This window comes from Dipodomys spectabilis, unplaced genomic scaffold (assembly GCF_019054845.1).
Source record: "Dipodomys spectabilis isolate Male_0828 unplaced genomic scaffold, ASM1905484v1 ptg000158l, whole genome shotgun sequence".
NCBI classification, from domain to species: domain Eukaryota; kingdom Metazoa; phylum Chordata; class Mammalia; order Rodentia; family Heteromyidae; genus Dipodomys; species Dipodomys spectabilis.
Genome location: NW_024870835.1, coordinates 1,233,840 through 1,378,018, shown reverse-complemented (window position 1 = coordinate 1,378,018; position 144,179 = coordinate 1,233,840).

Below are 144,179 nucleotides of genomic sequence, written 5' to 3'. Positions count from 1 at the left end.
CCCCTACTAGCTCTGCATTAACATTTTTCTTTCTTTTATGAAAAAAATTCAAATTCAAAGAGGAAACAACACACTTAATCTACTCTAGTAGGTCTGTGAGACATATGGCCTGTGGAGTAATTTAATCCAACCCACCATGGAATCTGAAAATTGCTCTTCCATCCCCTGCTGTACTCAAATCCGAATACAGGAAGAACTGCCTCAAAAACAAGAGCTTCTGAGTGCTGTTTCTAAGGGGCCAGGCCACAGAGGTGTGTAACAGTGGGGGTTCATGAATTCAATTTACTCATATTCAGAACAGTGGAAGAGAAATGACTGTAGTTCTACTCCCTTACAGAGCTCTGAGTTGAAATAAAAAGAAATAAATTTAATGCTTCTGATTCATTTAACAAAAATAGGGATCTGCTCTTACTCAGGACTAGAAGAGGAATTTCTAGAAATCCAAAGCTGACAGTGACAAACCTCTAAATAAGACAAAACTGACCCCATCAATTTATAATAACAATAGTTCTTTGTGCAAAAGGCAGCCCTCAACATACTTTAAGAGCTACTAATCAATGATATTCCTCAATTCTTCAGGGAAAATGATATAAACTTGCATAAGCACACTTTTTAAAAGTCCTTGGATGTTCTTTGAGTATAAGTGATTCCAATATTTACTGATGCCTCTTTACAAAAATAAAATGACTCAGACTTCTTATATAGTCTTATTAATTTGTTCCCTTATAATACTTACTCCAATTTATTTTATTTTTATTTTTGTGCCAGTCATGGGACTTGAACTCAGGTCATAGACACTGTCCTTGGGCTCTTTTGCTCAAGGCTAAGATTCTACCACTGTGACACAGCTCCACTTCTGGCTTTTGGGTGGTTACTTGGAGATAATATTATGGACTTCATGAGCTGGCTTCATTCTATAAGCCTCAGATCTCAGCCTCTTGAGTAGCTAAGATTATAGGTGTGGATCACTGGTACCAGGCTTCTAGGTTTAATTACTGGGCTTTTATTACTCATAATGATAAATGATAAATGCAGAATATGGATATCACAATTGTATTAGTCCAAAAATGTTATTTGTCATAAAGCCTCAGACATCACCAAAAAGATGTCTCTTTTAGTAGAGATATCTTCAAGGATTAAGGAGTCTTTTTTGTCTGGTGTGAGCATGTTATCATTATTCTATCCCAGAATATGGCCTGGCATGCAGAAGATAATGTGTAAACTTTCCCTAGTTGAGTGACATTGCTGAATTTGGAATTAGAGAATATATTGCTTTGTTTTGATATTGTTTCTTCATTCAGCTGTTCACTCCATTGTCAACTGAACAAAGATGAAAATTCGAATACTTGGGGGCTAATTTAATGGATTGGTAGTACTTAACCTTGCCAAATCACTTAAAACTTCTGAGTTCTAGTTTTGAGTTTACTAAACAGTTATTGAAGAAATAACTGAATTTACTGAATAACTATTCATTTTTGTAAGGATTACATTACCTGTGTACAAGGATCTGGTACATAGCAAATATTCAAGAATATTAGTTGACAATGATTTCCCTCCAGACACAACGAAAATTAAAAAGAGTCTATGGAATAATTATCCATCTCTGTTAACATTTCTATACCCAGATTTATGTTGTTAGCAAGAAGTGAACCTTTCGAGGAAAGGGGTAACAAGTTAGACAAAAAATATAATCACCAACTTCCTTATGTAACTGTAACTCCTCTGTACATCACCTTGACAATAAATTTTTTTTAAAAAAAACTAAGTGAATTTTTGCCAAGTTCCCTGTTTTTATTCTAATACAATACTGGATTCTGTATATCTAATCAGATGCTTCTGTCTTCCCTCCTACTTATTCTAGAAAATAATAAATAACACGACAAACTTCTAAATTTTAAGCACTTTTTCAAACTCAAGCATTTACATATATGTAAATTAAACTCTAATCCCATTAAACTCTAATTCCATTGTTTTTTAAGTACTTAGTTTAATGGCAGGAAGGGCTTGCTTAGAAATGTTTTCTGGTAGGTGTAATCAATTTCCATACCTTTTTGGATTCCTCCTCTGAAAAAGATAACCAGTCTTAAAGTGAATAAGATATCTATGTAAGCCGAGTGCTGGTGGCTCACACCTGTAATCCTAGCTACTCAGGAGACTGAGATCTAAGGGTCATGGTTCAAAGCCAGCCCGGGCATGAAAGATTTTGACACTCCTATCTCCAATAAACCACCAGAAAACCGGAAGTGGCGCTGTAGCCCAAGTGGTAGAGTGCTCACCTTGAGCTGAAGAGCTGAGGGATAGAGCCCAGGCCCAGAGGTCAAGCCCCACGACCGACCAAAAAGAAAAAAAAGATATCTATGTAATGTCTAATTATGGAAATTAGAAGGCATAGTGTATCATTCACATATATGATCAAAATTAACATAGCAGTAATAAATCATATTAATGGTACATAATTTTTATATGATATACTAAAAGTATACTTTATCTCTGTGTTCTTAAAGATATAACTGCTCTCTAATCTTAAGAAAAATACCACAGAAATCCCAACTAACATTTCATAAAGTATCTAATCAGTACTGCTAAATACTATCCAGGTCATCAAAAAAAGAAATTAGAGAAATTCTAAAGAAATGTAATAGAGTATCCTGAAGGTCATACTATAACAACAAAAAGTACAACTACTAAATAAAAACAAAATAAAGTTTGAATAATTTACAGACTTCGGTTACTAATAATAATCAACCTTGAGTTATGAATTTTACTAAATAGCCCATGCATCAAAGTAATATCATAAGGTGTTAATGACAGGAGAATTTGAGAATGATATATATGGGGCTGTTGTGAATTAAATTCATAATATTTCAGCAAATAATTATTCTAAAGTATAAAGTATATTTTAAAAAGTGATGGCACATTCCAATAACTAGGAAAATTGCCTAGAATCTAGCAAGCCCTCAAATAAATGGTAGAAGCTATTATCATTATTATGTAATTAACCAGAAAGCAATTAACCTGAAAATTATGATAAATTTCTTTCATTTTTAAATTAACATGCATATGATTTTTAGAGTCTCTTGGGAGCCAAAAAAAAAAAAAAAGAGAGAGAGAGATACAGCAAACACAGCACTGAAGACCTCTTTTTGGAATATTTAAACTAATAACCTAATCTTCTTATTTTTCCCTAGGTGTAATGTTTAATTGTATGTGTCAACGTGACTAAACTAAGGGATCCCTAGGTAGTTTTTACAGCACTGTTTCTTGATATGTATGTGAAAGTGTTTCTAGAGAAGATCAGCATTTGAAATGGTAGACTAACTAGAAAAGGTTGACTAGAGAATAAAGAAGTTGTGTAGATATCAATTTTTCTGAATAGTACAAAACAATATAGGGGGAGCAAATTTACTACCACTGCTTGGGTTAAGATGTCCATCATTTTTTTGCCCAGTTCATCAGAGATCCTTGATTTAGGCATTCAGTCTCCAAATTAAACTTACACCCTTGTTTCCTGATTCTCTGGTTTTCAAACTTTGACTGAATAATACCGTGATTTCTCTTGGTTTTTTGCAATTTTGAGGCCTCTATAGCTGATCTATTATTTCTAGCTATCTATCTATCTATCTATCTATCTATCTATCTATCTATCTATCTATCTATCATCTGTCTGTCTTGCTAGTTACTCCTCTGGAGAACCCTAATACAGAAAGCTAATCTGGTGGGAAGGAGGATTGGAGGTTGTCTATAGTATTAGGAATCATATGTAGCAACTCTGAATTGGTCCTGGGTACCTGGGACTGATATAAGGAAAAGGAAGTTTCCATTGTCACATGTAAAGATAGAGAAAATAATCAGGTACAGTTACTTTTTAAAGGCAGAAAGAAAATTGAAGTGATTCATTACTCTCCAATAGGGATAAAATAAAGTATAATGCACCAAAAATATTTAGAAAGTAAGTGATCAGTGGTGGACTATGGGAATTGCTGTGCTGATACTGTAATTTACATTTCTATAGGACAATATTTTGATGTAACAGATAAAAAGTAAAAACTTTAGGCAAATTAATTTACTTGAGCATAGAATAATTCATAAATGAAACAATATTCAGAACAAAAAGATCTGTGAAATGTTTTTCCCAACAAGATGAACAATAAGTTTTTATGGATTAATACAAAAGCAAAGAAAGAGGAGAGAGAGAGAGAGAGAGAGAGAGAGAGAGAGAGAGAGAGATCCCTACTTAACTGTAGTTAGCTTTGCCTTATTTGGAAATGATCTCATTGGCTGGCTATTTGTGACTAGCAGAAATAATCCATTTGTTAAACAAACAAACAAAATTACTACTAGCTAGGAGCCATTGGCTTATACTTATATTCCTAGCTAGTCAGGAGACTGAAAGCTGAGGATGTCAGTTCTGAGTCAACCCAGGTAGACAGATCCACAAGACTGTTATTCCAGTTATCCAGCAAAAAGTTGGTAGGTGTGGCTCAAGTGGTAAAGCACCAGCTATGAGTAAAAAATCCTAGCAAGAGCATGTGGTCCAGAATTGAAGTCACAGTATGGGCACAAAAGCAAACAAATAAACAACAACAATAACAACAAACATCGTGAACAATTTTATTTAATGCAATATTTTCCAAACTTTTTTATATAAAATCAGATGTTTATTAACAATAATTCAATATTAATATTAATTCAAGTAAAGTTTCTGGCCAGTAACTGAAGTGCTGAGTTTCAATTTTTTTCTGAATTATTATTTTTTTATTGTGAAAATACTGTACAGAGGGGTTACAATTACATGGGCAAGATAGTGAGTACATTTCTTATCAAGCATTGTAGCCTCCTCCTTTGTTTACCTTTCCCATCCCTTCTCATCCTCCCTCCCCCCACAATTCTCCCCTCACCCCAAGTTGTAAAGTTCGTTTTCGACATGACAACTTGTACTTCTCATTGTTGCAACAGGTCCACCTGTATCCTTATTTAAACGACTTGTTTTTCCCCTTTCCCTCCACAAATTATACCGACATCAAAGACCCTGAATAGCAAAAATGCTCCTCAATGGAAAGAACACTGCTGGAGGAATATCAATACCAAATTTCAAACTCTACTATAAAGCCATAGTAATCAAAACAGCTTGGTACTGGCACAAGAACAGACCTCAGGACCAATGGAATAGAATTGAAAACCCAGAAATGAACCCACAGACCTCTAGCCATCTAATCATCAATAAGGGAGCTAAAAAATTGAATGGAAAAAGATAGCCTCTTCAGTAAATGGTGCTGGCAAAATTGGTTAACTACTTGTACAAAACTAAAGCTAGATCCTTATATATCACCCTGCACCAGAATCAACTCCAAATGGATCAAAGTCCTCGGAGTCAAAGCAGACACTCTGAAAACATTTCAGGATGGAATAGGAGAAACCCTAGGTTTCCAAACTTTTAATAATTCTCTTTGTGTGTGTGTGTGTGTGTGTGTGTGTGTGTGAGAGAGAGAGAGAGAGAGAGAGAGAGAGAGAGAGAGAGGGAGGGAGGGAGAGGGAGATGGGTTGTAACCTCCAAAATAGATGTTGAAATATTGAGATAGAGTTTGGTGTGCTAGGTGAAGTGAATGTGTCCACTGCAGCAGCTTTGCTTGGCCCAGGGTTTTTGTTCCATATTCTTCTATAATCTAAATGTAAAAGACTAGGAAGATACTTCTCTGCAGGTGAGGTCCACCTTGAAGGAATTAACAGGAAGAAGCATTCTGCAAGTATTTTTCCAATACTGGACATAAGTCCTTCCCTGAAGCAAGTATCTCTCTGTATTGATCATAGTTGGCTACACTGGCATCCATTCTACATAGTATACCTTAAGAAATGATACTCTAAACATTGAAGAGGAAGTAAGTTTCCTTTTTTACACTCATTACAAGGTTGTTAAAATACATGTGTATTTTGGTACACATACCAGATTACATCACTGTGAAAAGATGACAGAGGAGTGTTCAGTATGACATCTTATCGGTTTTGATAGGATATGTGTATAATTTGGTGGTGTGGGAGGGCTGTGACACAAACATCTATAAATTAAAGCTGATGAATAGTATTACAAATGTGTGGCAAAGGGAAGTGTGCCATTGTTGAATATTTTTCAATTGGCTTCTTATACTTTTATTTCATCAGGGCACAAATGGTGGTTGCTTTGAAAACAACTTGACTTCCAAATTGTCAGTTCTGCCTCCCCTCAAAAAAATATGAAGACCAAGAATTTACCGCAGATTATAGAATCATACTATCAAAGCATTCAAAGTAGACTGTAGAAGAATCCAACTTGTTTTCCGTAAGAATCTCTGCAGCATTATCCATAGAAAGGTTTAAAAAAATAGTTGGAAAAGAAATGAAAGAGGCAAGTTATATACTTTTAAAAAATAGAGCTCCGGTAGACTTCTTCGTGCCCTTAAACATGTGAATCATATATTTCACTCATATAAAATCTTCTATAGAGTCTGTCACAGTTATATAAGAAAGGATAAATTAATAACATCTTTGTTATATCATAACACCCCTATTATCATCTCCTAGATCTGTAGAGAAGGAAAGGAGAGCAGAATAGGAAGAGAAATAAAATGAGCTTGGTGTATTTCATTTCATTAACTGTCAGGAGATTTTATAAATTATTGGGGAAAGATACTTAGACAAAATTTAAACTAAATGAATTATTTAATAAACAGATGCCAAGTGGAATGCATAATTTATTACTACTTTGCATAAACTAGCTTAAGGATACCAAGATTTTTCCTTGTTTGCCAGATTGAAATATTCCCACATCCAACCTCATGTATTTTAGAGGAAAAAGTACAGATATTGTCTTAGTCAATCCATCAGTTTTCAATGTAGTTCAGCAAACATTTATACAGTTTTGAAGGATACAGGACTAGATGAAGACATAGGAATTTAAAGAAGAAAATATTCAAGTACTAATAGTTGTTTCCAGATTTATGTCTTTTTATCAAATGCTTCATAATGCTCACTTTGCTCAGATGTTTATGGTCACATCTCCATGACTTTGGGGCCTGTAATATACCTTCCTACTTCTCAGCCCTATAAGCATTTCCCTCAGTGTAGAACTGAACAATATATCCCGTAACTCCTTAACCAGGTCATAAGCTGAATATTACTAACCAAAGGTAGGCAAACAAAAAGCAGTAAAAGCAATAGTGATGATGATGATGTAGTTGATGATGGTGATGATTATTGTCATCTATAAATGCTTCTGTGAAATGACTTGATATTCATTTTGTGTAGATGGGTATTAAAAGGATTTAATTTTGGCTTCTTTTACCTAAGTATATAAGTTTTGCAAAATGCTATATTTCCTGCAGGAGTGTGTAGCTTTTTTAAATAATAAAGGCCCTTTAGATATTTATAACATCTTTTTGAGGCCATACAAAATTCTCAGTACTCACAGATGGCCCATGGACAGCCAATGTGAACAGAGGAGAATGTCAGTCTCGTTATGTACCAAGTGATATTAGGCTCTATATAGCTCCCCCTCCCAATTTAGGCTATCCATTTGTAAAAGAAAGGCTTGGGAGATGTTTGGGGTAACATTTCTGTCATTCTTAGTCTTTTTGTTGATTGTCTGGAGAGTGGTTTTTCAAGTGAATCTAGCTCCTTGGTTTGCAGTTTTGTCATAAAATATTGATCATAAGAGTTCTTTAAAAAGTATTTTAATGTAGAACCAGGTTACATCATAGAGATGTTTCTTGCTATAAAAGCCAGTAGTGTGACAAAATAGGAGCAGTAACTTGTCCCCACCAGCCACTAGTGGTATAAATGGCACAGCTGGGGACTGTACTACTAATTGGTTTGGGATCTGCAAGCTGGCCTCAACATCATCTTTGTATAGGTTGTCAAATGCCCCTATAGAGTAAAAAGTGTGATTTTTCTCATAACTAAGTTAGAGTAATTCCAGTTAATTGTTTTGATGTCCATTACAATCAAGCAATTGCGTCTCCTCTCCCTCTCTCCCTTTGTCCCTCTCTCCCTCCCTCCCCCCTCTCTGTCTCTGTCTCTGTCTCTGTCTCTGTCTCTCTCTCTCTCTCTCTCTCTCTCAATAGTGAATCTAACAGGAGTTAAAGTTCCTGCCTTCACTGTGCAAGCTACATATTCCTGTATGGTCCATTATTGCTCTTTCTAACCTATTTTTCTCTTTCCAGAGTAGTGGTGACTATCTTGTTGTCTTTAGTTTTAACATCTGATAGGGAATCAGTTATACATCCTGATGAATCTTCTTTCTGATGTCTCATTTCTTCCCCTTTTATTCTTACTATAGTTTTTGGCTTTTGTTCAGGTCACTAAGATATTACACAGTTTCTGCACTGGCCTCAGTTCAATTCACCCTTTGCTGTCTACCTACTATAAATTAGTTTGCATATTGGCCAAGATAAATTAACAAACAGCAACAATATAAATTCACTGTGTTTTCTACTAGAGTTGCAAAGTGATTACATTTCTAGGGCGGCTTTAGAATTATTTTACTCAAGTATAATCCATTAGATCTTTATGAGTCAAAGGAAATGAGTGTTATATGTAACTTCTGGGTATATGAACTATGTGTAGCACTACTCATAAATTGAACTCTTAATTTATTTAATTTAAGTTTGTTTCAATTTCTTTTTACAGTCATGGGGCTTGAACTTGAGGTTGGACACTATCCATGAGCTCTTCTGCTCAAGGCTGGCACTCTACAACTTTGAACCACAGCACCACTTCTGGCTTTCTGTGGTTAACTGGAGATGAGTCTCCAATTTCCTGCCCAGGCTGGCTTTGAACTGTGATCCTCAGATCTCAGCCTGCTGAGTAGTTAGGATTATAGGCATAAGCCACTGGCACTTGGCTTTAGTTTCAATTTTAATATAAATAACATCATATAACTAGTAGCTACATGAATATGCAAAATTAGAATACAGTTACTAGCTCAAAGTCACATAGATATGAAATTCTGAAGTAATCTTAAATCCTCTTTTCCTTTCTAGGGTTATAATTAGGTGTGTGGCAAATTCTAAGGTTGTTATATTTAATACCTTAAATTAAACATCTCAGCATCTTCACTGCAAGGCCTTCTCTAGACCATCACCTTCTCTCTCAGCTTCTATCCTTGGAAAAGTATTTGCAGCCTTATATGAACAGGCTCCTGGGTCTTATTTGACATCATTTTCCCCATCTCTCATTTACTTCTACTCTGAACTAGCCCAGGTGGGCTCCTTGCAGCCCTTCCAATACCTAAAGCACATTCCCAACACCATATTTTCACAAACATATTCCATTCTGCTTGTAGATCCTTCTCACTCCAGGTATCTACATGGTAAGTTTAGTCCCTGTCTACTTTTCAAATGTTCCTTATCAGAAAGAAGTTTGTGGAATTGTAGGTCTGCTTCTAATCTGTCCACATTGAGAAGAAAATGTTGTGTGGGAAATAGGCTAAGTTCTTTGCACACAGAGATGAAAAGGGTTACCCCAGGGAGAATCCAGCTATCAGCGTGGTGCCTTGGTGTAAAGCATATATTCACACTGTTCAACTCAGAATCAAATTTAAAGTAAACTCCAAGTCTGGACTCATGAAAGTACTAGTTTTGAAAGAAAAAATCTGGAAAATGCCCTATCTGGATATGTTTTAATTATAAGGCATAAAATGATTTCTACAAGCCAAGTATGTGTCTCATGCCTATAACCTTACCTTCTCAAGAGTCTGAGATATGAGTATCATGATTTGAACCCATCCCCAGTAGGAAAGTCTATGAAACTCATATCACCCATTAACCACCTCCCCCCACCCCTCCGCAAAAAAAAAAAAAAAAAAAAAAAAAAAAACAGAAGCAGACCTGTGCCTCAAGTGGTAGAACATTAGTCTTGAGTTTAAAAAAAATCCAACTCAAAGACAGTACCCAGGTCCTGATTTCAAGCTCCAGGACCCCCTCCCCCACAAAATGATCACAAAACCCACTCTGCTGAAGAGTAGTTCACACAGAGTTTCCAAAACACTCAAGAATAGAAAATGACAGAGGCAATGCCAATGCACCAACTAAAAATATTGATATCTAGAAAGAAGCAGTAATAATAAAGAAATGTGGATTTAAAATGCTTAATTCCATTCTGAAACATAGGCACAAGAATGAAAGGCTCAGGTTCTGAGTAATAGAAAAAGGGAAAAGAATCAACCCTATATGGGAATAAGTAACATTGGAAAGACTAAATCCAGCTTCAGAGAGAAGGTGAGATTTTGGTAGCTAGTATAATTAGGAATATTTTTTGAGAACAGACAAATAATAAAAGAAAATGGAGGAAGATGAAATAGGGCATTTTGGACATTCAGGTTCTTCTACATGTGTTCAGTGAAATTTGTTTACTTAAAGTCTTTACTTATTTGTTTACTTAAAGGCTCCAAAAATTATACTAATTCAGTCAAGGTCCCTTGCAGAGCTGTGTAACACTCGCCATTCTCCAGAGAAGAAGAAACAATAAGAGAAAGAAAGAGATGTGTGGGTTGAATCTAAAGAATTCTTTTATCTGGGGTCAACAACAATGTTCTCCTAAGTACATCCATAGACTGAAGCAGGCCCAGACACATTATGGGAAAAGATTTGCTTTATTGCAAATGTATTGATTTAAATATTAATAGTATCTTTAAAAATACTTCACAGGAACATCTAGATTAGTGGTGGATCCAGTATCTGGCTACTGTGGGCTAATTAACTCATAAAATTAAGCATCACTGGGTCCAAACTAGAGACACATTGGTGGAAAACATTCTAGCTTGCTGTATCCTATAGTTTTCACAATTCTATTTGTGTTTGTGCCCGTATTAATATGATATTGTCGCATTTTGGCAGAAACTTCCTCCCTAGGTTGCAGGTATTTATTGTGAATGCAGGTGTTAGTCTAAACTGTAATGATTGCTTCTTTTTTTGAAAGGTTGTATCATCTTGTTCCTAAATTTTTAGCATGATCACCTCACTGTTCGATTAAATGATTAAATAAGAATGATTCTGCACAGGACATTGAGGGTTGAGAATTGTACCTCAGTGGTAGTGCATTTCCCTCGCTTGTAAAAGAACATGGGTCTGACAAGAAAGAGGGGAAAAAAAGAGACAGAGACAAAGACAGAGACAGAGAAATTGAATTTCTGAGTATAACCTTAACCATCTATGATTTGCCCTCCTATGTTTCTCCTATCTCACAAGAGAATAAACCTAACACATGAGAACATCCTTGATTATGCCCTATATAAACCCAATTCTTTTTTTTCCAATTTACCTCTTTCACCATCAAAATAATCCAGAAAACTAATAAACTACATGTATCTCAGGAAAAGTCTTTAAGATTTCTTTTAATGTTTCTGTTTTATGATTTTTATCCTTATTGTAAACGTTTCACATGGCAATATTTCCAACATTACTGAGTAGAAGACAGTTCCTGCTCACTAAAATACCCTATCTTCTGTTTTCATCTTCCAAAAAGCATAGGCTCCTACACTGCTACATAAATAACAAAAGTGGATTCTAAGTATTTTATGATACCTCACAGAGGCTAATTTGAACTCCTTCAAGTCCATTTGAGACCTTTCACTCAGTCACAGAAACCACCATAGATGAGTGGAGACTTTAGTTGTAAGAAATAATTATCCTTTTTAACGTGTTTTCAGAAACAGGTTGGATGTTATAATACAAACTGCTTCTGGGGTGGGAGAATCAACTTAAGAATGAAAAGCCTCAGTCTATGCCATCATGGAGATTTTAGTAAACCAAACTACTGCAACAATGAGAATAAAAACTGATACTCCAAAGAATAGAAGACCTTAAAGTACCAAGAAATGGCAGCATCCTTGACAACATTCTCACCAGAAAGAGTTGTGGCTTGGAGAATAAAAGTCAACTGAGGCAGATTTCATCGTTGCTTTCTTCCTTAAACTCGATGCTCAGATAAGATCACTCCTAAATGTTGGCATATTTGCCCTCCCTGAATACAATGCATTCACTGTAAAGCTTCTTCGTAAAGAATTAAATTGTAAACATGATTAGAAGACCTTTTTCCTGCTTAGAAGACCTTTTTCCTGCCACAGAAGGAAACTTCCTGAGTGAGCTAAATACCACACCCCCCCTATTGCCAGCATGCTGGTGATGTGATGTCACTGCACTCCGTATGCTGTTGCTGATGGTTAGGACTTCTCCTGTGCCTATCCAGACTCATGTCTACTCTTCCTCTCATCTGCTAGCCTGGACTATAACCTGCTCTTACCCCAGCAATGGACGTTTGGAACAGGGACTCTGTGAGGAGGACAAGCTGAGCCTTTTCTGGGTTGGTCCAAAATGTATAGAACAGCAGCTTTAAGGATGTGTCTGATCTTGATCTACTCCATTTTATAAAACAATAGCTTTGATATAAGTCATTTCTACTTTGAATATGAGTGCCAAAATAAGAATAGCTTTACATTTTGTTTATGCAAGTAAACAACTACCATCTGTCAGCACGCCGTGAGGTACAAATTGATAATACCTCATTTGTGCCAATAAACAATTAGATCCACAAATATATTAAATCCTATCAGAAACACGAGACAAGAACTTACAAAAGACACTAGATTTGGGATTGATGTGAACTTCTTCACCTGCATTATATAAAAGGGGAACTCCAAGTGCTGAGCAAACACCAATCTGTCATCAAAACATCCATTTCACTGATGAATTCCTGACACTGTCCCTTGGACTTCAGCTCAACTGGATCCTTACATGACATGATACACTTGAATTGCCCTCTGTCCTGATCCAGTGAGCTAGACATTCCTTTCTGCATCTGAATACAATTCTGTGCCTGAATCTTCTCTGCACCTTCACCATCATTCAGACTCAGAACAACTCTGCAATTTTATGCCACTGGTCCTCCACAACTCTGTGACTGGATTCCTTTCTAGTAGTATCTGACCACCTGCAGGAAAACCCACTGGATCTGTATCAGCTTTCTGTTCTTGAATTAGGAACCCTGCAGCTTCTTTAACCCTTCCTAGATATCTTGTAACCTCTATATTATTGTGAAGATTAATATGTAATCTAAAATTTATTATAAGTGATTTAGACTGGGATCAAAACCTATATTGCTGCTTGGTGTCAGTGACTGATGCCTGTAATTCTAAACTAGAGGAGGCTGAGATCTGGTGATCGCAGTTCAAAGCCAGCCTGGGCAGGAAAGTCTGTGAAACTCTTATCTCCAATTAATCACAAAGTACAGAAGTAGAGCTGTGGCTCAAGTGGTAGAGCACTGGCCTTGAGAACAAAAGTTCAGGGAGAGTGACCATACCCAGAATGCAAGACCTAGTACCAAAAACAAACAATGTTTTGTTTTCACCAAATAACCTCAGTAGTACCTGACAAAATAGTACCTGACAAATAGCAACTTAACATCAATGAAATTGATGTAGCTTATGAACTTATTGTTATTCAGCAAAGTCAGTGTGAGAAGATGCAAGCATGTCTGTTTCTAGTTCACTCACAACAGTCTGTAGTTCTGTGTAAGCTCACTATCCTATCCTAAACTATGCTAGCTCATTAAAGGTCTTCCTGAAAACACACAAAGCCTGGACTGATCAAGCTTGAATTTGTGTTCTTTCTCCTAAAGATCTACTGATACCTCGTAGTACTGACACAGAGAGTTAGGTTTGCTAATTATTTACTAAAAGCTAATAGATAAAGCAGCTTTAATCTATGCTTCCTTAACAGCTTATCATGAAAATATGCAGGTATCTTGTTAGAGTATGTGGGGAAGTGTAGTGCACTTAGTGATTTGTAGCTCTGTATGTACATGTAATAGAAGATCAACAACACTGTTGTCTGCTATCTTGCATGTAATCAAGGAACTGCTTAGTGAGGAAGAAATAGATAACATGATTCCTGACTTTTAGCAACTAGTGACTGAAAGGATATAGTATGACATATGAAATATGGAAAATGAGAATTTGGGGGGGGGGGCTCCGGTTGTGGGGCCTGAACTCTGGGCCTGGGCGCTGTCCCTCAGCTCTTCAGCTCAAGGCTAGCGCTCTACCACTTGAGCCACAGCACCACTTCCGGCTTTTTTCTTTTTGCTTATGTGGTGCTGAGGAATCGAACCCAGGGCCTCAGGCATGCAAGGCAAGCACTCTACCACTGAGCCACCTTCCCAGCCTAAGGATTATTTTTATTGCATAGATATTGCAGTTTATTGGAAAATGAATATCACAATTCCATCTACTATTTGAACTCAAACTAACATGATAAACTCTTTCTATCCTGATATTTTGAAAGCTAGTAATAAAAACTTGTAAGGTGAGCTTGAAACATTTTAGTTTCATAGAATAAACTGCATGGGATCATAAAAGCTTAATATATCTTGTTTTGCTAAACTATACTAATTTTGTGCACAATAAGAAAGGAAGAGGAGAAAACAATGAAGACTTACTAAGAGTTACTCTTCTAAACTTTTTACTCATGTTAACACATTTAATCGTAATAGAAATTGAACCATCAAAACCCTTTAATAAATTTTATACACTGGAAAAAAATATGGCTCAAGCTAATAGAACAACTTCCAAAAATAATATAGCTAATTGACAGAACAGTTACTATTAGAATTCTGGCCTAAAAATCCATACTTTTTAAATTATACCCTAAGAAAAATATATTCCTAGAAATAAACAGTGGGGAATAAAATCTCACATGACCCTAAAATAGTCCTACATGAATTTAATAAAATTTTATTAGCTATGGAGACTTTACCTACTCTAATATTTGGTTTCTATAATTTCTTCATTATCTTTACATTTTCTACCAAGTAAACATAAGACACAAGTTTGGTTAGGTTGTTTCTATATCTTTATTAATCAGTCCTTAGATACTGAATGAACAACTGCAAAAAAGGAATAAACTTAAATCATGTATCTAGATTTTTAGAGCTCTAATAACTGCCACTCCATACTTGCCTTAAGATAATGCTATTTTGGTATATTTCTTTTATTTCTTCCAGTATGATCTTTTAAAATAAAGATTAATAGAACAGTGGTTGTTTTTCATGGTTCTTAATTTTATAGTCTACCGTGCTTAATATAAAATATCACTGGAGATTTAATTTTACTCCTAATGGTTAACATTTATTTTCAGGAATAGTATGGTAAAAAAGAATACACTGAGCTGCTGTTAGGTAATGTTGAGTGCAGATATCTATTGTATGGTATCTTTGATGTTACCATTTATAATTATGATGGTACTGAGTTTAGTGGTTAAGTATAATATTTCTTCAGCCATAGTAATTATTATGATATATAGATGAAAACTCACTAAACTCACATGAACTTTAGATGTCATCTTAATCCTCTTTACTAATTTCCAAGTTGGCATATAATTTTTCATTTCATTATCATTCTGTCTTCTTGTTTATATACCATACTTTAGTTCTTCCTTTTATTTTGCCTCTTTTGGTAACCTAACAGTTGAATATAAGAGAATGTCACTTTTACTTATTCTCCTTTTTCTTTTTGACCAAAGGCAAGTAAATTAGCACCTTGATGGAGGGCACATTGTTGTAGAACATGTCAACATCACAGAACCACTGTACTGTTATTACAAAACTTAAGCCATTTCCGGGCTGGGAAGGTGGCTTAGTGGTAGAGCGCTTGCTATGCATGCCTGAGGCCCTGTGTTCGATTCCTCAGCACCACATAAGAAAAAAGAAAAAAGCCAGAAGTGGCGCTGTGGCTCAAGTGGTAGAGTGCTAGCCTTGAGCTGAAGAGCTGAGGGACAATGCCCAGGCCCAGAGTTCAGGCCCCATGACTGGACCAAAAGAAAAAAAAACTTAAGCCATCTCAATTTTCTACTTGTTTTAATTTCCACCTCAACTATCCTGGTCACAAAAAAGACAATACTAAAAGTGAAATTCTAGGAAAGCCAACTGAACCTCTCCAACATAGCTATTAACCCAAATGAGAAACAAGGATTCAATTTATGTTTTATGCATAGGTGAACTGAACAGAAGCTGGTATGATCAATTCTATTTATATGTAGAATTCCTTGGAGTGTTTAACTACTTAAATGTGCTCCTTGTGCTCAATAAAAGCTACATATAGAACATAGAAAATAGTGATCTGTAAGGTGTTCTTGAATGAAATCTCAATCACTAACAGGAGCAACTGTTTTCCAAAGTAGTTATTTGAGGATATTTTTTACCTTTTATTTTGTTTGTCACAAAGAATATCACTGCGTATATGCTAAAGGCAAATAAGGTACTTGTAGCATAGACATCAGAAAAGAAATGCTTGCAATCTAAAAGTAAAGCTAGATCAGGCACCGGTGGTTCATGCCTATAATCCTAGCTACTAAGAAGGCTGAGATCTGAGAATCATTGTTCAAAGCCAGCCAGGACAGGAAAGTCCATGAGACTCTTACCTCCAATAAACTACTCAGAAATCCAGAAGTTATGGGCTGGGAAGGTAGCTCAGCGGTAGAGTGCATGCCTTGCAAGCATGAGGCCCTGGGTTCGATTCCTCAGCACCACATAAACAGAAAAAGCCAGAAGTGGTGCTGTGGCTCCAGTGGTAGAGCGCTAGCCTTGAGCTGAAGAGCTGAGGGACAGCGCCCAGACCCAGAGTTCAGGCCCCATGACCTGCAAAAAAAAAAACAAATCCAGAAGTTGTGGTGTGGCTCAAGTGGTAGTAGCCTTGAGCTGAAGAGCTGAGGGACAGTGCCCAGGCCCAGAATTCAAGCCCCACAATCAACAAAAAAACAACAAAACCAAAGGACATAGCTAGCAAGATCAATAGAAAGCCTACAGATTGGGAGAAGATATTCACTAGTCCTACAACAGACAAGGGTCTCATATCTAAAATATACTTGGAACTCAAAAAATTAAATCCCCCAACAACAAATCCTCAAAGAAACAACTGCCCAATAAATAAGTGGGCTAAAGACTTAAAGAGAAACTTCTCTGAAGAGGAAAGAAGGATGGCCAATAGACACACGAAGAAATGTTCAACCTCCCTAGTCATAAAAGAAATGCAAATCAAAACAACATTGAGATACCACCTCACTCCAGTCAGAATGGCTAAAATCAAGAACTCTAATAACAACAGATGCTGGAGGGGATATGGACAGAAGGGAACCTTACTGCATTGTTGGTGGGACTGTAAACTTGTTCAACCATTTTGGAAAGTAGTGTGGAGGTTCCTCAAAAGACTCCACATAGAGTTCCCCTATGACCCAGCAATCACACTTTTGGGCATTTACCCAAATGACCACAAACAAGACCACACTAAAGCTACCAGCATGACTATGTTTATTGCACCATTATTTACCATAGCTAAGATATGGAACCAATCCAAATGCCCCTCCGTAGATGAATGGATCAAAAAAATGTGGTATATATACACAATGGAATTCTATGCCTCCATCAGAAAGAATGACATTACCCCATTTGTTAGGAAATGGAAAGGCTTGGAAAAAATTCTATTAAGTGAAGTAAGCCAGGCCCAAAGAAACATAGGTTCCATGGTTTCCCTTATTTGCAATATCTAGTATATGTCTGAGTCAAGCAGAAAAGGTCAGATAAGTTGATGTTAAGGAAATGAACCCTAAGATATGTATTCAAACGTGTTTTTTTGCTTTCATGCAATTGTTACTAACACATTTATAAGATTATTTCTTTGTTGTTTTGTATGTCCCTCCCCCACAGTATAACCCCTGCTTTCACTGTATTTGATGTGGGTATAATTTGTGAAGGGGAAGGGGAAAAACAAATCGTTTAAATAGGGATATAGGTGACCCATTACAATAATGAGATGTACAAGTCTTTATGTCGAAAATGAACTTTACAACTTTGGTGCGGGGAGGATGTGGTGGAGGGGGGAGGGGAGGAGGATTTGGTGGGGGTGCAGGGGGAGGATGGGAAGGGATGGGAAGGGGAAACAAAGGAGGAGCCTAGAATGCTTGATATGAAATGTACTCATTATCTTGCCCATGTAATTGCAATCCCTCTGTACAGTATTTTCACAATAAAAAAATAAAAATAAATAAAAATAAAAATCTATATTTAAATTCAAAAAAAGTAAAAGTAAAGCTAGAAACACTGTTTGTTAAAACACCAAAAATTATATTTACTATATTTCAAGTAATTTTTCTAAACCTCAATTCATACTTACCTATGTTATAAGTCATATTTCATAGTTTGTGAATTGCAGAAACAGAACTATTTTTCAGGGCTCTTAAATTAATTACAAAGTATTTTGTTATGAGTAAAGAAAGTGTGGGGCTTAAAAGTGATGACCAGGAAGCAGCATTTTAATCCATCCACCCATATATACATACTTGAAACATACTGTAAGAATTCATGAAGAAAAAAAATCAGCTAAGTGCTATGCTTGAACAGCTTCAGCAAGCATGACTTCAGGAATACCTAAAACTATAGAGATGAGTCCAGAGCCCACAGAAAATCACATACAACAACATCTCAACAGGTGGCCCATTAAATAAAACACACCATGTTACCACCTCTGGAAGAACCGGATTTTCCCTGAAAGGAGAAAATACCAAGAAGTGAGTTAAATTTAGTGATTTAAAAAAAAAAAATGAGCCTTGGAGACCGGGATGAGGATTGAGGATGAAAAATAAGAGCTATGTTCTTATAATCTCCATGCAATGTGGAAAATGGAGCAAGTTTTGGAAAGTAAATGCTATTTTTGAGAAACTAATTGGAAGTAATTAGAGATATAAATGTATCAAAAGTAACTATCAAAAATGAGAAAAAGACATCCCAAAATTTCCTGCAGAAATCAGAAGAAAGTCAGAAGAGGGCGCATAAAATTAGAGTTAAAAAATCTAGTACATAGGAAATCCATACAAGAAGATAGGAAGTATAATATAAATATTATGCAGATGAAATCACACAATATATGAATCAGAAGAAAACTGTTACACAATATTCCAAAAGACTAAATAACTTTAAAGAAATCGTTATAGACATGAAAGAACATCACAAATACAGAACTAAGAAACTCAGAGTGGTAATAGATAACATTAGAGGATGTGAAATCAGAGCTGATTAAACTGAGGACAAAAGCTGAACAATAAGATATCATTTCAGAGAGGAAAAGTAAATAATAAGGTCAGAGGAACACAAGAAAGGACCAAATTATGTGATGAATCTCTAGAAATAAACTTGTATACAAGTTAAGAAAAACAACTAATAATGTTGAGTCAAGCTCATAAAGAAGAAAAACAATACAACCGAGATGATTAGACTATAAAGCCATACCTTAGGAAAGCTTATGAAATAAAAGAAAATTTAAGCTCATTTTGGAAGCTTTTATCAAATATTTGAGAAAATTAATGGATTACCATATAACTTAAGCCATATTTTGTAAACTAATGTACTTTAAAAAATATTTGGGTCATAGGAAAATATGAAAAAGTGAACTAATGTAAAAGAAAAGAATATCTAACAAATAACAATAGATAGGACATGAGTAAAGAAGCAGTATATAACTTTATATCAAAGCAATGAAACACAACCTAACATGAAAATATTTTTATAAGTATTTCATTGTGAAAATACCATACAGAGTAGTTACAATTAAATGAGCAAGGTAAAGAGTACATTACTTATCAAGCATTGCTGCCTCTTCCTTTGTTTACCCTTCCCATACCTTCCCATCTCTCCCCTTTCCCCTTTCCACCACTTCCCCATTCCCAGCCAAAGTTGTAAAGTTCATTTTTTGACATAATGTCTTGTCTTGTACATCTCACTGTTGCAAAAGGGTCCACCTGTATCCCTATTTAAACAATTTGTTTTTTTCCTTCCCCTCCACAAATTATACCAACATCAAATCCAATGAAAAGGGGTTATACTGTGGGGGAGGGACATACAAAGCAACAAAGAAATATCTTATAAATATGTTAGAAACAATAGCAAGAAAGAAAAACCATTTGAGTCCTTACTGTGGGTGCATTTTGCCTAACATCAACTTATCTGACCATTTCTGCTTGTCTTAGACATATACTAGTTATTGCAAATATGGTAAACCATGGGTCCTCTGTTACTTTGGGCCTGGCTTACTTCACTTAATAGAATTTTCTCTAAGTCTTTCCATGTCCTAACAAATGGGGCAATGTCATTCTTTCTGATCGAGGCACAGAATTCCATTGTGTATATATACCACATTTTCTTGATCGATTCATCTACTGAGGGGCATTTGGATTGGTTCCATATCTTAGCTATGGTAAATAATGCTGCAATAAACATAGTCGTGCTGGTAGCTTTAATATCGTCTTGTTTGTGATCATTTGGGTAAATGCCCAAAAGTGGGATTGCTGGGTCATAGGGGAGCTCTATGTGGAGTCTTTTGAGGAACCTCCATACTGCTTTCCAAAGTGGTTGAACAAGTTTACATTCCCACCAACAATGAAGTAAGGTTCCTTTCTGTCCACATCCCCTCCAGCATCTGTTGTTATTAGAGTTCTTGATTATAGTCATTCTAACTGGGGTAAGGTGGTATCTCAGTGTTGTTTTGATTTGCATTTCTTTTATTGCTAGGGAGGTTGAGCATTTCTTCATGTGTCTATTGGCCATCCTTTTTTCCTCTTCAGAGAAGTTTCTCTGTAAGTGTTTAGCCCACTTATTTATTTATTGGGAAGCTGTTTCTTTGAGAATTTGTTGTTGGGGATTTAAGTTTTTGAGTTCCAGGTATATTTTAGGTATGAGACCTTTGTCTGTTGTATGGCTAGTGAAGATCTTCTCCCAATTCATGGGCTTTCTAAAAACCTCCCATGCTCCTGGATTGGAAGGATCAACACCGTGAAAATGGCAATACTTCCCAAGGCCATCTATAAATTCAATGTGATACCTATCAATATTCCAGCCTCCTTCTTCAAGGAAATAGAAGAGGCAATCCAAAAATTCATATGGAACAATAAAAGACCCCAAATAGCAAAAACGATCCTTAACAGAAAGAACAGTGCTGGAGGAATATCAATACCAAATTTCAAACTCTATTACAAAGCCATAGTAATCAAAACAGCTTGGTACTGGCACAAGAACAGACCTCAGTACCAATGGAATAGAATTGAAAACCCAGAAATGAACCCACAGATCTATTGCCATCTAATCTTTGATAAGGGAGCTAAAAAAATAGAATGGAAGAAAGACAGCCTCTTCAGTAAATGGTGCTGGCAAAATTGGATAATCACTTGTAGAAAACTAAAGCTAGATCCATATATATCACCCTGTACCAGAATCAACTCCAAATGGATCAAAAACCTCGGAGTCAAAGCAGACACTCTGAAAACATTACAGGATGGAATAGGAGAAATCCTAGGTCTCCTTGGCACAGGCAGAAATTTTCTTAATAGAGACCCAGAAACACAACAAATCAAAGAAAGGTTGGACATGGATTGCATGAAATTGCAGAGCTTCTGCATGAAAATATTTAAAAGACATGCTTACTGACTGTTGTGTTACAACAAAAATAATAAGACATTATTTTTGAAAGTTATTAGGTCTACAGCATCATTTATGACCTTAGTTTTCCTCTCAATTCTTCTTTCTTTGATTGTTTGTCCTGTCGACCACCTAGTCTGCTTGAGATACCCTTTGAACAACTCATGGAGAGCATCAAAGACGTTCTCTGAAGTCACCAGATTTACTAACAACCACATGGCTGATCTTGGGAGCACAGCCGTAAACCCCAATGCTGTTAACAGATGACCAGTCCTGTTAGATAATCTAGACTAAACTTCATGAGAAGCTCTATCACAGAATGTGCTTCTTATGCTGCAGCTGAATCCTGGACCATTGGTTCTGTGATGAAGTAACATTTACTGTTTGAAGCCATCATGTTTGAGGGTAATTTATTGCATTGCAGCCTATAAATAATACAGTTAATATTGCATAGAGGGAAAAATTTAGATTAATGGGGACTAAAACATACAATACTATGGAAATAGCTAAGTGGAACTAAAGGAATATCAAACGTGTGATGCATGAAACTCAATTTGGTAATGTACATATATTTTTAATATGAATCCAAAAGTATCATAGTAGAAATGACTTTTTGATTGTAATTGTTCTATTTTCACTGTTATAGAAAGTGTATCTTTTAAGAAAATACAGTCTGAATTACTTAGGGGTTGAGATGCTAAGGCATAGATAAAAGTCACCAAAGTCTATGTATTAAAGTCTTTGTTGCTGGCCTATGATAGCCTTGGGAGGTGGTAGAAACTAAGATGTAGGGTCTTATGGAAAAAGGATAGGCCCTAGGGGATGTTCCCTTGATGTGGATATGGGGACCCTAGGAACTTCTCTCTTTCTTGGTTTCCTGGCCATTATTCCATGAACAGGTATCCGCGGTCATATCCTCTTCCATCCTCTAGCCAAATGACCATACACTAAAAACTTCTCAAATTGTGAACCGAAATAAACTACTTCTCTTTTAAACTTAATATTCCCAGGTGTTTGTTACATAATTGAAAACTGACTAATATGGGTGATATGCTGCTTCTATAACTAGCACATAAATGGTTCTGAACAGTGCTGCATACATGTCTGCATAGAGCAGGGTGCCAACATTAATTGCTCAAGCTAAGCTAGTGAGTAGAGAGAGCTCAGTTTTTACCCTCAAGAAATTTTAACATTTATCTAGGGTTAGTTTTTTTTCAAAATACACAAGTTTAGGAAAATTATATAAAGCTACCTGGTAAAATATTTTGACTACTTATTCAAGATTCTCAAGTCAGTAATTCCTCTTCTCCATGTAACCTAAAATAACTATCAGAGATGAGGTATATTTGGTGTAAGAAGAAATGTATTTCACTTTTGTTGTGAGGGTCAATATCTGGAAACAATGCATAATGTACATAAACCTTAATTTACTCATTTGACGATGGCATATCTTGCTATGATTAAAAATACTAGTCAACATGTTCACTAATATAGGGAGTTGTTGACTAGTACTGAATGAAAATGGCAAATAAAAATATGAAATGGGAAACTAAAATTACATATTATCACATAATTTTATTTGTATGCTTATCTATTATTTATTTCTAAAAGAAATTGGATTTTTTACATATTTAATGGAACCTGAGTATAAGCAGACATTTACCTTTATAACTTTCAATACATTTTACCCTAAATGGTGCAAAGGTTATTTTTATAAACTGAATAATTTGATAATTTAACTTAACTAAATTTCATATAGACTAAAAATCGCATGTAATATATACTGCAAGGATTTTTCATTTTTCCTAATAAAAAACAGTTTGAGAATTATGATATAGCAACTAGGTATATTTTGACCATGTAAAATATAAATTATCTTATTCTCTCTATATATTATATATTGCATGTGTATGTATATGTATATATATATACATATGTATATGTATTATATATGTATGTATATATGTGTGTGCATACATACATATATTACATATATATGCATACATGTGTGTGTCTGCATGTGTGCATGTATCTAGTCTATTCTTATTTGATATTTGCAGGTATTTGAGAGTTTTATTCCATTTTTATATTTTGTTGAAGTAATTTTTCTAAAATTATAATCAAACCCAGTAAGTAGGAGGCAATTTTTACCTTTTCACCTTTCGGTTTCTCTTCCTTCATTCAGGAGAAAGTTGCCACCTATGCCTTGTTCTTTCTTCTGATACCCAGCTGCTCAAGTCTCGTTAGCCACTTCAATTTGCTGTTTGTTATTTAAACCGTAAGTTTTAATCATATTTTAGGCTAGAAGTTCTTTCCTTGTTTATTTCTTTTCATAGCTTTGCCGTGATGGATCAATCTTATTTAACATGAACTCTGAGTGCCTTTGTGAACCTTTGTTTACTGAATCTCTTCTCAGATCTCAGTGTTCAAACAAAATGCCTTTGGATGATGGAAGCAGCCTAACTATATTAAATCACCAAAAACATCGGTCTCTCTAGTTCAAGGACACCTTGTTTGATTACAGATGTTCAATTCAGTCTCTTTCCTCCTAAGGCCAAAAAAGTATATTAAGTACTGTATTTATAAGCGTTAAGTGAATTGGTAAAAGAATTGGATCTAGGTGGCTTGAAGCTAGATTCAATTTAAAAGTTCTCATTCTTTCAGAAAATATTGTGGAAAGCCATTTATTGTGCTGGGCAAATATATGTTAAAGTTGTTGCTGCAAATGTTTGTTGACCTTTTTTTAAACAATGTTAGCATAGCCTCAGTTTGCTATATATCTATGTCTTCTTCATGCTGCAGAAACAAAGATGGCCATGGTACAATCTCTGGTCTACAAAGGTGGGGGATCTGGACATAATAAAATGATAATTTTTCAGAATTATGAAAACTGGTATATCTACTAGGTATCTCAGAGAACAAAAGAGGGACAAATCAACATAAACCCAGGAGTTTATATACATTTTGGGACTGTAGAGTCTCGTCTCAAAAACGGTATGTTACAATCATTGTTACTACCCATAGATCAGACTTATCCTTTGACACCATTATTAGTTGAATTTCAGGTTCTAGGTGCATTATCATTACCTTCATCCTATCACTGATGACAAACTAGATTCAAGAATGTTAGATGTTAAGTCTGGATTAGTAAAAGATTGGAAGAGACTCCAGTTCCCTAAGTATAATTGCAAATGAATTCTTCCTCTTACTGACTACTGACTTAACGTATGGAAGTGATGGCTTGTGAATGAGTTTCAAATCACAAAATGTTCTTTTGTTGGGGTTTTGAATTCTTTCATCACTTGAGTTCACATCTGGCAAAAACTTAATATTTCATTGAGAGCTTGTAATGACTTTGTAGAATAGCGTGGATCATGTTTCCAATTCATTCAGATGACACATTGTGAGTGCTAACATTTTCTCATAATAAGGTAAATAATTTAGATCTCAGGATTATTTCACATTTGAAACCCAGAGAAATTTTCATACATATTATTAAATCACTTTGAGTCGTTAAAATATTTTGATTTAATAATAATATAGAATATCAGTGACATGTGTTTGAAATTTCCTAGTTTTGGAAGAAATATACTTCCCTAGATTAAATTATTAACAGAAATTTCTTGAAGATGATAGTGATATTCTTTCTATGGTTGTTTGGTTATTAAAATCTAATCCAACTATTATAGCTTGTCAGTTCTTATCACATTTGAAACGAATGTTACTTCTTTCAGAAGCGAGATCTACATTTTCGAATTGCTATTTCAAGCTGCTCCATTTTCATGAATTCTTTGCATATACGGTTCTTAAATATTTCAGTATTTTACTTTCTGTTTCCTTCTATAGAGTTGCAAATTCAAGCATTAGATATAAATTAATATATCTTTGTAACTCCAACTATAATCTTTTCCCTTTATTTTGTTTGGACAATAATTGTGACTCCTAACCTACCACTGATGAGAGACTAGACACAAAAATAAGGTGTTTAGTAAGTGTATTGTAATTGTGACTTTGTGACAAAGATTTCAAAATAAATTGTTGACATTTTTAATAATTACTTTAAATTATTTGGTATATGTCACTTACAGAAAAATATGATCACCTATATCCATAATTTCAAAATTTTTATATCCATAATTTCACAAGAGATAATAGACTTATCACCAAAATAGAAGTTAAATATATTTGTGGGGAAGGATATAAAGAAGTTCCATTAGAAAAAATTGTCTATTTATATATGTCAATTATGTCTTACACTATACACTGTATACACAAGCACACACACATATAATGAGGATTAAATCAAGAGTTTCTTACATGCTAGTCTCACCAACAATAAGCCTAGCATCTAAGTGCTCAGCAGCACTTTTGTTTTATATTTTGGTTTTGTGATAAGAGCTCACTAACTTCGACTCAGCTGAACCAAACTTGAGATCCTTTTGTCTCTCTACCAAGTAATTGAGACTATAGGCATTGTCTTTGAAATATATTTGTAATGGTTTAATTTTCTTAATTGTCAGACATTCAAAAACTTGGAAGATTTTAAATTAGATCAGTTTGTTTAAATTTCTGTCCTTCAAAGCAATTTGATAAATCCTGTTCTTATTTTCTAAAAGTAACTTTTGTGCATCACTGAAAAAAAAACATAGTAAAAAGCTTGGAAATTCAAAAAAATGGAAGATTTACTAGATAGATTATTGTGGTACGGATGGGAAGATAGATTGAGCTAGATTGTCATTCTCAGAACACTCAGTGGAATCATCAGTTAATGAATGATAGAAACACGTATAGCCATCCTCAGTGTCGCCCAAGTAATTCTTGCACTCTCTGTTAACTGGATAACTGTGCTTTACCTAAAACTTTATATTGTACAAAAATGCAGCTGGATACCACATTGTAATATAGTATGTCTGTATAGTATATATTAAGATACACAATTATTAAAATAAAATAATTGGCAGCCAATACCATGTCAAATATTAACCTCACTCACCACAATCTTGACATTTTATCCAGAACTCTTGAGTAATTAGCATCAAGGAATACTCACTTGGCTTGATGCTAATTAAGCAGTGGAATATGATAAAGTTGAGTTGTGTCAGTTTTCTCTTTTATCTATTACAATGGTTCTCAGTTATTAAATAGATAACATATTCTTTTAACCTCAGATTTTTACCACAAAGAAGCTATGACAATACTCTGAAGAAGAATCATGAGAATTTGACACATAGTAAGAGACTTCCTCAGCATTAGATACACAGTAGGTCAGTAATCAGTGCTACCACCTATGGTCACAATTTGTGTCCCTGTGTTTGTGTTTCTACCTTGTCAGAGGAACTTTCTAGTTGACACTGATATCATAAGTCTAACCTTAATAAGCCTTCAGATGCTGGCCCATCTCTATCTCTCTCTTGGGTTGAAAGCTTGGATTTATGACTGTACCGAACCAGGAAATTAATTTCTGATTCAAGTTTGCAAACTCCACTGTTCCTTTCTTCGAGTATCTGAATGTTGATTTTCTACATCAGTGTTCATACACCATATATGAGGAAATGATCTCGTTTCTATCTCCAAAATTGTTGCTAGATCTCAGTTCTCACAGCTATTATTAAAGAGTTCTCTCAGACTCATTTCTCCAGGTTTCTGAATTCTTTGAACTTCGTCTAAGTTGGATACACATATCAACCTTTCTCATTCCCCTTTCAAAATGAAATTTCCTCTCAGCCTTCTTCTCTGCCCTAAGCAGGAAACAACAATCCAGGTCTTCATGAGTTTTTGCTCTTTTTACAATATTAGCAGGCACTGTCTGCTGCTTGAAATCACTTTGGCTTATTAAAAGGGCTCACATGTACTTCATTAGCAGGGCTGCTGTGAAATGATGAAACATTCTGGTGAAAACTACAAGATACTTAGATTTGTTTCTTACTGAAAATATGCGAAGCCCTTAGGGAAAATATAGCCAGATGGTGTTTGAGATATTTATTGTTTTCCTATGCATTTGTAAATAAATACTATAAATTAGGAATTTCTAGTTTTAGCAGTCTAGTAGCAAGTTAATATGTGAACTGATATCAAAAACTACAGAATCTCTAATACTCATTTCTATCTTATTAATTTCTTTTGTCTATACGCTAGCATTTTTTGAAGGTTTAAAAAATTGATTCAAAACTGATTTGTTAAGATATCTAGAAAAATCAAAAGAAGTGGTCTCCTTTTTTCTGGGTAAAATTTTTCTAATTCATATATACCCAGTAATTAATAATTAAAATATAATTTATCTTTCAAAGTGTGGAAGTATTCTTGGTATCTACCCAGAGAACCTCAAGTAACACACATCCACAGGCAAGTAGAATCAAATAATTTACTTATTATCACTCAAGAGGCGAATAAAAAATATAATTTATATTTTGTGGCTCTTTTGAAAACGCAGAATTAAGAAACTTACTGGAATCAGTCTGAGAACTTTATTGCAGCAAGTAATAGCAGAAAATAACTGGGAAGTGGGGGCGGGGGGAGGTGGGAGATGGGAAGGGATAGGAAGGGGAAACAAAGGAGGAGGCAAGATAAGAAATGATAAGAAATGTACTCATTATCTTGCCCATGTAATTGTAATCCCTCTAAATGGTATTTTCACAATAAAAAAAAATAACTGGGAAGGAAGGTAATCTTAGTTCCTACGTGTTTGGATTGTAAGGCAAAAAAATTAAATAATAAAATAAATAAAAACACATATTAATTATGATAGACTTCAAATTTGATTCTCATTTAAATCAAGGAGGCATTTGGGGAAACATAAATAATTGAATACCTTTTCTAATTGGATTAAAATTCCCCCTTCAACTTTGCCTAATATCCTTTCCCTTTGTTCCCATTATAACTTCACATTCTATTTTTCATTTTCTTATTTTATTTACAGAAAAGCAGAGAATATGTCCCAATGAGGTATTTCATGACCAGAAAATTGTTTCTGAGGAGCATGTTGTAGAAACAAACACTTTTTAGAATACACAGTTGAAGATACGTTATCAATAAGAAAACTTATTTTGATAGAAGACATTTTATTGTATTGTGACATTTAGATTAACTTTCTCTGGTTGAATATGACCATAAAGATGGAGAGCAACATTCTGTTTTAGTGAAAAAGGTTAAACGAGTGGATCCAATTATTTCTCTGACTTTTTAAAGTTAAATATAGTCATTTCTTCCCAAGAGGCTCATAAGAATTAAAGTTAGAAATTGAATTACATATTGTTTTATCTTTTCCTCTCTCAGGAATTTCAGGAGACTTATAAAGGGATATATAGAAACTGATGATGCTTTTAACATCATCATGGACAACAGCAAGATTTTTCTCTTAAAACATGTCAAGGAAATACTGCAACCAGCATCTGCTGCCTCACATGCACAGTGTCCACGGCAGACGTGAGAAAAATTCTGAGCTGAGAGTATTTGGTGGGAATTCCGAGTGTCAGAGGATCAGTAGTCAGCAATTGCAACCTGTGACCTGAGATGTTAAAGTAGCATCAGAAACTCAAGAAATAAAGGCCCTGAGGAACAATGGTCCCACCATCCTGGCTTGAACAAGTACCCCTATGTAAAATCAGAGCAGAATCGTTAATAAGCCTGTGGCTGGCAAAGTCCTAAGCAGTTAAATTAAATAGAATTGTAATACTGGAGGGCCACATTCAGTAGGAAACTCATTCATTTGTTTATAACCTGCTTTTGAGTTTGCATCCACTATTCAAAACCATTCCTTATGATGAAAAATTTTAACTTGCGAAAGATTCTCCTAATTACTTTTATTCTCAATCCATGGTTTTCCATTTTTCCATGAAGTAACTGCTTTCTCAAACATCCTGAAGAATTCCCACTAAATTTGGCCAATGTATTGAGGGAGATGAATGATCTTCCTCTAGATCAAGGGGTGTTTTACAAAAAGAAAAACTGACCAACAAACAAACAAAACCCCCCATTTTTCTCTGTTCCTCTCAAGGAACATAGATGCCACCTGGAAGTATCATCAGTCATCATTCTTCTGTGCCTCTCCTATGCAGAAAATAATTATAGAAACATGACATATCTTTTGTAGAAAACAGTCCCTTCTTTTTGTTCCTTTGCTATTGCAAATCCAGCTGCTTAACATTTAGCCTCCAAAAACAGTGTGAAAGAAAGGACTGTAACACAATTCCAAAAGACTTAAAAATGTACACTTCATTCCTTCTAGGCATATTTATTCATTATATAAGAATCTATAAAATTTGAGACCCAAAAGCCACTTGTTTGTTACCCTGTGAACTCTGTCTCAATAGACAAACACACAAAAATATACTTTATATTCTTGTGTATGCATGGAGCCTGTCAATTCTAATGATAGAATTATGGAGTTTTGAAACACATAGGTAGATTTGTCCTCTGGTAAGAATTTTTTGCTTCAAAAATACAATCATACTATACAAATCAGAGTTTGGAGAAATGAGGACTTGTCTGTAACCAGGGATCACATGTCCTCTTCAGTTAAGCTAAATTGCAGAAGAAGAAAGCAAACTGTGGCAAGAGATGACTATAGTCTAACCCATTGAATCGAATGATTTAGGATGGACTATACCAGTAAAAATATCTTGGCATTGTAATATACTGTTCAGAAGCTCAGATTTTATTGCAGTAGAATACATATATTCATTGCTGAAATAAAATAGAATGGAATGTGGAAAGAGGGTGGAGGACTTCAGAATTGTGAATATAATTGGAGAAGCTTAAAAATAATCTCACCTATCTCTCTTATCTTCTAGTTAACCAAAAAATTGAATTTTCAAACTTAATTTGAAATAGTTTTCCTAGATCTAACTTCTAGTACCTCAAATTACCATGTCTCAAATTTTAATTTTTTTCCCCTCGAAATCAACTCTTTTCTCATTTTCTGTCCTATTGTATACATCATCTTCAAGTGAAGAACAAAGTCTAAGCCAATGCAGAGTTCTAAAAAAAAAATTTCTACAAAATGGGACCTTTGCAAATTTCAGTATTACTTCATAATTTTTGTACAGAAAAGTAAAAGCTTATTACACATCAGTAATTATTCATTTATTTTGTATTAAAATAATATTTTATACTCTAACCTACAAGCACACTGTAACATAAAAATGTTACATCAGAGCACCTGGAAAACATCAGTTCAGTCCTTTTCTTTTTCTTTTTTCCTTCTTTCTTTTACTCTATATTTCTGGTGTTTAGGTTTGTTTGTTGTACTTTAGTTAACTATGGTTGCTAAAATAAATGAACATCATTGGTTTCGTGAATGAATATTTGTAAACCTGTGTCTATAAAATAAAGAAAACTTTAACAGAAATCTCAAGAGCTTATAACAATAACTATAACCAGAGTTTAAAATACTTCCTAGTGTGGTGCTGTGAGGTTACTGGCTTTTGACCACCAATAACCATCTTGTGTAATTTATGAATAAGTATAGATATCTTGAAAGCCACTTCAAGCCAAGAAGTCAGAAGGCACATAGAAATTAGTTTTAAAAAAGGGGTACCTACAATGTAAACCTTTGAAGAATTTTTTGTGCTCTGTAAAATTCCTTGACTGGTTTCTTTAAGATTATCTGTAATAATATTAACATACTTTAGTGCTACTAGTAGAATTTTTTATTTTTCCCTCAAAGAAACTCTATGAAATGAACTGAACCTTTGTAACAAAAATATAGTAAATGAATATAACACATTAACAATTTCTTTACTCCTTTTCATTTGTCAATGGCTTGAGGGAAGTGAATTATTATCTTTCTCTATATCTTCTCTTTTTCTTATTTCTTTTCTTTTATAGATTTTTTTCTTTTCTCTTTTGATGCCACATCCAGAGTTTGAACTCAGAACATTATGCTTTCTGAGCTTACTTGCTGGGCTTGTTTGCTTAACTGATACTCTACTCTTGAGCCATGTCTCCATTCTGGATTTTAACTGGTTATTCTAGAAATGGAATCTCAAGATTATTTCCTCCCAGGATGCTCTAAATTTCAGCTTTCTGATTAGCTAGGATTGTAGGCACTAGCCACTGGCACTAAACTCTTTACAAATTTCTTATTGTCTACCATTATGATGTGAAATGAAATTATTCTAGTTAATATCATTAGTCATTTGTAAAAGACATTCTAGTATTCATATGTCACCATAAACCACAATAACTTCATGCCACTTATAGTCCTAATTTTAATAAAATCTGATCTTATCCAAACTTCAACCTCAATGTAGAGAATACACATCAGGGAATATGTGTTGAATTGGTGCTATCAGTATGTTTTTAAATTGCATGCTTTTGAACAATGCATATGGTAAAGCAGGGGATGTGTCCTGGCCACAAAATGGCTAACATTAGCCAGCTTCCATTTTCTTCTTTCTTCAACTTCCTATCTCAGAGAGTTGCTCCTATGACATCTCCCTTTTCTGCTGAGACTACCTGCTAGAAATAATTCTACTCTCATCTTCGATAATGGACTGCCACAGAGAAAATTCAGGCCAGTTACGATGTATGGTACAAAGCTATCTGAAATATAAGTGTGGTTGTTTCAACTTGGGCCTTATCTCATTTGAAATTGAAATATGTTTGCAATGCTTGAATGTGGGAAGATTAATTATCACCTCTGTTTCAAAATAAGCAGCAGTAGAAACCCATCACATGAAAATGTGGAAGTGACATTGTCGACAGCTAACAAGAGAGGTTTTCAGCTGGAAAAGGGTGCAAACAGAAACAAATGCATTCAGATTTCTAATCTGCAGTCAAGCAAAAATGGTGTTTGATACTGGCTAGGCTTGCCTTAGAAAACTAGGCCCTGTTTTGGTTATAATGTTAAATGCATCAGGATGAACCATGCATTCCACCTCCCAGTTATCTCTCTGCTATCACATTTCCAAGGTCAGGCTAGTTCCTGACCTTTTTTTTTCTTTTCATTGTTGCTCATTCTCCCAGTGAAAGGAGAAAACATACAGAGTCTAACCACCAACTGGCAATGTGACCTTAGGCAATGAAATTAATCTCTTTAAGCTTCAGTTTCTCCATCTATAAAACAGACATAATAAGTACATGCTTAAGTCATAGAGTGTATACAAGTCTATTATGTATTAGTATAAACAATTAACATAGCATCTGGCACACAGTAAGAGCTCAATAATTGTTAGCTATTGCTGTTACAAACTCATCTTATTCTGTTGTAAGACTGCTAAGGCAAAAATGCCTCCTTCTTGTCTGATGCAGCTATGCCTCAAATGGTGAGGGTAATCGGAGGTGCAATTTATCCCCCTTCCTTAAATGTAAATGATTCTGAACAAATCTCATCAGTGCTTTATTCCACAAAGATAACTCTTGTTTGTTTGTTTGTTTGTGTTAAATGCCAAGTTAGGGTTTCTGTAGTTAATGTCATTTGTTGAAGAGAACTCTCCTGGTCTATTTGAGAACTAGCGTTGTGCATCAGACATCCCCTCATGGGCCACTTTAGCTAATACGTTGAAATTAGTAAGTCTGAGGCCTGTACCCTACATGGAAGACAATGAGATGAAAATAGTATGAATTCAAATCATTTGGCCCCCTCCTCTGTCCCTCTTTCTCTCTCAATTTATGTTACACAATGACATAAAGTACCACCTTTGCAGGTAAGCCTGTCCTGTGGTTAATCATCCCCATGCATGCTAAAATACTCCACACTGTAATTTAACATGAAGAACAACTAAGGGTTGTATTGGAACTGTCATGACTCATGGGATTCTACTAATTTTGTACTGTTCACCTTCATTCTTAACTTTGCAAGAATTTCTTCCAACAATTGCAGGGAGAGAGAGAGAGAGAGAGAGCTCTTTGTGAAATGGCACCTCAAGTCTGTGCCATTGATAGTGTCTTCCTGATTCCCCAGGCAAGCTCTTTCTGAGCCACTCTAAGCCCTCTAGAGACAATTTCTTTTATGAAAGCCAAGCTGCCTTCTATTAGGCTCTCATATCTTCAACAGCTGTAATCATTCTTTAAGCTGCAAGGGTTGTTGCTATCTTGATGTTGCTGGTGCTGAAGGAAGCAAACAAAGTCATCCTGATTGTTTTAGGTTTGGATAAGACTGGAGTGCACAGAGAAACATTTTTAAAGACTTATTTTGACTATCAAAGTGAGTCGATATGACAGCCGTCATCAGGGGAAAACGTGCAGTATACAAACACACAAACATCCCTCAGGAACCAGCTCCCAGCTACTTGGCAGTAGCACATTAGAGGGGAAACTGCTTTTCTGAACGTCAGTGGGTAACAGGCAGCTCTCTGAGTTACTTAAGAAAAGGTACCACCATCCAGGATCATTCAGAAGACAAGGGCTGTGGCAGCAAACTCTCATGGCATGCATTTTCACACATGCGTCTCTCTGAATTATTTATAAATCTGACACAGACTGTCAAGGTCTGGTTCATTATGAACAAGATAATAGTAACTAACACAAAGGAGAGTCATTTGGCTTAGGAAATGTGGGAAAAAGACAAGCTATTCAATGAAGAAATAATAGCAAATCCAAAGGAATTTGTTAGCATGCAACTTAAATACTGACATGCTAAGTTTTAAAATTTAGCATTCTGGGCACTAGTGGCTCATGTGTATAATCCTAGCTACTCAGGAGGCTGAGTTCTGAGGATCAGTGTTCAAAGCCAGTCCGGGCAGGGAAGTCCATGATACCACTCCTCTCCAATTAACCACCAGCAAACTAGAAGTATCTAGAAGTGGTGCTGTGGCTCAAAGTGATAGAACACAAACGTTGAGCTGAAGAGCCCAGGAACAGCGCCCAGGCCCAGAGTTCAGGTCCCATGACTAACAAAAAAAGAGAAAAAAATAGCATAACTATCAAGAAACATTGAGTTTGTGAATGGAGAGCTATCCATATCATTCTGATCATGTTATGAGATGCATTTATAGTTTTATTATTCCATGAAAGAGACTTTTGTTGGCATAGTAGGAACTAAATGACTTTTCACAAAAAAATACAAAATTAAAGATGGAATTATACTGTAACTTCCTAATATGTAAGTTTATATTTAATAAATATAATATAAAATGTCATATGAACATGTTAACACTCATATATATCCTATATGTCATATAAGATATATATTATATATATAATGTATATATATACACATATATATATGTATATATATATATATATATATATATATATATATATATAATATAGGAAGGGTAGAGCATAGTTGAGTCCACAAAACTGGTTGTCTTGTTTTTCTCTGCCCATTGTCTTCCTTCACCTCTATATGCAAAAGTAGATCATAAGCTCACATACTTCTACTTATCCTCCAGAGAGTAAATGACTCCTCTTAACTCACTCCATTGACAGATAATTAAAGGAGAAGCACAAATGTATGATGATTTGTTTACCTCGATCATAAGATCAACTCTATGCCAGAAAGGTTATGTTTTAAAATTGACCACACCACTTAATAATTGTAAATATAGAAGGAATTCCTCAAAGGAAGTGTATGACATGGATGTGGATAGGCTACTAGGGATACATGGCTATTTGATGAAAGCCAGGAAAGTTGAAAGGGCTGCCCCATCTTTCTGTGTCATGAGAGATTGTATCTGTCATAGAGAAAAATAGTTAGATTAAACATATTCACGTCTCTGCATCTCTCTCCCCCATCCAAATGTATTCCTTCCATGAAGAAATGCACTACAACCTGTCATAGTTAATTGTCTGTATGTACCGGACACAGCCATGTGATACACAGATACGTGGTCAAACATGTTTAATACTTCTCTGAATGTGCTTGTGAGAGGAGATTAATATTTAAATCTGTGAACTCAGTAAAGTGGATTTCCTTCCTAATTTGTGTGGGCCTCAACCAATTGACTAGAAATAAAAAGCCTTAAGTAAATAAAACAAAAAGTCTTACCCTTTTCTGTATAAGAATAAATTCCACCTGTTTAACTGCCCAATCATTGGGAATTTCTTTTTCCTTCAGAACTGAACTGAAACATCATCTATTTCTGGAACATAAACCTTCCAGCCTTAGGACCAGAACCAAGCCATCAGCTCCCTTGAGTTTCTGGCTTACCAACTCAGTCAGCACGTTGTGGACTTGGGCTGGATAGTCATACAAACCAATTATGTATACACATAATTTTACACCTACCTCTCATTGGTTCTGTTTCTCTAGAGGTGCCTGACTACCATGCTAGCCTTTCTCAGTAATCCTTTTCTCTCTGGGAAGTCTGAAGAAACCAGGACCTAACTATAGAAACTTATACAAAATATGGATGACTATAGTATAGACACTAAATTTCACTTCTCAGGGTATAGCTGACATGTCCCAGTGTAGTATACTGGACTGAAAATACATCTCCAAATCTCTAGAGATGACTCCTTATGGGCCCACTGGGTAGGAATGAGTGACTGTTCTAAACTTTTGTCATTACCATTGCATATAAGATAGTCTTAAAGCAATCTTAGGTTTTAAGAGCTGGGATAAAATGCTTTCTATTATCTTCTCACTCCTTGGGTTTAGTTCTTTGGTAGGTATAACATAAAGATTTTGAGAAACTAAGATGAGCTACCAGATGAAAATGCCTACCAAAGATGACAACACAAGAACATGAAATAAAAATGTTTCCTTATTTTGCTTATGTGCAAAAAAGAATTATCAAAGTAGGCTTGAGACTGCTATTCTTAGAATGGCTTACTTACAAGGTTGGCCCTTGATGGGCTTCTAGGCCCAAGGATTTTATGAATATTCCCTCTATTCTATAACTCATGAGGCCAACTCACTGTGTCTCAGTCGTGCAAAGTGGTTTATGCTGAACATCTGTTTTTCTTTAGCGAGTGTCAATTTATTTTGTTATGAGAGTGTATTTTCACACACAGCTATCAGTAAAGACTTTGGACACCTAGTCTCTACTGAGTTTCAGTGATGATACTTCACATATGTTGTTCCATTTCAGGGATGGAGGAATTACCATGTACTGGGTGACTTTATCAGGACAGGATTCTTGGAATCTTGCACTTTGTTTTTCTCTAGATTCCCACCCCCCCCCCAAGTGCCTTTTGCTATCTCTAATTTTGTTTTCATTTTAACAAATCTGTGCCATTGATTACAACTTTCATGTGATTCGCATAAAAGACAACAGAATTGGGGAAACGTCCAAGAGGACCTCTGTCTTCTACCTACCTCTCTCAAACTCAGCTCAATCTTTCATCTCTTATCTATGAGCCTATATCTTAGTTCTACATATTCTGCATATATCTCCCTTCCTCAGGGACTATAAATTTAGATATATAGCTAAGGTAATATTAGTTTAGAATAGCCATCTTTCTTTCTATGATAACTTACAAGTGGGATTAATTACATTAATAAATAAAATATAGTCAGATAGTGCATGTATGTAAATTATAAGCCTTTTATAGTCAGTTAGGATTTTTGGTCACTGTATATGTGGATCTAAGCCACAAAGTTTCATGAGCATAATTACAATTGTTGTAGTTCAGAGAAGTTTTAAGGAGGTATAACCAAAATGCCTGTCTGAACCATGCAAAAGAAAATTCAATGAAAACTCATAAAAATGACTAGTTTTGAGTAGTTTACTTTTATGATGCAATTTCTAAGATGAATTAATTGAAAAATCTACATCATAGTAAGTGAATGAGATGACTGAGTGAATAACTTGCTTTATAGCCCTTCTACACATACTTATTTCCCTTCAGTTGATAAAAATTAAGTCCTTTATTCTCATAATTGTATTTTAAAAGTAAAATTAATTTCTTATTGGGTTTTCCATGAACAGAAAGTGTTGTTAGAGCATAATTATCTTAGATAGTAGGGATATTGGACTTTACATTCTTCAAATGAACAAGTTTTAGCAGCTTGAAAATATAGAGTCCACTAAAACCTCATGAATAGGAGCTAATATACAAATTTAGATCCTTTCATGCAAGCTTGAGACTTCAGAGTAGTACAAAGTTATAATAATTGTATATACATATATATATATATATATATACAAACAATTTTGTCTTCCAAGGGTATAAGATAATATGAACTCATGTCTTTACTAGCCTTGCTTATCTCTAAAACTCTCAAGCTTCATTTGAAAAAAGAACTATACAGGGAGCCAGACACAATACAAAACAGTAAGAAAGCATTATACTGAAAACTGGAAGATTCAGAGAAATGCTTGATCCTTACTGATGAAAGCTGCCATTATTACTTTATCATCTATCTTCAGATTATCTCATATTAGCACACAGGCTAGTACCTTTCTTCCAGGAAGACAGAGAGTATAATTTTTCTCACCAAAGAAACTGGCTTGCTTGGGAGAAAAGATTTAGTCATTTGTAAACAACGTAACAGCTATGTTCTTCTTGTCTATCTAATAACAGATCCTCTCATTCACCTGTGTACTCATATGATCAGGGTGTTTAATTCATGTTTGATGCATTATTAATAAATAACCTTTGAATATTTTATTAATATTCAGCCTTTATTTATGCTTCCTTTGTACCTTATTGATCAGATTATTGATAAATGGCCAGTCATCAAGAGATATTAGAAAACTCTCAAAAATAAAAGCTAATGCCAAACCCATGTTCTGAATTATCCAAGAACATGAAGAGAATAAATAATAGAACATGCAAGTGAATGAGTGCAAGTCTTTAATACCTCTGGGAATAGGAAAAAAGAGCAAAATGAAGACAACATCCAAGAAGAAAAACAAGTAAAATAGAAACAACAAATTATTCACAGATTCGTTGAAAAAGGACTTGAAATCTCAGGAAAAATAGACCAAGATTCGTTGCATTAATACACTACTTTGTTGAATGGCAACTCAAACATAAAATAAAAATATGTATCCAAAATTCAGGATAATAAACATGAAGAAGTTCAAGCTAAAGGAATTGCAGAAAACCAGTGTCCTTGCATTAGAAAGAGATAAAATCAAGGAAATTAGTGGGAGAAATATATATATCTACATATATATATATATGACAGGAAATAAGACTTTTCTTTATAACTGGAAAACATAAATCTCCAAATTAAAAAAAAAAATCAGCGTAACTCATAGGGGAAAAACTCACCATAACATACATCAGAATAAATTTTCATAATAGCATAAAGAAAATTTTCAACTTGAGGAAACAATAAATGAAATAAAAAAATTAGCAGTATCACAAACAGTACTAATAGACAGAAGTAATTACTTAGGAAACTATTTTCTACACAGTATTCTATCTATATTTAAGTGTTTAATTGAGTGTTGGATGAAGTCACAGGAGCAGCCAAAAATTTCTTAGTTTAGCACTCTATATTAACTCTTATTCAATAAAAATGGGGCAGTAAACCTAAATCAGAGGGAAAAAATCAAGCCCACAGATCCAAGGCAACCAAAAGGAATAAAAGGAAAAGGACGTGCCTCAGATAATGATGAAAAGAAAGCAGAATAAATTCAGAAAGCTTACCAAATCACTAATTCAGTTTGGAGAGAAATATGAAAGTCTTTGGGAGGGACTACTGGCAAAAGTTTGCCTGTATTTATTCACAAGTTGGAAACTGAATGTAAAACATGTCTTTTGCTTTGTCAGAGAATTTGAGGAATATTTTTATATACTCATAGGAAACACGCTGCAAAGAAAAATAAGATTACTTTTAACTTGAAGGATAAAAGATTTTCAAGATATAAATATTTTCTATGTCTTTTTTATTTTTTGTCAGTTCTGGGGCTTGAACACAGGGCCTGTGTGCTGTCCCTGAGCTCTTTTTGCTCAAGGCTAGTGCTCTACCACTTTGAGCCACAGCTCCACTTCCAGTTTTCTGGTGGTTAATTGGAGATAAGATGGAAAGACTTGGAAAAAATTATATTAAGTGAAGTAAGCCACGCCCAAACAAACATAGGTCACATGGTTTCCTTTATTTGCAATAGCTAGTATATGTCTGAGACAAGCAGAAAAGGTAAAACATTATGTACATATGACCATATCAGATGATGTTAAGCGAAATGAACCCCAAGATAGCTGTTGTTTTTAATGTACTTACAATGTACCATGTGATTTTTTTTTTGTTTCTTTTGTATGTTTTCCTCCCATGGTATAACCCCTGTTTACGCTGTATTTGATTCAGTGCCCTGCATCTTGTATATACATTTTTCTAATTTGTGGAGGGGAAGGGAAATAACAAAATTCTGAAATAAGGATAAAGGTTGGCATTCTAACAATGAGATGTGCAAGACACTATGTTGAAAAACAACTTTACAACTTTGGGTGGGGGAAGGAGAAGTTGGGGAGATGGGGAGGGAAGGGATTATAGGGGAAAAACAAAGGATGGGGTAACAACACTGGATAGGAAATGTTCTCATTACTCATATAACTCTAACTTCTTTATACAGTATTTTTACAATATCTATCTATCTATCTATCTATCTATCTATCTATCTATCTATCTATCTATCTATCTATCTATCTCTATCTACCTATCTATCTATGAGTCTCATGGCCTTTCCTGCCCCTTGCTGGCTTTGAACTGGGATCCTCAGAATTCAGTCACCTTAATTATTAGAATTACAGGTGTGAGTCCAGTGCCAGGCAAGGAATAAGTCTTTTCTACATATCTTAATATTGGGTTATATTTTCTACATATCTTAATATTGGGTTACATGACAAGAATAATGACTTCAATAATTATTGATTTAATGACATTTTATGTAGCATTATTTGGGGAAAGTGTGTATGTGTATGTGCGTGTGTGTGTGTTGTAGACGGAGAGGGTAGGTTTACAAGTGAGCTAATCCTAATTTTATGATATCAATTAATTAGGTCATATCTAATTAATTAGGTCATATCTAAGATTAGAAAATAAAAATATTGCTGGGTGCTAGCTACTCAGGAGGCTGAGACCTGAGGATTATGGTTCAAAGTCAGCTGTGGGAGGAAAGTCCGTGAGAGTCTTATCTCCAATAAACCACAAGAAAACCAGAAGTGGTGCTGTGGTTCAAGTGGTAGAGCATTTGACTTGAGCTAAAGAGCTGAGGGACAGTGCCCAGGCCCAGAGCTCAAGGCCATGACCAACAACAACAAAAAAAGAAAAAAAGAAAAATATTGTCTAACCACATTACTTGGAATTGATTAAGTAAATAAAATAAGATGTCTAAAACTTATAAGATTGATTTAAGAATTATAATAACTAAAGATGAGAAGGGGTGGAAAAGAGAACGTAAGTCTTGATATATACATATATATGAGTAAAAATGTATATAAATAAACTTGTAAATATATGTTTGCATAACTTATATAAAGGCAAGATGAACAATAAGCTAATAGATTAAGTGATGAGTATAATACAGAAAAAAATCACAATAAGAAAATTTAGAATTTAGTAAAGATGAAAGCATACTATGATAGAAAGGAGGAAAAAAGATTGAAAAAGAGCGAAACCTGGAGAAGAGTTTCCATTGATGATCCAATTTAAAGTTCAGCAAGATGGAAGAATATGACTCCATTCTTCATCCCCTCGAAACACCAACTTGAACAAATATCAAACACAAATGTGCCTTTATGAGAATTGTGAGAAATGACTACAGCTGAGTGTAGCACAATTTTTTTTAATTAAGAGGGTTGGAAGAATACTGTTATTATACCAGAACCATTTCTACTTTAATCCCAAATAACATGTGTAGTAAGAGACAGACTAAATCATGGAAGGAGAAATGAACACATGACAGTGCCTTGGAACTCAAAGCTAGGCTTTCTCATCCACTAAAACCAGAGCTATAAAGGAAAACATGCAAACATACATCTCATAAGTTAATAAACTCAGTGGTAGGCGAGTATATACAAATGTATTCACTAAAATACAGTAGATTCAAGGGAGAATTTAAAAAGTGTAATTCCTTAGAAAGGTAAAGTCAAAGATCAACAAAATAAACACCTGGAAGGCAGTACTTGGAAGGAAGAAGATTGGGTGGGGTCAAGGCGTAAGTAGACAAATGAAGAAGAGGAAGAGAATGAAGTCAAGAATTCAATGTATAATCCTACAAAATTAAGAATAGCCAGGGAAGAGGTAGGTAGAGGAGGGACGGGTAACAACATTGAAAGGGATGATATTAATCAAGATGCATTATATTCACAAACTTGTGTTAAATGGCAAGTCCTATTTAAAAATAATTCTATTAATAATGTAAAAGATGATTAGGCAATTTCCAGTGGCCTGATAGTCTATACCAGAACCTTGGAATGAACCTTCACATCTGAAGCTCCAGGTCTGTGCAGCCTTCTCAGTCTCCATACTAAGCCACCATGAAATCAACTTCAGTGGAATTTGCTTGGGGAATGCCTTTCATACCAGATGGTGCACATAAGCCTCAGACTTTGGGCTGTCTCTGAGGCACCAAGGATAGGCTGATATTTGTGAATTGAGTTTTTAGGATTGGCTCAACACCAAGCAGAATCCTGCAGCCCCAGGCTCTTGACCGGCTTGACAAGACTCCTATTCTGCCCCAGTACCAGGTTGCTAGTATTGGACCCAGTAAGATGAGGATCACATCCACATTTCTAGTCATCATGCTAGCCAAACTTGACAGATAAAGGATGAGTACCAACCAAACATCCAGTCTCCTTTGGTCAGCCCTAGGACAAGATTTGCACTCTGGTCTCATCAGGCACAGACGTGTAGAAGAGCCTACCTACCCAGTAACAAAAGTCTTCAATGCCCCACTCTGCTGATCAGCTGTCATGAATCACGTTCCAGAACACTCAGGGTGTATGCATATTTCAGTAGTCTCTGGAATGGACTAGCTCCTGCGAACCTAGATTTCTGGAGTGTTCCTGAATATTCAGATCCCATTCTGGTCTTCAAAGGCCTAATATCCGCATGAGATCTCATGCACCTAGCCTCTAGTGTGGTACCAGCACACCCAGGCTTATGGTTTGGACCATGGGTACAGGCTCCAAGTCAGCTAATGTAGACCCAATGTCCAGATACCTAAACCTCTATGGACTCCGTCTCTCGGCCAAGCCCAGTTTTCTGAGGTACCAGACCCAACCTGCTGTTTAGACAGATTCAGTAAATGCTGCCTCAAGCCATGCGAAATCCTGCTATTCCAGGTGCAATGACTACTTACCTGTGAAGACAAGTACCAGTCAGCCTGCCGGAGGACACCTCTATGGAGTCTTCGCCAGACAACGTACCGAGATTTTCTAGACAGGTAGGTTGGTGAATGGAAGACCTTTTTGCAGATGAATCAAAATTATAAAAGCTGGAATAAGCCTCTATATCGTCAAACACAGAGACATCAACAAAAGGCATATACATAGACACACAAACATATAGACATATATATGCAAACATGCATCCTTGGGCATATATGTACGTATACTTATATATGTGTGTATGTATATATACATATGTATAATATACATTCATAATATTCACCTGACTACTTTCTTTTAACTCTCTGCTCATACATTAGGTCACCCAAAGTTCTCACGTCTTGCTTATAAATAAAAATATGTGATATTTGTCTTTCAGAGCTTGGCTTATATTATGGAGCATGATATACTCATTGTACCTACTCTTTTACAAACAAGAGAATTTCATTCTTTTTCTTTTTTGTGGGTTTTGGTGCTTGAATTTGGGGCCTGGGTGCTGTCTCTGAACTTCTTTGTGCTCAAGGCTAGCATTATACCACTTGAGCCAGAGTGCCACTTCTGGTTTTTGAATGGTTAATTGGAAATCAGAGTCTCATGGGGACTTTTCTGACAGGGCTGGCTTGAAATCGTGATCCTCAGATGTCAACCTTCTGAGTAGCTAGGATTACAGGCATGAGCTGCTGGTGCCTGGCAGAATTTGATTCATTTTTATGGTTGAATAATACTCTATTTTATAGATGTGCCACATCTTCTTTATTCAATCATCAGTTGCTTGGCAGCTAGGCTGGTTCTGTATTTTGGCTATTATAAATCATGCTGTTATCAACATGGAAGTACAGTCTTACATGATGATTTGCATTCCTTCAGATATATGCTAAAGAATGATATAGCAAGATCATATGGTAGTTCTATTTTTAGTTTCCTAAGGAATCTCCACAGCAGCTGGGCTAATTCATATTCCCACCAACAATGCATGAGGGTTTGGAAAGGATTAAATTCTAATACTTGAATTTTAGCAACTAGTTATGAGTCCTTGAAAAATATTAAGCATCTTAAATCACATCATGTTGTGATTAAAGCATAAGCTATTTTAAAATAAGGATGAGACATTAACCAAAGTATTTGCTTGGTTTTTAAACGTTATGTATAAAAAATGTCTTCTCATTTGAGCAATTTTTTGAAGGACTGAAAGTTTTGATACTTCTATTTAAATTCTACCCTAATGGGAGCAGGTATTATTTTCTGTTTTGTTTACTTCTGTATCCTTCAGCACCAGTAAACACTCCATTACTCCTTAGGTGGCTCAGTTTAAGTATCCAATAAATATTTGTTTAATAAATAAATAAATAATGTTTCATAGAATCATAATTTTAGAAAGGTACTATGTTGATCTGATTTACAAGACATCACAATAAAGCATTTATCAGATCAGGTTTGCTACTGTTGATATCTACAGAACAAAAGTACAAATAGTCAATTTACAAAAGAAGGTAACAATTGTTATAACTTAACTAAACATAATATTGCTAAACACAAATAAATGTGAGGAAAAACAATGTAGCCAGGTTTGGTGGCCCAAGTCTGAAATCCTGGAGCTGAGGAGATAAAGATCAGAGGATTATGGCTCAAAGGATAGAGCCCCCCACCTGAGAAAAGAACAATTATTTTTAATTATTAGCCTATACCCTGAAGCCAGAGTAATCATATTGATTTCTCTCAGGTGATGAAAGTGATCAAATTTTCTGGAATCCTTGGCAAAACTAGAACTAGTATAGTGACCAAGCAGGCCAAAATATTGCCTGGGACTGTTCAAATGTGCATACCTCCCTCCCTGCTCTAATATTTCTTCTGTTTAAACCTAAAATTTAAATCTTACCTTGAAGATGGACTGAAGTGCTTCCTTTGCCTCTTCCAGTAGTGTGATTAATAAGTTTCCATTCTGTCCCTTCCACCACTGCTCTTCTTATTTGACATACAGAAGTGAGAGGTTGGATCTGACAAGTTGGAACCAATAGAGCTGAGCCTCTGACCAAGAAGTATGGTAATGTATTTACATTGGCTTTTTTTCTTACAAAATTAAGATTTTTTAAAATATCTATAATAAATTTAGACATGAGCAGGAAGATTACATTTGTACCAATTCCAAATGAGAAATATTGAGCCTATCATTTCTTGATGAAGATTAAAATAATATTTGCTGAAAAAAATGTCTATAGAACTCCCAAGCTATAGTTATGGTTTCTTAAAATTAATTACAACAAAATGAAAGCAGGGTAAGAGGGGAGGTAGAAGTGTCTAAGTAGAGCCACTGGTGTCAATGACATGAAACCTTGTCATATTGAAGTACCATGTAAATCAATTTTTAAAGTCTCTGAGGATCACGGCAAAGGGATATAAGATCCAACTTAAAGAGTCTCACTAACCAAAGATTGTATAATTCTCAAAGCAATAGGAAAAGTAAACTGTTAGGGATAAAAATCATACTAGGTAAAATTAAATCTCTGGGTTTTTATAATGAGGAATCAAAATTTTGCTCAATGTTCTAATAGTTCAAAATATGACAGCTCAAAAATGTTCAGTCACTTTTCACTTAAAGAATTTTGAAAGGAAATACTGCGAGTGTGAAAGCGAACGCTATTGATAGATTTATAATTTCCATTTTGTGGGTTAAAAACAAATGTAATCAATAGTTTCATGGAAAATATCATGTCTATTTTATTCCAATATTGTCAGATCATCTCTTTCTCTTTTATATAAACATGAGTAGTTTGGATTTTCCTTACTTACATTGAACAAAATTATATCAATGACTCAGTTCATTTTTAAAACTTATATTCATTTTAAATTAGAAAAAAGCAACATTTTGAATTGGAAAATTAAGCTGAAATACAACATTTTTGAAGAAATTATAAATAATTCGTTTAAAATTATGTTTAGTGTATACGGTAGTATTATCCCAATTTTTATACAGTCATAATAAGAGAACTCAGGGCCTGGGCACTGTTCCTGAGCCTCTTTGTACTCAAGGCTAGCATTCTAGCACTTGAGCCACAACACTACTTATGGCTTCTTCTGAGTTTTTGGATATAAGAGTCACTTGGACTTTTCTGAATGGGCTGGCTTCAAACTGTGATCCTTAGATCTCAGCCTCCTGAGTAGCTAAGTTTACAGTCATGAGCCACTGGTGCCCAGCTTAGTAATGAAATATTCTTTAGAAAATAAGTATAGGGCTGGGAAGGTGGCTCAGTGGTAGAGCGTTTGCCTTGCATGCATGAGGCCCTGGGTTCAATTCCTCAGCACCACATAAGCAAAAGAGAAAGTGGCTCTGTGGTTCTGTGGCTCAAGTGGTAGAGCGCTAGCCTTGAGCTGAAGAGCTGAGGGACAGCGTCCAGGCCCAGAGTTCAGGCCCCACGACCAGACCAAAAAAAAAAGAAAATAAGTATAATAAATTGATCAAATTATATCCTTGCTTTAGTTATCTGATAGTTATAAACATAACTGGACTTCAATTCATCACCTATTTTATATGGAATGAAAGAATACATTGTCTGGACTCTTGATGCTTACAGTGCCCATATATATCCCTGAAATATTTTAGAAGATTTATTCATAAGTCAGGATATCTTTGTCAAACAAAAGTTCTCTTTTCCATTCCTGTTCATATGCAACCCTTTGACAACCTCATAGTCCTAGAATTATGAGATCATGTTCATATATTTTTTAATCTTAAGAATTATTGAAAATATTTTAAGAGTATATCATAGAAAAGAAAGCTAATCCATATTGCCATTTATTCATTACAGATCAAATTAATAAGCAAACTAAGAAAAATGCATACTTTGGTATATGAATTTATTTAGCTTATAAATTTGAAATCAGCAAGCCATACCACTTTATTACAAGTAATGATATTTATATGCTTACAGTTTAGTATTTAACCAAATGTTATGTATTCACATTTTCAAAACTATTTATTTTGGATACATTTTATTTCTTAAATATAAAGACCTCAGTACTATTTTATTTAAACTTCGAAGTCTTTTTAGAAATAATCTTGAAAATCCAGCTTTTGGTATGTCAATCCTCACCATACCAAAATATCTCTACCTAAGCCCAGATGCCTTATTGGCTCATAATGGACTGTCATTGATCTAATGTATTATGCCTAATTTTGAAATAACACTTAGGTTGGTTCTGAAGTCATCTTCAAATACCTGTTCCTTATTTGATACAATACTCTTGCACTTATAGAAAATGATAATAGATAACAATATTTTACAAATACATGCTAGAATAAACACAATTTTTTTTGGTCGGTCGTGGGGCCTGAACTCTGGGCCTGGGTACTGTCTCAGCTCTTCAGCTGAAGGCTAGTGCTTTACCACTTGAGCCACAGCACCACTTCTGGCCTTTTCTGCTTATGTGGTGCTGAGGAATCAAACCCAGGCCCTCGTTCATGCAAGGCATGCAGTACTCTACCACTGAGCCACCTTCCCAGCCCTCCAAATATTTTAATATGAAATTAACAATCCATTAGTATCTAATACCAGAATTCCTATTAAGAAGAAAGAAAGGTATTTTATGGGAAATTATTTTGATAAATCATGGGAGATTAAAAATGGGGTGGTAAGTGAGTCCAGGACACATAGAAAATTCTGTGGCTTGTTGAGTGCCAAACATTGTTCTCAGTGTCTATAGGTATGACAGGTTCAATCATTACTATTTAATGATGCATTAACATTTTCTCCATCTAAAATTGAGGTATAGAGAGCCTGATGACTTGTCCAAAGTCACCTCTTTGTAAGAGGCAAAGTTACTTTGAGGTGCTCTAAAAGGTTCCAAATCAGCACAATCCTGACTTTGATTTTTAAAAAAGGAGAGCAATACTGTAGTTGTTATTTTTGTTTGCTCTAGGCAAAAGAGAGGATTGAGAAAGTGTGGATGAAGTAGGAAGAGGAAGGAACAAGAGTTGGCAAAGATTTGGAAGAGGATGAGGCTAAAGGTCCTGAGTTTAGATGCAGATAGTGAGTGAAAGGATTGTGCAGAAAAATATTTAACATTAAAAGTTACCTTCTATTGCTGAGCAGCACATATTGTATCTCTAATGAAGCCCTATAGCCCTCCAAATCAATAACAAATCATCTGGTCTAGGGATGTAGTGGAGGTACATAGCTTGTCTCACATGCACATAGCCTTGGGGTCAATCCCCAGCAGCACACAAAGAAAAAGTAAGTCTTCTATCATCACAAAGAATTGTAGAAATCAGCAAGAGGATAGAATTCACCCCTGGTTTAATGCTCAGAGATTCCACTGGAGTTTGGAGAGGGATAAATGCCTAGAGAGAGAGGGACAATCAAAAAATTATACGCCCAGGTAGCCTCAAAAACTCTTGAATTAAGATTTGAACTCCAAGGCTGTTATAGAACTATGATTCAAATAATCTTTCCTAAATCTTAAAATACGGAAAGTTCCCAATTGATATTTACATTTCAGTTCATGACAAGAAAATCATTTAAGGTTTTTCCATTACAAAATGCAAGTTAACAATTTTATTATTCTATTCTAACAATGGAGGGGGAAATGGATGCCTTTTTTAGTTATATATATATATATATATATATATATATATATATATATTTATATTAGGAGTATGTCTAGAGTTAAGACAAGAATAATAGGAATGATATCAAAGATTTTCCTTTATCTATGGGCAAATCAGTTTACTTTGGATAGATAATTCTTGTTCCAATTTTATTTTAATCTTTTAGACATTCTGGAATGATTATAGACATATAAACAAAGCATCTTCCTCTATTAGATAAGCCTTGATTTTTTTCCATACATAAAGCACAAGAGCCCAAACCAGGACAGGGTAGTTGAATGAAGGACATATCCTGGCTGATGACCTGGTTTACTCTGTGCACTGGCTGTTTTGTGCATTGAAAGCCATCTGGGCCCCTAAGGGCTCCCAAGCAGAGCTTTAGCAGGTGGGCCTCCTGGTAGAGTCAATGAAAGTACTAATAAGCTTGGCTCAGCTGGATGATAGTCTTTGCATATCTTTGCATTTCCTTGTTCTTCCAAGGAACTGCCTTCAGGAGAAAATTCACCCAGGTCACCAATTACACAGCTCCCCAGTTGGTTTGTGAATGCTTCAGCAGGCTTATTTGTTGCAAACAGAACTAACTTTTTTGGTTACATCCCCTTACTTCTCACAAATTAAAATAGCAAAAGAGATTTCAATGACTTTTTAAAATAGGACATTTTCATTTACTCATGCAATAATCAAACTGATATTGAGAATTCAATATAAATCTAACCCTATGGTAGGCTGGGGTAAAATAAATAATATACTTTGTTTAAATGTTTTCTATGTGCAAGACACAAAGGCTTTCAATTTGTCATCATGTTAAACCTTGGGGTACAAGTTGGGAATTAGGATTATAAATGTTAAGTATTTTTATCTAGTCCACGAAGCCTATAAATTGCAAAGACTAAATAACATCTCTTAGCCATGTGACTCCAGGATCCATCTCTTAACACCTATACTAGTGATAGATTATTCCAGTCCTCAAAACCCTTACAGTTTGGCTTTATATAGAACTCAATATAAGAAAAACTTTATTACTAAATGCTCTAGTTATGACATGATCAAAGTCCATTAGTAACACAACTGAAATAACTCCACATTGTTAGTTTTTCATTAGAACATTGGAAATTTATTTACAGACAGAAACCAGCATTCACATGGAATAAACACTAAAGTAACAAAGATATGGAAGCAAAAAGGTCAATAACAGACTTAGAACATCCTCTAGCTCAGGACTGGTAAAGAATGAACAGTTGAGCATGATGCTTGGAAATATGAACTGAGATCAAATCAAAAGATGTTTTGGAGTTTACACCCATGATCAGAAAATATCAATATGTAGTGATTATTTCTATACATGAACACTACAGAAATTCAACTTTTAATGTAGTATCTCACATTTATGTTCCTGGTCTATTAACAAATACCACCCAAGTTTTAAGAACTTTTAATTCATTCAACTTCTTTCTTTAACATAGACCAGATTTCTATAAACCAAATGGGTAATTCTACATGCATAGACACACATAAACATAGACACACACACACACACACACACACACATACCACACACACACACACACACACACACACATACACACACATTCCTAGGGCTTACACTCAAAGTCTAAACACTGTCCCTGAGCTTCTTTATTCTCAGGCTAGTGCTCTATCACTTGAGATAGTTGCCACTTCTGGCCTTTTCTGAGTACTTTATTGGAGATAAGAATCCAATGGACTTTGCTGCTCTAGTTGGGTTGGCACCAAGATCCTCAGCCTTCAATCTCCTGGGTAGTTAGGATTACAGGCATGACCCACTGGCTTCCGGTTTATGAGTATTTTTTTTACAAACCCTTAGGTTCAAAGTTTGGGTTGTTTTATTGATGATTGAGATGATATCAATTTTCTCTGAGGATTACACAGTAAAGCAACTCCTGAAAGCTGCTTCAGCCTTCTGATTCAGTTTGCTTCCTTTGTATGTTAAAAGATAAAGGTAGATTAGAAAGGTGTCTCTGGCTCACATAAATATTCGGAGGTGGTGTGGGGAAAGTCAGAGAGGCAGAATGAGACAAAGAGAGTGAACGCCCCTGCATTAGGTAATTCTGCTATAAGATAACCACTAGTGCATACTTTCACTAAAGCCTTTGGGACTATTATTTTGCCACAGAAACAATGATAAGGTGAGGAAAGAGTTCCAATCAGAATTTAGAAAGTCAGTGTTTTATTTTATAGATCTTGAAAATTTCATTCGATTCTGATTGCTCTTTCTTCAAACAACATCACACATTCTTGACTCTTTAGGAATGCTATGACTCTGAGAGAACTTGGTAATGCCAATCAATATTAATATTAAATTCTGTTTGTAATATTTCTCAATAGTTTAATATTTCAGGTACAATATGAAAAGAAAATAATGTTTACCACTGCATGATGTTCATTAAGGAATTTTATAGATAATGCTTTCCATAATCTATGACTTTCACATTGCTATGTCTTATCAGCTAATACAGCATGAATGATTATTTTGCCTCAATGGTAGGGGCCAACTTAGTAGGTGGGCAACTTGGGGTTTCCTACTAGTTTCTGTGTTGAATTCATATAGGGCAGAGTTAATTCTGTACTGTTACTGTTTGACCTGTCCTTAGCCCTTCCTTGGAGAAAGGCAAACTTTCAAAAGCAGTCATTTAGTTGATTGTGGATTCTATTTTGCCCCATGAAAGAGAACTTAATTGGAGTAAATTGTGAGGCTTTCCATTCTAAGCACTTATGGACCATGGAGTATACACTAGGAGATATTTTGCAGCATTTGCCATGGCAACAGCAATGCATTATCATCTAAATCCTTATGCCTGGCTAATATCAGAGGCTCAGTGCCAACAGGACAAACCACATCAGAGTGGAGAGTTAGGGTGATGTTAGTTTCCTTGTTTTGTTTTAATGTCCTGCTGAACGGTCTCTGAAGCTTCACAAGAGACTTTGCTTTGATCAACATTCCCCAACCTTCAAAGGCATCCTGAGGAGATTGGGAGACAGCTGTTTGCTGGGGAAAAAAAAACTTGACTGCTTATTGGAAGAATCATCACTGCATGCCTCATAAATTTGTAGGGAGCCTCTAGCAAAAGCTGATGACAGTGGCACACAACTTCATCTATATTCCATCAATTAAGTCCCCCACCCCCTACTATTTTTAATCAGTGATAACTCACTTGACTGTGTGCAAAATGTGCTTCAATGTCATAATAAAAATTGCTATCTGTTTTCTCATTTTAGATATTCACGTACCTTTTTGTACAAGAGTAATGCACAGCCAATTACAGAAAGCTTGAAAATGGAGACACACAAGAGATGGAACAAGGGGGCTGAGAAGGTGGCTCAGTGGTAGAGTGCTTGCCTTGCATGCTTGAGACCCTGGGTTCCATTCCTCAGCACCACATAAGAAAAAAGAAAAAAGCCGGAAGTGGCGCTGTGGCTCAAGTGGTAGAGTGCTAGCCTTGAGCTGAAGAGCAGCTGAGGGACAGCGCCCAGGCCCAGAGTTCAGGCCCATTACCGGACCCCCCCCCCCAAAAAAAAAAAAAGAGATGGAACAAATAGGAACAAATCTACAATAGGAACAGGCTTGGCTTAGTGTATCAAAGATAGCTACAATAAAAATATTTGCCCAGAATAGAGTGCTGGTTTACTTTAACTCATCATATAATACATGCCTTCTTAATAGGGAATACTGACTTTCTATCTAAAGCTCCCTTGTACCATTAGCTGACCGTTTTCCTGTTCAACAACCCCAGAACAAACCAGACTCTGTAGTGGGAAAGGAATAGAAAGGCAGGCTAATAACTAGTATATGTCTGGGACAAGCAGAAAAGATAAAAAAGTATGTACATATGACCAGATAAGATGATGTTAAGCGAAATGAACCCCAAGATATGGACACAAGTGGTTTTTTCTTGCTTGCTATTGTTTCTAACGTATTTATAATGTACCATGTGATTTTTTTTGTTGTTTGTATGTTCCTCCCCCATGGTCTAACTGCTATTTTCACTGTATTTGATGTTGGTGCCCTGCATCTTGTATATACACTTCTCTAATTTGGGGAGAGGAAAGGAAAAAACAAAATGCTTAAATAAGGATACAGGTTGACCAATTCTAACAATGAGATGCACAAGACACTCACTATGTTGAAAAACGAACTTTACAATTTAGACAGGGGAAGGGGGGGGAGTGCAGTTGTGGAGGTGGGAGGGAAGGGTTGGTAGAGGAAAAACAAAGGAGGAGGTAACAATGCTTGATAGGAAATGTACTCATTACCTACCTTGCTCATGTAACTGTAATCCCTCTGTACAGTAATTTTACAATTAAAAAAAAAAATATATATATATATATATATATATATATATAAAGAAAGGCAGGCTAAGTAGTTGGACACTTGTGGAATTGTTGATTTGGTATCCTTCATCAAAAATCAACTTTGGAAAGGCAATCAACCAAAAGAATGTACTAGTCTTCAAAATATTCTGAATGCTGTGCTATATAGGAAGAAATAAGATTTACAGTCAGCCTTGAATAGCTGTAGCTGAAAGAAGGGAGACAACACCACTTCTGGCAAGTTCTGTAAGTAATGGGGAAATAAAAAGTTGCATAAAGAAGATGGATGGATAAAAATGTTGAGATATTTAGAAAAACTGTAAATATAACAGTCCAAAGAGATTAAAAATAGGAAAAAGTAAAAGGAAATAATATTTGATGTGTGGTGTGGGCCAAATACTGTGTTAAGCACTTTTCAAATAGTTCTTCATTTAACTCATTTAACTCTTCATTTAACTGTTGAGAAATAGAGAAACAATTCAAACTCGGAGATATCTTACTGTATTCTTATAGGAATACGGTAAAGAATACTGTATACATTATAGGAATGACAGGAAGTTACATTAGTTGATATTCAGAGCAACTCAATCAGAAAAGGGGTTTTAGAAATTTCAGATTGACAATGAAATATGAATAGTTTATATTTCCTTCAAGTGTTTCCTCTAAATACTTGAAATTAAATTATAACTTCAAAGCTTCCCATACCTTCTTATCTTCCTACCCACAATAGCAACTGTAGCCATAAATGTCTCATAGTTTTTTGTTTGTTTGTTTGTTTTGTTTTTTTGTCAGTCATGGGACTTGAACTCTGGGCCTGGGCACTGTCCCTCAGATCTTTACCTCAAGGCTAGCACTCTACCACTTGAGCCACAGCGCCACTTCCAGTTTTCTGGTGGTTTATTGGAGATGAGAGTCTCACAGACTTTCCTGCCTATATTGGCTTTGAACCAGGATCCTCAGATCTCAGCCTCTTGAGTAGCTAGGATTATAGGCATGAGCCACCAGTGCCTGGCTCTCTCATAGTTTTCTACTTTATTTTTAAATCAGCTATTCAAAGTTGAATTAATTGTTTTTAGTCAGATACTGAAAATGGGTAATCATTTTCAGTATGAGGAAATCTGATAGTAACACATACAAGTTAGTAAAAATTAGAGGAGAGAGACTGTCCTCTAAAATCATGACAAGGTAATCTGCCAGATACAAAAGTTCAGTTTATCTTAGGAAATTTTCACATGGCATATCAACCTAACCTTAATGTGAAAAATCTGTATAGCAATATTAAAGTCTTTTTTGTAGCTTTTTCCATAAAAATAAATAGGTAAAAACTTAAGATTACAGGTGATTCACACTGAGAGCATATCATTATTAGAAGAAAAAAAAAGCCTGCAAACAGAGGCAGGCATAGTTTCTATTATTTCATTATATAAGAAAATATGCAGAAATAAGCATTGATTTTTTAAATATAATTCATAAGAAGTCTAAATTTGAAGCTATGAAGCCAGAGTGTTTTCTTAGTTATTTTGAAAAAATACCAAAAAAAAGTTTGCTTTATATATTTTTTAAAAAACTGTGGAACATATTTTTTCAATGTATCAAACATTCTTTTTCTTACATATTCATTTAATGAAAATTAACAAATGGAAGAAACAATATAATTTTGTATTTTGAGAATATTATTGGTTATTATATTAAGTGTATAACACAAAATATGCTTGATCCAAATCCAAATCCAAATCCAAACCCAAATGAGGGGAGACTTTCTATACTTTCTCACTAGATTCTGTGTTATTATGAAAGAGTTTAGCAAATTGAAAATGCAAAAGCAGAGGGTGAGAAGTGGAGCGCTGGCACCTCTCCAAGGCTGTCTTATCAGAAATGCCACGACTCATGGGTTCTCATCTTTTCTCCACCTACTAACTAAGGGCCTTGGCAGAAAGAAATGGAAAATGGAAAAAGGAAGATATATAATAGCTGTAGTGAATCGATTCACTCATGAGGTATAAATCAAAAGGAAAGTCTGGATTATTTTTTAAGAAAATCTATATTCCCCCAACCCTAGATGAACTTTCTTGGGCAAAATAACATAATGGAACACAGTAGCTAGACATAAAACTAGTTCTCAAAACTATTTTGAACCTAGAAAATTCTTACTTTTGCAGTGATCAATATGTTCTAATATTAAAAATTGTTTTTATTTCTATTTCTGCCAAGGTTGACTTGTTATCCAAGTTCAGTACCTAGCATCTAGTCAAATTAAGGTGGCATACATTGGCTGATGAATGGATGGAATACAACCTCTCGCCTTTCTCTGGATTGAATTTCCTGATATATTTTGGAGAAGACAGTGAGTGTGCTGATAATTAGTGAACTTTGGTCTGAGAATTAGGAGAATTATGGAGAACTATATTAAAGGGTTGAACTCAGCATTATTGCAAATTAGCTAATCTAGTCTTTTGGCACAAAATAAGCAGTGTGCTTTGTACACATTGGGAAGGTTTTAAAAACAAATCAATATAGCTATACAAGCAGGACTATGCTCAACAGAGCCACCAGGCACACACACTGATCCTTCACAGTGGGCCCATTGTGGCCAGCTGCCACATTCTTAACACCTCCCAGCTGTTAGAGGAAGCCACAGAGGAGCAAACACCAACACAGACACCCTCAGTCAGATGATTACCTTGATTAAGATTCTCAGAATTAAACGGAGTTTAATCAAGAACCCTGTGAAATCATGAAAGCGCCAGTTTTCTGGGCTTGCCCTCCTTTTCTGCAGATGGTGAGTTGCCAAACAAAATCAAAGGAGTCTTAATTACAAGGAGGAGAGGCAAAGTCAAAAGGGGATGAGAGAATCTGTGCTTTGTGATGGAGATGGACCAACATCAAATCAACAACACTCTTAGCTCTGCATGGAAAGAGCCACAATGCATCAAGTCCGAATGTGCTATCAACATTCTTGACAATTCGAAGGACTGAATTAACAGCTATGCCAATATAGCTAAGGCAGTGGCTAATGTTGAATCTTCTTATGATATAATGATAGATGTGAACTTTTAAGGCAATATTTAGAGTGATGTTAGACAATCATCCATGTCACTCCTGCTGTTACTAAGAAAGCACGGCCCAGCTTCAATTTAAAGTAACCATTATTGGAAATAAATTCCCATATAAATAGAAAGCATACAAGGGCTATGATGTAAGAAGGCTAATAATTTGTTTTTCAACTTTCTTGCTTCCTTTTATTATATGAATTCCAACTACAAGTACACAAATATGTACTATTTGTGACATGAGTCAGTATCTCCTAAAGCCCACGCATGATACCAATAATACAATTGCAGGTCCAATGCAATTACAACTTTTCCCAGTCTTCCTTCTTTCTTTCTTTCTTTCTTTCTTTCTCCCTCTCTCTCTCTTTCTTTCTTTCTTTCGTTCATTCTTTCTTCCCTTCTCCCCCTCTCTCTTTTCTCGGGCTTGGGCCAAAGGTCCTTAAGGTCAGGACACTGTCCCTGGACTTTTTCCCCCACAAGGCTACTGCTCTACCACTTGAGCCACAGCTCCACTTCCAGCTATTTTGATTTTCCTGTCTGAACTGGCAGCAAACCAAGATCACTCTTCTGCATTCCTATATTTGGTCTCTTTGACCAAATGTATTTATACATTTTATATTTATTTGAGCAGTTTTATGGTAAATTGAAAGTTAAGAAATGTCATTACACTTAATAGGTGGAAAACATTAATTTAATCTATATCTAGACATTATAGTCACAGGGAAATTTTGGTTTAGTATCTTTGGTTGGATTTTATAAAATTTCCTTCTACAAACTTATCATTTGTCTTGTTTTAAAGACCAAAATATAACCTCCCAAGTTGAGTGTATTCTTTCTATTTGCAATAATGTAAATAAGATTAGAATCATGATATTTGCTTATATAGTCAAATGGTTAAAGACAAAATATGAGTATGGAAGTAATGTGACAGACAACAAAACAGAACCAGCTTTTGATGTTCATTACTAGGAAACAAAAGAAAAAGCATCGGTCTAGCAAAATAAGTTAAGAGTATTATGTCTCCAGCAATGCTTCCTGGACTGAATTCCAGTTCTGCCTCTCATTTGCAGTATCACTCAATTTTCAGTTATAATCTAAAGTAGATATGAAACAGTGCCTGTCACATTTTTAACAATGATTAAATAACCTAACATGTGAAACAATTAGAAAGGTATTTTCTAGCTATCATTTGTGGTCAATAAAACCTTTTACTAAGAAAATAAAGTTATCAACCAACTCTACCCTATTCTGAAGTTTAAAAGTGTAGGAATTGATTTAAAAATATATTGAACCACTACCCTTCCTGTAATATTTGTCCTTTATTCATGAAACATTTCTTTTCTTTTTTTCTCTCTTTTTTTTTTCCATCATAGGGCTTGAACTCTGGGCCTGGGAGCTTTCCCTGAGCTCTTCAGCTCAAGGCAAATGCTCTGCACTTGAGCCACAGTCACTTCCAGTTTTCTGGTGGTTTGTTGGAGATAAGAATTTCACACACTTTCTTGCCTGAGATGGCTTTGAACCATGATCCACAGATTTCAGGCTCTTGAGTAGTTAGTATTACAGGTTGAGCCCCTACGGCATCCAGCTTGAAATTCTATTTTTATTTAGCAGGTATTACTTGTTTGAGTGATGTTACAATACTTGTCCCCTCCAAGTTAACATATCTACACTAGTTCATTTCTCCACTTACCATCTTCTCTGACCTCTGGGTGTAGAGTTTGTAAATTCATATTAAGGATATCAAGGCTGAGGCTTGATGGACTGCACCCCAAAGTCAAGATTTTCAAAGTAATGTATAACTAGATATAACTAGATAGAATTCCATTAATTGGAAGTTTGGACAAAGGAAGATGAGCCACATGAGTTGAAACTACTTTAAAATAATGATTTATACTAGCAAAATTTATTTGACTGTAGTCCATGTACTCAATAAATTTTTGTGAATCAGACTTTTTCAATTCTTTCTATAAACCTTGATTTTTAATCATATAATTTTGTAAGTCTATTTTCTATTTCACTATGAAACTAAACTTGATGTAACTTAACTGATATATGAAAGTATTCATGAAACAAACAACAAACTTTTATATTTACCCAGGGAACACTTGCTGCTAAAAGCAACATCAGTATGGCTAAAAGGCTGTGGTGACATTCATATATAATCACAAAACTTATGAGGCTGAAGCAGGAAGATATCGGATTTAAGGCAAACCTAAACTACATAGAGAGACTCTCAAAAAGGAAACTTTGTTATAAGATTATCCCTAGCATCTTTGTAAAGCTCTTTTGACGTTAGTGAAGAAGACCCTACCTTAATAAAAGAGAAAGCAGTACATCATTATACTTAGAACAGAATGGGAAGTAGAACATAAGTACCTCTTATGTCCTGATCTTATCAACTTAGTCAGTCCTTAGAAGATTACAGGATTGCCATAAATACCTGCATAATAAATGATTACCAAGAATTAAGAGCTGGGCACCAGTGCTCACGTCTCCATTCCTAGCTACTTAGATGGCTGAGATCTAAGGATTGTGGTTCAAAGCCATCCTGGGCAGGAAGTCCATGAAACTCTTATCTCCAATAAACTACTCAGAAAAAGCTGGAAGTGGCATTGTGGCTCAAGTGGTTCAAGTCTAGAGTGCTAGACTTGAACACAAAGAGGGCCATGGACAGTGCTCAGGCCCTGAGTTCAAGATCCAGGACTGGCAAAAGTAAATCAATTAATTAATTCATTCATTAATAAGAAAACTCCAGGGGCCAGCAATTCTCCATTTTTCTCATGATCATCATGTTCTCTGTTTGTTTGTTTGTTTGTTTGTTTTTCCTCAAATGAATCTAGTCTTCTTCTATTTTCTGAGTCAGGTCTCAGAAAGTGATCTTCTGATAGTTTTAGCATAACACATCATGCCTGCTAATATCACTGAGTGTTAGTCAACTTAATAATAGAGACTTCTACTAAATACTCACAGAGTTTTCTGCAATAGGATATTATGGGTGGAGGAATCCATTCTCAGATTTAATAGCCATACTTCTAGCTTAGTATATTTTATCTGAAAAAAAAGTGATGATGGACACACCTGGTCCATCAAGGAATTGTAAGTTTATGATATTGCAACCTTGAAAATGTACTTTGATACTGAGGAAAAACATGATACTCAAGAGTGTTGGAGAAATGGGAGAAAAACAATGAAACTATAGAAAAATCCATAAATTATAAAGGACATCAACTAAAAACATTAAATTAAAAACCCAATTAAGATTACCAAAAATTTGTTCTTGTCTAATTTTTTTGCTATCAATAAAATGACTAGTATTTTTATTGTAATTGAATTTTTATATGAGCTTTGGAGAAATGATATGCTCTTTAAAGAACTTTTATATGTAATTTTTCGGTTTTACTATTGTTACATTAAATAATATGATGTTTATTTTGTTCTGGATCATTTGGTTAATGTGTGTGTGTGTGCATGCATGTGTGTGTGTGTGTGAGAGAGAGAAATATTAACATTTTTAGAAAGAAGAAAATAAGAATATACTTTAAACTTTATAAGATTTTTCCCCAGGAAAATGATAGTAGAGAAGAGGTAATTACTGATATAAAACATCTTAACATGGTTAACCGGAGGAAGATGGCAGAGGAAAAGCTGGAGGCTAAACAAGTTCTCACATAGAAAGCAGTTTTAGTGTTCCAGTGAACAGTCCTAGCCTAGAGAATCACACCAAGTGTGCCATCACAGTACAAAGAGTTTGACCAGAGAGGGAAAATCCAGGCAAGGAGACAGAGCTGAGCAATTGCCAGTAGCCACAGCTGCGGCAGCAGTGATGGCAGCGGTGGTGGCCTTAGCCACCATACCTACAGAGAGAGTCTGGGACAAAGGCACCAGACACAAAGTGTGAGCAGATTCTACTCACCACCAGCAAGAACTGACAAGAAGCAGAAATCTTCATCCTGCTGATCAAAGACCAGGGACGGCCCAGGAACCAAGAGTCCTGTGAGTAGAACCCTGATATCCTCACTCCTTCTCACGGAGCAAGAGTGGGAAGGCCGCCCTTCCCCCAGCACCGGATATCTCCATCTTTGATACTGACAAAGGCCCAGCAAAGCAGCTAACTCCAACTCAGGCCTTGGAAGAAAACAAAAGAGCCATTTAGGTCACAGGGACCTGACCTGACATGCCAGGCTTAGCTCCATGCAGGGGAAAGTTACCCCACCCAGGCAGAGACAGCTCACCCCTGGAGGAGTGACTCTCTTCATTGGGTAAACAGAGCCAGAGGCTGCCCTTTCCACTGCAGCCTACACAAACAATTGAAACTCAGTAAACATAAGCCCTAAGAATGGCTCCAGGGGAGCTCTGTGACTATCTTAGGAGCTAGCCCCTCAGGGAAAAGCTACTGACTACTGATAGATCTCAAACCTACCCGGAATCTAGCCTCAACACAGCACCTCCATAGTAGAGGAAACAGCCATCTCCCTCTTTTGTGATACTCAAAGCAGATCTCCCTCCCATTGAACTAGCCTTGGAGGAGGATCACAAAGTCCTGGGTAGCGCAGAACATTTTTCTGCCTGCTCAAACTAACTGACTTAAGAAACCAATCAAGCCACAGGAAAACAAAACACCACAAGCAGACCAGAGACTCCAGCAAGAGACTGGTTAAAGACACAAGGGAGATACAAGCTCTTATTCCCCACCACCCCAAACCAAAAAAAAAAAAAAAAAAAATCAAAGAACTTTTTTCTCTATTCTTATTTTTATTTTTTAAAATTGTTTCCTATTATTTTTTCTCTCATAATTTTTATTTTAGGTGTATATGTGTGTGTGTGCTTTTTTAAAAAAATCTCTTTTGACCTTTTGGTCTTTTTATCTTTCCTTTCTTTTTTTCCATTCTTTTTTTCTTTTCTCTTTTCTCTCTTTCTTTCTTTTTTCTGTTACTTAATTGCTGTTCTGCTCATCCCCAGAAATATACCTGTCATCGATTATTAGACCTTATCCTCCATTGTGTAAATACTTAATCCAGAAATTTATTACTCAATTCACAACCTCTTAGGCTTCACTTCTTTAATAGTAGTATTATCTCTTTAAACCTATACAATTTTCAAATATTCCAATTTCAAGAATTTTAATTTTTAATTTTTTCATGTTTCCTTTTTATCTCTCCCCTCCTCTCATCCTATTCTTTTCTTTTCTCAGTATCATTTCTTTATACTTACATAATTTTAAGGAATTTATTTTTTAAATTTAAATTGTTGTTTTCCCATTTTTTTCTTGTTGTTTTTTTTTAATCTCTCTCCATCATTCTGTCCAATCGATTTCCCTCTCTGAGATTAGGACTTGGTTAAATTCACTCTCCTTTTATCTCCACATCTCTCTAATCCTATTTTTGCCCACAATTGTCCCTAAACCTAATAATTTCTGGTTTGCTGAATCCCTCTTTGATGTTCTTAGCCCATTACTCCATAGTTGTTTGATGTTGAATAGATTGTTTGATGTTGACTAGATTGTTTCTATTGTATCTGCAGCCATTTTGACTGTGCAACTAAAGGATTCTGGTTGATGCTTGCCTTAAAATAGTGTTCTAGCACAAAGCTGGTGCTGCTTTCATACAAATGGGCAGAACAAGCAGGAGAAACAAGAAAAATGGCAATTCTGCATATCTCAACTCCCACTCATAATGATCAGCTGACAGAAGAGTTAATGAATAATCCAGAGGAGATTTTCCAATAAGCTCTACAAACACAACTGGTAAACATGGTGAATAAAAAAATTGAAAACCTCCAAAGGACTCTTTGAGCTTGATAGGGAGCAAGAGGAGGCAAACCAAAGATTAACACAGGAACTTCATGAGCATGAGCAGGCTAACCAAAAATTAATACTGGAATCTTGTGAGCATGAGAAAGCTAATCAAAGACAAATACAGGAATTGCATGAGCAGGCTGACAACACTCAAAGAGAAATACAGGAATTGTGGGAGCATGAGGAAGCTAATCAAAGAGTAATACAGAAATTGTGTGAGCAGGATGAGAATAGACAAAATCAATAGAGACATTCATGGAAACGATAAGTATACAGCTGAAGAAATCTAGGGAGACCACAAAGGGAATGCTGAATGGAGCCCATCAGAAGGAAAGGGAGTCCAAGCAAACCATAACTAATCAACTAAGTGATTTCAGAATAAAAACTGAACACCAAATTAAGGAAGTAAAGAAGTTCATACAAGATCTAAAACAAAGGTCCAACAAAGAATTTGAAGCCATCAAAGCTGACCAACTAGAAGGAAAGAAAATAAAAAACAAAGGAGAAAGTCTTGACAGTAAGTTAGAACATGCAGAAGATCAAATCTCAATGATTGAAGACAACCTAGTTATTATAGAGAAAGAACATACAAGTATCCAAGACAAATCCAAGAAATATGATAGATCTAGTCAACATTTGGAAGACACCATCAGAAGGCCTAATCTGAGGATAATGGGTGTAGAGGAGTACCTAGAGACAGAAGTTAATAGTCTAGCAAATTTATTTAACAGGATCCTAGCAGAGAACTTCCCAAACATGCAAAAAGATAGGTCTATTCAGGTACAAGAAGCTTTTAGAAACCCAAATAGGCCAGACCAGAACAGGACATCCCACCATCACATTATAATCTGCACAGGATCAATTCAGACCAAGGAAAACATCCTTAAAGCTGTCAAGGAGAAAAGATCAATCACCTATAAGGGGAAACCAATTAGAATTTCCTCAGATTTCTCAGCAGAGACAATTAAAGCAAGAAGAGCCTGGAATGAGGTATGCCGTGCTCTAAAGACAAACAACTATCAACCAAGAATACTGTACCCAGCTAAACTCTCCTTTATAACCAAAGGTCAAATAAAAATCTTCCATAGCACAGAAAAACTGAAACAATATATTCCCCCCAAACCAGCTCTCCAAAAGCTACTTAAAGATGTCCTACACAAAGAAAACCAACAAGACCACAATAAAGGTCAAGAAACCCCACCCAAACTGAGAATCCAAGAACCATAGGAAGAACCCAGTTGTCTGTTGCACCCTGCAAGAAGGAGGATAGCATGGCAGGAATTACCAAACACCTCTCAGTCGTAACTCTCTTCATTAATGGACTTAACTCACCAATTAAGTGACATAAACAGTCTAGTTGGATTAAAAAGCAAGATCCTACTATCTGCTGCCTTCAGGAGTCACACATTGCCCATAAAAACAAATACTTTGAAAGTGAAAGGCTGGAAGAAAATCTACCAAGTAAATGGTCCCCATAAACAGGCGGGACTTGCAATCCTAATATCAGATAAAATAGACTTCAAATTACAATTAGTGAGAAGAGATAAAGCAGGTCGCTACATACTAATTAAGGGATGGGGAGAAGTTCCTTCACTAGCCATACAAAGGACAAGGGTCTCATATTTAAAATACACTTGGAACTCAAAAAATTAATCCTCAAAGAAACAGCTGCCCTATAAATAAGTGGGCTAAAGACCTAAAAAGAAACTTCTCTGAAGAGGAAATAAGAATGGCCAATAGACACATGAAGAAATGCTCTACCTCCCTAGCCATAAAAGAAATGCAAATCAAAACAACATTGAGATACCACCTCACCCCAGTTAGAAAGGCTATAATCAAGAACTCTAATAACGACAGATGCTAGAGAGGATGTGAGCAGAAGGAAACCCTACTGCATTGTTGGTGAGAGTGTAAACTTGTTCAACCACTTTGGAAAGCAGTATGGAGGTTCCTCAAAAAACACCACATAGAGCTCCCCTATGACCCAGCAATCCCACTTTTGGACATTTACCCAAATTTTCACAAACAAGACCACACTAAAGCTACCAGCACAACTATGTTTATTGCAGAATTATTTACCATAGCTAAGATATGGAACCCCGATGCCCCTCAGTAGATGAATGGATCTAGAAAATGTGGTATATATACACAATGAAATTCTATGCCTCTATCAGAAAGAATGACCCTGCCCAATTTGTTAGGAAATGGAAAGACTTGGAGAAAATTATATTGAGTGAAATAAGCCAGGCTCAAAGAAACACAGACCCCATGGTTTCCCTTATTTGCAATAACTATTATATATCTGGGATATGCAGAAAAGCTCCGATAAGATGATGTTAAGCAAAATGAACCCCAAGATAGGGACACAGGTGGTTTTTTCCTTCCTTGCTATTGTTTCTAACATATTTATAGGCTACCATGTGATTTCTTTGTTGCTTTGTATGTCCTTCCCCCATGCTATAACCCCTGTTTTCACTATATTTGATGTTGGTATAATTTGGGGAGGGGAAGGGAAAAAACAAAATGTTTAAATAGGGATACAGATTGACCTATTCCAACAATGAGATGTACAAGCCGCTATGTCGAAAAATGAACTTTACAATTTCGATGTGATAGGGGGGTAGTAGTGGATGGGAGGAGTGAGTGTAGTTGCAGAGGTGGGAGGGACAAGATGGTAGGGGAAAAACAAAGGAGGAGACAACAATGCTGGATAAGAAATGTACTCATTACCTTCCTCATGTAACTGTAACCCCTCCTTACAGTATTTAAACAATAAAAAACTTATTTAAAAAAAAAACCAGTTTAACATGGCCATATTGAATACATAGTTACATAGGAAAAATGATCCTTAAATGTACACAAATTTGTCATATAATCCTAAAAATTTTTTGCCTTTGTGATGCTGGGGATCCAATCCAAAGCCTTATAATTAATCTAAGAAAGCTATCTACCTCTTGGACATCTAAAACTACTAATTCAACAAGATCACTAAATCCTCTGTATTTCATAGACTATTGTAGTGAGTCCAAATTTTTAACGATGTTAGGGTAAGCTGAATCTCAAAATTAATATACATTAATTTCAGAGGATATGTGGTATGTTTTCACCACAATGAACAGATCAGCAATAAAACTAATTATATGTAAACTTTATGAGACAGAACTATAGACCAGGCTCCCTGATTATAATGAATTTTCACTTGAAGCTCTAAACAAGAAAAATCTAAGCTAATTATTTAAAAACTTAAGAATATTTATAAACAATTCACCAAATCAATGAAGAAATCTTAAGATAGATATTTCAAAATGTAATAATAATAAAATATACTAAAATCTAATAGTTACAATTAAACCAATAAAGGGAAATTCAAGTACTTGTAAGTTTTAAAGGAAAGTGATCTTCAATTAAATGCTTCCATATGAAGAAGCTATAAAAGTAAGAGTAAAGTAAACCATCACAAGTAAAATTTATAAATAAGTAATGCAAATCATAAGTTGATTTATATTTGAAAGGTAATTAAAATTGATGAGGTCCTATCTAAATAGACTAATAAAAAGAGAAGACAGGAAATGCCAATATTATTAATAAAAAGGGCTAGCATTGCAAATTTATTGCCATTAAGAGAATACTAAATGGTATTGCTAACATCTTCTATGGCAAAAATTCAACAATTTAGATGAATTGTACAAGTTAATTGCAAAATATAGAATACTAGAATTGACACAGGATGAAGCAAAATACATAGAATTGACTACCAATGAAAGAAACTGAATTTATGATTAAAATCCTTCTCATAATGAAAACTTAAGGCACAGATGGTTTCTCTAAATAACACTAATCCTACCTACATTCCCTTTGAAAGGAGAGGATTCTCTTGTTTTTTCCCTCAGGTAAGCATCAATAGTGAATTGCTGTAACATAGGGTAGGCATATGTCGAGTTTCGTAAGAAGAAATGCCAGAACATTTCCCGGAGTAGTTTTACTGTATTTAGGTTGAGAATACTGATTTTCTCAAGTCTTAACTCTAAGCACAGAAAATTTTAAGGTATCTGGTATACTTTGGATTTGGTAAACTTTAGATTACTTGATTATTTTCTTTATTCAATCACCCAGTCATTCATTTGTTTGTTCATTTATTCATCTCTCTACAGAGAAACCCTTCCATCCATCCATTCAGCAAACACTTGATAAGAGTTTCTCTTTGGAAGCTCATCTCCAGGCATAGTGAGTCAAGTAATTCCAGTGCTGGACCTCAGAATCTTACAATCTAGTTAAGAAAGGACAAATTTTTGAGTAAGTGAAGTCTAAGATTATAAAAGTTGTTTAAAGACAATCTTTTGAAACCAGACTTGCTTTTAAAGGATTCACATTCTGTTTACAGATATTAGTATTTAAGAGTAAAAACAATAGTAAAAACTTAGCAATTACCAAAACAATAATATTTTCTAGGATCTCTGAAAGGCCTGGACTAGTCTATACTGTTCACTTAGCAGAATATCGTGCTCTGTCCAGGCACTCCTTTCATAGAAAGCTTGATTGGTCTTTCAAATACCCTGATATCAAGGTCATTCAGGCACAAGTGGCAACACATTCCAGAGGCTATGCATGTTCTGAAGAACTATTCACTTAAGAAATTAACTGGTGGTACAATGAATCAACCTATATCCATTATAACAATGAGACATACAAGACACTATGTTAAAAATGAACTTTACCAATTGTTGTGGGGGGGCGGGGAAGGGAGGTGTTGGGGAAGGAAGGGATAGTAGGGAAAAACAAAGGAGAGGGTAACAATGCTAGATAAAAAAATGTACTCATTACCTTATTCATGTGTCTGTAACCCCTCTGTACCATATCTGTACAATAAAAAATATTTTTTAAAAAAGTATTCAAATTTTGTATCTCTGGATTAATACTAAAATAACAATTTAACAAAGAATATTCTCATTAACATTAAAAAAAGAAATCAACTAGTGGTTTAGGATAATTGGGTCCAAATGTATAAGATGCAGTGAGAAATATGTCTAAAGATAGAATCAATTCAGAAAGATACTTATGTGCTTTCCTCTGAGGCATAACATTTCTCCTGAGAATAATTAGAAATCGCCAAAGAATGATAGTGGTAAGGAAAAGAGGATTAGGGAAATATTTGCACTTAAGAATGATTATGTACACCTTGCAATTTGGAGACTATTTGGCAGGAATATAAGGCTGGAAATAAAAATTACATAACTGTTGCAGGAATAGACAGAAGCAATGGGACATGTGCCTAAAGTTTCAGACACAGAAAAATGCAGGGAACCGATCTAAGAAACATCAAGGATATATGACTGATTGGAAAACTTATTATCAACAATAATATTTTATAGTAGTAACATTATTATAGGAAAGACCTATGTGATGTTGAGTTATATAATTTTACTATAATTATCATATAACAAATTATTAAAATAAAATAATTTAAAATATTAAGTTAATAAATTTGACATATTGTATAAAAGAGTATATTATTTCATTATTGTTACATGATTATTATGACTAACATAGAGCATATTAAGTACCTGACAGTTTAAATAATTATCTCTCACTATGCTGACTAATGTGCATTGGTGCCATTAATGAACTGAAGAAGCACTAAAAATTGCTAAAGTTTCATGTTTTATAGATCTTTTACTATACACGTGTTCTGTGCAGTTAGTAATAAAACTATTCACGTTTTTCACTTCAGTTCTCAGATATGATAGAAATGACACTCAAAAATATTAGATAACTTACTTTAACTACATCATGTACCAAGAAAATGAAAATGCACAAATTCAGAGCTATGTCTCCAAATTCTACTCCTTTTAAGTCTTACATTAAGCAAAGATGATTCCTTATTAAAATGTGTGAGATGACCTATGTTTTCTATAGTCATAGTCCTTTATTTACACTTCAAAAAACAGTTACAGTATTTTGGATATTTAGTAACATCAACATACACATAGTTATTGAGATCATATGAAGTGGTGACAAATGCTATGCCATTGGTATAGTCAGAATTGCTGCCATTGTATTGGCGGGAAATGCAGTAAAACTCCAGAGAGAAATATTAAAGCTGATGACAGGTTTTCAAAGCTGGCATGTCAATGACTCAGGTTCACCTCTCAACGCTCAATAGTAGCATACAGCTCAGAACAAATAATTTCACGACACACAAGTTTGTTTCCAGTACAAGGAAAAGGGATGATGTCAGAAGAGAAGAAACTTTTGAAATAGTGTAGTGTCAGCTAAATGACAGTGAAATTTCATTTCAATTGTTTTGTGAACTCTGATCTGGACCTAAAAGCAATTTTGAAAGCAGAGAAGAAAGCATACGTCTCCCTGTTTCACTGGGGGCACTGAGAAATCCAACTACAGTACAAATGCTGAGAACAGATGACAGCTGGTGCCGCAGCCCTGGCCAAACAAGGATGAACAATGCAGTAACAATGGACCCATATACGCATGTGCTAAGCACCGTGGCATCCAGAAGGACAGTTTCGTGTGACCTAGGAACCATTCCTTGTCATAGTTGGGAAAGAGACTGTAGGACGAGGAGGCAAGGCCTGTATCATTGGCAGCATTGAACACAAGAGAATTATTCCTTTCTCTCACTTTCCAATGCCTCTGATTGAATTGCTCTGGCTGGCAAGACATGAGCAAACACACAGTTCTAATTATTCATTGTACCTATGACCAAGAAATATTTCTGAACTCTGAATAGCCAACTCTCTTCAGTCATTCTAAGACAGGCTCTGTAGATCATGAACATATAATTTAAAATCAGGATTCTTTGTTACAGAAAATGTATAGTAAGTCCTGGATTTATATTATGATGTGTTATTACAGTAAGCAACAAGTTAATACTTTCCAAATTAGGTTGATTAGTGTATTTCAATGCTCAAAAGGTCTATTTCACTAGCAATTATGATATTTAGAAATAATAGAAGGATACATATACATAACTTGGTATCATAAGTGCTCTGAAAAGTATGTAATGTAAGGTTAAGGCCTCCATAACCTTCTATCCTGGAGTCTTTGGCTACAAAAAGAAACCAGTATTTATATCAATATTAATATTAATTAATATCTCCCTGTCCAGAAGTTCAGGGAGCATTTGCCCACATACATTTTATAATATAAATACAACAGCCACTTTCCCATTTTATCTATATGAGTTCAGACAAGTCTACATAATGTTGACAAATGTAATGCATTGAATGACTGTCTCTATTACAGCCACCGCCGTGATTGGGCTTGTTTTCATGAAGAGAGTTATGATCACATTGTACACTAAAAACCTGGGCATACATTTATCTATCTATCTATCTATCTACCTATCTATCTATATTATCTATATATCTATATTTACATGTGTTTTAAATATGGCAACTATGATAAAATTGCATTAGAGAGTATGTTTCAAATTTCACTGTTACCAAAAGACATATGACAGGCCTTCATTCTATCTACAATTGTTATTTTTAATCTGTACAACTTTTGCTTAACTGGTTAAAGCATTATATTGTCATAATAACTACTGGTAATGAATGGAAGAAAATTGAGGCTTTCCATATAATAAAATAACATGTTAATACATCACTAAATCAAGTTCATTTCAATTTGTATTTTATAATTTTTGGACTAATTTTTTTCTTTAATAAGACTAGAGTATTTTTAATGAGAAGAAAAAAATCACCTAAGATCCCTATTTAAAAGATAGACTTTCCTACTTATTATGACTTGTGTATTTTCTACATCCCCCTTTAAAACATCATCATTGAATTATATAATGTTGAATTTCAGAAACTTGCCTATTTCTCTTTTAACAGTAACATAGTCACTAAAGAAAATTAAGTGAATTTATAAATAAATAATACATTTATGATATTACAGAATGTGCTAACACAAAGCTTATTATATTAATTTTATTCCTCTAGTACAATTACTAGAAAAAAAAGAATCAAGGAAAGAGAAGGAAGAGTAAGAGGTAAAGATAAAGGTAAAAGGAGAGAGATTAAGAGAGAAAGATACTGGTGTGAAATATCCTATTTTCATTTCCTGGTGGGATTTCTTCTTTGTAACAAAAGGTATTTCTTTCTAACATAAAAGATTTACTCTGAATAATCTCAGTGCATAACGTTTTCTACTGGACTTCTGTTCAAATTTGATGAAACTGATCCCAAGGCAGCCTGAGTTCACAGTTGGAGGATTATCAGGTGCAAGTCAGTAGAAAACAAAATGGAAAGATAAGAATGGTTGATACCAGAATATAATTTCAACAGTTCAGCTTCACAGAATTCTCATCTAATGTGACCACAAAGAAAATTAACAAAGATTTAATAACCATGAGCTTTACCATAAACTCTACAGGACATTCTGGTCTTGCATGGAGGGACACTGACACACGTGCTAACACAATGCAAATATTGATTGTAAGGTTAAAATTTTACAAGCAGACAACTAGCAGAGCACATCTGATCCTTTCAATTTTCCTTCTTCCACAGAAATACACGGCGAGTCAAGCATAGAAAAGCTAAATATTTTCCCATTAAAGGACTCCATGTCGTCTAAATTCTACTTTGGTGCCGGAAGGTCAAGGAGAGGGAAGAAAGATAAATGGAAAGAGAAAGGGTGTGTGAATCTGATCAACATATGTGGAACTGGAACCACATAACTTGAGAGGATTGGGTGGTGTGGTTGGAAGAGAAAACAACTGAGAATACTGGAAGGGATGACATTGATATGTTGTATTGAAACCCTTTTGGACAACTACAAAGATAAAATTTTAATGTGTAAAAATGTAAAGATCCCATATTTACTTCCTCTAAAGGCAGGGAGAACTTATGCAACTGAGATAGAATAAAAGCTCTTTAGATCAGAGCAGAGTAGTGAGGTTTGGGAGGAGAGTTCCTGAGAAGCACTTCCACAGTTAAGAATCTGGTATCTACTTATTCTGCCACTATCCAAACTAAACCAGCTAATCCAGATTTCTACTACACTCTCCTAAAGAGGTGGGGATAAGCTTTTTGAGTCATCTGGGTTTAGCCCTCTTCTGTTACTGTGTGTTTTCCCTACACTGAAACATGTTACTTAAACCATTTCACAATACAAATTCATACAGCCCAACTTTTTGTGAATCTGTTGATTTTACAAAAAATTTTATGAGCATTTGGAATTCTAACTTTGCTACTTTTGGTATATTTATAGCTTTGAACAAGTGACTGAACTTCCAGGAGCCATGGTTTGTTCATTGATAAACAGAAATAACAATTGCTCCCTATGGTATTATGTAATAAACAAATCAGTCATGAAAAATGCCCTGTAAACTATCTTTTTTATGGCAAGCCAAAGAGAATAAAAAATTTCAAATTTGGTTAGCTTAGATAGGAAAGGCTAATTAATATTAAAATCCTTAATGAAATTCTGAATTTCATAGTGAATGTTAAATTAACATCTCATCATATTAGTTTTATTTCTCTCTATACATTATCTTTTTTTTTCTTGTCAGTTGTGGGGCTTGAGCTCTGGGCCTGGGAGTTGTCCTTTAGCGCTTCAGCTCAAGGCAAACACTCTACCACTTGAGCCACAGAAGAACTTCCGGTTTTCTGGTGGTTTATTGGAGATAAGACTTTCACAGGCTTTCCTGCCAGGGCTGACTTTGAACAACGATGCTCAGATCTCAGCCTCCTGAGTAGCTAGGATTATAGGCATGAGCCACCAGTGCCTGGCTAACAGGGTAATTTTTTGGGGGAGGGGGGCGATCCGGTCATGGGGCCTGAACTCTGGGCCTGGCCGCTGTCCCTCAACTCTTCAGCTCAAGGCTAGCACTCTACCACTTGAGCCACAGTGCCACTTCCAGCTTTTTTCTTTTTGCTTATGTGGTGCTGAGGACTCAAACCCAGGGCCTCAGGCATGCAAGGCAAGTGGTCTACCACTGAGCCACCTTCCCAGCCCCAGGGTAATTTTTTTTGTCTTTATTGTAGGAGGTTTTTCCCAATCATAATCTCATCTCAGAGATAATGTTCACCAAATGAAGCACATTTCCAAAACACATCCAAATACCTCACATCCCCAAATGAATACAGAGTTAGTAAGCTAATTAATTGTTGGTAAAGGAAATAGACTCAAGATGTACAGGAAAAGCTGTATTTATTGTGAATATTAGACTACTTGAGACAAAAGTACATGAAGTTCTTCTCCATGGCTTACCATGGGAAAACTAGATTGTTCAATTCATGAATTCAAAATTATAAACTAAATACAATCTCTAGTTATAGTTTTTCATTCCTTTGCCCATAGTTCTTGGTAATTTTAATTTTTTTATTTTTTTGAATAAATTACTTTAAGTCCTGATTTCCAATTTAGATCTTCCCATTTCAACTCATGAGCACATATTCTGAGCAGAATGTATTGTGCCTTCAGTATTCGTTTTAGGGAGCCATGATATCCAATTCTCTTTGGGCATTCTACAAAGTGCTTTCCTTTGAAGGATAGTATCTCCAGAATGTGTTTGACCTGAGGCATCTCTGAAATGAAATAATAGTGACATGTGTCAAAGCAGACTATTTTGTTACCTAAAACATTTTCCCCACATCTCCTGCTGGTAAAATAATGGTATCTTTGGTTCTGAAAAGGAGGTCCACTCTGGTGAGAAAAGGCTGAGTTATAAGATCATCATTTCTGCATTTACTGAGATCATAAGGTACCAGGGGGGAAAATGCTACATTTTTCCCATCTGAGAACTTACATTAAAAATGGCTTCAAAAATAGAAAGCTAGTGGAAACTTATATTGTTTTCTGGATTTGGGGTAAAATCCTTTAAAAACTTTGTTTTTTAAATATGAGGCAAACACAGTCACACTGATTCATTTATGTTTTTCTCTAGAAGATAAAACAGTCACTTTAACATTATCCACGGCTGTGATGGGAAGCTCAGATTTTCAAAGCTGCTCTTAAATCATTTGTTATCCTTGGGCCAGGTAGCAGGTCTCAATGTCTCCATGTCACATTACAGATTTGAAACGAGAATTAAAATGTGAAGATAAATAACATAAACATTATGTAAAAGAGCCTAAGTCAATGTTAGCACTTTCTGGGGGAAAAACAATGCAAGCCACACAGAATATAGATGTTAGCCACACAGAAGATTAATACAGGAACAAGTGACTTCAATTCTCTACTAGAATTTCAAAGAACAAGTTGCTAATAGATATATAGAAAGCTTATATAGGTATATTTATGTGTTTAAGCAGCAGATACATACCCTAGTCTTCTTACTAGCTAGACCAACTAAAGTAACACTGTTGAGAATGACCTGTGAAGCCCAACACTCATAACTCTAACCAGTACTCCATAATTCTAACCATTACTTCCATAAATCACCTATAATCTCTTACAGGTGGGGGCTAAGTAAAATCATTAGCACTATGTATATTGTAAACACTCAAAAATATTATTTTCTTCAATATTTCTGGGTAATGCTACATAGATCATGAGAAAAAGTATTTAAGTAAAAATGAATTAGAAAGCTAAAAAAAATACCCTCAACATCATGTAGTTAAAAAATGCCTTTTCCTCTTTCACTGATACCACAACAAAATTCTGTATCATACTTATAAACATTCTCTATATCTGAGCAGTCTACTTTATTTACTACAATGAGCTTCTCTAGTTTAACTTCTGGCTATGTGTCAAAATGTTACCTGTAATCTTATGCTCTTAAGATTAAACTATAAGACAGCTAAAAATCTTGTTACTACATTTTGAGATGATCCTCATATATTTTATTAAAAAGTAGCTCTTACAGAAATTTTTTATCCAAATTTAATAAATTTTGTAATATATTTTTCATATGAAGCCAAAAATCCTAGAAATATAATCAGTAGAGTTTATAAATAAATGTTTTTGTAAGGATGATGTGGTATTCCTATTTTGTTAAAAGATTTACAATTTAATCCATACAACATCTGTATCTGTACATTTTATGTTCTTTGCAAGTGGTTAGCTGTCTGCCACCAAAAAGTATGTTAAAATTAAACAGATGTCATTATAAGAAGAGTTTTCAAGTTTTTTCCAGTGAAGCAACTACCTAATTCAAAAGAATTCTAAGCCCCTCTTCCCTAAATGAGGAATGTGTCAAAAAGAATACAATTCTTTCAAAAAATAATCACCTCCAGAAAATCCCCCGGGGATAAGTTTAATACATTGCTCCATATCTTCTGTGCATTGCTTCAGCATAAGACAGCAAGAAAATTAAAAGATTGGTATTGTATATGGAACACATCATCTTTCAATACTTTTAAATGAACTCATCTCATTCTTATTCATGGAAGGAAGACACCCACACACTACTGTGAAACCAAAGTCAATAGAAATAACCACATATTCAAAATAAGGACTTTTGTCAGAGGGGAAAACTTCTCAGAAAGTACTCTTAGATTTGAACAACTTTGTACTTTTTGAATTTGACAATGTTTCTTTTGTTAAAGTAAGTGGGGAGAGAGTTTCCAAACTCATAAGCTAAAAATAATACTTCTTTTAGAACCTGCTTGACTATTCAGAAAAGTAGGGACTTCAGCCTCTTTTAGATATCAAAGGAAAGGTTTTTATCCTTATTGATAATTGGGTGAATAACCAGTAAGGCACTTAGAAAAATATTTTTAAGTGCAAACATACACAGATTGGCACATGTAATATTTGCACGTGCATAGGAAAACTGGAATGTCTTTATGTTACTGTTGAGCACTTAAATTTGTAAAACCATTTTGAAGTACTTTTTAGAACCATTTTTTTTAGAATATCTATTAGGCCAGTAAGTGACAAACCTTATAAGTTAAATTTTTCTCTAAGAGTTTAATCTATGACAATACATGGTCATCTTTCTGTGTGTGTATATGTATATATGACAATTGCCATATTTATTTATGGCACTTGGGGGGGGGTATCTAGGATGGGCCAACACCCTTTAAACATATATGGGCATAAAGTTGGTTGGTGGCATTAAATAGAAGTATAACCCTAGTGGAGTTAAGAATCAGTTGCCAAAAGGATATGAGATGGTGAAGATGATGACAAATTTTGAATTGAATCAGAAGCCACTGAGCCATAGTCCTTTCATTCGGTAGAAGAGAAAATGAAAATTCAAAATGCTAGTGATGAATTAACAATGAATCAGCATCCTATTAGTACTATAGTGGTGAATTTAATTACATAAACTGCATAGCACCATGGAAGTATATTTCTGTCTCTCTTTCATAAGCCAATATTTCTACAAATAATAGAGTTATCATTAGTTTTTCATCAAGCCAAAGGCCATAGAAATTATTTTTATAATTGTGATTACATTTAAGTGTCACCTATGTTGTTCATCAATAAAATGAGTTCATGACCACTAGATTTTGCTTTGTTTCCCAATGCCTAGAAGAAAGAACAAATTACACGTAATAGGTAGAAACAAATGATAAATAATAGATAGGAGATTTGTATTTGCTGAATAATCAGCTGCATACCTTTAAGGAAAGTCTTCACTATAAACATTTCTGATACAAATTCCACTGTTCTTAAAATAATTTTGTACATCATATGGACTTGTTTGTGTATACTTTTGTGTGATTATTAGTTTATACTTGGACATAATTCGGGAAGCTCGCTGATTTAGAACCTTAGAAAACTCAAAAAACTTCCAAATACCTAGAAGTCATTTTATGTAAAATGATATGAAGTGTTTTCCTCCTTGAGATTTACTAAGATTAAGATACTTTTTCATAAAAACCCGAGTATCTTTTAAGAGAACTTTGATGTAGAAATAACTTTCCTGATACTTAATTTCATAAATTTATCCATGTCCTTTAATCCTGAATTTTCATATTTCATCTCTGTAAAATTCTAGGATTTGCATTGGGAATTTCTACTTATATGTAGCCTTAGACTATTTGACTCTATGATTTGGCACAAAACCATGTCAGAAATCTTACTGACAATAGGTTTCTTCTGAGGAGGACCTATGTCAAACAAAATCTCATCAGAAGGGAGAAAAAAATCTACTGTTCTCATTCTTTGTTGTGCAAATATTTCCAAAGATTACTCAAGGAAATCTTCTCATGGATGTTCATCTAAGTTTGGTATCTCTTTTCTTTTTTCCTAGTCACTGTTTATATTTTCACCTTCTTCCCTTTTCTGATTCAGTTCCTGATGAATTTATCAAAATGCAAAAAAAAAAATCTCTCTTCTACATGGAATCCCTTGCTAATTGAGCAATGAAATGGGTATTTACATAATGCTGACTACTTATAAGATTTAAAAAGCAATAAAAGGGATGGTAGGGGAAAAACAAGGGAGAAGGTAGCAATGCATGATAGGAAATGGACTCATTACCTTGCTCATGTAACTGTAACCCCTCTGTACATTATTTTTACAACAAAAATGTATAAAAAATAAAAAGAAATATAAAAGAGAAATCTTTCCAAACACACATTTGACACTATAATTCCATTTACCCAAATGGACTCTTTCAATTTATTCTAAGAACATTAGAGGGGCTGGGAAGGTGGCTCAGTGGTAGAGCGCTTGCCTTGCATGCCTGAGGCCCTGGGTTCGATTCCTCAGCACCACATAAGCATAAAGAAAAAAGCCAGAAGTGGCGCTGTGGCTCAAGTGGTAGAGCACTAGCCTTGAGTTGAAGATCTGAGGGACAGCGCCCAGGCCCAGAGTTCAGGCCCCACGACCGGACCCAAAAAAAAAAAAAAAAAAAGAACATTAGAGGATTATAGAAGAGTTACATAAATATTTCAAAGAATTTCTGTTCCCTTCAAAAGCTAACATTTTACCACATTGTAATTTTTGTTAACTATGTCTACCTCCATGGATATCCAAGCCTTTTCACTGGAGCACGGCTTATAATGGATAAAATTGGGGGAAAAAAGGAAAAGCATCAAGGAAATAGCTCCTTAAATATGGTTTAAGAACTATATCGAATATTGAACTCAAAAGTAATTATAAGCAAGCATTTATAAATAATATAGCATAGTGATATTTACAAAAATAAGAAAGACTAATGGGACAACATATAGATTCATATGAAAAATATAAGTACAAAACATGCTTAAGAACATGACTTAAGTTTAATTGATTGAAATTGAGGATGAATTTTCTTTGTTCTAAATAAGATGATTCTTTAGAAATATTAGGTCTTCAAACAGCTATTTGAAAGTAGATAAAGAGCATTGAATTTGTGAATTTAATCATAAACTACAGACTAGAAGCCATCAGTTTAACCACTTACTATAGACTTTTAGGGATCATAAGAGAAAGAAGAAAAGGAATCATATTCTTTCCTAGAAATAGATAAACAAGACTCAAAAGAGAACAGAAAAGAAATTGGATTAAGATTCACAAAGGAATCAGGCTTTTAGAGATTTTTTTGATACTTTTAGAGATTTTTTGATAACTATTTAATAGAGTGCTGAGTTCTGCCATACAGTAGCTTAAATTATTACATAATGTAATTGGATGGCTTCCAACCTGAAATTTCACTGGAACACTTTGTTCTTTGGTATAGATAACATTTTTATAACTTTCAATCTGAACATAGACTTATACACCAATGAATAGATATTAAAGAAGAGTTATAATGTCTTCACAAAATCTAAAAGAGGAAGGAAATTCCTTAGCAAAGATTATTCAACATATATGACTTCAAAAACATTAATTATATATTCAGAACAAAGGGAAATATTTCTGAGACCAAAATGTTAAAGACCCATTATATATTTAGCCATAAGATATGTAAGAGTTATGAAGAACTCCAATTAATCACAAAATCCCAGTGCTTTGCCTTATGATGTTTAATTTCTATTTGAATGTCTGTAAGGCTTACAAAGTTGTATACTGACAATTTTGCCAAAGGAAATGAAGAGGAACTATTCCCTGAGTATACTAAAGAAATATCTTTCTATCATGAAGTGGTTATAATTTGGCTTCAGAAAATAGTTAGAAACACATATAGTGTTTCTATATATATAGTGTATTGCTAGTACTGGTTAAAAAAAAAGAATGATGCTGTGGTGTTGGATATATTCTCTCAAAGTGATTTGGTCAATGTCAGACACCTTGGATTTTGTTATATTGCTCATAAATAAGTGAAGAGAGGATAAAGGAAGAGAAGCAGAGAAGTGGGAAAGGTAAGGGAGGAGCAGAGAGGTTTAAAGAAAAAGAAATTAAATGGGAAAAAACTAATATTTTTCAATGTGACAATCAAGCTGATGCCCATTTAGATTAGACTAATTTATTTGGGATATAAATATTAAAATCAGTCACATTTGAATGCTTTAACTTTTATTCTTTCATTAACCCACTCTATCCATTACTATTCATGGAACTAAGTATTTTGAGATAGTGGCACAATTACAAAGTATGAAGATTGCCTTCTTGGTCACTTTTGTCGTGGTCACTTTTGTCGTGGTCACTTTCCTACTTGTCCCATGGACAAGGAGAAGCATTATAAGAAAAAAAATAACACCAATGAATAAAAGCAATAAATATTGAAGCAAACTCATATTTACATTTGATTCCGATGTTTAACAAATGTGAATAATAATATAAAATAGAAACAGATTCTGGTTGTTCATGCCTGTTATCTTAGCTACTTAGTAGGCTGAGAGCTGTGGATACAGGTTGAAGCCATCTTGAGCAGAAAAGTCTGAGAGATTCTTATCAACAGCTAACTAGTAAAAAGCTGGAAGTGGAGGTATTGCTCAAGTGGTAGAACACCAGACTTGAGACAGCCCCCACACCTTGAGTTCAAGCCCAAATACTGGAACAAAAAGAATTATAAAATAGTTAAGTATTGTATATGAAAATACAATAGTCAATTGAAGCTTCTGTAAAAATGGGGGTATAAAAATGATAATACAATAGGTATTTCAAACCTATAATCCTCAATTTCTTTTGATTATTTCACATAATTACATTTGCATATCTAGGACTAACGGTCTACATAAACAGCTTAAGGGGAGGTCAGTTAGTTTGGCTAATGGCTTCTGGGGTGCCAGTCTGCCATTGCCAGGAGGGATGGGCAAAGCACAAAGCAGTTCACATCATGGCAGCCACAAAGCCAGGAAAGGGCAGAAACAGACCAGGGACTTGGTATACCTTCAAAGCCACATCATCCCACTCCATCCAGCTAGGATTCATCTTCTAAATCTTCCGTAACCATCCAAAATAATACTACCATGTATTCAAAACATGATCTCATTAAATCATGACAATGTATAAAATAGTTTTAAGCCTATGGGTACGTGAAAGGATCTATCAAAGTTTACAAAATAGTCAGGTTTTCAAGTACATATTGATAACAAATAGTTATGTCATGTGCTATAGCAACCTAATCAATACAGAGGCAAATGCCACAAATTTGACTTCACTGGGATCCAAAGATGTCAAGTACAGCTATAATAAAAAGAAAACATTCCTTTTAATAAATTAGTCTTTGAAATTTCCTAAGAAAAATATTACCTTATCTTGTAAGAAATTAAAAACTAAGTTCTAGGTCATTTTCAGTAATTAGACTCTAAAACTGCTTCTTTCAATTATCTAGTAAATATCCTGGTGAGATACTCCCAGTTACCAGAAGCCAGCAAAGCAACAGAAACACTATTCTGGTGAAGCTTACATTTTAGACAGAGAATAAACAAAATTACTTTTAACGTAAGTAAAATGTTAGAGAGTTATAAATGTAAAAAAAGGCAAATGAAGAAAGAAATAGGAATTTGGAAGTGATATTTAGATTAAAGGACAAAACATGAGAAGGGAAAAGGATGTTTCTATTCTAAGGAAATAGTATTCTAGGCAGAATGGAGAGGAATTGCAAAGACCTGAGCCACTGCCCATTGCTTTTTTTTTTTTTGGGGGGGGGGGGGTCAGTTGTGGTGCCTGAACTCTGGGCCTGGGCACTGTCCCTCAGCTCTTCAGCTCAAGGCTAGTGCTCTATCACTACTGGTAGTGCCATAGCGCCACTTCTGACTTTTTTTTTTTTATGTGGTGCTGAGGAATCGAAGGCAAGGCTTCATGAATGTGAAGCAAGCATTCTACCACTGAGCCACCTTCTGAGCCCCTGATTTACTCTTCTTAAAGAATAAAAAGTGGGCTGGGAAGATGGCTCAGTGGTAGAGCGCTTGCCTTGAGCTGAAGAGCTGAGGGACAGCGTCCAGGCCCAGAGTTCAGGCCCCACGACTGGATCAAAAAAAGAAAAAAAAGAATAAAAAGTATTTACAATACCCAAGGGGAACAAAAACATGGTGAGACAAAGGACAAAGGGTTATCAAAGCAACAGTGATACTCATAAGACAGTATGTTAGCAATGATCTGTACAACGGTGCGGGGGGGGGGGGGGGGGGGGGTTAGGAGGAAAGGAAAGTGGAGAAAAATGAGGGAGGGGGGTAACAAGTTTGACAAGAAATGTACTCACTATCTTACTTACATATTGCAATCCCTATGTACATCACCTTGTCAATAAAACTAACATTTAAAATAAAATAAAATAACAAAAAAGTAATGATGGCTCTAGCCTATCACATTCTTATCTCCAATTAACCAGCAAAATGCCAGAAATGGAAATGTGGTTCAAGCAAAATTCTAGTCCATTGTATCAAAACAGGTAGGAAAAAGAAGTGGATGGGAAGGAAGGGAAGAATGCTTACCATAGATTTTCTAAGATTTCCAACCATATTGCAAGGCCCTTAGTTATATCCTGACTAAGGTAGGAAGCCAGGATAGAGTCCTGAACCAGAAGAGAAAACATATGATGTGGTTTGTTTTGTTTTGATTTTATCATTTCTACCTCACTGTTTAAAGCATTTGAAGGTTCATAAAAATGGAAGCTACATATCTTGGTCCATTTACACAACTATAACCAAAAAAAGGACAACTAACACTGAATAATGTATTAGGAACATAAATTTATTTCTTGAAGTTCTGGTGCTGAGAAAGTCCAAGTACCAAAGGAGCATTTTTCTCTGCTTCCAAGATGGTGCCTTGTTGCTGAATTCTGTGTAGAAGAACATGTGTCTCCCTACATGGTTGAAATTGTTGCAAGTGAGCTAATCAAATGATGTACAAAGCTTCTTTACACAGGAGATTTAATTCCACACATGAGAAGAAGATTCTCATGACCTAATAATTTATTAAAAGTTCTACCTCTTGCTACAAGCACATTATATTTCACCATCTATATTTTGGAGGGGAGTCATTGAATCTATTACATTAAGATAACAGGAGGAAGCATGAATCATTGAGAAATAATGGTGGCTTCGAGAGACATGTTAGCATTAGAAGTTGTAATAGGTAATACCAGTGCCCAGCTCATACCTGAACCTTATATTTCAGTCTATGTCTTCCAACTTCTATCCACCAGCATTGATTTCTTTCTGCTTTAGGACTGATTTGGGCTAAACATAACATTTTCCATGCATGAAGAAGCCAAAAATACTCTGTTTACTCACTTACATAAACCTGCCTTTAAAAAATAGACTGAATTGGTCTTAGGAGAGGAACAGAAAGACACAATAGCTAAGTGAATTAGATCATACAAAATAATATTTATCAAAATAAACTCCAGGAAATGAAATGAGAGGTTATTTTTCTTTTGTGCTGTTTTTGTTTCCTCTTCTTTTTGATTTGTTTTGTGTCTTTGGGAGTATAAGGAGAGACACAGAAATGGAAGGACAAAAGATGAACAAATACAGCCATGGTACTCACCGGACACTATGTTGGAAATAAACTATACAACTTATGGGTGGGGATGTAGGGAAAAGGCAGGAGAGTATGAGGGAAGGGGTGGCATTGTTCAAAAAGAAATGTACTCCTTATCTAACATAACTAACTTGTAACCCCTCCATACATGACCTTATAATAACAATTTCAAAAAGCAAAAACCAAGGAAACACCTAAAAATAAACTAAATTGTATATAAATAGAGTTGTACAAATGTAAGAAATATACTTTACATGGACCCAGGAATTCCATACTGCCATTTACTACCTGGTAGAAATTCACCAGATGATATATAACTATGTAGTTGTCTTCCTTTTTCTGTTTCTTTCTCCCATTCTCTGCTAATGTTTCCTGAAACTATCTCTAACTGGACCTCAAACCCTGTTTCAAGGTCTAAGTCTGGGAGATAACCTAAGGCTGGAGGTTATTCTTGGAAGCAGAAATTCAGATTTTTTTCAAATTTGATCACTTTTCTGTTAGAAATAAGACCTGAATTTTAGTGGTAAATGAAGAGCTGATAGCACTATACATATTGCTTGTCTATCAAGTTGAGATGAAAGTAGAAATAATGCACTTGCTTATGGAATAATGCCAACAGTTGCATTGTGGTGGTCTAATTATATGGTCGATGGGATTGTGTGGTTGAATCAACAAGCTAAAAGAAGAAAGAAGAACACAGGTGCCCCATGAAAGCCACCTATGAAACGGAGTACAAGATTTCTTGATTACAGCCATTCTAACTGGGGTGAGGTGGAATCTCAATGTTGTTTTGAATTGCATTTCTTTCATGGCTAGAGAAGTTCAGCATTTCTTCATGTGTCTATTGGCCATTCTTATTTTCTCTTCAGTGAAGTTTCTCTTCAAGACTTTAGTCCACTTATTTATTGAGCAGTTGTATCTTTGAGGATTTGTTGTTGGGGGATTTAGTTTTTTGAATTCTAAGTATATTTAGATATGAGACCCTTTTCTGATGTATAACTAGTGAAGATCTTCTCCCAATCCATGGGCTTTCTATTGATCTTGCTAGCTATGTCCTTTGCCATGCAGAAAGCTCTACAGATCCCAATTGTCCAACCTTTCTTTGATTTGTTGTGTTTCTGAGTCTTTATTAAGAAAAATTTGACCTGTGCCAAGGAGCCCTAGAGTTTTTCCTGTTCCTTCCTGTAATGTTTTCAAGATGTCTGCTTTCACATGGAGGTCTTTGATCTATTTGGAGTTGATTCTGATGCAGGGTGATGTATGGACATCTAGCTTTAGTTTTCTACGGGTGTTTAACCAAGTTTTCCAGCACCATTTACTGAAGAGGCTGTCTTTCTAGATGCTGGAGGGGATGTGGCTGAAAGGAAATCTTACTGCATTTTTGGTAGGAGTGTAAACTTGTTCAACCACTTTGGAAAGCAGTATGGAGATTCCTCAAAAGATTCCACATAGAGCTCTCCTATGACCCAGCAATCCTACTTTTGGGCATTTATCCAAATGATCATAAACAAGGCTATACTAAAGCTACCAGCACAACTATGTTTATTGCAGCATCATTTACCATAGCTAAATATGGAACCAACCCAGATGCCCCTCAGTAGATGAATGGATCAAGAAAATATTATATATGAAGTCTATGCCTCCATCAGAAAGAATTACATTGCCCGTTTGTTAGGAAATGGAAAGACTTGGAAAAAATTGTATTAAGTGAAGTAAGTCAGGCCCAAAGAAACATAGGTCCCATGGTTTCCCTTATTTGTAATAACTACTTTATGTCGAAGACCATATAAGATAATGTTAAGTGAAATGAACCCCAAGATAGGGACACAACTTGTTTTTTCTGTCTTGCTATTGTCTCTAATGTATCTAAAATGTACTATGTGACTTTTTTTGTTCCTCTTGTATGTTCTTCCCCCATGGTATAACCTCTGTTTTCACTGTATTTGATTCCCATGCCCTGCATCTTGTATATACATTTTTCTAATTTGGGGAGGGGAAGGGAAATAACAAAATGCTGAAACAAGGATACAGGTTGACCCATTGTAACAATGAGATGTACAAGACACTATGTATATAATGAACTTTGCAATTTTGGGGAAGGAGGGAGTAGGGAGGGAAAGGAGGGAAGGGATACTAGGGAGGGAAGGGATGGTAGCGGAAAAACAAAGGAGGTGGTAACAATGCTCGATAGGAAATGTTCTCACTACCTTACTCATGTAACTGTAACCCCTCTGTACACTATTTTTACAATAAAAAGACAAAAACCTGAAATTTTCTATGGAATAATTTAAGTGATTTTATATAACACAACGAGGGATGCACTATGCTGAAAATCAGAAACAAGACTTGCTCGTGAGAATAGCCTAAGTACACAGAAGGCTGGAATCACAATGTTCATAATCTCTCTAGTGGGAGATCCACAGCATAGAATGAAAGGAAAGAAATGGTACTTTGAAACAATTGTACTTTGAAAACATCTAGAGGCTTTGCCAAATAGTCTAGAAACCACAGCTTTCTAGGAATACTTGAAAGTGGTAAAAGTGACCTCTGAGAACTATGTGAAATCCTCACTTGAAAAAGATGTTAATTGAAAAGATGCTTTCTTTCTTCAAAAACCCATGGTTCTCCCTGAGAGGAGATGAAAATAATTACTAAAAGAAGTGTAAGACCTGGAAAATATTTGTGGAACTTGGGGAATAAACTCAGCACTGCATCTTAAAAAATAATGGAAGAAAAGAGACAGAATATGAGATTGGATAGGGAAAGAGTAGGGATAAGAAGGCATTTTCCCATGCTTCAGCAATCAATGACCAAGAAAGGACACTTAGGACTGAAACCAGTCATTATAGGCAGGTGGAATAGCTCCTAAATCTTGGGGAAAATGAGCAATATTTTAATAAGTGAAGATACTAAAACTGCTTTGGTAGAACACAGAGAAAAAATAAATTTACATAACAACCATATGAAACCTCAGTAACCTGTAATATCTTGGAAGACTCAAAAAAAATTCTCTTCACAACAGCAGTGAGTAATGTAGCAGTGAGTGGCCACTAAGAAGCTCACTGAAAACTTACCTGTGAACCAAGGTTGAGAATTGAAAATGCTTTATGCATTTGTAGATAGGGTAGGAGTATAAATTAATAGAGGAGATAAGGAGATAGTGTTTTACTACAAAATGCTAAACAGATTCCAATTACTGTAACAAACCAAAAAGTCCACAATGAAAACTAAAAAATTCTGACCTGGCAGAGATTCGTGATGATGACAGAGACAATGGGATTCCAAAGGTCTGATAGCCAATGAGGGTATTTTTAATACATACAACCGAAAAAAGAAGACTAAAATTGAACAATAAAACAAAAGATGACACCAGTCACAGCCACAGCATGGAAATTCATAATGCCTGGCTCAATTTTCAAATCTTGATCTTGTTCTCATATCCAAAGCCCAACAATTGCAAAGGAAAACTGGACTACTTGAGGAAATGTTTTGCAATACCACTACAAGTAGTCATAGTAATGATCCCTATAATATTTTTATAAAAGAATCAAATTATCATATAATTTTACACAATAAACAGACTAGTTTATTATTAGAATGGAGGGAGGCAGGATACATAAATTGCCACTACCACCAACAAATTCACCCACTCTTTTTATGGCAATGTGCACATGCAAAATTGCTTGTGTGTGTGTGTGTGTGTGTGTGTGTGTGTGTGTGATCAACATGATTATGATATGGCATATGTATACCTGTGATACCCCTTTGATTGATTAACATATATTTTCACAAAAAGAATGTTCAGAAGTTGAAACATATTCTATCTTGGGCAGTTGAACAGAGAGGGTAAAGAAGGGTGAATATTGTCTAAATACTTTATGGTATCTGTGTGAACATGGAACAATGAAGCTTGCTGAGATTAGTTTGGGAAAGAGGAGAGAGGAAGAGGGAAAATAATTGAAGGGGTGGATCTGATCAAGATTCTTTGAGTGTATGAAGAGACTGTCAAAATGAACACCCTTTGTGCAAATTAATAATGCTAGTAAGTATACAAAATAATGAAGGTATTCAAAGGACAAATGGAAGAGGTGGTCATAGTTGAGATTTTTCTCTCAGTAATAATGTGTGCTTGTACCTGCTCATTATTTCCTTAGTCTAGAAGCACGGTCAACATTTGACATACCAACTAGCTGGCCATACCAACTAGTTGGACATACCAACTAGCAAAGCATTCCTATTCTATGGTGGATTCAATTATTGCTCAAAAAAAATTACCACTTTTCCTACTACCTCCATAGTAAAGTATACTAACCTTTTTCTGTTTGACTTTGATATCAGCAAACATTAAGCAAAATGAGACTCAATGTAATTATATAGTTAAGCTTCCCTTTTGTATATGTCACCTTCCTGAGAGGAAGTTCCCCTACATAGCTGTGAGTACAAGAATAAACACACTTGGACTGGAACCAAGCCCCACTAGTACTGTGAAATCAAATCCAGTCAGAGATAATCAGACTCACAACTTGAAGTAAAGCTGCCCAGTTCACCCAGTCGAGATCAACTGACCCCAGCCAACTCACAGAGAAATGAGCAAGAATAAATAATTGCTATTTTAAGCCACCAAGCCTACACCATTTGTGTAGACTTGTTGGGTGGCAACTAATGGCAGATACCACAAAAATGTGATATTAGCTTTGGAATAAGACAATAGATAGTGAATAGCTACTATAAAAGGCTGAAAAAATGATAAGAAAGTGTCATGGGAAGCTAGAAAAATTATAACCCATTGGGCAAAGAACATATGTGTTAGCAAAATAAGTACATAATGAACTGGGAAAACTGGAAGGAGAAATCAATGAGAACTTTTAAAAGAATGAGATAATTGCTATGATAGCACACTTGAAAAGCTACTATAAGGTTGATGTATAGTTGGAAAAAAATTGGATAATTTGCAGGCCAACTTTAAGAAAGATATTGAAAATCAATTATTTGCAGAACAGTTGTTCCACATCTTATAATGGAGCAATGTCCCAATAAACCAACCTTAAGTTAAAAATGCATTTGATGCACTTAACCTGTCAGATCTCCCAGCTTAGCAATCTAATACTTTGTTACGTTTCTGTTGTTTAACCTATGGCTCACTGGGAGATGTGGATATTATCATCTAAAAGTTTTCTGTCATATACTGATATCGCCCGAAAGAATAAAATTTCATTTTCATTGTTCCACAGCTTCTACTTTATTTTTTAATTTTGTTTATATTTAACATATATATATATATTTACATATGATAATTGTACATATTTTGGCAGTGATAGATTATTCAATACATGTAGAAGATAAACAACGATCCTCTTGGCATAACAGGTATTTCCATCTTTTCAAGCATGAATTATTTCTATGTTGGTAATTTTTCTATTTTTCTAATTTCAACATACATGATAGACGGTTGAAATATGGGCTATACTAGATATATGTTATTTCTTACCATCATAAAATAAAATAATCATAGGCCAAAAGTTGAGGACAAACAGTTGTGTTTTGAAAAAGTTAAAAGATATCTCTTCATGACACAGTCTTATCAGATTTGGAGTTTCTAGGCAGGTAGTATCATCAGAGTAAGAACAAAAGCAAAGTGTAGCAAGGGGAACCTTTGATAAAACCTATAACATAATAGGATTAGAGTCATGTTGATTGTGTCACCTAAACAAAAGAATGATTTAGGTCATGGACCTACAAAATTCTCCATGCTTTTAATGTACTCATGATTGGCTTTAAGAGGAGAATAACATGCCAAGATAGAAGTAAATCAGCTTGGTACAAATAAATAAAAATGTTGAGACTTTTATTTATATAAAAACAATTGCCAATGTATATTTAGGATGACAGTGACGATTTGAATTCCTCAACTTTCTATATTCAAAAAGCAGACTGAGAAAGTCACCTTTTGCCAAAATGCTCTCTTCAGAGATGATTCCTATATCCTAAGGTCCTGATGAATTTTGTTCAAAGGATTATCAGAAAGACTACTATGTAGTTACTTGGTCTTTTTGTTTTTGCTGTTTACAAACAGGGATGTGTCTTGGTTTTCTTGTGCTACACACATACTGCATAGTAGCTATGTATACTAAGACAATGGGGTGAATCACTAAATTTTGCTTTGTGACCTTCCAGATCAAGAGGAGCCACATCAAGAGGAGCTCAACAGAGGCTCAGCAATCTTACTTCAAGAGTCAGTTTGTGGTGTTTAACTTTGGGAAATGCTAACCCATTTTTAATAAGCCAAAGAGAAGAGTAGGGTACATTCAATTACTCAAAAGTAATTTCTTTCTTAGTCCAACTTTTTTTATGAATAACCATATATGTGTGTGTGTGTGTGTGTGTGTGTGTGTGTGTGTGTGTGTGTATAAGACCATATATATGTATATACATATTAAAGATATATAATTCCCTTTAAACATCTCATTTTATCTTCTGCTCACAGAAAAGTAAAAACTAATGGGTGTAAGTAGGAGTATATCTCTCACCATCAATTTCAATGATACATTGGAGAGAATATGCTTCTGATGGCCACAAATTAAGCTCCTTTGTACTAAAGGCCCAGGTAGAAATATGTAGAAACTTAATAAGAATTCTATAAGCCTTAAACATGCAATTACCACTTCATTAGTTGGGTCACCCCATGCCAGTAGAGAAGGAGCTAAAAAAGCTAACTATACTGGATAAGTGAATTAATCTTGATCATCATGATATGGTTACTGATAAATAATTTAATGGGAAATATAGAGCACAAACTCAAGAAGCTTACTATGGTAGGAACAATTTATGCTTCCATGTCTGCATGTAACTTTAAATGGGCCTGTTAAAAATGGCCCTAAAAGAGGGGCTGGGAAAGTAGCTCAGTGATAGAGTGCTTGCCTTGCATGCCTGAGGCCCTGGGTTCGATTCCTCAGCACCACATAAGCAAAAAGAAAAAAGCCAGAAGTGGCGCTGTGGCTCAAGTGGTAGAGCACTAGCCTTGAGCTGAAGAGCTGAGGGACAGCGCCCAGGCCCAGAGTTCAGGCCCCACGACCGGACCCCCCCCCAAAAAAAATGGCCCTAAAAGAACATAGAACAAAGTCATTTCTCTCTTGTATGAAGGCCTGCAGAGCTATATCATGCAAACAACTATGTTGGCTCTGAGTGGGAGAAATGTAGAATGATTAAAGAAGAAGGGAAATGATGATTATCAATTATGGTCCTGGCCTCCTTTTATAATTTTTTTCTTTGGAACTTATGTAATTGGAGTGGGCTTGACTGAGAGAGTAATTTGTCCAATTTTAACCCTGATGGAGTGGATTTTTCAAACAGATATCCTATTGGAGAGAGATTTAAAAGATGGGAAAAATAGAGTGAAAAATCAAATCTATTGAGATAGGTGATGCACCAAAGCAGAACATTAGAATATCCAAGATCTTGGGGAAAAAAGGAAAAGTCATAATCACTATTCAAGTATTTTGTATTAATTTCCTCAAAACATTTGTCAATTTGTATTTGACCTTCTGGGAAACAGAAAATAACAAAGAGTCAGAGAAGTTTATGAACATTTTAGGACATCAAATATTAGGGTCATGAGTTCAACAAGAAAAAAGGATACTACTTCAAACCACAGGAAGAAAAGATACTACTGAAAACCAATGTATTAGTTGGGATATTCAAAAGTATATGCTTTAGAATGAGTGTAATAATGAAATAAACCAATTTTCATGCATATTTAAGCCACGTTTTAATCAGATTCACCACTAACTTGACTAAAGTGATCTGGTTCCAATTTAAATTTTGAAGCAAATTGAATTATCTTTGAAAGGAATTAAAATTAACCAAACCCATTGATTAATCTCTAATTCTTAACTACGGAATTATCTGGCATTCAATCAAAACTTGTCAGGTTTATGAAAAGGCAAAATAAAATAAAAATAGGAATATAATGAATAAAAACTTAGGCACAGGAATGATTCTCAACATTATTTCTTATTTTGGAAATTAAACAAGCTCCAAAGAGATACTACTATAAACCTATTAGATAATCAAAATCCTAAACATTTACAATATAACGTATATCAATGAAATTTTATTTATTGATGGAAATGCAAAATGGGAACACAACTTACAAGAACCTTTGGAGCACTACCTAGTAGTGCTGAGAGCCTATAGTTTCAAGTGCCCACATCAAAAAATAGATAAATCACATCAGTGTCTTAGACAATCAAGAACAAGTTCAACCCAGAATTAGAAGAAGGAAAAAAATAGTAAGCACCACAGATGAAATTAAGTAATTGGAGATAAAAAAGATAAATAAGACTCACAAACCCTTAGTCAAGCTCAGCAAAAGAAAAGGAAGCCTCAAATTAAGAAATTCAGGAGACATTATTTTCAAAATCAATAAAATATAGGAGATATTATTAACAACTGTAGTGAAAATAACAGGATCACTAGAAAATACTTTGAAAATTATATTGTAAAGAACAGCTGGAAAATTAAGAGATGGAAAAACTCCTAGGTGCATATGCTATCCCTAAATTGCCCAAGAAGGTGTACATGACATATAGATTTATTATGAACAATATATAATTAACTAGTTGTTTTTACTTCCAGATTCTACTGGATATTAATAACTAATAATAATGCTCATCAAGTATTTCACTAAACAGAATGAAGGAATTTTATGAAACTGATTCTACAAATTAAGTTAACTTGATGAATTGAATATGAAAAATGGAAAATTATCCCTTAAATTCTTTAATAAAATAGACATAAGCACTCTCAATAAAACGTATGCAAACAAAGTCCAACACTCATTAAAAAGACCGTACAATATGATCAAGTTTCATTCTAAGCGTGGAATGTGAAAATAAACTCAATATAGTACATAAACAGAATGAAGAAACTAAATCATGTGATCATCTCAACAGATTTGGAAAATTTCCTTCACAAAAATCAACATCCCTTCAATAAAATAAAGATTGTATACATAAAATCTATAGTCAATATTATACTAAGTGGAAAAATACTCGAAACCATTTCCTCTAAAGTCAGGAATAACACAGGACTGTCTACTCTTAAGACTTTTTATAGATGGAGTTCCGGGAAGATGGCGGAGGAGAAGCTGGAATCTGAACAAGCTCTCGCATAGAAAGCAGTTTTAGAGTTCCAGTGAACAGTCCTAAGCCAGAGAATCACACCAAGTGTGCCATCACAGGACAGAGAGTTAGTCAACAGAGGGGAAGTCAAGGCAAGGAGACACATCTGAGTGCTTGCCAGCAACCGCCTCGGCGGTGGCAGGGCCGCCTTGGTCATACCTGAGACACAGAGAGTCCGGGACAAAGGAGCCAGACGCAGCCGACGAGCGGATTCTACTCAACACTAGCAAGAACTGACAAGGAGCGGACATCTTCATCCTGCACTTTGCAGACCAGAGATGACGCAGGATCCAAGACTCCGCGTGAGTAGAAGCCTGACATACTCACTCCTACTCAGGGAGCAGAGGAGGGAAGGCGACCCCTCCCCCCCCAGCACCGGTGATCTCCATCTTGGATACCGACAAAGCTCGGAGGAGCGGCTAGCTCCAGCTCAGGCCTTGGAATAAAACGAGTCATTTAGCAGGTCACAAGAACTTAACGGCAAAGTAACCTCACAGACTCAGTTCCATCCAGGGAAAAGTCACCCAGCTCAGGCGCTAGCCATTGGAGTGGCTCTCTTCACTGGGTAACCAGAGCCAGAGGCTGCCCCTCCCTCTAGCAGCCACCACAATCAATTGAAAAACAGAAACCCTGAGAATGGCTCCAGGCTGGGTGCTGTGAGTTTTTTTCACAAAATGGACCCAGGGAAAAGCTACTGTTTGTTGAAAGGCCTCAACTCTACCCAGAACCTAGCCTCATCACTGCATCCCCCTCTTTTGTGATTCTCAAAACAGATCTGCCTCCCATTAAACTAACCTGGGAGGGGGATCTCAAAATCTTGGGTAAAGCAGAGCATTTTTCTGCCTGTTCGAACAAACTGACTTAAGAAACCAATCAAGCCACAGGACCTCAAGCTGACCAGAGACTCCAACAAGAGGCTGGTAACAGACAAAAGGGAGATACAGGATTCTTCCCACCCCTCCCCCCCCAAAAAAAAAAAAATCAAAGAACTTCTTTTTCTTCTTCTTCTTCTTCTTTTTTTCTTTTTATTGGTACCTTATATATATAAAAAATTTTTTTCCTTTTCTAAAAATTTTATTAATCTTTAATTTTTGCCTCTTTTGAAAAAAATAATTGTTTTCCAGTAACTTTTTTTTCCTCTTATAATTTTTATTTTAGGAATACGTGAATGTGTGTTTTCCTTTCTTTTCTTGTCTTCTTTCTCTTTTTCTTTCTTTCTTAATTATCTTTTAGTTTTTTGTCTAGTTCTACTGAACTTCTGATCTTTTCTTCTCCCTTTCCTATCTGTTTCACCTTTGCCTCTCTTTTGTTCTTCTTTATGTGACTTAACTCTTGTCCTGCACATCCTCAGATAAACCCGTAGTTAACTAGTAGACCCTATCCCCCATAGTGTACACACTTAATCCACAAATTTATTACTCAATTCAAAACCTCTGACACTTAAATTCCTTAATAGCAGTACTACCTCTTTATACCTATATAATATTTTAAGCATTTTTTTAAGTTTTTCACATCTCCTCTATTTCCCTCCCCTTCTCTCAATATATTCACATTCCTCTCTAAATAGATGGTCTTTTAATCTCTATAATAACATTAATTTTTACGTTTCTATTTTTTTTTCTGGTCTCTTTTCATTCCCCTTTCGCTTTCTTCTTTTCCTCTCTCTCTCTCTACTTGCATCCTACCCAGCCTATTTCCTGCATTGTGATTAGGACATAGTTAACTCTCCCTGTGCCTCCCCACACCAATCTATCCCTATTTTTTTACCCACATCTCTCCCTAACCCTAAGAATTTCTGGTTTTCCAAATTCTTCTCTGCGGTTTGAAGTCCATTAACATATAGTTGTTTGATGTTGAATAGATGTATCTGTTGAACTAGATTGTATCTGTAGACTATTACTGTACAAATGCAAACTTTGGTTGATGGTTGCCTTAAGATAGTGTTCTAGCACAAAATTGGTGCTATCTTCATCTCAAATGGGCAGAGTAAGCCGGAAAAACACAAGAAAAATGGCAAATCCGGATATCTCAATTCCCAATCTTGATAATCAGGGGTCAGAACAGATAATGAATAATCCAGAGGAGAGTTCCCAAATAGCTCTACAAACACTACTGGCAAACATGATAAATGAGAAGTTTGACAACTTACAAAGGACTCTGTATGAGCGTGAAAGGGAGAGAGAGGAGGCATCCCAGAAGTTTATACAGGAATATCATAAGCGTGAGGAAGCTATTCAAAAACTGATATAGGATTTGCATGAACAACTTGAGAATACTCAAAGAGAAAGGGAGGGATGGCATGAGCAGGCTGAGAACACTCAAAGAGAACTGCAGGAATACCATGAACGGGAGGAAGCTAATCAAAGAGTAATACAGGAATTGAGAGACCAGGTAGAGAACACACAAAGATCACTAAAGGCATTCATGGAATCCATTAACAAAGAGCTGAAGGAAGTCAGGGAGACCACAAAGGGAATGCTGAATGGAACCCAACAGAAGGAATGGGAGTCCAAAGAAACCATAACCAATCAACTAAGTGATTTGAGAACAAACACTGAACACCAAATTAAGGAAGTAAAGAAATTCATACAAGACCTAAAACAGAGCTTCAACAAAGAACTTGAAGCCATCAAAGCTGACCAATTAGAAGGAAAAGGGATAAAAAACAAAGTAGAGAGTCTTGACAGCAGGTTAGACCATGCAGAAGATCGAATCTCAGGGATTGAAGACAGCCTAGATATTATAGAGAAAGAACATACAACCATCCAAGACAAGTCCAAGAAATATGATAGATCTATCCAACACCTGGAAGACACCATCAGAAGGCCTAATCTAAGGATAATGGGTGTAGAGGAGCACCTAGAAACAGAAGTTAATGGTCTAGGAAATTTGTTTAACAGGATCCTAGCAGAGAACTTCCCAAACATACAAAAAGATAGGCCTATTCAGATACAAGAAGCTTTTAGAACCCCAAATAGACCAGACCAGAATAGGACATCCCACCGTCACATTATAATCCACACAGGATCAACTCAGAACAAGGAAAAGATCCTTAAAGCTGTCAAGGAGAAAAGGGTAATCACCTATAAAGGGAAACCAATTAGAATCACCTCAGATTTCTCAGCAGAGACAATCAAAGCAAGAAGAGCCTGGAATGATGTATGCCATGCCCTAAAAACAAACAACTATCAATCAAGAATACTGTACCCAGCTAAACTCTCCTTCATAACTGAAGGCCAAATAAAAACCTTCCATAGCAAAGAAAAATTGAAACAATACATCTCCACCAAACCAGCCCTACAAAAGATTTTTAAAGATGTCCTACACATAGAAAACCAACAAGACCACAATAAAGGCCAAGAAACTGCACCCAAACTGAGAATCCAAGAACCATAGGAAGAACCCATTTTTCGCAGCCCCCAAGAAGGTGGATAACATGGCAGGAACTCCCAAATACCTCTCAGTCCTATCTCTTAACGTTAATGGACTGAACTCTCCAATTAAGCGACATAGACTGTCTAGTTGGATAAAAAACAAGACCATTCTATCTGCTGCCTGCAGGAGTCACATCTTGCCAGAAAAAACAAACACATTTTCAATGTTAAAGGCTGGAACAAAATCTACCAAGCAAACGGACCCCATAAACAGGCGGGAGTTGCAATCCTAATATCAGATAAAATAGACTTCAAATTAAAAATCGTGAGAAGAGATAAAGAAGGTTGCTACATACTAATTAAAGGATCTCTCCTTCAGGAGGATATTACAATTCTAAATATCTATTCGCCAAACAATGGAGCACCCAAATTTATCAAAGAAACACTACTTTCCCTCAAATCCCATATAGATCCAAAGACATTAATTGTTGGGGATTTTAACACACCACTCTCCCCACTAGATAGATCAACTCAGCAAAAACTCAACAGAGAAACCGCAGATCTAAACAGCTGCATAGATCAACTAGACTTAACAGACATCTACCGAACATTTCACCCAGCAGCATCAGAATACACGTTTTTCTCAGCAGCACATGGAACGTTTTCTAAAAAAGACCACATTTTAGGCCACAAAGCAAACTTGTCTAAATTCAGAAACATTGAAGTTATACCTTGCATTCTCTCTGACCACAAGGGAATAAAAGTAGAACTCAACACCAAAAGCCACCAAAGATAGTCCGGTATCACATGGAGGCTGAACAACACACTGCTGAATCATGAGTGGGTCATGGAAGAGATTAGAAAGGAAATTCAAATGTTCATGCTATTCAACGAAAATGAACACACAAATTACCATCTCCTCTGGGACACAGCAAAGGCAGTACTCAGAGGCAAGTTTATAGCTCTGAGCTCCTACATCAACAAATTGGAGAGATCTGAAACTAACAATTTAATGACACATCTAAACCTCCTTGAAAAAGAGCAGCAAGATAAACCCCAATCCAGTAGATGGAAAGAAATAATCAAAATTAAATCAGAATTAAATGAATTAGAATCCAAAAAAACTATAGAAAGAATCAACAAAGCAAAGAGTTGGTTCTTCGAAAAACTTAACAAAATTGACAGACCCTTAGCAAATCTTATCAGAAAAAGAAGAGAACACACCCAAATTAATAAACTCAGAGATGATAATGGAAACATCACCACGGAAACAACCAAGATTCAGAACATTATAAGGGAATACTTCTCAAAACTTTATGCTAATAAGTTTGAGAACTTGACAGAAATGGACCTCTTCCTAGCAAATATTGACATGCCAAAACTAAACCAAGATGAGTTAAACGATCTTAACAGGCCCATACCAAGCATTGAAATAGAAACAGCAATAAGAGACCTCCCAGCTAAGAAAAGTCCAGGACCAGATGGTTTTACAGCGGAATTTTACAAGGCCTTCAAAGCAGAGCTCACACCAATTCTCCTCCAACTCTTCAATGAAATTGAAAGAGAAAGCTCACTACCGAACACATTCTATGAAGCCATCATAACCCTCATCCCAAAACCAGGCAGGGACTCATCAAAGAAAGAGAACTATAGACCCATTTCTTTGATGAACATTGATGCAAAATTTCTCAACAAAATTTTGGCCAATCGACTTCAACAATTCATCCAAAAAATCATACACCACGATCAAACAGGATTCATTTCAGGGATGCAAAGCTGGTTCAATATACGCAAATCAATTAATATTATTCATCACATCAACAGGAGCAAGAATAAGAACCACATGGTTATCTCAATAGACGCAGAAAAAGCATTCGACAAGATCCAACACCCCTTTATGATGAAGGTTTTGGAAAAATTAGGAATCCATGGAACATTCCTCAACACAATAAAGGCGGTATATGACAAACCTACAGCCAGCATTATACTCAATGGTGAAAAACTAAAGCCATTTCCTCTTAACTCAGGAACAAGACAAGGATGCCCACTCTCTCCACTTCTCTTCAATCTAGTATTAGAATGCCTAGGTACAGCAATAAGACAAGATGCAGATATAAAGGGGATCCAAATAGGGAAAGAAGAAATAAAACTCTCCCTCTTTGCAGATGACATGATCTTGTATTTAAAGAATTCCATAGACTCCATTCCCAAATTACTCAAGCTGATTCAAAACTTTGGCAAAGTAGCAGGTTATAAAATTAACCCCCCAAAATCAATGGCTTTTCTGTATGCCAACAATGAGAAAAGTGTGGCTGAAATTAGGAAAGCAACTCCATTTGTAATAGCCCCACAAAAAATAAAATACCTAGGAATTAACTTAACTAAAGAAGTGAAGGACCTCTATGATGAAAACTTTAAAATCTTGAAAAAGGGAATCAACACAGAACTTAAAAAATGGCAAAACCTCCCATGCTCCTGGATTGGAAAGATTAACATCGTGAAAATGGCAATACTTCCCAAGGCTATCTACAAATTCAACGCAATACCTATCAAAATTCCACCCTCATTCTTCAAGGAAATAGAAGAGGCAATCCAAAAATTCATATGGAACAATAAAAGAACCCGAATAGCAAAAACGCTCCTCAACGGAAAGAACACTGCTGGAGGAATATCAATACCAAATTTCAAACTCTACTATAAAGCCATAGTAATCAAAACAGCTTGGTATTGGCATAAGAACAGACCTCAGGACCAATGGAATAGAATTGAAAACCCAGAAATGAACCTACAGACCTATAGCCATCTAATCTTCGATAAGGGAGCTAAAACAATAGAATGGAAGAAAGACAGCCTCTTCAGTAAATGGTGCTGGCAAAATTGGTTAACTACATGTAGAAAACTAAACCTAGATCCTTATAAGTCACCCTGCACCAGAATCAACTCCAAATGGATCAAAGACCTTGAACTCAAAGCAGACACTCTGAAAACATTACAGGATGGAATAGGAGAAACCCTAGGTCTCCTTGTCTCAGGCCGAAATTTTCTGAATAGAGACCCCGGAAACACAACAAATCAAAGAAAGGTTAGACAAATGGGATTGCATAAAGTTGCAGAGCTTCTGCAGGGCAAATGACATAGCTAGCAAGATCAATAGAAAGCCCACGGATTGGGAGAAGATCTTTACTAGCCATACAACGGACAAGGGTCTCATATCTAAAATATACTTGGAACTCAAAAAATTAACCTCCCCAACAACAAATCCTCAAAGAAACAACTGCCCAATAAATAAGTGGGTGAAAGACTTAAAGAGAAACTTCTCTGAAGAAGAAAGAAGGATGGCCAATAGACACATGAAGAAATGTTCAACATCCCTAGCCATAAAAGAAATGCAAATCAAAACAACATTGAAATATCACCTCACTCCAGTTAGAACAGCAAAAATCAAGAACTCTAACAACAACAGATGCTGGAGGGGATGTGGACAGAAAGGAACCTTACTTCATTGTTGATGGGAATGTAAACTTGTTCAACCACTTTGGAAAGCAGTATGGAGGTTCCTCAAAAGACTTCACATAGAACTCCCCTATGACCCAGCAATCCCACTTTTGGGCATTTATCCAAATGATCACAAACAAGACCATACTAAAGCTACCAGCACAACTATGTTTATTGCAGCATTATTCACTATAGCTAAGATATGGAATCAACCCAGATGCCCCTCAGTAGATGAATGGATCAAGAAAATGTGGTATATATACACAATGGACTTCTATGCCTCCATCAGAAAGAATGACATTTCCCCATTTGTTAGGAAATGGAAAGGCTTGGAAAAAATTATATTAAGTGAAGTAAGCCATGCCCAAAGAAACATAGGTCCTATGGTTTCCCTTATATTCAATATCTAGTATATGTATGAGTCAAGCGGAAAAGGTCAGATAATGTGATGTTAGGAAAACGAACACTTAAATATGTATTTTAATGTTTTTTTTCTTTCATGCATGTGTTTCTAACGCATTTATAAGATTATTTCTTTGTTGCTTTGTATGTCCCTCCCCCACAGTGTAACCCCTGCTTTCACTATATTTGATGTCAGTATAACTTGTGGAGGAGATGGGGACAAACAAGTCGTTTAAGGATTCAGGTGGACCTGTTGCAACAATGAGAAGTACAAAATGTCATGTCAAAAACGAGCTTTACAATGGCAGTGGGGGTGGGAAGGAGGGGTATGATTGGGTGGGGGGAGGGGGGAGGCTGGGAAGGGAGGTGAAGGGTAAACAAAGGAGGAGGCTGCAATGCTTGGTAAGAAATGTATGCATTATCCTGCCCATGTAATTGTAACCCCTCTGTACAGTATGTTCTCAAATAAAATAAAATTAAATTAAAAAAAAAGACTTTTTATAGTGCTTGAATATACATAGTGAGATCAACGCAGAAATAAAAGAAACATATTTAAAAACACATAAAGTCAAATTATCCATATTTTCAGTTGACATGATCATATTTTTAAAACAACTCAAATATGCCACAAAAATCCCTTATATCTGATAAAGACTTTCAACAAAGTATAAGGATACAAAATAATTATATCAATGTCTTTTCTATATACCAACACACCACAGACTGAGAAAGATCCCAGGAAAATAACCCTATTTGCAATGCCCTCAAAAATACAAAGATAACAAAGGAGGTGAAAGAACTGTGTAATGAAAATGAAAACATTAAAGAAAGAAATTAAAGAAAACATTAAAAGATGGAAAAACTTTCCATGTTCATGGATTGGACAAATCAATTTTGTGACGTTTGTTAAATTACCAAATACAATCCTTATCAAAATTCTAATTTCATATTCTTCATAGAAATTTAAAAAAATCCATCCTAAGCTATACACAAAAATAGGAGATGCTGAATAGCTAAGACAATCCTGAACAAAAAAATCAGTGATCACATCCCTGATTTAAAATTAAAATATAGCATGGCATTGACACAGAAACATAATGTACACAGAAAGAATAGAAGAAATCATCACACTAAACCATAGTTATCTGATTTTTCCAATAAGTACTAAAACATATATTGAAGAAAAGGCAGCTTTTCAGCAAATGTTGAACAAAACTAGATATTTCCATGAGCAAGACTAAAACTATCCTTTTTCTTATTTATATAAATAGGAAATAAATAAATTCAAATTGGATAAAATCTTAATTTAAGAATTAAAACTTTAAAAGAATTACTGGAAAACACTTAAGAAATATACATATAGGCAATGATTTTCTGGATAGGATTCCAATAGATCAGAAAATAAGAGTAAGAATTGACAAATGGAATTTCATGAACTTAAAAAGCATTAATGGAAACAATTACTACAACAAACAACATAAAATGAGAGAAAAACCATAGCAATGTAGTTTTTAACAAAGAAATACTATATACACTACACAGAATTCAAAAAATTAAGCAACAAAAGAAGAAATAATCCAATTAATAAAGGGCAAATTACTTGAATGGACAGCTCTCAACAGAAGAAGTACAAATAACACAGATATAAGAACAAATATTTATTATCCTTGCTCTAAAGGGATTTTAATTTTTAAAAAAACCTACAGATGCCTTCTCACCCCAGTCAGAGTGGTTATCACATAAAACAAGCAAATAAACAAATAACAGATGCTGGCAAATATATAGGGAAAAAGGAATATTGGTAGGGATATGAATTAGGTCATTTACTATGTAAATTAATACACACTATAGAAATCTGTATGGAGTTTCATCAAAAATCTAAAACTGGAACTACCATATGATCCTGTTTAACCACCCATAAAATCTCATAAACTTTTTGTCAATGTACAATTGAGGTACATGCACAACACCCTTATGGCAGTACTGTTTACAAGAGTAAAGCTATGAAATCAACCTAGGTAATTAATAACTAATTAATGGATAAAATGCATACTTAACAATGAGGTATTATTAATTCATAAAAGAAATGCAAATCAAAACTGCATTGAGATTCCACCTCATCCCACCTAGAATGGCAATTATCAAGAAAACTAATAACAACAGATACTGGATGAGATGTAGCCAAAAGGGAATGCTACAACACTTTTGGTGGGAATGTAAACTGGTTCATCCACTCAGGAAAGCAGTATGAAGGTAACTCAAAAGGCTCAACATAGAGAGCCCCTATGATTCAGCAATCCTGGGCATTTACCTAAATGACTACAAAACAAGGTGACACTAAAGTTACCAGCACAACTATGTTCGTTGTAGCATTATTTACCATAATCAAAGTATGGAATCAACCCAGATGCCCCTCACAGGTGAATGGATCAAGAACATGTGGTGTATACACAATGGATTTCTATGATTCCATCACAAAGAACGGCATTGTCTCATTCATAAGGAAATGGAAAGACTTGGAAAAAAATCATATTAAGTGAAGTAAGCCAGACCCAAAGCAATCTAGGCTCCATGGTTTCCCTCATTTGTAAAAATTAGTGTATGTCTAGGATAGTCCTAGTAGAGATTCACAATAAATAGCTCAATATCTATGTAATATGACCATATAACATGATGCTAACTGAAATAAACTCCATGATATGGAAAAAGAGGTTTTTGTGTTTTGATTTTCTTGTAATTTTCTTTCTTTCTTTTTTAGTTAGTGTACCATTTGCAGTTATTGCTTTTGTCTTTAGTTTTTTCTCCTCTGGTTTATTCCCTGTGGTCACTTTTTTATTCCTTTGTCTTGTATATAAGTTTATCTGATTTGGGGAAGGGAAGAGGAATCACAGAAACAGTGGGACAAAAGGTGAACCAATGCAATAGGGATACTCAATAGACACTATGTTGGAAATTAACTTTAAACTTGGGGGGAAGGAGAATCGATGTGGAGGGAAAGGAGCAGGAAAAAAGGGAGAGAGTAACACTGTTTGAAAGAAATGTAATCATTATCTTACTAATGTAACTGTAACCCCTCTGTACATCACCTTCACAATAAAATAAAATTTTAAAGAGAAGGAAAAATCATATAACTTACAGGAAAATCAATAAAATGGAGATCATTCAGTTTAGTGAGCTAAGTCAAACTCTAAAAGACAAATACCACATTTTCACTCATATGTAGAATCTAAACCTAAAAAATAAATAGTAATAATAATAACACACTATTATTAAAGATAGATTCTTGGGGTGGGGGCAGTAGCTGGGAAGGGAAATAGAGAATAATGAAGGATGAATAGGATCAAATTATATTAAATACGTATATATCATAATAAAACCTACTAACAGCTTTAATAGGAAAGCGAACAGAAAGAGGGTTTAAGAAAGAATTGTAGGGGCTAGAAAGGTGGCTCACTGATAGAGTGCTTGCCTTGCATGCATGAGGCAGTGGGGTTGATTCCTCAGCATCACATAAGCAGAAAAAGCAGGAGGTGGTGCGGTAGAGCGCTAGCCTTAAGCTGAAGAGCTAAGGTACAGCACTCAGGCCCAGAGTTCAAGCCTCATGACCAACAAAAAAAAAAGAGAGAAAGAAAGAGAGAGAGAGAGAGAGAGAGAGAGAGAGAGAGAGAGAGAGAGAGAAGAAGAAAGAAAGAAAGAAAGAAAGAAAGAAAGAAAGAAAGAAAGAAAGAAAGAAAGAAAGAAAGAAAGAAAGAAAGAAAGAAAGAAAGAAAGAAAGAAAGAAAAAAGAAAGAAAGAAAGAAAGGAGAAGCTAATATAATAAAAAAGAAAGAATTTTAGGAGTAAAGTTGATCAAAATACATAGGATATTTGCATGAATAGGAAGATCAAAATGAAACTCCTTTGTACAGTTAATTTATACCAATAAAAAAAGAGAGCTGAACTATTTGAATACAGAAAGAGAATAAAATGGAGAGAGAATGGGTTAAGAGGAATAAGAGAAGACCAAAAATTAAATTTTAAAATCTGTGTATTACCCAGTTCTGGTGGCTCATGCCTATAATCTTAGTTACTCAGGAGTATGAGATCTGAGGATCACAGTTCAGAGCTAGCCTGGGCAGAAAAGTCCTTTTAAGATTCTTATGTACAATTGACCCCTCAAAAACCAGAAGTGGCACTGTGGTTCAAGTGGTTTAATGCTAGCCTTGAGTACAAAGAAACTCAGGGCCAGTGCCCAGGCCCTGAGTTCAAGCCCTGAAACCAACAAAAAATACATATATAAAAAATAAAATCTGGGTATTGGCTTACATGTATAATCCCAGCATTGGTGAGGGTGGAGATTGAGTCAGGGACACCATAAATCCCAGGCCAGTCTGGGTCCTGTGGAGAGAACTATCTCAAAAAGAAAAGGGAAATACAGGCCAAAGAACAAAAATATTAAATAGTGATGTAATTTTAGTGAATAATGAAAGCAAAAGAGAAAAAAACTGTGTAATAAAATGGAATAAAAATGTAAATATTTAAACTGGTCTGACTTAAAAAGAACTCTATGGGGTGGGGGAAGAAAAAACAAATGAAATACAAGCAAAAAAACTTTATGCTTGCAATTCAAAAAAAAAAGAAAGAAAGAAAGAACAAGCTGCCAGTTCTCTAAAGATGGTAATCTTGTGACCAGCAGGGCAAAATCTAGTTCTGTGCAAACTAGCTTTTTTCTTTATTCCTCCTGTCATTTTGTCCAAACAACAGCGGACAAGCCAAGTCCCTCTGCTATTTGGCTTTCCCTCTGTGCCATTCACCTGGTAACTAGAAGGCATGATTGTAGATTGTGGCAGAGCTGGTGATGATAGCTCCCAGCTTTGGTCCTGTTTCTCAGCACAGCATGGTAGAGACCTCAAGCTTGCTATAGGCAAGTCCTGGTCTCCAACGCCTGCAAGTGTGTTGTCCTGGGATGCAGAAGCCTGTAAGGATGCAGTGACCTGAACTATAGCAAAATGCTATACACATATTTCAGGACTTCCCAATTTTCAGACTGAACTCCTGCCCATGATCACTTGCTACTTACTACTTCTCTCATCCGCTGGGAACTCTGGTTGCTAGCTTCCCTATTTGGCAACCAAGATGAAAAGTGACTTCCATTTACACCATTGCAGAGGGCAGAGTGGGGTTGGGGTAGGGGGATTCCCGGTGTAGGGGGGGGCGTATTTGGGGAGGTGAGGAGGAAAGGATGGTAGGGAAAAAATAAAGGAGGGTGTAACAATGAAAAAAAGAAAGAAAGTGACTTCCAGTCCACTCTTTGATTCAAACCAATTTCCTACCATTTGGAGGTCTCCACACTTCTTATTCAGTGTTTTCCTTGATCAAATCTCCAGGAGAACGTAAGTGGATATAAGTGCTGGATAGACCCTTACTATGGATTCTTGGAGACTGAACCTTTGACTACAAGAGCTGCCTGTAAAAGCAGGTCTATTAAAGGGGTATCAATCACTGTTCATGAGTTATCTTTATGAGTATTCCACTGGCCTACTTTCTAATATCAAATTAAGAATTAGGATTTCAATATATAGACAAGAAAACACCAGCTCATAACAGCTCATAACAGTAATGTATAACTTTCAGTCAACAACACACAAATATATTATTTAGTTGCTATAGGCAGGAGTCTAGATATGACTTAAAAGTGTCCTCTGGAAGGCCATAATCAAGGTGCTGACCAGGACTGAGCTTCCCTTTGGGTGCTCCATGAGAATTATCCACTGCCAAGTTAACTCAGATGCTGTGTTAATTCATTTCATTGTAACTGGACAACCTTGGGACTAATTTCTTCCTGGCTATTAATAAGAGGCTATTTCTCTGTTTCAAACAGTAATTTAAGCATAAAGCCAAAAAATCCTATAGATATTATTCTCACATTATACATACAACTGTGGTCTGGATTAGTCTACAGGATTATTAGACATTAGCTTCGATTGATATATCCATCTTGTTTCCCATGGTGTGGACCTATCCCTCTTAAGGGTAAATGGCCAGTGGGATTATGGATGAATCAGCACTTATTTAATACTAGTACAGAAAATATGAATAGAAAAACTAAATAATGTCTTGCTTACAGGCATGATGATACATTATCTATCTGATTTTTACAGTCATCTATTCCTAATCATATACAAATGGTTTTTTTGTTTGGAGTAATCTTGGTCACAGAAGAAAAGAGAGAATTGCATATAATGTTTTACAACATCAGTCTTGAACTCAAGATGTTTGAAGCCATTGATTATGCTACGATAGCCAAGTGATAAGTTTAAGATTAGGATTTAAAACTGTACCATAGAATATTGTAGAAGTACCACTGTTATAAATGTACATACTGAAATCCATGGAGTGTGACAATTTGGGGAGCAAAACCAATTGGGAATCAAAGTTAGCTTTGCTACTGTCAAGAATGATTTAACATGATCCTACTTGAAGGCAGGAACTCTGAATCTTTTCTACTTCTTTGATTTTAAGATCTGAAAGGAATGGAAAACTTTGAAAAAGAATTTTATGTGACTTGAAAGACATTACATTTGTATTGATATGAAATTTTATCAACCTATTTTAAATGCACAAGTGTTTAAAAATGTAAAACTAAAAAGTTATGAATATATAAATACTTAATTCCATTGAAATTAGTTTCTTAATATAACTTTGCATGTAGGTTAAGATTTCTAATGGAACTATATCCACTACCAGACCCCAAAATTTTCATCTTTTCTTCGTGTCTTTTCAACATTACAGAATTAACATTGGAGCCATGGTCTGCTATGATTATCAGTGGTCTGTTTTAAACTTTTGGAAACATTTCATAGTCCACAAAAACCATTCATTCTTTCTCAACTTATTTTATTCTAGGAGGTTAAGATTCAGATAAGCCAGTTTAGTCCCCTTCAGCATGCATGATTTGAACCTCTCTAATCCTCAAGAGGTTCTGTTTGAAGACTGCAAAAACAGAAAGACTAAAAGTTTCCTATTTTCCTGTGAGCTCCCAATCTTATTTTTCTTCTTTTTTGATGGCACATGTTATTTCAGATAAATTAAAGAGTAGAAACATGAATAAGATATTTAAAATCAATTAAAACTCCTCCATCCAGAGAAACCAATATGATTGTGTTGATATATATCTTCCCACTTTTCTATACATATTTACATATTGTATAAAATTACAATAATTTTATAAACAATACTGGGTAGTGTTTGTGATGCCTGATATATTGAAACTATCATTTCATGTCAATAAATGTAATTCTTCCATGATTTTGTTCACCGAATATTATTTTATACTGAAAATTGTGAAAGATTCCTAATTTAACTATTTCTCATATTTAATATCCATCTTCTGAGAATATTTTGTGATCACAAAAAATCCTCTTTCATAAATACAAATATTTCTGATAAAAATCAAGGTTTAAATGACAAGATACTGTTTTAAAAGACTTTAACTCACCCCAATAAATTATTCCATTTTTCTGGTAATATTTATAGAATTATCCAATCCTAATATATTTATCCTAAAAATACTCATAGAAATATTTGCTGATATTCTCTTCCAAATTTATGCTTTTGAGAAAAAGTTTGATTCAAGAAGTTTGACGAATATGACATTATATACTACACTTTGATATTCACAGTCTATATTAGCATTTCAAACATTTTGAAAAGTATAACACTATAAAAGCATGTTCAATTTTGTTTAAATCAATGTTTATTAACCAGGACATATTGTGTCAGTATAATACTTATTGATATATTCTAAAACACTCCTTGCTACTTTAAAAACTACTTTGAAAATGTCTGTGACAAAGTGAGAACGCACTCATATTTACTCAAAATAAATATCATAATTTATTTAGTATTTGCATTTAAAATATAATATATATTATTAAAACTACAAAGAAATATAATGGAAAACTGAGTGTTGATGGCTCATTTCTGTAATGCTAGATATCAGGGAGGTAGAGACAGGGTCTAGTTTGATCTTCGAGAAGTGTGTGAAGCCCATTCTCAAGTGAGTTGCAACATGGTGATGAACCTCTATTATCTTAACTATGACAGGAAGCCAAAAATAGGAAGATCTTGGCCCAGGTATGTTCCTGTGTGTGAAATGAAATCCTCTCTAAAAAGTAACTATCAGTGAAAAAAATATCTGGCTCAACATGTATGAGACATTGAGCTCATCCCTCCCCACCGAGTTTTGCCAAACACATATATTGATGATAGATAGATAGCCTTGAATAATATATTTACTTGTGTGTCTAACAGTCATATTCTTACATTATATTTGATTATAATACTTTAGTACATACACTATTCTGTTTTTGCTATATGTAATCTCTATAATAGAAAGCTGTGTTATAATAAAATTAAGTGGTATGACCAGGAATGAAATTGGGATTTCTCATACATGATACTACAAAATGTTCTAAGAGCAACTCAAAAGCATAACTCATTTTATGACAATTATAGGTGAGCCAAAGAAATAAGATAAGAATATATGATCTAAGATTTGTTGACCATCTTTGGTTTTGCCTTCAGATAATATTAACTCATATGAAAATATAAGGATAGCTTGGTATTGTTCATATGTCAATCAAATACTTAGTTATACATGAGTATAACATCATAACTATGTGTAAGATACTGACTTGTCAATCAAATGTCTTGTTATACACAGGTCTGTCATCAGTTTTAAATATAATAACATATAAGATTGACAGGTACTTAGTCAAATGTGAGACAAATAAATCATCCTTTGTTTTCCTTTTCTTTTTAAATTGGGACAGTCCTTCCTTCACTTAAAACTGGTCCAATAAATGTATGTCTCACCACAATGTGTATGCAGTAACTCCTTTTAATTTTGGTTTCCATTTTCCCTACTTTCATTGATATACAAATGAATGTCATCTACATCTGCCAATGACTATATAGCACCACTTGAAAGTCAAGTATCAAGTGATAAACATGAATCATGTATAACAAGATATGTAAAAATTAGATAGGTAATTCTGCCTTGGTTTCCAATAATAATAATGATGATGATGATAATGAGAAGGAGAAGGAGAAGGAGAAGGAGAAGGAGAAGGAGAAGGAGAAGGAGAAGGAGAAGGAGAAGGAGAAGGAGAAGGAGAAGAAGAAGAAGAAGAAGAAGAAGAAGAAGAAGAAGAAGAAGAAGAAGAAGAAGAAGAAGAAGAAGAAGAAGAAGAAGAAAAGAAGAAGAAGAAGAAATAATTGAACTCCAGAGGAATATACAAACTTCATTCTTTGACATTTACCACTGAGATCCATTGAAGTAGTGTATGCTAGCTAGGACACAAACTCTCCTTTACTATGCAATTCATTCCTCAGAATCTAGGGAATTCCTCAACCTTGCAGTGAAACATTTGTCCCTTTATGGTTTAAAACTACCAAAACAGTACTTAGTAAAGTGAACACTTGGGTAGTCATACCCATTTAACAATTATGTGATTTGGAGTGCTTATGATAGGTGTGTTTTAATTGCATAATTTTAACAAAGTTTAGGAAGTTGAGAATAGACCAAAATTATTCCATTATCTTGGTCTTGAAACACAGACCTATGATGACTCAATCAAAACAAATACTTATTGAGGTCTCTCCTAGTACAAGTGTTATGTAAAACAGTTGATAATATCCATTTCATGACTTCAAATTTTGGTCCTGATCAGAGATTTTGGCAAGTTCTTATATACGTTCTGAAGCAAGTATCACAAACATGAGAAATAAAGAAATATATATTTAATAAGAATATATTGGGCTGGGAAGGTGGCTCAGTGGTAGAGCATTTGCCTTGCATGCCTGAGGTCCTGAGTTCGATTCCTCAGCATCACATAAGCAGAAAAAAAAATCCAGAAGTGGCACTGTGGCTCAAGTGGTAGAGCACTAGCCTTGAGCTGAAGAGTTGAGGGACAGCGCCCAGTCCCAGAGTTCAGGCCCCACAGCTGGACCCCCCCCCCCAAAAAAAGAATATATTATTTTATATAGGCCTTGGAAGAAGGGTATAATTTTGACTCAAAGAAAAAAAGGAAGACAAAACATTTATGGTATGAAAGTTCAATTATTTTGAAATATGAAGAAATAGAGAGAAGTTTAACTTAAAGAGGAATTAAAAGCCTAGAAGAGAAATTGCCTTTGTAAGGAGGGTAAATTAAATATAAGGATTACATGACCAGTTATTTGAACTTAAGTAATAAAATAATTTTCAAAAACTTGTCAGTTTTAGTTTGGAATATATTGCATTATTCTCAGAGAATGGTAATGAAAACAAAAATTAAAATCACTGAAGGACAGGCTAGGGAAGAATTGAGGTGAAAACATTACAGAGATAAATTAAACTAGAACTCAGTAAATAATTAGATAGGGCTAATGGGAAAGAGACACCAAGGATCATCAAAAGTTATGTTATTGCAGTTAGTAATAGAAAATAGAATTCGAAGAGTTTAGGAATGAATGTGGGCACTTAAGATTAAAAGAAGAGAAAGAATAAAAATCTCAATCTAAAGAACATTATTGTGCCTATGATGAAAGAGAGATGGACATTTTAAGAGCTAGACTAAAGAACATTGGGCTAAGTAAGCCAGACATAGGTTCCATGGTTTCTCATATCTGCAGTATGTCTAGGACAAGCAGAAGATGTCAAAAGCGATATACATATGACCATATAACCTGATGCAAAGTGAAATGAACCCCAAGATAGGAACACAGGAGATTTTATCTTTCTTGTTGTTCTTTTCAATGTATATATAATGTACTATGTGATTTTTTTTGTTTCTTTTGTATGTTCTTACTTCAGGGTACAACCCCTGTTGACACTATTGGATTCCAGTGTCCTGCATCTTGTATATACATTTTTCTAACTTGGGGAGGGGAAGGGAAATAACAAAATGCTGAAATAAGGATACAGGATGACCCATTGTAACAATGAGATGTACAAGACACTATGTTGAAAATAGGGGGGGAGAAGTTAGGGAGGTGGGGAGGAAAGGGATGGTAGGGGAAAAACTAAAGGAAGGGGTAGCAATGTTCGATAGGAAATGGACTTATAACATTGCTCATGTAACTGTAACCCCTCTGTACAGTCTCTTTACAATTATATATATATATATATATATATATATATATATATATATATGAAAACAAAAAAAGAACATTGGGGGAAAAAAGCAAAATACAACATAATATGGAAACTATCAGCACAAAAATGGAATACAAAAAGCCTAACTTCTCAATCACTTCACATGGTTTATACCTCTTACTAGGGTTAACATAAGCCCTGCTCCATTCCAGTGAATCATACTCAACCTTTCACTTCTCTTTTTTCTCTTTTTAAAGTTCTGAATGCAAGTCAACAATGCATGAATGGCAGAACCAGTCCTCTCGATTTGGCCATATTCGTTTCCACTGGCAAGATTTTTGAACTGAAAATGGAAGTTTTCAGTGGAAGTATAGACTTAAAAAGCTAATCTGTATGAAAAGCTAATCTTTATCTCTTACACATGACACCCAGACTGTATTACAGGCATGAAACACCTTTTCACATAGAACAAAGATGTATTTTCCCAGCACCTTATGATATATTAAGACCACATATCACAAGAATATTGCTTGGGAAATTCTAATCATTTTCTAACAGCAATGTGCTCTAAATGCTATTTTTTCAAGGTTAGTAACTCAAGATTGCAGTTGAATCTGGCAAACATAGCATTTTAGCAAAGATGTCTTCAAATGTATGTATTTATTATGATTCATTCTGTGTTAATCTTCCCTTCAAGCTAAACTATATTTGTTAGATTTTTGTATAAATGTGTGATGCGGTCAGGTAGGTTTATTCAAGGTATATAATATAAAAGGTGAGAGAAAGGGAAAGAGAAACAGAAAGAATGAACTGCAAACTGGCAGAAAGCAGCAATCTATCCTGACAGAAGTGACCTTATCAAAATTTATATGTCATCTTTGTCATTTACATGGTATGTTATTGTAGACAGTAGATTCTATTTATTAATTGAAAAAGCTTTTGATGGACTTGAATAGGGAATTTATAGAAATAGAGTATTTGATACCCATATGTGCACATTTGTAAACACATACACAGGCATTTTGGCAAATTGCAAATTGAATCATTTTCTTTTTATTGTCTTTTAAGTTATACAAAGGAGTTGCCACATAACAAAGCAATTTATGAATACAATATATCTTTATCAACTTCATCACTTTCAACATTCTCACCCATTACAAACTGAATCTTGAAATCCAAGAGTTTCTTTGCCATATAGTCTACTTGAATATAAATAGAAGGATAATAATATAAACTTATAAATATAAGTAATATATATTATATTTTATATACTACAAAATATATAAATTATGCATCTATTATATATAAATACATTATATAATATACATAAATTTATATAAATAAATGTTTTATGTCTTATATGAATTTATTTATATAAATACATATATAAATAATATAAATTCTAACTTCAAGAAATTGTCTACCCAAATTTTAAATACATGCATTCCATTTGTACTTCTGCACAATATTCTTAATGTAGGCAAACAGTAAGAAGGTGTAAAAGAGGGTAGAATAAATGGAAAGGTCATAGTGGGTTGTGGATATAGTTTGATGAAACTTGCTGATAGACTGATGAGGTAACAAGAGAAAAAGAGTCTTTAAAAATGCTATCAGAAGCCAGGTGCCAGTGACTCACGCCTGTAATCCTAGCTACTCAGGAGGCTGAGATCTGAGGATCACAGTTCAAAGCCAGCCTGGGCAGGAAAGTCCATGAGACACTTATCTCCAATAAACCACTAGAAAACCAGAAATGGCGCTGTGGCTCAAGCGGTAGAGTGCTCACCTTGAGCTGAAGAGCACAGGGACAGCGCACAAGCCCAGAGTTCAAGCCCACAACCAACCAAAAGAAAAAAAAAAAAGATACCAGAGTCTGAAGGGAGATGGTAGAGGAGAAGCTGGAGGGTAAACAAGCTCTTTAATGGAAAGTAGTTTTAGTATTCCAGTGAACAGTCCTAAGCTAGAGAATCACATCAAGTGTACCATCACAGTACAGAGAGTTTGGCCAGAGAGGGAAAATCCAGGCAGCTTGGTAAAGGAGACAGATCTGAGCACTTGCCCACAGCCGCAGTAGTAGATGGGCCACCATATCAACAGATTGAGTCTGGGGACTCATAACCAGTAAGAACTGACAAGGAACAGAAATCTTCATCCTGCTGATCACAGACCAGGGACAGCCCAGAAATCAAGAATCTAGCATGAGTAGAACCCTGACCTGCTCACTCCTTCTCACAGAGCAGCAGTGCGAAGATAGACCCTCCCCCACCACCAAAGAAGATCTCCATCTTTGATACTGACAACGGCCCAGCTGAGCTCTCAGCTGCCTCCAACTCAGGCCTTGGAAGAAAACAATAGGAGCCATTCAGCAGGTCACAGGAACCTGACCTGACCTGCCAGGCTCAGCCCCACCCAGGGGAAAGTCACCCAGCCCAGGCAGAACAGCTCTGCCCCTGGAGGAGTGACTTTCTTCATTGGGTAAACAGAGCCAGAGGATGCCCCTTCCCACTGCAGCCTACACAAACAATTGAAACTCAGTAAACATAAACCCTGAGAATGGCTCCAGGCTGGGCTCTGTGAGTGTCTCAGGAGCTAGCCCCTCAGGGAAAAGCTACTGATTATAGGCCTCAACCCTACCCAGAACCTAGCCTCATCACAGCAACTCCAAGCTAGAGCAAACAGCCATCTCCCTCTGGAGAGGACGATAACAAAGTCCTGGGTAAGGCAGAGCTTCTTTCTGCCTGCTCAAACAAACTGACTTAAGGAACCAATCAAGCCACAGAAAAACAAATCACCACAAGCAGACCAGAGACTCCATCAAGAGACTGGTCATGGACACAGGGGAGATACAAGATCTTCCCCCTCCCCCCCTCAAAAAAAAAAACTCTATTTTCTACCTTTTTTTTAATTAAAAAATTTGTTTTCTATTATTTTTTTCTTTCATAATTTTTATTTTAGGTGTGTGTGTGTGTGTGTGTATGTGTGTGTGTGTGTGTGTGTGTGTTTTAATCTCTTTTGACCTTTTGGTGCTTTTTTGTTCTTTCTTTTTTTGTGTGACTTAATTGCTGTTCTGCTCATCCCCAGCATAATCCTCATCCCAAAACCAGACAGGGACTCATTAAAGAAAGAGAACTATAGACCCATTTCTTTAATGAACATCAAAACTTCTCAACAAAATTTTGGCCAATTGACTTCAACAATTCATCCAAAAAATCATACACCACAATCAAACAGGATTCATCTCAGGGATGCAAAGCTGGTTCAATATACTCAAATCAATTAATATAATTCATCACATCAAAAAGAACAAGGATAAGAACCACATGGTTATTTCAATAGATGCAGAAAACGCCTTTGACAAGATCCAACACCCCTTTATGATGAAGGCTCTGGAAAAACTAGAAATCCATGGAGCATTCCTCAATACAATAAAGGCTGTATATGACAAACCTACAGCAAGCATTATACATAATGGTGAAAAACTAAAGCCACTTTCTCTAAACTCATGAATGAGACAAGGATGTCCACTCTCACCACAGTTAGAAGGTCTATAATCAAGAATTCTAATAACAGCACATGTTGGAGGGAATGTGGACAGAAGGGAACCCTACTGCATTGTTGGGGAGAGTGTAAACTTGTTCACCACTCTGGAAAGTAGTATGGAGGTTTCTCAAAAGACTCCACACAGAGCTCCCCTATGACCCAGCAATCCCACTTTTGGGCATTTACCCAAATGATCACAAACAAGACCATAAAGCTACCAGCACAACTATGTTTATTGCAGCATTATTTATACCATAGCTAAGATATGAAACCAACCCAGATGCCCCTCAGTAGATGAATGGATCAAGAAAATGTGGTATATTTACACAATGGAATTCTATGCCTCCATCAGAAAGAATGACATTGCCCCATTTGTTAGGAAATGGAAAGACTTGGAGAAAATTATATTAAGTGAAGTAAGCCAGGCCCAAAGAAACATAGGCCCCATGGTTTCCCTTATTTGTAATAACTAGTATATGTCTAGTACAAGTAGAAAAGGTCAAAAGCTATATACATATACCCAGATAAGATGAAGTTAACTGAAATGAACCCTAAGATAGGGACATACGTGGTTTTAACTTTCTTGCTATTGTTTCTAACATATTTATAATGTACCATGTGATTTTTTGTTGCTTTGTATGTCCCTCACCCACTGCATAACCCCTGTTTTCATTGTATTTAATGTTGGTATAATTTGGGGAGGGGAAGGGAAAATCAAAATGTTTAAATAGGGATACAGGTTGATCCATTGCAACAATAAGATGTAGAAGACACCATGTTAACAAACCAACTTTACAATTTGGGGGGTTGGGAGGGATTGTAGTTGTGGAGGTGGGAAGAAGGGATGGTAGGGGGAAAAAAAGGAGAAGGCAACAACAGTGCTTGATAAGAAATGTACTCATTACCTCGCTCATGTATCTGTAACCCCTCTGTACAGTATTTTTACAATACATTTACATTTGTAAAAAAAAAGTGATATCAACTCTGTACATCACCATGACAATAAAATTAAATTTTAAAAAAGAATGATTTCAAGGTTTTGGTCCATAAACACTGGACAGACATAATTGCATTTACTCTCATTGGAAAGATTCACTGCTAGTATTTTCATTTCATAAACAAGGTTAAGACCAAAGATACTGTTGGGGGACTATTTATTTAAAATACTTTTTTTAACCTAACCTCAACTATTCCAGAATTTTTGATCACCTACTATGATTAAACTGGACCTGTCAATAGTTCCTCTGATACCATATATAAAGGAAAATTTGCAAAGTGTATCAATATTTTGGAAGTTGAAAAGGTAGCATTAAATTAACTTAGACAAACAACCTTCTGTTGTGCAGAAGTTCCCTTCGTGATAGGAAGATGTCATATGAATAGATGTCCTTACAAAAAGGCTTTGCAAGCCAATACTTATTTTTGAAGGCATGTGAACAGCTGCTTTGCCTGAGTCAGCCATGAAGCTAATCTGCCCCTGACAAAGTCTCATACATTCATAGGCAGACCAAATTATTTTTAAATGTTCAGCTTCCCTACTAATCAAAGTCATCTGAATTTAACCAATAGTTAGGGTCCATCTGTCATCTATCAAATTACGAAAAGGATGAATTCTCTAAAAGGACAGATTTTCAGGATTAAGCTGAACTGAGTGCATACATTTTTCTACCGTCTTAGAGCCATCTTGCTTATTTTAAAATTGAGAAATACACACAGAAACACACAGTGATAACTTTTAGAAGAATGAGCCCTATAACCAGATAAAATATTTTACAAACTTTCAGAGTAATTGCAGATGGGTTCATTTTAAAAGAGCAAAGAAAAACTCTGAACTTGTACACAATATATCCTGGACAGGAGTCAGCTGGGTAGTTGGCAGATTTTTTTAGAGTGCTTATAAGCTGTGGATCTGAAATCAATATAATTAGTAGCAAGGCTGGCTATACAACATCTGGAAGATCCCTGCTTACATCATCAACCTGCACAGACATAATGCTGATCTGATGGCGTTTGGCTACTCAGTAGGAACTAGAAAACTATTCTCCAAAAAAGTAGTGACAAAGTTAAGGAGACCATTAAGAGAGGAAACATTAGTAAATTTTTAATAGCTATATTAAATAGTATCTAAGCCATGAATAGCAGTACACAGCTATAGTCCCAAATACTCAGAAGGTTGAGGTGTCAGAATTACAAGTTTAAGTCCAACCTGGGCTATATAGACCCTGTCCTAAGGGAAAAACAGGAATAAAAAGAAGGGAAGAAGGAAGAAAGGCAGAGAGGAAGGGAGGAAGGGAGGAAAAGAGGGATCAAAAGTTTCTTAAACTTAAGTTTTTGTAAGATTACTGTGAAAAAAATGAAAACAATTACATACCCAAACTCCAAATGTCTCTGATTCAGTAGATTTGCATTGAGACCTAGGAAGTACACATTTAGAACAAGTAACCTCTAAGTGAGTACAAAGTACAAAGTAGAATGTAGCATATAAAGGAAAAATACATAAGTGCAATATATGTACACTCTGGTTTTAATATCTCACTATTGTCTTTGTATAGAACTTTGCCCATTTTTCCATATTTATTCGTCTCCTGCCCATATATCAAAACTGAGCTACTTGTCTTCATGGAAATCTCTCCATCTAAATGCTTAAATTGTTGTATTTTCTTTCTAATAATATGGCAGTTACATGTTCTTTTAAGACATCTGCATTATATATCTTTAAATTTTATTGACAACTTTTATTGCTAATAATATATTCTATCCATCGCTTGTCTCACTAAATGGAACATAACCCACCCAAGCAATTGGAATGTATTACCTAGCCAATATTTATTCACAGATTTTTTTTCACTTACATTAGATATATTAAATCAATACTCCACCTTTTCCATGTTTTCTATTATAGCATTCTACCCTGAACAAAAAGAGGAGGAAAGAAAAATAAACAGAAAGCAAATTCAGGAATCAAGACAAAAACTTTAACTTTACAATATTAACATCTCTTTTGAGTTATATAACTTATAACTTTTGAGTTATATGTATATAACATTATCTTATGAGTTATTTTCTAATATATAAATTTCCAATACATATTTCATCTATATACTAGTTAAGTATTTATATAAAGGGGTTGCCATTCAACAAAGAAGTTTATGGATATAATGTGTCTTGATCAATGTCACCCTTTTCAGCATTCTTCCTTATCCTTCCCAACCCACTGCTTTCCTCATTTTTCTTTGTTTTGTAGGATATGCATTGATTTTATGACCTTAAAGAGTAGAGGTTAAATATGTTGTTGTTGTTTTTTCTCTGTCGTGAGACCTGAACTCTGGGCCGGGGTGCTGTCCCTTAGCTCTTCAGCTCAAAGCTAGCACTCTAACACTTGAACCACAGTGCCATTTCTGGCTTTTTCTGCTTATGTGGTGCTGAGGAATCAAACCCAGGGCCTCATGCATGCAAGGCAAGCACTCTACCACTAAGCCACATTCCCACCCCTAAATATATTATTTAAAAGCACAAATTATTTTCTATGATTGCAATAATCTTCTTTGAAAATAGTACTTAAGGTTTAAACATTTGTTGATTAAATTATATAAGCCAAACACACTCATGTCAACATAGACATGGAAGATAAAAGCTTTAAAATATGTTCTTCAAATCCACTATACTCTTCCCATGGTAAATCACTATCATTTATTCATGGTAATTAACAGAATATGTGTCTTAATAGTCACAAAATAATAATGATGACATTTATAGGGATAGGGCTGTGTGAAAAGGCTGGCTAGATGCATTTATCTGGATTATCTTGTTCACAACTACATTGTAAGATATAGGCCATTGATACTTCCATATTTTCACTGAAGAAATCAAATCATACAGAAGTTAAAATAAAAAAAGCTTGCTCGAGGCCCTGAACTAATAATTGTTAAAACCAAATTTCAATGGCTCTAAACTCTGACATCTCCACACGACAATGAAACTGCTCAATAGGATTTGAATGACACATAGGATGACGTTAATGAGACTTTTTAGTATACATGAATTGTTACTTAGATAAGGTCATATTGTATACATTTTACCATGGCTTTATTAAATGAATAGTCGCAGAAAACACAAAGCATGGCTCACAACACAAAGTCCAATTAATGTCCCTTGCAACTAAACACAATAAGGCATTTGAACTGAAGTTATTTGAACTGAAGTTATTTCTGTACAGTATAGTACCTGTCAAAAACTAGATGCTCAATGAATATTTCTTTCAGCTTTGCTTCATTTTTAAGATAGTCTTCAATTTAGCTTTTAAAAGGAGCATTTTTCTCTCTCACTTCAATGGCAAATAGTTATTGATTTTGTTTGTTCACATTTCCTTGCAAAAAATAGTAAATTAATCTAGGTTCTCATGTTATGAAGTTTAGCCTTGAAGTCAATTTACCCCAAAAAAATTGTTTGGTAAGAACATAATGATAACGTCAAGCAATAAGAACTTATGGTCCATGGTAATACAAATTTGATACATTGAAAAAGAAGAAAATGAATGAAAGCTAGAAATTAAATGTCGTGATGATCTTTCAGGCTTTTTTTTTTAACAGAGGATGATAGACGAAGGTAAAAAACTTAAAAATGAGTAGAAATGTTAAGCAGACTATAATATGCTTTCTGTTTTTAGTACAGAATTTATAATTTTGAGGAAAACAAATATGAGTTATGCAATACTGTTAATCATATCCTATTAATAACCTTTCTAATCAGATTTTGGCTAATGTTTTTCTGTTTACATGAGAGTTTATTTGAAATAAATGAAAGTAAATTGCCTTGATCAAGGCAAATAGCATATGATTGATGGAGGAAAATGTGATGGGAAACAACTTTCCCTTTGTATCTAATTCTAATATAACAAGAAAACACTGTTATTCCACTTCCAGGAGGTCACTGTAAGCAGGTACCACTATAATAACTGAGGTGTGATCATGTATATAATAAAAGATGCTATCCTTTCCGTACAAATTCAATTACTTGTGTGTGTGTGTGTGTGTGTGTGTGTGTGTGTGTGTGTGTGTGTGTGTGTGTGTGTGTGTTTAAGAATTGAGTTGATCTCAATGTGGTTCTTGAAAATCTGAGACATGGTATAGCAGAATCACCTGTAGTGGTTGTTAAAAAGTGTCATTTCCTGGGCAGATGCAGAATATCTCATGTGCAATATGGGGATTTGCATTTTTAATAAGATTTCTACCTGAAGCTTGTGTTTCTAAAATTTTCAGAGTGACTTATTCAAATTTTACAGCCAAATTATGTTCACTAGAATCATTAAAAATGCATGACAATGTTTAAAATTTAAGGCCAAGCTTTCCTAATTTTTTACTGCAGAAATAATGGAAATATTATGTTTGTTAGTAATCTCCACTTGTGGATGAATGACTTCATCTAAACGCTTTAGTGTATGAATGTAAAGGGCGTTAATATACATTTTCATGCAACATGTCACAACTCCTCATGTCTAGATAACTTTGCCAGCAATAACAAGTATAGCCTTAGTTTAAGAAATTAAATGTTAGATTTTTCACACTTAGTTTTTGGTTTCCATAACAGGCATCTTCTTTTGCACAGGGCAAATTATCAAGTATTCCCTGGTTTCTGTTTTCCTCTATGATGAGAAATTGCAGTTTTTGCCTCTCTCACTGTAGAATGTGTTAAATCAAGTCCCTCTTTTTTTGGAAGAAATAGTATACAGAATGAATCTGAATTGAGTCCATAAAGCAGGAAAGAAGCCCAAATTGAATAAGAAGCAAGATTCCACTTTGATTTAGTTATATTGCTCTCCCCAGAAGAATGTATCCCTCAAGTGGTAGAAACAATGCTTCCAACGTAAATAGGAAATGACAACATTTTTATTGTGTAGCATGTGGGTAAAGGGACACGTAAATAACATTAAATTAAAATACAAATTGGGCACGCACCAAATTTGGTGCTGAATGATGCCAAACATCCAGCACACCAGGCTCTGAGTCTGCTCCCATAAAGTCAGCATTCTCCAAGGGGAAGAAGGGCTTCATGAGCAGATAATGAAAACTGTTATATTTCTTGTCAAACACGGTGTACTCATTGTCTTACTAATGCAACTGTAACCCCTCTGTACATCACCTTGACAACAAAATTAAATTAAAAACAAAAAACTATTATAAAGGAAGCATGTGAAAAATCTGGATCTGGGGAGATTTCAAAGAAAAACACTATTTTTGAACAAAATTAAAAGATCATGGAAGTTTTTGTATGAAGTTGATATTTAGAAACAAAGACAGAAAAAGAAGGGCAAGCCCAAATATAGGGTTTTAACAACCCATTCAATCACCTCTAACACGTTTGGTTCTACCATAGCTTTTTTGGTGACAGAGAAGGAACAGCGAATAGAAAATTGCCAAAATTTCCAATCCACACCAATTATAAAAGTCTTTACACTAGGGAAATAAAATCTTCTATTGTCCAATCCTGGGGCTTCTCTTCATCAAGCAGTAAGGAGGAAGTAGAAGATGTAAGTCAATGTGGATATACAACATCAAGACTTTTAACTGTCAGTAGGAGACACTATAAGGATTGTGGACAAATTATAAGCTTATGGTCTCATTAGAAGCAATATCATAGACACACAACCAACTTCCTAGGTTTTACCGGAAGACATGATCCTGTGCTCTTTCATCCTATTACTATTATATCTATCTTACATATATGTATACATAATGTAGCATTTTAATTATCTTTAAGGAGTTGTTCAAAGGAATCTCAATTCAACATGCCCATGAAATGTGGTCTACCACTTTCATCATTTGCCCCCATCTTTCTCAACCCTACTCATTCCCTCAATCTAGTTCCATTTTCACAAACATACATTAAATATTATAAATTATGACTACTTCTCCCACCTTCCCTACCCTCATTTTCCTATCTCATTGTTAAGATGAATTTTATGTACAAGATTTAACTGTGTTTAAATTGTGGTATTTCCAGCATTTGGTAAAACTCCAACTAGAGTCCTGCTCTATCCAACTCCTCTTTTGGAGTAAAAATATGAACATTTTCAATATCTTCCTCCCTGTTTTTTCTCCAAACTGTATATTATGTCCTTAATTCAATTTTTCTCAAATAGCTAGTGATAGAGTTAAGCCACAAAATAAATCATTCATAAGGACATTAGTAGCACACTAAAATAAGCACTTACTCCTATCATGCATTTGTGGGTCAAATGGATGTTGAGCTAGGCAGAAAGGCTCTGCTCAGTATCTCTCACCTTACTCCTGAGATTAATAGGCAAAGCATGCATTAGTCATAGGATGACAAACTTACACATTAGCAAGCAACACATATGTGGTCTCTGAATTCCTATTCTAAACTAAAGAGGCCAACCTCACATACAAACTTCAAGTTGAAAAATAAGAAAAGAAAACTCAAAGCATAATGGACGGGTAAAATAGTATGGCAGTAAATATATGCTGTAAATTAAATAAATACTCCCTGCATATGCATTAGGCATTTTACAAGTATAATTCTTAAATACATGGTGCTTACAGTAAAGTGAAGTTATAGCAGTGGAACATAATATCTGACAACTTGTTTGTTTTCCACAAAAGATGAATATTTTCTTCAGGCCAAGATCCTTGCCACATTCATGATTATGATATCTCGCAAAACTCAAATTATGACATAAAACATCACTATTCTCTAATAAATCGATAGTAAAATGAGAGGCAAGTAGGACAATATTAATTGCTATTAGGCTTAATTGCTACTAGGCTGCTATTTTAAGTATATATCATAACTGTATTTTCAAAAAAATTATCTCTGCTACTTTTTATTCAATTTCCAAAAATAACTAAAAACAAATCTTTAATATTATTTGAAGATATCTGAGATGAAGTATACACTGAGTATCTTATTCCCTTAATTTCATTCATAAAACGTTGAATTAAAATAATCATTCTATGTATCAGGCTCTTTCCCATTGCTATAACACAATATCTCAAGCTAACTAATATGAAGAAAATAGGTTCATATAGTTCAAAGTTTTGGAGACCAAGTCTAAAAAACATTACACTGGCTCTGGTATGGGAACTCCCCAAGTAGAACATGTCGTGGAAGATGTCAGGGTAGAGAAGCAAGAAAATTGACAAGTCAGGCTTCTTATAACAACCTACTCTCATGAGAACAACTCTAGGTACCACAAGATCTTGGTACTTTGGGGTTGTATTCTCATAACGAAATAATGTGAGTTGGTTAAGTTATTTTTGAAAAGTAGCATATTTTAGGTCTGATCTGGTCCAAAATAGAGGATCCATATCTACTGATGGACTTTCAAAGATCAAATTACATAGTAGTACCATTGATCATTAGATAATGAATATATAAACTCTGAATTTTTATCGTGTACCTGGAAAAATGCTAGGACTTTTACAAACATTGCATTTAATCCTCAAAATAGAACATTGCGGAAACATCCTTTGTACCTTTAGAGAAAAGAGAGGTTTAGAGAATTTGTGTGATGTTCAAACCAAAGAAAGAAATTATAGAAACACAATTTAAACTTGGATTTATATGATTCCAAAGTTTTAGACATTATACAGCATTTCTATTTTTAATTTTTTGAGAAAACTATATACTAACTTCCATAGTAACTATATCAATCAATATTTCTACCAACAATATCAAATCTCCCTTTGTTTGTCTTTACAAACATTTGTTGTCTTTGGACTCTGGTTATTATCCTAAAAAGTTATGAGGAGATAGTAACTATGGTTTTGATTTCCCTGGAATGATGGTACTGATTACTTTTTCATAAATTTGTTGGCAGTTTTTGTTTTACAATTGAATTTTACAGGTTCCTTGAATATTTGGGGCATTGAACCTTTATGTATGTCTTATAAATATGTTTTCTTGGACTATAGGTTTCCTTTTAATTTTGCGTTTGATTATTTTGCTGTAAACTTTGGGGAGGGGGTCAGTAGTGGGGCCTGAACTCTGGACCTGGGCACTGTCTCCCAGTTTTTCTAATACATTTTGTCAACACTAGTATCCTTGCTGCAATGTGGTATCCTTGGTCCTCTTGATGATTAGTTGACAATATGTGCAAAATTATTTCTGGGCTCTCTATTCTGTTCCATTATTTTTTATTTCAGCTCTTGAGTCAATATCAAGCTATTTTAATTAGATTAGTTTGGTAATGTATTTTGAATCAGTAAATAGAGCCCATTTGGTTTTGTCTCTTATTCAGTGTTACTCTGCCTACTTGCAGCCATTGTGTTCCCACATACATTTCACAGTTATTTCTCCTCATATTTCTGCAAAAAAAATGTGGAAACATTCACTGACATATAAGTTACATGTGAAATAATATATAATATATATATCTCACATGTGTATATAAAATATTTATATATATGAAATATTATGTAGCCTTAAAAATCAAAGAAATTCTACCATTTGTGGCAACATGGAACATTTTTGGCATAAGAAAGAATATTATACTAATTGAAATAACAGAACACAGAAGAAAGAATGATGTACATCTCTTATCTGATCAATATAAAATAGACTAATAGAAGCAGAGAGAAAAGGGGTGTTGCTGGGGGTAAAGAAATGGGGAATATGAAGACATTGGCTTTTTATTTTTATTTATTTTTCAGTCATGGGGCTTGAACTCTAGGCCTGGGCTCTGTCCCTCAGCTCTTCAGCTCAAGGCTAGCTTTCTACCACTTGAGCTACAGTGCCAATTCTGGTGGTTTATTGGAGATAAGACTTTCACTGACTTTCCTGCCCAGGCTGGCTTGAACTGCTATCCTCAGATCTCAGCCTCCTGAGTAGCTAGGATTACAGGTGTGAGCCACCGGCACCTGGTGGCATTGGCTTTTTATACATGAATATAAAGTTTTGAATACACAAGTATAGAATAAGGGTTAGAGATGTATAATGTGGTAGGGTATCCAAGTTAACACTGTTGGTTTGTATTGCAGAAAACATGCTAGATCTCATGTTGAGTTTTTATAAGGAAAAAATGAAAATAAACAACGAAGGTAAGAGGAAGCTTTCATAGGTGACGGGCAGATATAAGCATGAATTGTGGAGGCATATTTCAGGCTATATACTTATCTCCCACCTCACAAAATTCTATATGGTAAATTTGTACAGCTTGTCGAATGTCATTCATATGTAAAGTAGTTTAAAAATAACAGTGATAGAGTTTAAGGGGTTTCCTTATAATACCAGATTATACCCTATATTTTAGAACATTATTGCTTATTTCAAAAATAACTATGTTACTTAACCAATAGAATAGAGCCTTGATATTTCAGACAAACACTTACGTTTCCAACTTACATCCTAATCTGTGGATGTCAACATCACGTGTATCTGTTGACATTCAAACCAATTCATAGGTGGTTCAGTGTCTAGGATTAAAAGTCAGGTGAAACTGAAAATGACAGTGGTAGATGACTGTGAAATCCACACATTTGTCTACAATGTCTACAATGTCAACAGTGTCTGAGGATCTCAAGCAACATAGTTTTTGCAGATTTATTTTCAAGCTCTTGTTTTGTTTAGGAATTTCAAGAAAGAAATAATGAAATCAAACAGATCTGGAAAATAAAGATTTGACTTATTGCAGGTTTAAAAAAATTGATTCAGGACTCTCCATCATAATCAGTTTGCCCAAGATAGATAAGATTCCTTTTCCATTCTCTCCCACCATCTGTCTCTTTACTTCTTTTATGTCTTTTGCAAGAGTAAGAAGTTCACTCATTAGCCAAACATTTGAACATTCATGAAGTTTAAATAAATGAACATAATCATACAAAGTCTTTTCCCCACTTCTTCTAGCCTCTATCAAAGGTGAGGAAAAAATGAGATGACACAGGTAAACTGAAATAAACAACAAATAATTACCTCTGCAATGAATTTTTTAAATGCACAGAAAAAATAGTGCACAACAATGAGTATGTCTTACCAACACATTTAAAAAGCATTTAAAATTGAACTGTGATCTTTAGCCACTATTGCTTCAGAACTGCAAAGAGAAAGATCAAAAAACTAGGGCAGAAAATAATGAATAAAGAGATATTAGAATAAAGAGATTAGAATATTAGAATATTAGAATAAAGAGATAACTGACATTAGCTATGTCTTTGTTTGTTTTTTGAGTCAGGGCTGCCCTAGTAAGCATTTAATTTGTGTAAATACACGCAAAGGATTAATTACATGTAATCAATGTTATTAAAAATGTCTTAGTCTAGTATTCAGGAATCCACACATAGATTCCAAATTGGAAAGGAGCCAGATGGGAAATTTCAGAGGCAGGGCAGACAATAAAGAGAAAGGCCACTTTGCTGCATACTGGCAGAGTCCATATTAGATGTCTCTGTAAGACAAAGAACAAATCTTTAAAAAAAGATCAAATGAAAGCTGTATTTTTAAAATACAACATTTTAATCCTAAATAAAACCATTGATACTTAAGCAAAAATTATTTGTAGTTCTCCAAAGAGATACCGGAAATCTTATGGCTTAGGTGTGAATTGTTTCTGAAAATATGCTCATCTATTCAAGCCTTAGTCCTCAATTGAGATGGCATGTGAAGAGGTGCTAAGCTCACCAATGGAATTAATCCATTGATAAAACTATAAGCTTGTGATTGGGCTACAAGGAAAATAAGCTTAGTAGGAGGCAGAAGGTCACTGGAGAGATAACTTTGAAGGGTATATTGCCCCAGAGCCTCCCTTTCCCTTCTCTTCTCCTTCTCCCTCCCCCTCTCCCTTTCTTTTCCTTGTTCTCCCTCTTCTTTTCCCTCTTCTTCTCCCTCTCCCTCTTCTTGCTACTACAATGCCTTTGCTCCATCACAAACTCCTTAATATGATGATCTGCCTGGCCACAGCCAAAAAGTATTTCAGTCAGTTGACCATGAACTAAAACTAAAACAATAAGCCAAAATAAATATTTTACCCTTTAAATTGATAGTTTAATGTATTTTTTCAGAGATGAAAAGCTAATATAGTAAGAATAAAGCAAATACAGGATTCTAATTCCATCAGTCTAACTTAGGCTGCCATGCCTTTTGAATACCATCACTCTTTGTTAATTTTCACGAATCTCCCATTGCATTACCAGACCCTCACACATAATTAACACCTTCCTACTTTACAATTTGAGGCTCTCATCCTTCCTCTAAAATTTCATTATGGATGTAACACACAATGTATTCCTACAAAAATATGTGAGATTATGTGAATTATGCAATTTTCCTGTTTGCTATGCTGACTGAAAATTATGATTTATATTCTTTTGATGGTCATAAAAATGAGCATAGTTAGTATTATTGTTTTAATATGATATTAGGAATTAGACTGGAACCATCAACACAGAAAAAAGTCTTTAAATAAGTATATTATAGAAACAAGGATGAATATACTAAGAGATGAAGAAATACACTATTTAAATATTGAACAAGGGCTATGTAGGTATCACCTGATTCAAAGGGTAAATTTTTGCCTTCAGATGTAGAAAATCAGTATATAGTAGGGCTTTCCCTAAAACATATAAATACTTTTAGGTAGTTCATTTAAACTGTATAACCTTGTGTAGAAGCTAACACCATCCCTAGATAATAGATTTGAAAAATGATTAGAGAAGTTACTTAAGTTACTCGGAGTCATTGAGGGTAATGATGGAGAAAACAGGCTTCTAAAATTAAACCCTGCGCTTTAAATGACACAAACTGTCTCTCACCAACCACTTCTGTTGACAAGTTACAGGTTCCCTTTGATCACATATGCCATTTTCAGATAGGTAAACTTCAGTCAGCAAAGCCATACCAAAATGAGAAAATTAACTCAATATTTAAATGCAAAAATCACAGAATTAAAGTTATATTATGCCCTTTGGATGTCTTCTATTAATATGTAATCAAAGTAAGTACCCTTCTTCCATTCATTGCTTCATTACAGTGTTCTAGGTTCACAATGAGATTTTTTTCTATTCTTATTTTAAAAATATGAGACTTGAGGAAGCTAAAAGAGAACTGGAGGATGTTATTCATCTGCAATGGTTTCCAGTATATGAGCATCAAAAATATCAATGCTCCTCAACTAATTGAATAATAGTTCTTAAGAACCACAATATTTGCTGATCTTAGAGAACTGTTCAACAATTTTGGTCCATAACAAACTAGGGCACACATGACATATCCTAACATTCATCTAGCAATGTGGAAGTGATTTATCCATTGAAGGGGTGAGCCATCTCTCCATTAACACCTTCAGCTCCATTCTCCCTCTTCTATGGCTGTTCACTCAGTGAATAGGTAAGTAAATAACTAAGCAAGTTATTAAGTAAAAATGAACAAACATGAATAAATACAGATAAAAAGTTAGGGAATGGAGGTTACCATGCACACTAAGGCCACCTTCACCTCTTACAAAGGAGTCTTTATGTACTGCCAGGAGAATGGGTGTTCTGTGTCTGTAGTCATCCGAGCTTTCTCACATCATCTCTGCAAAGGCCCCTCAAAACCCAAAGAAGATACAGAGCCTCAAGGCTCCCCGTCACATCACAGACAGATGTGAAATATAACTACCAGCCTCCTGAAATAAGTTCATCAGCTCAGAAAAGAACAAATGAGACCTGACAACATTCTTGTCAAGAGAATTGATAGGAAAGGCCAGGGCTTTGCCACATGAGTACACACTGATTGTTGCTCAGGGCTGAGAGAATGATGAGCAAGTGGAGACTCTTGGCTGGCAGTGCTAGCCAAGAACCCAGACAAAGAACAGTGTGATTAGTGGAGGGGGAACTGGGCACTCCAGGATGCCACTGGACCTGAGAGTAAACTTACTTTTTCTCACTGATTTTTTGAAGTTTATCTAAAAGGAAGAAGGAAAAGGAAAGAAAAAAAAACCTGCACATATTTTTTTTCCTTTCATTTGTGATGACATTTCAATGCCAAAGATAAAAATGTGATGAAAATGCCAAATTAAAGAACTGTGGAATCTATAGCATTCATTGTGTTTATGTAGAGAGTATGCTTCTGGTTGTTAACAGCCTCCAGAGGTAAGCAAGTGCTGAAGCTATGCATTAAAAATAGAGGAGCACAGGCACAGTTCCCATTTTTTAGTACAGAAAAATGATATGGCGGCTGACTATAACTTTCCTATCCATATTAAAAGAACTTGACAAGAAGTTACTTCATAACTCAGAGGTCTTTAGTTGCTTTTCTCTTTCCTTTCTACGATAAGTACTCATAAAGAAAGCCACAGGCAAGCAGTTTTGTTATTTCTCTGTAACATATCAACCTGAAATTGTGAAACACATAGGATTTTAGGTAGGATTACCCAATGATCATCTTTATATGTTCTAATTATGGAAACATGTTGCTCCCAAATACTATCCATTTCTATATACCCATATTTGCATATTAGAACACATACATGCACACGCATACATACACACATACTAATTTAAGCTTGAAAATAAGCTTATGCTTGATTCCTTCAAAAAAAAAAAACCTAATGGATTTCTATTTTTCAGGGCCACAAGTGAATCAGATAGAGCAACCACAGAGGAAATGCAGATGTGAATAAATTATTCCTAATGATTCCATTTACAATATTTCCCATATTATTACATCAGGAAAATTCCACTGGCACGAGTTAACTGAATTATGTACAGGTTATACAATGAGCTACTATTGAGACCATTAATAATGATGTCTTCAAAGAATATATGACTTTGCATGATATATTGTTGACAGAAGAAAGCAGACTGCAAAACATATATATAATTAATTCCCAATTTTGAAATTATACAATATGATTATTTTACAACTAGTCTCATCTTCATCGAATAGCAAAGAAAAATTGGTCTAGCCTGAAGTCCCAGAAATTACATATTATGGAAGATTGAATATAAATACCCACAGAAACATAAATAATGTTTGTCTTTATATGTGGAATTTTCTTCTAGGAATTTAGCTTATCTAGTAAATTAAAAAGCTGAATAGGTCAAAATGGCAACAGTAAACTCCAGCTGAACATAATTTTCAAAATCTAGTTTAAAGGTATTTAAAAAATAATCTTACAATGGAAGTCTATTGTTGGATAATTACTCTATGGAAATTTCTTCTAAACATTTCTTCAAAGGAAAAGTAATAAAATGAAGAATCTAACCAAAAATCAACAATATAATTGTTAGAGAACTCAAGATTCAGTTCTAGAGCTTATCATAATTTGGAGCAAAGAGAAATAAGAAGAGACCATGTGAGGGTCATGGAAAGCAGCCAAATTATTCACACCCTTATGTCCTATCTTCCCTGTTTCTGATTCTCAGTGGATATTATTAATGAAACTAATTTCAAAATTACATGAATACAACATGCAACAGTAAATCATGTGTGGCTCATAATTTGTTTGCCTTCATCTTCTTCTGTAGGCAGGTTGAATTCTCAGTTGCTTTTTCTATGAAGATCATTGCCTATCTTGGAAAAACTAAAAGTGATTAGCTCAGCTGGAGAGAAACATAATTTGACATTGAGTTCTCCAATTGTTTTCTTCAACAAATGTTTACTTTCATTGAAGATAGTGATTATGCTTATGTGGCATTCAATAGGCACCAAAAGCTAATACTTTAATAATGAGAGTCTAAACAACACAAGTAATCAATAATGCCAAATGCTGAGTCTTTACTCTGGGTTATTTATTAGGCACATATGTGTGTATGTATGCATAGATGTGAATACATATAATGTTCATAATGATATTGAGATATTTTCATCCCATAGTGAAGATTTTATGTCATGAACAGTGGGAGATTAGGAGTTATTTTAATTTATTCCAAATAAATCATCAACCTAACCACAGAAAATGAGTCAAAACGTAAGTTTTTCTGATTGAAACTATGCATTATTCACTTTTTGCATACTTCACTTCAGACTAACATTGTTAAAATAAGAACATGATCAGTCATAGTTTCTTTTAAGCCTTTTATATTTAATTAGTGATTCTCCCTTAAAATGATAATGATGCCACACAAAAGATGTGATCAGACATACATTCAAAAAGCAAAATCTAGGCCTAAAACTACAAATAAACTGGAAAGGACCATAATGATCATCAAATAATTTTGTTACTGCTAATTTATCACCACTAGATTCAAAGTAAGCAAAAGATAGTATAAATTAATATAAATATAAATTCTATAGGAGTACAAATTAAGTATAAATACAAATAAGCAAAAGCTTCTAAGATAGTACTATCTTAGAAATAGATTTATGCCACATGAGCGTACTGGAGGAAGGTGTTATAAGCAGCAATTTAGGTGTGTATATCTGTGGACATTTGTATTTGAGGTAGATATAAAATAGTTGCAACTGATTATATGCTGGGAGGTATAGAATAAAGAGAAGATGAACTAGGAAAAGAAAAATTAAGCAGATCATGTACTATTTTCCTCTTTGTATGGCATCCAATTCATTAATTTAAAGTTTCTGAGATGTAATCAGTTTCTCTTTTTTTTTAAATTTCAGATTGTCAAAAGTGTAAAATAAATCAATGTTGATGTAACAAAACAAGTCAGAAAATGAGAAAAAAATGACATCTTTCAAGATCAACTGTTCCACAGAGTACAGAACAAATTGGCAGTCTGAGGAAGATCATACATTAACTAGCATAAGCAATAAAGAAAATAAAACCCTGACAGTCAATGCTTATCAGAGTTAAAAGAATAGGTTTCCTCTGAGGATTGATATATAATGATACCTGTGCAAGTAGACATTTCTTAACAACATCCAAAGGTCCTATAGCATCTACCTTAGTTAATCATTTGTATCTATCTTAGAATAAAATTTATAACCATAACAAATCACATAAAAGACTATGAATAATATCATCAAAATCTGACAGTGTAACTCATATCTGTCCATTATGGATACTTCTCAAAATGATTCAACAATAAACATTATGGACAGGAAGAGAATGATATAAACTAGACAAATCTTGAAGAAAAATGTTCATTAATACAATATTTATTCTAAAAGGTTGACCATGTGTCCTATTCCTTCTTGTTATTTACTCAACAAATTTGTTCCCAACCCAGATGCCCCTCAGTAGATGAATGGATCCAGAAAATGTGGTATATATACACAATGGAATTCTATACCTCCATCAGAAAGAATGACACCGCCCCATTTGTTAGGAAATGGAAAAACTTGGAAAAAATTATATTAAGTGAAGTAAGCCAGGCCCAAAGAAACATAGGTCCCATGGTTTCCCTTATTTGCAATATCTAGTATATGTATGAGTCAAGTGGAAAAGGTCAGATAATGTGATGTTAAGGAAATGAACCCTAAGATATGTATTTTAATGCTTTTTTCTTTCATGTATTTGTTTCTAACGCATTTATAAGATTATTTCTTTGTTGCTTTGTATGTCCCTCCCCCACAGTATAACCCCTGCTTTCACTATATTTGATGTCAGTATAACTTGTGGAGGAGATGGGGAAAAACAAGTTGTTTAAGGATACAGGTGGACCTGTTGCAACAATGAGAAGTACAAGTTGTCATGTCGAAAACGAGCTTTACAACGTTGGTGGGGGGGGGGGGAAGGGGGGAGGATTGGGTGGTGGGGAGGTAGGGGGGAGGTAGGGAAGGGATGTGAAGGGTAAACAAAGGAGGAGGCTGCAATGCTTGATAAGAAATGTATGCATTATCCTGCCCATGTAATTGTAACCCCGCTGTACAGTATGTTCACAAAAAAAATAAAATTAAATTAAAAAAAAAAACAAATTTGTTCCAAGTATCTATTGTATATTAAAGAAAGAATAAGGAATGAAAAGCAATCTAAAATAGGAAGAGAAGAAAAAACTTTAATTGGAGAAAAAGAAGAGATATAAAAATGAGATAAAAGTAAATACCAAGAAATGATAAATGGCCAGGTGCTAGTGGTAATTCCTGTTATCCTCGCTACTCAGTAGTCTGAGATATGAGGGTTGTTGGTCAAAGCCAGGTGGGACAGAATAGTCAGAGGCATTCTTATCTCCAATTAACCAGCAAAAAGCCTGAATTAGAGGTATGGCTCAAATGGTAGAACACCAGTCTTGAGTGGAAAAGCCAAGTGAAAATGGAAGGCCCTGAGTTCAAGTCCCAGAACAACAATAAAAACAAGAAGACATGCAGGTTTTCACAGGTCAATCAGTAGCCTTAGTTTGAAGGGAAGTGTAAATTATGTAACAGAAAATGTACTATTTCTCGAGCTGCTATGTACCAGACACTGTGCTATTTCATACATTTGATATTTTTGCACACTTACTGTGAAATCCACAGATATAGCTTCCAATTTGTTTATTTATTTATATTAATTCATTTAGTCAGTTGTGGGGCACTGTCCCTGAACCTCTTCGTGCTCAAGGCTAGCACTATACCACTTGAGCCACACAGATACTTTGGATTTTGTTGTTGCTGTTGTTTGTGTAGATTGTGGGGGCTGAACTATGGGCCTGGGTGCTTTCCCTTAGCACTTCAGCTCTTCAGCTCAAGGCTAGTGCTCTACCACTTGAGCCACAGTGCCACTTCTGGCTTTTTCCTTTTTGCTTATGTGGTGCTGAGGAATCCAACCCAGGGCCTTATACATGCGAGGCAAGCACTCTACCACTGAGCCAACTTCTCAGCCCCTCCACTTTCGGTTTTTTGAGTGCCTAATTGAAGATCAGAGTCTCACAGAGACTTTTCTGCCTAGCTGGCTTTGAACCATGATTCTCATATCTCAGCCTCCTAAGTAGCTAGAATTGCAGACTTGAGCAGCTGGCAATGGGGTCCAATTTATTTTTAATCTCTGTGTGTGTGTGTGTGTGTGTGTGTGTGTGTGTGTGTGTGTATGCTAGTCCTGGGGCTTGAACTCAGGGCCTGGTGTGATCCTTGACACTTAAGCCTAGCTACCACTTGAGCCACAGCTCCACTTCAGGCTTTTTTGGTGGTTAATTGTATGGGCTAAAAAAAAATCAAAGGTACTTGTCTACAAGGACCTGAAAGTTTATAGACACTTAAGCAGAATTCATTCATCTGTGTATGAGATCTGCACATAACTTACAGCGACATTTTACAAATGCAACATGGTCCAAATGGTATAAAAACCGACTGAAAGGCTGTGCTAGTAAAATACTCAACTCAGCGTTAGTGAAGTAACATTTTTCCCCACATAAAAAGATAGTTCTGCTTCTCCAATACTTGAAAAATTATATGCAGTTTATGGCTGAATAGGGGAATGACTTTTTCTTATAAAATTGCTATTCTCATCATATGTAGAAATTGTATAAATGAATTAATTTCCTTCTGCATTTGATACTCCCAAATTTTATATTATTCACTGCCATCTATTATGAGTAAATTAGGTATATGTTTTTTTCTTTTAAGCATAAAACAACATACTCTAAAACTTGATGCCTTATTTCAGAGACATAAACCCCAATTAATTTGAAAACTCATTAAATACCCAAGCAGAATCATAAGGATAACAATCAAAGTTATCCTTACCAGTATTCCCCAGTGATTCTTTATTCATAATGGCTGAATACCTGGCCTCTTAGGGGATACACCAAAGTACTGACAAAACCTGTGTTTACAACTCAAATGAAGTTGCTAGAAAAGACATAGGCCATGTTTTTTATAAAATATATATTTTTATTTTAAAGATACTTTACAGAGGTTAATGTTACATGAGCAAGGTAATGAGTCCATTTCCTATAGAGCATTTTTATCCCCTCCTTTATTTTTACCCTACCATCCCTTTCCTCCCCACCTCCCCAACTCCTTCCTCCCCTGCCCCCCGCGAAGTTGTAAAGTTTGTTTTAAACATAGTGTTTTGTACATCTTGTTGTTACAATGGGTCATGCTGTATCCTTATTTCAGAATTTTGTTATTTCTGTTCCCTTCTCCAAATTAGAAAAATGTATATACAAGACGCAGGGCACTGGAATCAAATACAGTGACAATAGGGTTTATACCATTGGGGAAGAACATACAAAAGAAACAAAAAAAATCACATGGTACATTATAAATACATTAAAAACAACAGCAAGAAAGAGAAAATCTCTTGTGTTCCTATCTTGGGCCATGTCTTTACAGGAGTTAGTAGCCAAGTGTGTTATAGTTATACAACAGAACCTATGTGCAACTAATCTTGAAATAGTCCTTCTACCCTTGAAGCTGTGAGTGCATCAAAAAGTATCAATGTACACATTAGGAACTGTTTGAGTAAACAACAAAATCAATAAACATTAAATGCATCAGCAACTCTGAAAAATACAAAATCTATTGCTTCAAATGTTTTTGGATGTACTTTCTCAAGTAGAAGATGGAGCTTGAAAATTTCTGATCTTTGCTTGAAATGAATGCTATTCTAGCATTTTTGAAAGGCATAAAGGGTTGTCTTTAAACTCCAAGCAGGTGAAAAATCTTTCTATATATTATTTTCATGGTACTTATTCTTTCTCTCTTTATTGATAAAATCACTTTTACTTCATACTGTTTATTTTCTTTAACATTTCCTTAAAAGAAGAAAACCATCCACTAAACTGTTGTATTCCAGTCAGGCAGAGAACCTCCCATGACCCAGTTTTCTATGTGGTGGTGGTTGGAAATCTCAATTTCAACACATGTAACAAAGGAAATAAAGGAATGAGTATAGACTGAAAAGACAAAAACATCCCATGATGTTTCCCACCTGAAATGCTGACATTCCCTGACATCTTAGAAAGTTATTTTACCTAACAAGCAATCCCTACTTCAAATAAGTGAAAGCAAAGGAAGGGGAAGGAAAGGGAAGAGAGCTACTATATGAAGTAGTCAGGTTCTCAGAGCTTGCCAAATTATTCTTGACAGAAATGGAAAGACCAACAGTTCAATCTCTAATCATTGAGACTCTATGAGCAGTAGTGTTTCTCAGAATGGACTACAGAAAATATGCAGATAATCTCATTTTCAAAATGGCCATTTCTATTCACCAAAACAATTAGTATCCATTTACTTTGGTATCATTAAAGTTGTTCATCTTGTTTAGCTAAGAAGTCTTTCCTTGATGTTAAGTATCTGCCAACTTGGAGAGCTAAAGACTCAAAGTTGGCAGAGACACATCATTGTCATCCTGTTTCATTTCCCAGAACCAAGCACAGGAAAAAAAATGTAAAAAAAATAAAAACTATTTTCACATGCAACTGACACTAGCTCAGTAGCTGAGATTAGCTTGTGAGGGTGGAGGAAACGTGTACCGGTTCCCTTTCATATATGTATCCTTTTTATCCTCTTCCATCTGCAACTCAATGGATAGAAAAATATGATGGGTTGGAGAAATCTGTTCATTCTGGTGAAACTGTTTGGAGGTGTCAAGGCTAAGAATAGTCATAGGCTGACATTAAATAGTAGGGACACATGCTGAGCTGGCTCACCCAAAGCTGGTGTCTACAGCAGTACACAAAATTAGAATTCAAATGGGAGACCATTTTTAGAAGATTCCTGGGCCTGATCACACAAGGGCATTTCAATTTATAGAAGTAATATGGCCCTTGAGCCAGAGTGATTCAGGTGCCCTTATAAACAGTTTTTAATTCAGAATGCAGAGGGGATCACAATAGTGCAAGAGAGAAACTTTCCCTGGATACAGAGAAAGAAGACACATAGGCTGAGTGGGTTAAACAGTATAGACAAAACTATAATGTTTTCTAGGGTCCTTTGAAGGCTTCCAGATTGCTGACTTTCTCTGAAAGTTCAACCAATTCAAAACTTTGCAACATCCATATTCAGCCTAGGTTGAATACATGTCTAAATCTGTGTCATCATAAATGTCACAATTATGGCAAAAAATCTTCATTTTCCTTGGAAGCCCTGTTTCCTTTCCAGTCATTGCTCCTTTAATGGCACATAGTTTTTCATGCCTGAGTGGTTAATTTGGTAGACCTATAGAAAAGAGTACATCACTCTTTAGATCAAATTTGGGAAACTATTTGTCTGTGGATATAACTGATCTCCTACATAGGAAATTTTTTTTTGCATTTTCCATTCAAAACAAATCTTTCCTTTGCCTTCAGATTTTACCAAACTGCTATTTAAGTCTGTTTTCTTTCACAAACTATCAAACAAGTTTGTTCAAAGAGATGTGTTAATTCACAAGCTTTTAGGGCAAGGAGCCTTAGGCTGGAGAGCTCATGTGGTGTTCAAGTACATAACCCTGCCTCCAGGCAGGACCCTGCCAAAAACCTATCAAACAAACTGAAAGTGTAACCCATCTTCGAGGGCCAGAGGAAAGAAATTTTCAGTGATTCCAATGTTTAGACAACCCATTGGTCTATCTGTTTGCCTAAAGGGAACTTTTTTCCTATCTTGTTATTTAAAACTATCTTTTCACATTTTGTTCACAGAAGAGTTGGAACATATTTGCTAATAAATCTAATGAGCATTCTACTTCACAGACATTAGGTCAAACAATCATATTTCTCTTTCTTTTTCCTCACATCTCCATTTATTTTTACAGTCAACATCATTGATCTGGGTCCTTACAGTGCTATGTAAAGATGTAAGTTCATTTTTCTATACAAATATACTACATTCTAGATTTCAACTATTCATTCAATAAATATCCACTACAAATACCTATAAGATGGTCTAGTTCCACGCAGAAGAGATCAAAACGTTTGCCTTCCTGAACAGCCAAAGACAGGCAATCACTGTATGCAAGAAAAGGAAAAGAAATATAGTTAGATGGAATTATTTTTCCCCTAATAATGGTAAATCAATGTAATACAGGTTTAGGAGAAAATATTAGGAGTTTGGGTTTAGATACATTGTTACAGAAAGTTCTTAGATTTCCATGAGTTTTATTAAGCAGGAAGACAAGTGTTGGTTCTAAAGTTGAAAGAGGTCTCTCTAGATTAAAGTTCTGGGAGTAATTTGACTCAAATTACATTTAAGATTAATTTAACATATTATATACTTTGCAATTAGTCGTCACTTATCTCCATTTCAATCAAGAGCCTTTCCCCATGCTTAATTTTCAATATAACAACATTTTTGTCTAATTTTCTTGTATAATTTTATATATACCTACCTGACTATATTTAATCTCTAAACTAAATTAAGAATTTTACCTTGTTTCACATCAGATTTTTACCAAAAATTATTGTGTTGATTTGTGCTTTGCATATGTTAAACATTTCCTATGTTTCCTGTAACTTAATTCTACAAAACCCTTCAAAACTACTGCTATGGTATATGCTTCATCTGTGAAATTTAAACTGTTGGAAACAGGTTTTTAAGCCTATAATCCTAGTTAATTGAGAGGCAGAAATTAATGTATTCACAGTCCAAATTCAGCCTAAAAATAAAAGTTTGAGTCCATCTCAAATCAAACCATAGCTGAGTATGGTGAAACCTGACTGACTTCTTTTTTGTTGTTGCTGTTGTTGTTGGTCATGGGGCTTGAACTCTGGGCCTGGGCACTATCCCTCAGCTTGCATGACTAGTTGTGTTTTACAAAATTATCTAATTTGTTTTTCATTTACTCTTTATATCAAACCTGGAAGGGGAAGTAATATTAGTATCTAAAGCCTCAAATAAGCCAAAAGATTGTCCTAATCATATAAAGTATAAGAATATATAAAAGACTAGTTTTGATTATAGGGTATATCTGACTCCAATGTCATCTTCTCTTCAATGAAATAGTAGTAGGTTGTTTTGGGCTTTTACTTACTGGAATCATCTTACATTTTAGGATATTTGACTATGGAGATTAAATTATTTTCCCTGCAGCTATCTCAAATAGGCAGATAGCACCAGTTCTCTAAAGGAAAGACGGAAAATACAGCCACTCTTTGAGGACAATCTATATTCAACTGAAAGAAAATCTTAAATGAAGAGCAATTAAGCAGTTCACCCAAGGTTGTACATAAAATTAAGGGCAAGACTTAGAATAAACACAGGTGTTTTTCCATAAATCCTGCTTTCTATGCTGCTATAAATGCATATAATATAACTATTTAATGCAGGCTGTGTAGTGAGACAGAACACTGAGAACCAAATTAACCTTATTCTCTCAAAGTCAACATGAGTCTTCTGTTCCTTGCTTGCCTCCTTTCAACCTTGAAAGAAGCTTGGAAAACAAACTTTTCTAAAATGGATTCATTTGTTATGTCACAGGACAAAATTATTGGGAGTGTGAAAAAGTGGTTCTTTTTTCTTCCCCTACACATATTTTTTTCTAAAACAAATGCCCATATTATGCAACTCCCTTAAATTGTTGTAACACTCAGAACTGCTCGATTGCTGAGCTTCATTCTGCGAAGATAACTTCCAGGAAGGTTTGTTTATAAGGAGGTCATTTTGAAATTTCAGTAGCTAATCCCCTTGGATGCTTTCCAAGACATACCTGCCTTATGATGAATTTTTCTCTGTCATGAATAGAATCTCAGAATGTAGCAAGGTTGAATCTAATATATCCTTATTTCAGGATATAGAAACAGATGAATTGAGACTGAACTTTTATATGTTAACCAGGACCAAAAAAACATTTTTAGCTGTGAGAAAGCAAAAAAGGAAATTGATTGCAAGAATGAAGAATCTGCTAAGGAAAAGACATTATGAAATTAACTTATAAAAGTATATAATATTTTATGAATGTCAGTGCTTTTAATTATGCATCCCAATACTTGGTCCTGCTAATAATCTGATAAGGCCCTAAGGCTAACATAAGGCTAAAAAGAATCAGGTGGTCCACCATGAAACAGACTCCAAGATGGGGTTACAACTTCAAAAGATTTATGCTGAGTGCTGGTGGGTCATGGTTGCAATTCCAGCTACTCAGGAAACTGAGTGCAGAAGAATCATGATTCAAAGCCCACTCAGGAAGAAAAAGTCTAGCGATCCTACCTCCAAAATAATCAGCAAAAAATTGATGAGACTACAGGCATGGCTCACATGGTAAAATGCCAGCCAAGCAAGCTGCAGGCCTTATATTCAAACTCCAGTAACAGCAGACACACAGAGATTTGATGGAAGAAGGAATGGAAGTAGGGAAAGCCTTCTGGTTCAAAGCAGGCCTGACCCTTATAGAGAGAGACAAGAAGATTGAGCAGGAATTCTTGTACTACACCACAGTGTTTTCACTAGATGTGATGTCCACAAAGCAAAGATCATCAAAAAAAGCAAGTCTATTGTCTTGCTGGAATGGTCTTAATAATAAAACCATGCTTAGTCATTATCTAAGAGCTCCCACAAAAGACCTGGCCTCAAAGTCACATAATCTTGGATCTGATAATAACAGTCAACTCTATCAACCAACTACTCTACAGCAGGATACCTGAGCAGCAAGTTTTCACAACTGCCTCAGTTTCTTATAATCATCCAAGCACCATGTCATAAAAAAATGGCCCCAGAACTCCACTAATATTGGTGTATCATTCAAGATTCTCTATAAAGTCTTTAATGTGAATGATACATGGTCTTTACCAACATTTTGAAAGTAGAATTGTGACCAATGAATACAGTTGCAATCAATTATCAGTCTGATTTTTTTATAAAGCCCAATCTATGCCATTTATAAGTTCAACCAAGTTGCAGAATATATAAACAGAAAGGTTTTAGATATTCAATTATTACAGCTAGTATAAGTGGAAAAGAAAAATAACCATTATCAAATTTTTGGAAAAAATCTACCAAAAAATTAGTTTTGCATCTATCAGTTTTTAGTATGCATTGATACCAATAATTTTGAGGCTCACTGGTGACATTCCATAGCTTACTTACTTTGTGTATATGTATTGTGATGAATAAAAATAAATATTTCACATGATTCACATATATGCTAATGAATTATTTAAAATAACAAACTCACTTCTCAAAAGAAATCAAGTCTCACTTTTTAAATGAATTGCAAGGAACCCTCATTCTAGTCTGAAGAATTCTGTAGAAACACATTGGGCTTTAAAATCTATATGTAAAAAGTAACACTGAGAACATTAACAACTTGGTTAAGATTTAACAAGGAATAGCAAAACTTTAATTTGAACCCAGCACCATTGCCTAACAAAAAGATGTATGGTTGTCTGATAAAAATACAGATTGAAATGGAACTGACCAGATGTTCTTCCATTAAATCTTACCCTTGTCCCTTTCTGTGCCTAAAACACTCTTGCCCTTAACTCTGCCATTACAATCTGTCTTGACATCTCAGTTGAGACCCAACTGTTTTTCTCTCCGTGAAGCTTTCTATACCACCTGCCTCAGTCCTCCAGTCCTTACCACACCTGCACATTGGTTGACTCTCTATGTAGCATCACAACTCCTGTTACAGAACTTACTTCATGCTGTAATTTACCACAGTATGCACATGTATTTGTCTGCCATCAATGATAGCCAAAGAATTCCTTGGGATAGAAAAATTACTTGTATTTAACTTAAATGAATTAATTTGTTTGGTGCCTGAATTTAATATGTTTGTGGAATAAAAGTAGATTATCTGGCACAAAGCAAATAGCATAGTAAAAAAAGAGCCATGTCAATAAAACAATTACCAATTATATCTAACCTTTCAACATCTAGGTGCAGTCATATGATTTTAAAAGAAAAATCATATTAATCTTTTGTTCTAGTTTATGTATCATTGTTACCAAAACCAAAGCATGGAGCCTATCATTATAGTTTGTTGAACTACCAACATATCATCTAAAATAATACCTAGATTGTATAACAAGTCAGCTGGATAAAATAGGAAAAAACTATATTATATAATTCTAATACCACAAATTATTGCCAAATTTCTTTAAAATATCAAATGATATTACATATGGACAGAAACAGAACAGGAATTACATACCAGGCATTGCTTCATTAAGTATGCTCCATTCTTGCACTAATCTGAATTGATGTTGTCTTAATGTGTCCAGATACATGATTCAATTTTTGTCTATGGAGGAAAATTGGCTTCAAAGTCTTGTAAAGTATAGTAGATAGATTTTAATTTTGAAGAGTTGCAATAGAATAATATAAATAATCTTATAGGTTTGTTTAAGCCAGTATATCATATCAGCCTACAAACTTCTCTATTCTGGTCCTCTCTTATAAAGTTCCCAAAAGATAGTAATATATCACAAATAGCATACATAAGTAGATTCTTATCAAAATCTACTGCAAAATAGAAAGAAATTTAAAAGAGAAAGTAATTATCTTGCAAACAAATAAAAATCAATTTGTAGTTTCCATTAGAAAAACATGAAACCACTATTATGTATTAATATAGCCATACAATAACTTCATTTCTATCCTTCATCAGAAAGCATTTGTTTACGTAGCATTCAGATCATTTGGGTACCATGCTATAAAGCTACAGATATAGCAACGAACATCACCGTGTCTTGTATTACAATAATACCCTTGCAGAACACAACAACCTGATCACCAGGAAAAGTCAAGCTGCCAATGTTTCTGGGAAGAAATATTCTTTATATTAATACTCAAAAATGGGGCTTATAACTTTAGATACCCTAAGTGTCTTTGTGTGCAGAACATATTGTTATACAGTAGAAATGGATTGTTATTTGGATAAAATAATTGTCCCTTTGTTATTGACCGACCTATATGATCCCACATATGCCCCTTCATACCTCTGGCTCCATCTTCTTTTCATGAATCCCTAAAGCAGAGTTTCTATGAGGAATAACTGGGATAATGTACTCATGTTGACTCTATACCTGAAGGTCTAGAAATTATTATTATGCCAGGCTGATGGACCCCACACAGACTCACAGACATACAGAATTCACAGAGAATGAAAATACATGCCCCGCCGGAGCATGTGCACATTCCACAAGTAACACCATGTCCAAACACATTGCTGTCACATTGTGTTTTCATCTGTAAATTAGTGCAATTTCCGTATACCTGTTAAGCAATCTTCTGTTATTACTTGGCAACACGTCATTTATGTCGCTCTCTTTACCAACATAAGACCATTATCTTGCCATTCAGCAATGACAGATGATTCATCCAAGATTCCAAGTGACACTTTCTTGATATAAGGGGAAAAAACTTTTACAGAAGATAATCAACACAGTTAGATACAGTTCCTCAGAAAAAGGAACAAGATGCATTTAGTAGCACAAACTATAGGGAATTCAGTAAAGTCTATCAAAGGTAGAAGACAAGAAGCGTTTGGTCATCAATTAACTACATTTTTAACTAAAAACTATTTTATTGAAGAATCTGAAAGCATGAGAAAACTGTATCAACTCAGTCACATAAAACAAACATGTGGCATGTTTTCTAGCTGTCATCTGGGCAGGATTAGATTGCCAAAGAGGAAAGAAGAACCATTCCACAGCAGGTGATACAGTGGGACTATTTTCTATTTTAAATTGGGATTTCCTATGACAATGATGCCTTTCATTGATTTCTAAATCCACATATGAATATTTATTATCAATTGTAACTGACATTGAATATTTAGCATTGTCTCCATTACTTTATGTCTTTCAACCATTAAAATAACAAATACAGCAAGTGTGTGGGAGGAAACAAATTTAAGTCACATGGAGAATTGCCAAAGGATATGGATTTGAATATGAGAATATTTGTATCCCCAACCTCTGCTGTTAACAGACATGATGTTTGATCTGACAAGGCAAAATAGGAAGAAAAATTCTACAAAAGTATAAAAGTAATTAAAACACAAAATTATAATTATTAAATCCCTTTTATTAAAAAGCTTCTGTGACAGGTGCTTAGGGAGGGAGAAGAAGCTGCTAATTTGTAAATGTTGACCTAATAAATATTCTGAAATTTTGTGGCTACAAAGTCACTGTCAGGGAGTCTGTCTTTGCAGAAATTCACAAATATCACTATCTACAATATGATCAGGTGTATGGGACTAGGTAGCATGCTCAAGTTACTTTAGGAGCAAAAGGACCACTTATACTTCCTGACAAGATGGAAAGACATTAACAAAAAAAAATACAAAGGAACAAATAACACATAAAAATTTTTTGAAGGGATTTTTTTTTCTAAAGACACAGAGTACAAAATGAAGGTTTGAGACAGGAAAGGCAATCAGAGGTGTGAATATCCATAGGCCTATAAAGAGCAGGTCATGAAGCTCCCCCGGGAAGCTGGGACCTGTGGCTCATGCCTGCATTGCCTAGCTACTCAGATGGCCTCTGAAGCTCCAGATTCATAAACCAGTCCAAGCAAGACTATCCTTAGATTCTTGTCTCCATGTAACCACCAAAATACTAGATGCAGAGCTCTGACCCAAGTGGAAAAGTACTAGCCTAGAGTGGAAAAAAAACTAAGGAACAGGCCCTGAGAACTGGTACAATAATAAATAAATAAAAGGAATGAAGGGCTATGGTAATGAAAAGATACACGAAGTCAAATCATACAAAAACATAGTGTTTGAGTTCTAGGCAAAATATAGTAGTATTGAAGAATTTTCCATAGAGCTTTCACAGATTTGCATTTTATTTTTACTTAGGTCTTGAAGTAGATTTCATGGTACTACAGGTGCAAATGGAGATAAGACAGACACAGTCACCCAAATAAGACTACATATTTTTTTCAGTCATGGGTCTTGAACTCTGGGCCTGGGCGCTGTCCCTCAGCTCTTCAGCTCAAGGCTAGCGCTCTACCACTTGAACCACAGCACCATTTCCAGTTTTCTGGTGCTTAATTGGAGATAAGAGTCTAGTGGACTTTCCCACCCAGACTGGCTTTGAACTGCAATGCTCAGATCTCAGCCTCCTGAGTAGCTAGAATTACAGGCATGAGCCACCAGTGCCCAGTTGGACTACATTTTTTAAAGAATACATGCTTGAAGAACTACAAATAAATAAAATCTTTCTTTTATACCAGCTTGAGAGCACAGGAGGGACACTCTTCTAGAAAATTATTGCCTTGTCATCCATTAGTAAATTTCTGCTTCTATTGACAATGGATTCAGGTACAAACTCATAGTCATATCATTCTTTTTACCAATAAGCAAGACAAATTGCCTTTGCTATTGCAATTTATGATTACAATATTTTTTGCATTGAATAAAGTTTTAGTTTCTTAAGACTTTTTTTTTTGGGGGGGAGGTGCGGTCATGGGGCCTGAACCCTGGGCCTGGGCACTGTCCCTCAGCTCTTCAGCTCTAGGCTAGTGCTCTACCACTTGAGCCACAGCACCACTTCCGGTTTTTTTCTTTTTGCTTATGTGGTGCTGAGGAATCGAACCCAGGGCCTCAGGCATGCAAGGCAAGCGCTCTACCACTAAGCCACCTTCCCAGCCCCGACCATTTTTTTTTTTTGTCAGTCGTAGGGCTTGAATTCTGGGCCAAGAGCTCTACCACTTGAGCTACAGCGTCACTTCTGGATTTTTGGCGGTTTATTGGAGATAGGGGTTTCACGGACTTTCCTGCCTAAGCTGGCTTTGAACTGCGATCCTCAGATCTCAGCCTCCTGAGTAGCTAGGATTACAGGCATGAGCCACTGGCGCCCAGCTTCTTAAGACTTTTTAATGAAATAATACAATATTTCTCTTAATGAGCTAAGAGTCATTATGAGAAAGCTGTGACAAAAATACTTGTGTACGATTTTAATGGTTGAAGGGCAAATTGAATAAAAATGTTTTTAATGATGAGACTCTACCAAGTAAAAAGCAATTTAAAATTAGTGTGAGTAGAAGGAAAGATTTTGCATGTATTCCAGTGAGAAATGATGATGAGAAAAATAGATTTTATGTAGCAATACAGCATTAATATAAATATAAATGTGTATCAACTGCACGATCCCCAACAATCCTGTTTACCAGTTGTTATAAAAGAGCCTCTTATTATATCTTGATAGTAATAAACTATCATATACTATCAAATCAATCATTAGCTAGCAGTTAAAGTACCACCTTTGGTAAAGTATGTAAATTGTGATCATATAGACAATGATATGTGATTTTTTACTATAGTAAATTCACAACAATTAAGTGGAAGGTAGCTAAAACATGGAACATAATGATATATTTTTAAATCTCAAATCTAACTTTTGACATTTTGGTTTTAGTAGAGAAAAAGAAGGCATGTGCCACTAAATAATCGCTATTACACTTAATGCTCTGATTCTGATGATTTTACATATAGTTAATTTCTAAGTTTGCTTTTTTGTTGATTAGAAAGAATAAACATATGGAATGCATGCATAGTGTTATGTAATATGATAAGACATAAAATAAATACTTGGACTTTCTTTCCTTCCCCAAAAGATGAAATGTACATTATAAAATTGGAAGCACATTAACCAGCGTAAGAATGACGGAGAAGTTAAATTTAGAAATTTAGTGTCCCAGGAGCTGGTGGCTCATATCTGTTGTCTTAGATACCAAGGAGAATGAGATCTGAGGAGCATGGTTCAAAACCAGTCCAGACAAGAAAGACTTTAAGATTCTTATCTCCAATTAAGCCCCAAAAAGCCAGAAGTGGAACTGTGGCTCAATTGGTAGTGCTCTAGAGTTGAGCAAAAACTCAGTGATAGCACTCAAGCCCAGAGCTCAAACCCAAGGTCCAATATACATGCGCATGTGCACACACACACACAAAGAAATTTAGTGAATATTTGAGGATGCCCCTACATTAATTCTTGGAAAATTATTATTCACCTCTCCCTTGTCAATAGAGGACCCACTTCATACATTTCTCATTGACCAACCATATATCAGCCACAAATTTTGGCAAGAAGGATACAAAAGTAACAGCTACAGTACTGCACTGGAAGACCCAGACGTTCACACAGAGTGCACGAAATGTGGTGTTCACCCAGTGTTACCCTAGAGTAACC